Source organism: Pagrus major, chromosome 23, assembly GCF_040436345.1.
Source record: "Pagrus major chromosome 23, Pma_NU_1.0".
In the NCBI taxonomy this organism is placed as follows: Eukaryota; Metazoa; Chordata; class Actinopteri; order Spariformes; family Sparidae; genus Pagrus; species Pagrus major.
Window position 1 is genome coordinate 9377097 of NC_133237.1, and position 140735 is coordinate 9517831.

Consider the following 140735-nt stretch of genomic DNA (forward strand, 5'->3'; position numbering starts at 1 on the left):
TGGATAATAGAAGTGTGGTGTGAAGACAAATGAGTGTCAGAAGATGATTCAGCGAATGAGTGTGAGAACGACGGAGGGTGAGAAATGCAGAGTAAGTCGAAAGTGTCCAATTTCATGAGAACAAAAAGGAACAAAAAGGAAAATGAATCAAATGTGTCTGCTGTTAGTGTGTCTCTGTAAGCCATTTCAGATTAGACATAGAGTTCAGCGTCGTTAGCACATAAAAAGGAGCATGTGTGCTGCTGTCAACCTGTTAGCCGCCTCGTGAAAGCACAGGCCACAGATCAGTCGACGAGCTAACGAGGAGCGGCGGAGTCTATTTTATCACCTCGACTGAAATATAAATGTGTTGTGCACTCAGTCACCCTCCAATCTTCTTCATGCATTTCAAGGTGCGTGTGTGTCTGAACAGGCCCGTTTAAAAATGTATCCCATCTCCGTGTTTTGTCCTCCAAATATTTTCTAAGCGAGCACACACACTCGTGTCCTCTGAGGGCTTTTCATGCCATCTGGAAATCAATTTTCCGTTTGGGAGAAAGATGCACACAAACACAGGTATGGATGCGCACACACACGCTCACACACACACACATGAAATCTTGGTTTCGTCACTTGTGGGGACATTACATAGGTTTACATTCATTTCCTGGAGCCTTACTCGATGTATGACCATGACTTCTACTTCTCCAACCCAAAATGTAACCGAACATTAACCCAACACTTAATGATGGACATTAAGGAGTGCAGCATTTTGGTCCCCACAAAGCTGTTGGACCCTGTAAGTGAGCTCCCGGATTTGGGACCCCATAAATGTAGCAAAACAAGATCACACACACACGCAATTTGCAGTCTGGGCTTTATGCTGACAGCCCTTTCTTGAGAAAATTAAAAGTGACTCTCTCTCCCTCTCTCCCTGTCCTCATGTGTGCTCTCAGCTCTCGCCTCATCACTGTTTAAAAATTAGCGGAGAAAAAAAAAAAAACACAACCCACGTCTTCAGTCTGACTTCATGAGTAATGGATCCTCCAAATCCGCCACGCAATCACTCAAAATAAAACTCATCAATTAATAATTATAAGCATGTATCAGCAACACGACACTGTTGCCGCTCATGAGTCATGTGCAGTTACACGTCACACACTGTTTTTGCACTGTTATGTCTGGATGAAGCTGACACTGGAGCAGCAGCAGTGGTGTGACAGAGACAGACACCAGTGTTGAGGAGCAACAGGAAACTAAGGAAAAGGGTCAGTGTGAGTACTCTAGTAATGAGAGTGACGGCTAAGCAGTACAGCAATAAAGGAACTGAAACAGACGATTTCCATTTCCCCCAAGTCTTCACCCGTGATCACTGTTACGGTTAACCGGCAACGGAGTTCAGCCCATCATCACCACAACCACTTTGCACACATACAGCCTTTGAGAAATGGTGCTTCATCTGCTCTTCCACCTCCATGGTGATGTTTCTAACAGGAGGTACTCTGTCCTGTTTCCTGTTTCTGGTTAAAATCCCTGCTGTTGATGGGCAGCACCAGGGCCTCAGCACAGACTTTCAAGGAAACTTTCGAGACGTCCCCCACAGCAGAGCATGTGGTTAATCCATGACAGGTCGACATTTCAGTAACGTCACACATGCAACAGGTGGTGCTGCCCGCCCACTTCGCACCTCGGGGAACCAATGGCCGCTCTTCTAAACTAACTTGTATTAGTACCTCAGTCTATTTTCCTCACTGCCTCAAAATCGTCATCTTCACAATAACTTTCAGCTTAGTCTTTGGCCATATAAAGCTAAATTCATGTTCAGCGACTGATGTCTTCCTGGGCCGGCTTTTCAACTAACCGACCTATGACGTAGTGTGACACAGCACCAATATGGCGACGAGCCAGAGCAAAGCATTAGTTAGCACCAAACATAAATCTATTATAATCTAACATGTAAACATTTTATATCTGAAATAAAAGAGGTAATAAAAGGCTGTTTCGTGTCCTTTTCTAAATGTCTCTGATGGTGTTGAAGGGGAGGGCTTAGTACCAAGATACTGAATGAGTTGTTGCAGGTTTAGTGAGACAGTCACAAACAATCACAGCTGACTATTGGATGTAGAGTCATCACTAGCGTAGGAGGTTGCCAGATCTAGTGCCACTATCCGCATACTGACTGTGTCATGCTGCTGTAAGCTACCAACCTCAAAGGTCTACATATTGCTTCATTTCAGACCACCTGAGGCTCTGTTTGTAAGCTCTGATGACCTCTGACCTCTCTCATAGCTCTGTGGTATTAATCTGTCCCTACAGGGCTCTACTGAGAAACAAGCAACCAGGAGCAGTGCTCGGCTGCGAGTCCGACTCGACACCGAATGACATTTGAACCAGAATACAATAGAATGAAACTGATGACGCACTTTGAACAGCTGTAATGGGACTGATCTAACGCTGCAGCTCCAGTCAAGCATGGCATAGTTAGCATGTGAGCTGGTGAGCGGAGAGGCAAGAGCGGACTGACAACTGCAAAGATAAAACAGCACAGATCTGAAACAAAGGTGCATTTAAATGTAGCTTTTGATTACTCATCCTGGTGCTGCTGGGTTTATATTACACAAAAATCTTTCGTTTTTTCGTTTCTCCGACTTTGGCTGGGGAACTGGACGCCTAATGACAGCTCCAGTAACTTAATTTGATAGTTATCAATAACAAAGTGCTTCATGAAAAACAACATAAAACAAATAAGTATAAGAGTATAAGACAAAACAATTTCAAAAAACACAAAGGATGAATTTAAGATCAGGGAACAACAATAAAATTGGCAGGCAGGAATAGTAAAATATCAGGCGTAAAGATAATTAAAAACACGTTAGGAGACAACAGCAGGAATATACAGAGCGTATAGAATACACAGCATATAAAACATAATGTGAGAACAGAATCAATAACACAACACAATAAAAAAACTTTCAATAAATATAATTTTTCAGAAGCAATTTAATACTTCACAGAGCTGCCAGCTGGCAGGTTTTCATTTGGAGAGACAGACTATGTTATTAAAACTCCATCAAGGGGAGGACTATAGACTACAGCATGTGAAAATTGGTTGAGCTCTTCTGTGGCCGTGAACGAGCCGGGCCAAATATAAAAAAAACAGCACTGATGATGTCATAGTGATGTCATCAGTATTATATCACTTTTGGCGTGGGACTAGTTATTTTAGCACCTGCTAGCTAGCTTGTTTGCCATGATTGAGCTCTAACTTTTTCTACTTTGTAATAGCATTTATGCAAGTTACAACATTTATGCCTGTCGCTGAGCTTAACAACTTTGGCCTTTGCTCTCATGATCTGGCAAAGTCAGAAGCCAACACATGAGTACTCAGTACTGATGGTTTGGATCACACTGACCTCCAAAATCGGCCTTAATTTTAATCTAAACTACGCACCTGTGAAGTTTCATGACTGTATCAAAACGAATATGGGCCAGGGCCATAAGGTGTGGGGGGACCACCTCCCTCCGTCTGGCCCCCTTGCCCAAGTTTGATCAATGAAGTATCCACCTCAAAAACCCACAGGAGTCAAAGGATTCATTGCCAAAAACCTAGGTGCCAGACACCACAGGACACCTCCAGAGGGCCTGTGTTCATGCTGTGGTGGGCCAGAGCCAAGTTCGATCCACGATGGCCGACCTGGTCTTCAAATTCCCAGATTCCAATCTGATCGAGCATTCATGGGACGTGCTGGAACAAGTCCGATCCATGGAGGGCTCACCAGGGACTTTTACCGTTGTGATTCTGTGTGTACTGGTCAGTCTCAAGGTCGGATACTCATAGTTCACTCCGCAAAATATAAACATGCTATCTCCAAACAATGGCTAACTAGCTTGTTTGTTATGTTATATAATTCAGCTCTGTAAAATGCTTAACATCAACCCGTTCCTCCTTCTAGCAGTCTTTCAGTGAGTCAAAGCATGATCATGTTCATACCAGGGACAGAATTATATGAAGTCAATAAATTTGTGTGGCGTGCTGAGCTTCATAACGTGCCTCGGGATATGTCTAATTAACTGCTGCACAGCCACCAAGGACAAGAGAGAACGCATGTGAGCTAATGATCTTGTAACATCTACTGTATGGTGAGTGGAATCACACACTGTACAGACCCCGTCACACTGACACATATTCACACAGCTTGATGAATGGGTAGTCTTTACATAATTCATGCGTTCACTATACTGTATGTCTTACTCTAAAGGCAAGCTGGGGTCGTCCTTTGTTCCATCCTCCCTTCCTCCTCTTTAATTGCCCCACACTTCCTCTCATGGTGCTTATATACGACACACAGATCACCACACAGAGCAACAGCTGAGGACAGATTGTCCCATGGTGCAGGTATGCGGGATTAGATTATCCCACAATCTGTCATCTCGAAATGGACGACGAGAGAGAAAGAGGGGGATGGGGGGAGGCGGGGGTGCACGCGAGGTTATGAAAGATGGATGGAGGGAGGAAATGTATACGCAGAGAAAGATTGGAATTACTCCGCCGGGGATACATGAAGGCTGGGTTGCAGTATGGTTTTCCACTTGCGTACGTGTTATGCCGTGTGTGAGCGAGTAAATGTGTCTCTGGAAATAAACCGCGTGTATCAAACACATTGTTGCTCGAACTCTAGTTGGTATTCCACGCCAGTTCTCTCCTTATGGTTTCCCTCCTCCTCCGACATCTATCTTACCTCTCCTGCCCTCCATCTCTCTGCTTTTCCCTCCATCCCTTCTCCTCTCCATCTGCATTTGTCCCCTCTTTGTCTTCACTTCGCTCCATCACTTCTGTCTCACCCTCTCGTTCTTCTCCCACTCCATTCCCTTCCTCCCTCGCTCCTCTCTCTTTCTCTCCCCAGATGAAATATTCATGCCCATCCATACTGGGAGTGTAGCAGCAGCAGCAGCAGCCGGAGCCACAGGAGTCAATGCTTTCAAAGACTTCGGGCCTCTGAGCTTACAGAGAGAGAGAGAACGAGGGAGAGGGAGAGAGAGAGAGAGAGAGAGAGGTGGTGGTGGGGGAGGAAGAGAGGGAGTAGGCGGAAAAAACGAGAGGAGAGGTGAAGACAGAAAAGAGCAGGTGAGAGAAAGGAATAGAGAGATAAGCTGTGACAGAGAAAGGAAGAGAGGGAGTAGGAGGATGAGTGAAAGACCGAGGAGCCCCTCCATCACATCAAACAGCAGGCAACACATGATGAAACGCTTCTTTTGCATTTCGACACACACGCACACACACACACACACACCTGCAAACAGAAACTGTAGGTTAAACACAAAGAGAAAGTAAACCACAGAGAGATTCAGCACCTCCAGCACTTCAAACATCGGCCGACACATGATTAAACACTGCGCCTCTCTTTGTATTCTGCTCGCGCACACCAAAAAAAAAAAAAACCTCTTGCACCCTTGGGTGCTCATAAGGCCACTTATTGTAAGCAGTTTTTGCACACTGGCATACATGAGGAGACACATTTTACACAGGAGGTAACACGCTCTCTCTAAACAAACATTAAAAAGCGTTAGCGCACACACACACACACACACGTTAGGGCTCAGAGGCTTTCATCGGTGGACCCCTCAGTATGATCCGACAGGCCCTCTGCCACCAGTGCTCCCTCTAATGCGCCAGATGTGATCTTGGATTCACTTTGTCTTATTATCCTGAGTTTGCACAACAGAGTCGCCGTCCGCCCGCCTGCTGGATAAAGCACACGCACGCTCCAATTAGGTGCCAAATTCTGGGTTGTTTCCAAGCAACCTACATTAAGCTGCGACTGCTGTGAGGGGAAACGGGGCTTCAAAGCTTTGAAGGATGTTTTCGCTGTTTGAATGCGAGTGTTTGAGCGTGTTTTATGTGTGTGTGAGTGGGAGAAAGGCAATAAAGACGGGAGAGAGGCTATAAAGAAATTGAAAGCAACACAAATTCAAAATATATTGTTATGTTTGATTCCCTGACACCCTGTATGACGAGTGATGCTCAAGTCACGGCCTGCGGGCCAAACCTGGTACGTAACAGGGTGCCTGGTGGCCCGTCGGCCATTTTCTGATTAAAAATGACAATAAATTGATCCACACTGGAAATCCTTTTGTTTGTTTATGCCAATTCATACATGTTCAATAATGTCCCTTGGCTGAGAGATGCCAGTTTTATAAGATTGGATAAATTAATCTGTTAGTAACAGGCAGACCTTTGCATGTGAGCAAAAGGTCCACAGAAATGAGGATAATCCTGATCCCATAAATGTGTATTTCAGAATAGAAATGGTCGAATATGCTCTAAATTAGCTGTTTTTGTTTTTGTAGCTGTAACACCACAGCCATCCGCTCATCCTCATGACATGAAAATCAGCTCATATACAAGCAATGTGAACGTGACATGGCAAATTGCAGAAAGGTACGTATGACATGACGAATCTGAATGTGGCCCCCCGTGCAAAGCAAGTCGTGTTCCTGCTGTAACAGATCCAGAGCGTTGACTGGTCTGGATGTAGGAGTGTGCCTTTAGTGATCAAAGCAGCTTTGAACGAAGCACACTTTTTTCTTTCAGTATGCTGTTGAGCAGCTGACCATGAAGTGACCTTAGGTTTTGCTCTGCAGGAAGCAAAATGTATAAAAGATGGCCTTTCAAAAGGTATCACATAAAAGTGTACTCTGTGTGATTGGGACTGACTCCTGTCTTGAAAGCATGCTTAGTGTAACACGTGTCCACGTCCAGTTCGTGCATTAGCAGTAAATATAATGTGTTAAACCCAAGTTGCTTTGATATAAAGTTGCTGAACGTTTTGTTTCAAATATTTCTTGTGCAAACGAGCAAAACAAAAACGGGATACACTCACTCAGTGAACATACTACACAGAGAAGTTGAGCCCAGAGTGAGACACTTGCTCTTTTTAGAATAAAGCAAACAAAGATGGGAAACAAAATGTTACTGAGGAGCGAGCAAGGCATGAATCAGGAAGGACTTTATAGTTGAATCGTTAATGAGCAATCCCTGAATAAGTGTGCGTTGAGGACTAGATAGTAGATAATGATGAGTTACTGGAGAACAGACTGGGAGATACGACATTAATGAATCAATTTACCGGGCTGAATAACAATCAACCACCCTCAGACCGGCACAAACTAGTGATGACCCATCAGTTACTAATTACTTAATCATTAGTTACTGTTGTGTACCTTCAAGTGAAGTGAAACATCATACTGAAGACTGATTCTAGAGATTCTTGATAACTTGTTGGCCCATCTCTGATTACACTAAGAGACTTTTCCTGGTAGGTTAGTGGGCTGTTCTGTTTGCTTTGCTGTGATTTCATTCCTGGTGAGAATTAGCTGGGTCAGTGTCTGCTGGAGGATTTCTCACTGACCTGATTGTGCAGTAATTATCATACTGTTTCCTTGGTAAGCTTGACTATCATAACAAAAATAGAGTGAGAATATATAGTGTTGATATTTACATGTTACCAGCTCCTGCAGGCTGAAAGAGCAACAACTACCAAAAACTGCCCGAACGAGGACATCGTCAGCATTGTTTTTTCTAATTTACTTCAACACGTTATGTATTTAACAAGCGATCTATCCTCTCTGTCTGTGCATGTGTTTATGTTGTAATCTCATTTGTGACATTTAACAGTTGTTTACATGCAACGAAACACTCAGACGCTGCATGTAAAGCCGTGACATCCTGCCTCAGGTTCGAAAAAACAGCCTATTCCTCCGGGACCTGCAGCTACATACATAATGCATTCTCTCTTAGAGCAAAGTTGGCTAATTAACGGTATAGTTGTCTAATTAGCAGTAGGCGAGAGAACGATTTTTCAACCCTCAGAGGACAGAAAAATGCTCAAACTCAGAGAGAAGGAGTTAAAGGCATCGCAGGAGACTGTAATGGATGGTTATGACAAAAAGGGGGAGGGAGGAAAGAAGAGGGGACAGGTTCAAAGACACCGTTAAAGAGATGAATATTTGATTTAATCTGGGCTCCTTCAGAATATGAATCGATTACTCTGCATGTTTCTCGGCGCGCAGGCTTTAATGCGCTGCCAGTGTGAACCAGTTTGTAACAGAAGATCGAGCTCACAGCTCTTGACATCTCTGATACTTTCGCTGAGAGTTAAAGCCGACCATTGTGCTCCGTGAAAAAGAGCCAAATGAATATAGAAAACATCGATCGGCCTCTGAAATGTCAGAACACAGAGAAAGAAATCTTTAAGAAAGGGAGAAAAACACTGAATGTTTTCTTGCTTTTGAGACAGGAAAATTAAAGTTTTTCTCCACCAGCCTACCACGCCATGTTATGTAAGCTTTTTCTACACTATTACAACCCTGCATCGATCCAGGCAGACTAAAAAAAAAATCATTTGGCAGTATATACCGATTCCTTTCCTCTTAGCTGTGGGTCACGCAGACACAGGTCACCGCAGCCGCTGTTTAGATTGCAGTGACCGCAAGATAACAAACACACATGTGCAATCCACGAGGGGGGAAAAGGGTAGAAATGCCACCAAACTGTGAATATCTGCCTCATTAAGAGTGTGAAGAGGAGCAGAATAAAAAGCGGGAGATGAAAAAAGGACTTTAAGGGAAAGACATGTGAGTAATTCCTCCAGCCTCGCTGGTCCACACAGGGAATTTGGGAGCAGCAAGTTGCTCAATAATGTATTGATTTTCTTAGTGAGCTTTTCTTTCTTTGAGGGTTTGATGTAAATGATTATCTGACAGCTTTCTGGTTAATGAGTGCGGCGTGAATGTGTGTGTTTATGAGCGCCTGTCTCGCTGCCCGTCCACCTGTCTGTCTGACACCTTCAGTTTGTGTTGCTTTGCTTATAAACGTGACTGAGAAGAGCCTCTGGTTTACACTTCACACCTCACATCCCATAATGCCTCAGTTGTGTTTAAACCGAGGAGGCCGAAGCAGGTGTTTAACTGCATCCTTGAGAGTGGGATGTTGCCGTGGTAGTACGGGAGCTTCGTTTGCACCGTGACGTCCGCTCCACTGGGGCTTTCTGAATTCGAGTGTTAAACTGTTGCAGACGTGAAATGACACAACGAGCTAATGTGGCTCCCATACTGAACATGTTGAAGCACTGACAGCAGCTGGTGACGGTCAGAGGGACCATTTGGCTTTTGGCAATTATCAATGTTTAGCATTCCATAAGCAATTCACAGCACTGGGCGCCATATTTATGTATTTCTTTCCATTTCTGGCTAAATTTCCCTGCTGGAGGATCATTATCAGTCCAACAGAAACAGTTTCAGGCATGTTAGCAGCATGCTGGTGATGAATCTTACTGAGAGTCACACGTGTGGCCCAACTGCTTTTGGGGTGATTGCTACAGATGTTCATGGTGCCCAGAGGATGGACCTTGATGGCAAATGACATTCACACTAGTGGCAGGCAATGTTGGCATCCTAACCAAGAAAGTTAATATGATAAACATTATACCTGCTTAAACAACATGATAGCATTCTCATTGTGAACATGCTGATGTTAGCATTAAGCTGCTAATCACCGCCTCAGTTCAGCTTCAGTTCATTCCAGCCACTTTCCATAAATGTCGTCAGCTTTCTGCACTGTTTTCTTTGCCCCATTAGTTCATATATAATGTGACCAGTACTGACGACTATATCATATTTATTTAAAATCTCCTGAAAACCTGGTGCATGCATGGCCTCTTTTAAAAGTGCTCTATTGTGCTAACTGGCATTTAACTAAATACACCAGCCTGTGTGAGCGATTCAGTTCCTTTAAAGCAAAATCAAACTAAAAGTTTTTATTCATCTGGTGTTTTCCAAATTTTGCCCACTGTGTGTGTGTGTGTGTGTGTGTGTGTGTGTGTGTGTGTGTGTGTGTGTAAACTGGAATGCAATCATCAGATAATGTTTCATCATGGTCAGGTTTGAAGGGTTGGCAGGGCTTCACAGTCTGTTTGGATTTTAAATGTCTCTCTGTTGTTGCCTCTCTCCTCCAGCATGATAAAACTGAACCTGCGTCGATCCACTCACTCCATCTATTTGGGTCTGGCATGTCTGTCCCTCGCTCTCCACCTCCTTCTGGCATTATTTTGTTTCTCCGTCCTCCAGACAGCCTGCGTGCTTCCCACCTCCTCCTCTTCCTCCTCTTCCTCTGTTCCAAGAACAGACACTAAGCGCCATCAGGCTATCTCCCGCTCCTCCTCGTCTTCAGCTGCCTCCTCCTCACATAAACTGCCAACGATCCCCCAGGATGAAGAGCATCACAAACTGAATGCCAAAACCTTGCGCCCTGAGGGGAGAGACTCGCTTAATGATGCAACTGTGAAGATAAAGAAACTGATAGGAGTTGGAAAAGTGATTCAAAGGGTCAAAGGTCGTTCTAAGCTGGAGGCGTTGTTCAAGCACCCGCTGTACAACCTGGCACGCCCGGAGCTGCAAGACGATGATTGGCTGCTGAGGGTGAAGACAAATGAACGTGCAGGGGAAACAGGAAGTGAAGAAGAGGAGAGGGAAGACGCAATCAGTAGTGACAGTGAGTGGTGAGTGAAACAGGCCGAGAAGATGTATCAATATCAAGTACAAATAAGCGCGACTGACATTTCCATAGCTTGTGAACACACTAAACTACACTGAACAATGTTATACATAGGAGGACAGACCCTCAGACACACATAAGTTAGGCTCGCATTGAATCCAGACAGAGTAATAAGCCTGGGAGGACTCAGCACACTGTCTGCTGACCCACAATTCATTTCAGTCAAAAGCTGTGAGGTCAGAGAAGGTAACAGCAAACTTAGAGGAGGCATTTTGTGTGCATGTGAATATCTGTATTATATCTGTTGGATGGCGGACACAATAACATCATCTCTGTCGAGAGTTGCAGGTGGTGACACAGTTCAGACGGCAATCAGTAGCTTTTCAAAACATCAGGCTTTTGGCTCTCCTCTGTATCTTTCTTGAATGTGCTCTAGATTACATGGAAAGTCATTCACGAGGCTGAGAAGCTAAAGTCGCTCATAGTGAACAATGTTGTGCTATTTACTCAACATTAGCTTGCTAACACAATAAAATAAGATTGTAAACAATGTTGGGAGCTAATTAGAAAAAGTTATAGTGCCTTGCTAACACGCTGGTATAATGAACTTAATGTGCTAATTGGAAAATATTACAACAGCTTGCTAACTCACTAAACTAAGATACTTAGCAATGTTGTAAGCAAATAAAAACATTACAGTAGCTTGCTAATACAACAAGCTAAAATAGTAACAAATGTTATGTGTTGATTAGCCTATAAAATATTACAGTAGCTAGCTAACACACAAAACTAAGAGTTCAAACAATATTTTGTTGTTTGAATCAGAACATGTTTGTATACTAACACAGTAAACTAAGATTGCAACCAGTGTTGTGTGCTAATCACAGAATTATAATATGCTAGGCTTCACCAGGATGGTGAGCGTGTTAGCATCCTGACATTAGCATTTAGCTCAAAGCTTCAACATGCCAGAAATAGCCCCAGGGAGTGTCTAGCAGCAGTCTGATGTTTGTATGGTGCCATAAATTACCGTTAGCCCGGAGAAAAGACTTCCTGAATAATAACTCTTGGGGGTATTTATTTTTAATGTCGCTCAGCCTTTAGACTGCTGATGCTTTGCAAAATTAATGTAATGGCACGTAATGTGTTGCTTTAGTTGCAAAAGTGTTGCTTCATATGGAAAATGACTACAATATCTTCAGCACACATTCACCAGTACAGCTTGTTTTATATCCCAGAGCTGACCTGAAACAAACTCTCTAAATTTCATTTCATTTACCATCTCCGCTTCCTCTCCTGAAGGCAGAGCGCCAGTCAGGAGGACGGCTACGACAAAGTGGACTGGACGAGCGACGTGGAGACCCACCCTCCCTGGCTACGCTTCCACCTGGGCATCTCTCGCTGGGAGCTGTACAACAGGAAGGATCCCAACCTGGCCAAGCTGACTCACTACTTGGCAACGCAGCGTATCCTCGGTGCTGGTGAGCAAATGTGGGGGGCAGGGCGAACAGGTGAGAGGACAGACTGGAGAAGGGACAGGGCCAGGGAATGCCACCAGAAGCAAAGGAGGGACGTTAGAGGAGGGTGAAGGATTACCAGTGATGTAATTATTCTCTCTTTAATCTTTCTGTTCCCAAAAATACATCCTGAAGTGTTAGCCAGATACAATTGTTTGTCACTGGCACCCTCGCGAAAAATATTTAGAAAACATGCTGCCGACATCATTCTTTAAATATCATCCATGTTCTGCCAGAACCTGCACAACCCACTCATGTGAAAACACTTCATTTAAGGTTCTGGATCAGAGATTTACTTGCTTTTGCTGAAACAAGGCAACCCAAGAACCAGTTAATCGTAGGTCTAGTTTAGGCTTGAATGTACATTACAGTTAAATCAGATTAACTACTGCTATTTTTCATTTTCAATCCCGATATTTGTCATAGTTTTGCGCTTCATGTTAAGATAAAGTCCAGCTCTTCACTTCACAGTGTTCACATTGCTCAATACAGCAAAATTAAATTTAGAAGCTGACCTAATCCTCACCCCCAGAATCATCCCAGTAGTACGAGGCTCTCATTTAAATTTGATCAATCAGCTTCTCATTCTTCATTTTAACTCAGATCCCTTTGTACAAACAAGCTAATCTTCGACAGCCAGAGGCAGCGCTAAATGTTTCACTCAGAGAATACAGTGAACCGCGCCACAGTTCATATATAGAACAGTGAGGAGGACAGTTTTAGAAACACAGACGCACGTTCGCACAAAGTTTCACACGTAGTTCGATCCTCAGGCGCACATAAGTTAGGCTCGCGTTGAATCACAAGGTGTGAGGACAGAAGGTAGAAAAGCTCACACAGAGGAGGCATGAACTGATTGTGTGTGTGTGATGTGAATATCTGTGTGACATTTGTGGGATGGCAGACACGTTAACGCTCGTACGTTATACTGCAATTCAGAAATGTTGCATTAAAAACTAACATTTGCAGATTCAGATTAGTTTATGAGGCTGTAGTTATAGTGTCGGATGCAGGTCACATCCAGCCCAGAGGCAACTTACATGTGGCCCAGCATACATACGTCTAATATATGAGAAAATATGTAAACATAGTATATTGTGTATATGTTTATGTATGTCTCACACACATTTGCTTATAGATGTGATTATATTCACATCACATACCTTATCAGACTGCATCCAGAAGATTAAAAAAAAAAAATTCAACTCAATCAATAACATCCTGAATTAAAAAACATATTTTCTGGTGCTGATGATGGAAGAAGCTAAAGAGTGAGCCATCTCATTTTCCTTCTCATCTCTGTTGAGAGTTGCACTTGTGCAGTACCGACCGGACAGGATCAGGTATCTTTCACAAATCAATGTTTACTCATGTGACGTTCTTCCGACCATGATTAGTAGCTTTTCAAAACATCTGGCTATTGACACTGAACATTTTCTCTGTCAATCCTGAAATGTAAAAATGACAATGAAAACTGTTGATTTAATCCTGCCTGGACTGGCAATTACTTGTTCTTGCCATTACCATTGTGTTTAATTTGCAATTGCTGTGCTACAATTAAATATTCGGAGGCACCACATTGAGTTTCTGGACAAAGACAACTTTCTGGACAAAGTTAGAATAATTGTATTTATTTATAATTTTTTTACTACATTCATTTGTGTTTGCTTAAAGGTGTTATTGACTTCTCACCCCTTGCATTGCATTCACGTCAAAGACACCACTGTTGTTCGAAACATCTGCCCTGGCAAGTGGTTATCAGTTTGTGCACCAGCTAACGTTGCTAATGCTAGCTAACGTTGGTAATGTTGCAAATGTTAGCTTACGTTGCTAAGTTGAAAATGTTAGCTCGCAAATGTTAGCTAACATTGCTCACATTAGCTAGCAAACGTTAATGTTGGAAACGCTGGCTAATGTTAATGTTGCTAACGCTAGCTAGCTGGTTAGGGCAGTACAATATGCTGCTCGCAGACTGTAGAATCAACCATTCTGAGGTTTTTGTCCACAAACTGGCAACTATCAAGATTCTTGATGCTGACGAAACACAGATACCGCGCGATACCAACGGCAGCGTTACAATTGGGTGACGAACCTTGTTAGAGATACTTTACTGCTCCTTTCTACAAGCTCTGTAGATGTATTATTTTAAAAAATGATTTCTACACAAAAATCAGTATGACCTTTAAAATCTGTCATTACCAAAAAGCTTTTGAAGGCCTTTGAGAATCTCTGGTCCATCTACATTTAAAATCTCACCCAGTTGAATCAGTAAGTGAATGTCCGTGGTGTATAGGATTACTGTGTTGCATTGTTCTGCACTGAACCATGATCTTCAGTCAACATCCACGCCCACTCCCAAAATACAAATGAAATGCAAGAGCACTGAGGTCAAGACAAAAGAGACTGCCGTTTAATAATCAAACGTTTCACAGTAAATCTGCTGCTCTGGTGACTCTTTTGCTGTCGGGTCAGAAATATAATCCTCACAACAACTTCCATTATCTCAACACCCACACGAGTAAACACACTGACCCACACAGACAAACTGGTTGTACACATCCTTAAACGCACACAGGCACACAACTTCACTCTTGTCAACACGCTGGTTCTGTGTTTGCTCATCTCAGACGCCGCAGAATGAATAATACATGGAGATTTGTGTTATACGCTGCAGATTAAGCACTAATCTCAGCTACGGGCTGATTTTTGTGTGGCTGTGTCATCCCTTTTCTCTCGTGTTTAACACTCACCAGGGTGTAAATACCTTTAAACATTTGAATTCAGATTAATTTTCCTTTAATCAAAGTTAGAAACAGGTGTTATAAATAAAAATGAGAGGATTTGATTTATATATTTTGAATTAATAGCTCCTACAAGCACAGCGTGTAACAACCAAAGCAGCCTCCTCTCCTGGATGTCGGGGACCTTGTTCACTTGAAAGAACACATGCTGCTTTGATTCAACTCGTTCACGCGGCCCAGCTGTTTGAAGAGTGGCTGAGGTGGCTCATGCTTCTTTGGATGAAAGACTCCAGAGGTGCCCCTGTGTCGTGATCTCAGTGCTGCTAAAAGGAGTTAAAACTGCAAACTAGGCAGTGATACACCGAGCCCCGTGTCTATGTGTCGCATGGGTTACATTGCAACCAAGTTCTTTTCCCAGTTGTGGACTAGATGGAGGATCAGGTGGTGTTAATGGAAACAGGCGAGGCTGACTGCACTGAGCACATAAACAGTGCAGCACTCACATAATCGTTATATCAGTTTTTAATTGTATGTTGTGGCAGCGCTGTAGTTAAGGTCTTGTTAGGTTTAGGCACAAGAAGCACTTGGTTGGGGAGAGGAAAAGATCATGTTTCGGCTTAAAATACCTGGTTTGTTGACTCAAATATGGCTGTAAAAAGTCACAACATCACTGTTAGCACGCACGCTCCTCACTTTATTCTTACCTTTCAGTTCAGAAGACGGGAGGCACCCAGCTCAAGCTGCTCATGTCGTTCCCGAACTACGGACAAGCTCTGCTGAAACCCATGAAGTAAGACACCACTACTGCTTGTGTTGCTCCGGTTCACAACTGTAAAATCTTTTTGTTCGCACTTCGACATTGAGTTTTGTGTATTCGTGCTTGTATGTGTTGTTGTTGCACAGACAGTCCAGAAATGCAGAGACCGATGGGAACCTCTTCTACTTCTCCGACTTTGAAAGACACAACGCAGAGATCGCTGCCTTCCACCTCGACAGGTACAGAGTCTGTCACACTGTGTGAGCCGGCAGCAGGTGTCCTGCAGGGTGGACGGTTCACTCAGTGGCCACCAGGTCACCGGTCCAACACTGCAATGATTCATTCATGAAGCTGTCGTAGTCACAGGGATACGAGTAAAGTGAAGAGTTTGTTATTCTTGCCCATGACCCGCTCTCTCTGCCTTGTCCTGTCTCAGGTTGTTGGGCTTCAACAGGGTGCCTCCGGTGGTCGGTCGTCTCATCAACGTCACCTCAGAGGTCAGAGAGATCACCACTGACCACAAGCTGTCCAGGACCTTCTTCACTTCCCCTGGTATGTGTTTATTTCCATGCCTGCCCCCAGCTGCTCGACCACAAAGCAAAACCCAAAACATTCAAACTTCCCGACCGTTAAACTCTGTCTTCTGTCTGACTCCTTCTAGTTGGAAACGTGTGTTTCTATGGCCAGTGTGAGTACTACTGTTCATTAGAGCACCCAGTGTGCGGGCAGCCACATGCACTGGAGGTTTCCCTGGCCGCCATGCTGCCTGACCTCACCCTCGCTCCCCGCAGGTCCTGGAGGTCACCGTGGAGACGCTCCTACAGCCGCACCAAGCTAGCACAGTGGGTGTACCGTCTGTGTCCTATTGGTAGTTTTGGTTAAAGGTATTAAAGGTGTCCAAAGTCTGTTTTAAAGGAATAGTTCCCCCCAAAATCAAACATGCATATACTGCTTTTTATCCATGTAGATTGTTTTGGTTTGAGTTGCAGAGTTTTGGAGATATCGACTGACTGGGCAAGAGGGAGTGTGCATCTACTCATGGACAAGAAGCTAGCTGACTAAGCTAGCAAACATTACAAGCACCATCTAGTTCCATTATATTCAAGAGAAGGCAGACGTCTCTACGGCTGATCTCTCCAAAACTCAGCAACTCACAACAAAACAATCATGATGGATAAACAGCACTGAGAGGAAAACAATGTTGTTGTTTATTATTTTGAGGTGCACTGTCCCTGCACTAACTTGTAACTGATGGGTTTGTATTGAAATGTTTCTACCTTGTTGCTTGTGGAGTTCTCAGTTTATGTAGAGTCATGAGTCTTCGCTGCCCTCCAGTGGAGTGAAGAAAAACTGCAACACAACATTGAATTTGTGGCTTACACAAAGTCAGTCAACAATATTGATTTCAATACACAGAACTCATTATGAGTGTGATTGTTAATGAGGCTGTTTACGTTGTTAGAGAGCCTTTTCAAAGATTTCTCTTGCAGTTTTATTTTTAGGCAGGTGTATGTGCAGGAGCTCACATTAAAGGTGCAATATGAAAAAATTGGCCACCTGTCGAACTCATATTCAAAACAAACAGGTGGCAGCATATCAGCAGAGTTAGCTAGCTCAATTAATTGTGCATTTAGTGGTCCACCAGCACCAGAGGAGTTTTGTTTTTTGTCATTCTGTTGATGATTATGGTTAATATTTTTGAATATTTTCAACTAAAATTCTTACATATTGCACCTTTAACGTGATTAATGTGTGTGGAGGCCTCCAGATCAGCCCTCAGTTCTCCTGCTGTCCTGCAGCTCCCGTGGATTGCTTGTATGTCCACTCGTTTATGTGTTTTCTTCTACTTAATTGCACTGTTGTTCCCAGGTGGGAGAAGGACCCGGCCTACTGTGACACAGTAAAACAGACGCCTCCTTACAATCACGGCACCAGACTGGTGGATCTCATAGATATGGCCATACTGGACTTCCTCATGAGTGAGTCTCTATATTTTATACTCAGTTTGCAACATGACGGGGATTATAGGCAGTGTGATCGGGGGTCAGTGACCTTTAAAGAGGGAAGGGGAAACTCAGAATGTGTAAATAAGTATTACCTCCCATGTTAATGCACAGACATGAATTATACATCTACAAAATGTCTCTCACATGGCCTTAATAAACATGAATGTGTTTCACTCAAAGGCAACATGGACAGACATCACTATGAGACGTTTGAGAAATTTGGCAATGAGACTTTTCTGCTGCACCTTGATAACGGCCGGGCGTGAGTACCACGAACATCTGCTGACTCATTTCAGCTCAGCCAGCTGCAACAGCCTAATTGTCTTTTTCTAACAGTGTCAGCCAGGGTGGGAATATTTTATTTATGGGACTTTCTTTCTTTCTTTCTTTCCTATGTTTTACAGGTTTGGCCGTCACTCTCGGGATGAGCCGACTATTTTGACTCCTTTGAAACAGTGTTGCAGGTGAAGCAAAATGAGAGGGTGGATGAAATAAACTATAAACATTTAACTCAGTAAATAGTTTTGTGCAGGACACAGAGAGAATAATGAAACCTGTGTAAATGTCCTTTTTATCCTTTTTTATATAGGATTCGCCGCTCCACCCTCCTCCGCTTGCGCCTGTTGTCCCTCCCCGGCGTCGGTCTGAGTGATGTCATGCGGGAGTCGCTGGTTCAGGACCCTCTGGCAGGCATTGCCCCCCTCCTCTCTGAACCACACCTCTCTGCTCTGGACCGACGCCTGGCAGCCGTCCTGCAGGTGGTGCAGACCTGTCAGCATCAGCACAGAGATGTTATTTATAATGACTTAGAAGGATATGATGAAGACTTCAATCAACTGCCTGACTGAGGAAAAAAACACTAAATCATGTCGATTTCAAAATATTTTTTTGTTTTCCATTATTGAAGGTGCAATATGTAAGAATTTTAGTTGTAAATGTTCAAAAGTAACAGTAAAAAATAGCAGTTTTGACGCTATGATGTCTATGTACTATGTAGCAGAGATGTCTACTGATGTTAGCATGCTAACAAGCTAGCCCCTACCCATCCCAGTCCAAAGCTCCCGTGCTAGCAGCACAAGCGCCTTCACTCACCTGGTGCCCGAGGTCCCAGTCCAAACCGCTAGCTGCACAGCTACAGTTGGCAGCAGTTAGTGGTTACTCTGGTGATATGCTAACCCCAGTTTTTTTTTTAGTATGAATTTGACAGGTGGCCAATTCTTACATAACGCACCTTTAAGTTTCTAATGAATTAACCTGAATAAAATGGTTCAGTTCAGTGTGCTGACTTCACATCTCAACCACCGGCAGCTGAAAGTAATTTGCCTTCACCCTGAAAGTCAGTCTGTGTGATTGATGAATATGGATTTTTGTCATATTTTGAGGATATTTGCAGAGGTATGGCACGCAGTGTCTCATAAGAAAAAGCAGAAAAATTATAGAAAAGTGTGAAAAGGTGAACAAAATTTATGTCCTTGTCTCTTTAATCATTTAGGGGCAGTGGTGGAAGAAGTGTTTGGATTCTTTAAAATACCAAAGTGCAGAAACACAAAATCAAGCGCTGTTAAATATGGGCTAACTTTAATTACTTTATGTACAATGTATACCAAATTTGATCCATTACCCCACATGCTGCTGGGTAGATATGTCAATATCCCCCTGAGCATCTGTACATCTCACTGATATCAGAGACTTGTGGTACAACGCAGACCATAGACACCATAAAAACACCAGATAAACAAAAACAACAGTAGCCTTATATCGTCTGTAGCAGCCATTATCAATGTCATCACAGTGCAGAGAAACATTTCATGTGCATGTCCACAAATGTCATAAAAATGAATAGTTAGTGGAGTTATCTACAGGATACCTTCAACCCCAGAGGGAGTGGCTGGCTGAGACTCCACTGATAGTGGAAGAAAGTTACCCATGCAGACCCTTTTCTCATGATTTTCCTACAGTTCTTCACAATGATTGAAATATGTGTCTCGGCCGATAACGAGTACTAATCTGACACCAGTACAATTAAAAAAAACAGATACAACAGCAGTCATTTACCAATCCATATATGATCATACTTTATTTGTTAATTATATTTTGTGTTATTAATCTGAAACTAAAAACCAAAGTTATCAAATACATGTAGTGGAGTACAAAAGTAAAATATTCCTCTAAAGCATCGTAGAGTTGAAGTATAAATGAGTAAAGACATAATGATTTAATCGTGCAGCTCTTCTACATTTTCCACAAGTCATTTTGCTGTGGTTGTGACGCTCAGAGGAATGTATCCACCATTTTACATTTGCTTCTGTCACAATAGAAGCTTATGGGAAAAAATCTCTTCAGTATATAGTTAGTTTATCTATATTTCGGTATTCAAATTCCCTTGGTTAGTCATGTGCTTACAGAAAATAAAAAACATATAATATAAAACTTTTTTTTTTTTAAACGTATGTTAAAGGTGCAGTACGTAAGAATTGGCCACATTCACAGTCCAAACGGCTATATCAGAGCAACCGCTAACTCCTGCTAATTGTAGCTGTCGTCAGCTAATAAGCTCAGTTAACCTTGCATCTAGCGACTGTATTGGCTGATTGTCCCTGGAGTTGGATTCACTTGGGGCGTGTTGGTGTTGTTTAAAGTGACTCTGAGGAACTTTCAGTTCTTGTTGATTCTAGCGCCCCTTTTGATGAAAGTGGTACGAGACCAGGACCTGCTGTTGTGAAGATCCCTGCTAGCGTGTGTATATGTTTGTTTGTTTTTTCATTTAAAACTAAAATTGTTACATACTGCACCTTTAAACATTATTTAAAGTAGGCTGTTCTTGTCCCCTCCGCCCCCTGGTGACAGAAAGGCCCTCTGCATGTGCCTAGAATGCCTCTGCTGGATCCTGTGCAGACAGTAAAGACAGGAGGATACTGTTGATACAAGTATGATCAAAACATGCTGAGGAACTGATGCTTTCACTTCTACATTTTGACATTTGCACAAACCTTAACCTGAAGTCATGTCAGCCAACATTCAAGAACTACAAACCCCAGGACCAGAGCTGCAGAGGATCCAGACAGTCACTGTGGTGGGTGGTGACCTCTGCTGGCGCCAGAGCAGAACTGCGACCTGCCGCCAGAAGAGTGCGTTGTTTCACTTTCCAAACGTCACAGAAGGAGGAACTGAGAAAACATTTGTGGGCAGATCCTTTATAGAAGTTGTGATCGGACATGGAGAGACTTCCGCCCATGTTTCAATCTGCTACTTCTAATGTTTTGATTCATGAAGCAGTTTATTTTTAGTGCCACATGTGTTCATCCAGTGCCACAGTTTGAGTACAGCATCTGGAGGGACGTGTGGATCATCCTGCCGTGGTGTTTATTGCAGAGCAGTGCGGTTAGCTGTGCGCACTGACCGGAGATGGACCCGCTGGATTTCCTGGAGCCTGAGGAACTGCTGAGCTTCCTCCACGTCAAGAAGACAGAGCTGTCCCTCATGGAGAACCCGCACACCTTCATCAGACAGCTCAGGGACCACGACCTGATCCCAGAGGACAGATACAAGGTGAGGCACTGAGGGTGGAAGCGTTACGCATCTGTTACGCATCTGTTATTAAACCTCCCTCCTCTCCTACTGTTTGAATGAGCTGCGTGGCGGGAAGTCTGTCTGTGTGTCTGTCTGTGAGATAACGGGAGTAGTTCATGGAAACAACTGTTAAAGTTTATACTTGAAGCTACTGTTGAATTATTTAACTCAATAAACCATTTATAGATATCAGAATTCTCCAGTTTTAACAGTGAAGCTCATTAAAGGCCAGGGCCGGATGAGTTATCCAGGGGCCCCCGGGCACCCTATTATAGTGAAATGCACCATGTAGGACAAACCACAAAAGATATATTTCCTGACGGTAGTTTTTGACTGTTTAAGATGGGAAATTAAGATAATATACAGCTGCTGCATTAAGCCCGGAATTATAGTTTTTACGGCAAACACGCTCGCAAACAGTTGCCCAGGGAATAATGAGCTGATGTGTGCTCATATCGTCATTTTTAATAAATAAATTGTCCGAACCTTAATACAGACAATAACAGGTGACATAACCAGACATTCAGGTAGCTCACAGTATTAATATTTATCAAGACGATCACATCAGAAGTGAGCCAGCATGAGAAAAGAACAGAAACGTCCTGACTTACTAAAAACATACCGTCACATGAATCATCATTAAACTAATCATGACAGTCGGGATACTTGAGGTCATATTGTTCAACTCTGATCTTCTCCATACTTGTGTGTGTCTGTGCAGAATATGAGTCGCATGAAGAGTAAAGAGCGACTGAAGAAAGCTCTTTATGATTTTCTGGACTGGCTGGAGAGAGAGCGGTCACAGCACATCAAACTGTTCTGGAGCTCTGTGTTCAGGGAGACCATCATGAACCAGTACCCCATCCTGCGAATGCTGCGCAACAGCCTCATGGACGGTCAGACTCACGATTCTGCTTGTTTTGCTTGCGATCAGTTTGTTTGTCCATTGTCTCTGAAACAATGTCTTTATTTCCACTGGTGTTCTCTTCTCACATATTCTCTGAAGCCAGCTCCTTCATTAGAAATTTGAAAAAAAAAATGAATTACAATGTAAAGATATATACAAATATCCCCTAAGAGTAATATAAATATCAGTGTTAAAATACAGCTGCTAAAAGTGAGGTATAAATCAGGCCTGTTGGAAGGAGCCAGACGTTTACCTTCCCTGTCTGACATGCAAAACTCCACATTTACATGTGTTAAAACATTTCTCTTTTTCCCAATTGAAAAAGAAACAGAAGTACAGGGGGAAAAACAATGCACCTTTTTCATCTTAAAAGTAGGTTATCAGGTCATGAACTCCCTCTGCTTAAACAGCCTTGGTTAAAACCTTTTTAATGAAATAAGAGCATTTTTTTTTGCTCAGCAACAGACATAAGTAATGAACCGGCTAATTAACCCGGTAACAAGATGATCAAAGGGCTAGAATGAGGTTGTTAAAGGGCCACATTTGGTCGTCGGTTGAAGAGGTCTGGCAGAAGGCTTGGTTAAACAGTTTTTACTGTCATTATACTGAGGTACAATAAAATTACACGCTGCTTTTCCCGATGTAGTTAAAATAAAGCAAATAAATAAAGGCACTAGTAGAAAACAGCATTTACAGTAGCGTAATATTAGAAATTACACATTTACGACTTTAAAGTGTTGTATAAAGTACCCAAAATCATACTTGAGTCAAAGTAAAGATATCGTGTTAAAATATTACTTAAAAGTAAATTATACATGTACGCATCTCCTGTATAACATGGGTAGATCGATTATTGGCCTTATCTGTCGGTAAAAATAAGTTAATTTAAACATGCACTCATCTGATTCAGCCTGTAAACTAAGAAAGTAACCAGTAACTAAAGTCATCAAATTAATGTAGTGGAGTAAAAAGTATAATCTTTGCCTCCAAACTGTAGTGGAGTGGCAGCATAAAGTACCAGAAAATGGAAATACTCAAGTAAAGTACCTCAAAATTGTACTCAGGCACAGTAGTCGAGTAAATTAGTTACAGTCCAGCACTGAATATTAACTAATAGGTGCTGAATCTTCTGAATTGTGTCTGTAGTAGCTATATATAACTGTGTGTGTGTGCATGTAATCTGTTATGTGGTTGGGCAGAGGGGTGTGAGGAGGCCATGTGCAAAGATCTGTTCTATAGTCTTCTGATGCGGGAATCCTGAAATCACTCAGCTCAACTGTTGTGATGTGTGGGAGTGTAACTGTGGAGTTGGAGGTGTGGACGGGGGTGCATTTGTGGGTGAAGGGTGTGAAGAGAGTAGGGCTCAGCTCACACTGTGACACCTCCTAACCTCCTGCTTTACGACCGTCCCTCCCACTCCATAAACAGTGACGACATCGTCTTTTTCACAGTGGACATTAGGGGTGGGACTTAATATTGATAATAATATATCATATCACTTCCTTCTGGGATAAGTTATCAATACACTGGCAGCAAATAACCTTATTTTTTTTTAAAATATGCAGGCAAAACAGATTGAAACACTATATCATGGACATTAATCTGATTGCAGGGTCTTTCCACTTTTCCACACAACGGCCAAAGAGGGTGGACGAGGAAGACACTGACAGAGAGAAAAGGAAGGAGCTTTCAGAGGACGAGGAAGAAGAGGAGAAGAAAACTAACTCAGTGAAAAAGAAGAGAAAAACGAGAATGAAGAGTGTGTGTGATGAAGAGGAGGAGCAGGCCGGTCCATCGTCTCCGGTGACTCCAGGTCGGAGGACAAGATCTAAGAAAATAAGCTTCTGTAAGTCACTAATGTGCACTCTTTAGTCTGTTATTAGGGCTAAACATCAAGGTCCAGACTGGGAGCTCAGAGCACCAGAGGAGAGTTGGTCTTGAAACACCTGGGACAGGAACTTTGGCCCGGGACAGGTCAGGGCTAGCTGGTTAGCATGCTAGCTTCGATATCGCATAATCATAATTTTGAAACTTTTCTTTCTTTACTTACATTTTTTTCAATGTTTTCAAATAACATTTCTACATAGTGCACCTTTAAATGAGCAGAGTGTCTGAATGAGGAAAAGAGATTTTCCCATTTGAAACAAAAATCAAATAGTTGTTTGTTTGTTTGTTTGTTTGTTTTTCCAGCTTCCCCTCTGAAGAAGGGACAGAAGGGTGACATTTGGACCTGGCCCCTTTATAAGTCCCAGCTGCCTGTGACCTGTGGACCGCAAAAAGGATACCTGAACAGAGGCAAACTGGCTAAAGGTCAGGCAGTAAATCTGAATGTCTGAAGTATCTGATTCTGAAAAAGAAACACGATCATCACTGTCTTATTCATGCAGGAAACTGAATCAGTGAATCTTCAATCGGATTTTATTGGATTGAATTTTTGATAAAGAACCTCTGTTCATACATAGTGACATAGTGGTAGATTTATGTTTAATATTTACACAGTACCTTGATGTTTCAGGGGAGAAGTGCATTGTGGTGGATAAACAGTGGTTCACTCCCAATGAATTCGAGAGGTTTGCAGGGAAGAAGAGCTGTAAGAACTGGAAGCTGAGCATCCGATGTGAAGGAACGACGCTGGGAAAACTTATACAGGTTTGTTGGAAAGAGTTTTTATTTTGGAGTATACCTGGAACATGACTGTGTGACACAGCTTGGTGTCACAAGGTGAAAACATTCAGCCACTAAATGTGACATTTCATCCCCCCACTTCCACTGCATTAACGTCACATCACTGCTGCTGGTCGAATCATCTCCCCCCTCAGGTGGTTGCCTCTAATGTCCCAACAAAACATTTTTAATTACCAATTCACAATCATAATAATGTTTTTATAATGTCATTCTGCACCTTTCCACAAGCTCTGTAGATGTATTGTTTTTTTTAATATGACTTGTCTACAAAAAAACGTTATCAACGTGACTTTTAACATGTGTCAGTGCGCCTCATTTGATCGCCTCACACACAGTTTGTTGCTGCAGTCATTTTATTTTCTGTTTTTGAAATTCCTCTGCAGGAAGGTCACCTGAAATCAGCGCGCTACAAAGGAGGCTCTAAAAAGGTACAAACAAAAACAACAGAAATAAATACATTTGTATCGTGTTTTTGGTGATTCCGATCTGAACCATGTCCTTCTTTTTCTTCCCGCTAGGCCAAGAAAACGCTGTTCCCATCTGCTCATTCTATCATAGGTATGTGGTATATGTGATCAGCAATTATCAGTTCCTCCACTGATATGCTGCACCTTATTGTTTTGAGTGACTTTGACAGGTGGCCAATTCTTACATATAGCACCTTTAAGCTCGGGGACCAGTGGAGTGTGAGTGTTTACACCGCTAGCACAGGAGCTTTGGGTGGGGAAGGGAATGAGCTAGTGAACTGTGAATTTCAACAAAAATGTCCATGCATTGCCCCTTTAAACACCGTAGGCACCATAGCAGATGCTCTATCTATCTATCTATCTATCTATCTATCTATCTATCTATCTATCTATCTATCTTTCTATCTATCTATCTATCTATCTATCTGTCTATCTGTCTATCTATCTATGAAATTCAGAATATGAAATGTAGATATTTGAGAAAAACAGGCAGCTTCTTAATTGCTAATGTAGGAGAAATGATTAAATAAATACAAGCAGCTGTAAAATGGCTGCTCACCTCCTCCTTTACAGTGTCTGACGGAGAGGAAGACGATGGTGAAGATGAAAATGAGGAGAGTGACCAGGACGACGAGGACCAGGTTTCATCAAGCAGCAGAGAAAGTTCCTCAGACGTCACAGGTGCTGGCACATAATAAAATGATGACTTGAGATGTGTATCCTGTCACCATGTTAATTATACACTCAACATGTCCACAGATGGAGGAGAAGAGACGGAGAAACAGACTGAGCAGCAGTCAGAAACCAGCCATGACAGCAGCAGGAAGGTGTTCACAGTGACATGTGGAGCTTTAACTGGGACCTTACATGAAAAACGATTTGCATCAGGTAGCTGTATATCTCTCTATACACAAAAAGCTGAATATGTTTAATCTGCAATAAACAAACCCAATGAAATGTGTCTCTTCTGTTTTCTCCCCCAGGGACTTGTGGGAAGAGTATCCGCACCGAGAAGAGCTGGATGACCCCGGTGGAGTTCGTGAAGGTGGCCTTAGGTCAGACGGATCACTCCTGGAGGAAAGACATCAAGTGGGAAGGGAAACCACTCGGTGTGCTGACAGGGGTAACTGCACATTACATTGCTTCTTTGTGTTTTTTGTTCTTTTGCTTTTTGTACCTCAGTTATACATGCGTCACATTTCTGCCGGAAAAACAGCATCTGTCATAATGTCAGTGATTATGTGACGCGATTTAGAGCAAAAAACTTTAACTCACCATGTGTTTGTCTCCTTCCACTATTGCGTTGTTGTAGTTACTGTCTTGAAAAAAGTCACTGAGACTTCAGTGAACTTTCCCCCAGAAAACAGCCTCCCTCCCCGCGAGTGAGTCAGACAGGGTCAGGGTTGCTAATTTCCAGGATGTATGGTGGGTCAGGATCTCAATCACAACACATTATAACTGCATCCATGTGATTAGAAATAGTCAGCTGGTACATGTTTAGATTAACAGGTGGGCACCGGGGGAAACACACACACAGATGTCATCGTCATGATGTGTCCCAGGTTCCTGCTCGGTTCAGTGTGAACAAACAAAGGAGGAGATTTGGCGAGCCTTCGCTGCAGCGATAATGCAGAGTCTCTGTGTGAAAAGGGCTACCGATTAGTTCAGTCAGCATGGGGTCTGGCATGGTCTCCTAAAGCGTGGGGCAGGAAGCCGTCCAGTGCCACACAGGAAATGACGCAGTATCCTTTGTCACCTTTGACACTGGTGAAACAAAATTGAGGTTTTTAAATGTACAGAGGAGTAAAAGTAGCATCTGAATGGCATTAATGATGCAGTTTCAGTTTCAGTGTGGCCATCATTTGTCATCATCATTTGTCTAAACTATGAAACATGAAACAAAGTAGAAGGAGCTGTTAATTTGTCTTTTTCAGGCGGGCACGTTGACGATCCACACACTGCTGTGCAACTGCCCACTTTGCAGACCGGATAGTAAAGACATAGTGAGTTTGTTCATCTTTACTCAGCATTATGAATAATAATGCAAAACCTTTTTCTCTTAAAAGGTCTAACTCAAGTGCAGAAAGATGCAACATGTGATGGTACTGTGTGTAAACAGAGTGGGTGTCTTTTCAGGAGAATCAGAAAAACGATGATGTGTGTTGCATCTGTAAAAGTGGAGGAGAGTTGGCGTTGTGTGATAACTGTCCTCGCTCCTTCCACAAGAACTGTCACCTGCCTCATGTGGAAGGGGCCGTGTTGAGGTGAGCTTTGATCCAAATAGTAAAAGAATCATTTTGTCAACTTTTTCCTTTTTATGTGATGTCAGTTGTCTGTTTGTCACGTGTCAAAGCCCTAAAAACTCCTCTCTGTTAACTCTACACCTTTGCCTTCATGTATATGCTTATGTATTTTGTTTGTGTGTGTGTGAACAGGGACAGTGGTCGTTGGATGTGCACATTCTGTGTGTTTGGAATCAATCAAGGGTGCTATTACCGGGATGAGCTGAAAAGAGAGGCAGCTATGTCTCGGCAAATCTCACGACACATGCTGGTGAGCACACTGTGGTTGTGTCTCTCTGTCTTTAGGTCTTTGCATCACAATGCCTGTCTCACACTGCCATCACGCTTCTTCTCTTCTACACAGCATTGTCAGTATCTCCTCCTGCATCTGTGCAGCGCTGATGAGGAACAAACATTTGCGAAAGACCCAAACCTCTATGTGAGTCTTTTTCTTTGCTATTCACATACAAATGAAGGGCTCCTAATGAGCTGAGTCTGAGGTTGAGTGTTGATTCATTCAGTCAGTCCTGCTTCACTCCCACAGCTGTCAGACTACTCCACTGTGATCAAGACCCCGATGTGGCTGGGCAGTGTAGCAGACAAACTGCAGAAGCAGCTCTACCAGACTGTTGGAGAGTTTGTGTCCGACGTCCAGCTCGTTTTCACCAACTGTGCTTCATACAACCGAGTAAGAAACAGTGTCCAGATGTAGAACTCAGAGGCTTTCATCATCAGTTAAATATAAAAAATATATAATTCATTTATTTGGGAAAGTCATGTGGATTGTAATGTTGTTTTACAGGAGAACGCTGAATTCCTCGCCATGGGCAACAGACTGAAGAAGTTATTCGACGGAGAGTTTAAGAACGTGTTCAACATCTGTGAATAGACTGTTGACGGATAAACAGTATTCAGGTTTCAATCAGTGGCTACAACTACTGGGAAAAGTTAAACTAAAGTTTGAAAATGATAGGAATCACAGCATCATGGTACATTTTTACATATGCTTTCTCTGGTTAATGTATCTCAGATGAAATACTTGCTACTGAAGAGACTTATTTATCCAGTTATAATTTATTTGGAAAAGTGTTAACATGAATGACACAATATAAAAATGTTCCTTTTTTATGACTTAAAGGAGAACTCCTTCAGTTTTGCACATCAGAGTCTGTTTACAGATCTCTAAACAGTTGTTTAAATCCTTTTGGGCCTCCAGAGGGAGCTGCGCCAAATCTGGCACATTGTGATGTGCCAGTCACAGTGTTGGTTGGGGCTGCAGATTACACTTGAGTTTGAATTAAAAAAAAAAATCTGAAGATGTGGAGTTGGGGTGTAATGGTACACAGAAGTCACAGTTCAGTATGACTTTGGGTACGAATTGCCAAAAAATCCTAAATGCAAATGAACAGGTTCCTTTTCATTAATTTCCAACTGACAGCGATGCAGTTAGTTTGTTCAACCTACTAAAAACATTCAAAATGTCTTAAATTGACTAAATTGACAATAGACTAAGCAAAAGTTAGCAGATAAATACTTTAAGATTCAGGAAATTGCTTGTAAAAGACATTAACAAAAGCAGGCACATGAATGAATTATATAAAAAAGTCTCTGGTGAGGCTATCAGCTCAAGGCCCAACCCACCTGAGTAAAGTACCAAACTGTTGGCAGTCAAGTTGCATTATAGGTAATGAAGGAAGAAGAATGTGTGGAATAAAGATGATATCTCTATATATCTTCTAACTTACTGAGCTTACTGAGCTTCTACAAATAATGTAGTTTGATTGAAATGAGTGTCACAACAGTAAATGTGTTATCTGACTTTAATCTCAGCATAGATTTTCTAGAATAAAATATGATTTGACTACAGTGCATTCAAAAAGTGAATAAAAGTACAGAAATTGTGAAAAGAAAGTTTGAACTCAACTTTTCTCTCGAGTGAAAAAGTATCTCTTAATATTCTAGAGTTTCTCTTCGATACAGGACTACAGGTACAATTTTAACAATGGAGGCCAAGCCTTTTTTATTTTTCATGTTTTTACATTGAAATGTAAAAGTCGTGTGTTTCTCAGAGGGATTTCAGAATGTGCTCTGTATTATGAATGTATTGTTACAGCCGTCATGTATTCGTATGAAAATGTCAAACGGGATTTCCATCTGGAGCGTGGTTTACGCGTGTGCACTCTCTCTCTCTCTCTGTAGGCTCTCTCGGGCCTGTTGTTTGTCTTTTTTTCGTTTTTCTTAAATAAAATAAAATGTGTGTGTCTTGCACATCTTTAATGACAGCTGTCTATAATACATGAAAGATGTCTTTTACACAGCAGAAGAAACCAACTTTAAATCATGAATAGAGGACACAGAATGATATGAGTGTATTAAATATATAAACACATACAGACAGTGTGCTGTAGCTACATGACGAAATTGAATTCGTGATGATGTCATTTCGGAGCTTTATTGTGTAGTAACCGCGTGCTGTGTGCGGTCAGCTGACGTCACTGTCACAGTCGCCAGCAGCAAATCTGTGCTGAGAGCTGCGCAGCCGCCCTGCGCATCCGTCGGCTGAGGTGGACAGCGCAGCCATTTCTCTACCCCTCATGAAAAACAGACAGAGGGGGGCGGCTTTTTTCTGCATGCCGGGCATAACTAACCTGACACATGGGAGTCATGACTCCAGCAGCACATGTCATGGATGATCTCCGCATCACCGACTGAGATCCGCGATCTCCAAACTTTCTCCCATTTCATCGCCTGCGCAGACAAAACAGCCTCTCTCTCCCCCTCTCTCTCTCCCTCTGGCTTACATGTGTGTTCCTGTGTGAGCCATGGAGGGAAACCTGCAGGGAGGCAGCCGAGACGTCGCCACGATGCACGTGAAGACTGAAGCGGTCGATGAGAGCACATCTGCGCTGGTTTTGGGCAGTCAGGAGCCGCCTGCGCCCTGCGGAGATACCGCATGCAGAGGAGGAGGAGGAGGAGGAGGAGGGGATCAGACTGCAGAGGAGCTGGCTGACACAGAGCTGCAAGCGGCCACGAATACTCCTGTACTGCTGTGTGAGTGCACGGTTGATATGTAATAACGTGTCAGGTAGTGTTGGCTTTGAAATGGGAAGCCTGTATGTGCGTGTTTTTAAATGACCGTGTTGACTGTGTGTGTGTGATCTGTGTCACTGTCAGATCCTGTGAGCACAGACCGCTTCTTCACCACATCCGGGGACGGAAAAACTTACCTGAAGATAGCTCCAGGTGAGTCTGTCAGTAGTCTGACCAGTGTGAGCTCTTCCAGCTACTATCATGAGAATTAAAGGTGCACTGTGTAGTTTTGGGGAAGAAGATTGGTATGCATCATCAAACTAAATAAACAAACTCTCTTTGTTTACATGTCTGAATAAACAAACTGACCTTAAAGAACAACACAGTTTCATACTGTCTTACTTTGTTTATATGTGGCGGACCCTGCCACCTTTCTAGCTTCAAACAGTGTTCTGGGACCCTATTTTCCTCTGAGAACAGCTTGTTTATTCAGTTATGGAAAAAATATATATTTCGGAGTTTGTATTATTACCTCATTAATAGTGCAGATATTACAGTTTCCCCTTTAAGTACTCACACGCACACCTGATTGAAATTTAAAGCAACATCATGTCACTTTTTGAGCTTAAAAAAACAGCTTCAAAGTAGTTTTGATGTCAGTGTATGTAACTTCAGTGAGAGGGTCGGATCACTGCGTTACATACATGTTTACTTCAAGATGCAAGCTGTCAACACATAACATTGTTATGACATAATGACTTTTGTTTGTTTGTTACAGACCTGGGATTTGTGTTTACGACAGCGGTGTTACATTCAGAAACTGTGGGGGGCACCAAATCACACAAAATGCCAATTTCTACATAATGTTTCTTTAAGTCTTCTTACAATACATACAAATAACGTTTTGTGGAAGTGAGAACTTATGTAACTAACTGGCCCTCAAAGGATGGTTTCTCAACCAAAATCAAAGTCACCTGTGTTCTCTCCCAGCTTCAGCGATGCCACCTGCTCCCTCAGAGAAGACGCTTCCGTCTGGCTCCGATTTCTCCTCCAAAGCTGTTTTGTGTCTGATTGAGGCCGTTGGACGCCGCTGGGGCCTGTATGAGACTCGGGAACGCTCGCAGCTCTTCCAGAGCGTCCAGGAGGAGATGGCCTCCAAAGGGCACGTGCTTCCTGTGGAAAAGATCCGCCGCAAGTGGAACAACCTCATCGTCACGTACAAGAGGGTTAAAGATCGCAGCCGGGAGACGGGGCACGCTAAAACGTCCTGGGAGTTCTTTGATGTAAGTCCAATAGTGGAAAAGAAGTTTTTTCCTTTTTGAACTCTGTTTCCAGACAGGAAAAGGTTTAAAAACATCAGACACTAGTTGAAGTTTTTAAACACATTTTTTATGGTGGAGCTGCTCTGTAGTCTGGTGGTACAGCAGCAGATACTTCTGTATTTTATGTCAGAGGCAGCAGGGTGAACAGACTGTGCTTGTGGGTGGGTGTTGTCTTGTAGTATCCTCTGGTCTCTGTGCAGACATCTCACTTCACTGATGTGAATGTCAGGCATATTTCACCTGAAAGATAAATCCAATTGACCGTTTGCTAAACTCAGCCCGCGAACAGTGACTGTCCAATCATAGCTCAGCTACCGAAATCATGCTCAATCTTGGGTTTACAATTCAGACACTGTTTAATAAGGCTCAATACAGAAATTCCAGTGTTTGTCGGGCTGATAGCACGATGAATGTGTGAATGCTCCATCATTGTAATGTCTGTGTTCTTAGTGCTGACAGATCAGCTGATGATCAGCTGATCCAGGTGCCACAAATAACTTGTCGTTTCATATGTCTGTTGTCTCCCACTGTAGCTGATGGATGCGACGCTCTGTGACACTGTCGGCACTCAGATCATCAACAACAAAAGAAACAAAGCTGGAAACACAGTTTCTACGCTGCCCGGTCCTTTGGCAAAGATCGCTGCAAAGCCACAGGTTCCTCAGCCCCCCAACATCATCCGCCCTAATGGGGACTTTTCTTCGACCGGTGCTGTGGAGTCAGCGGTTCAGGGAGCCGCCAGCAGTCCAATCATCAGTAGCACTGCTGCCATCACCTCAGTGACCTCAGCGACCGTCAGCCCGACAAATGCTCCAGAGCTCAAGCCCCTGATCGTCCTCAACAGTGACATTGTTACGACCAGTATTCATCCAGCCGCCATCGTGCCATCTCCATCTTTCATCTCCTCACCTTGTTTTACAGAGACAGCTTCTTCTACCCCTTCCCTTGGCTCGACCAGCAGCACAGACCTCGCACCACGCTACATCAGCCGTAAAGCTCCATCATTCTCATCTACCGTCATCCCCTTTCGCCTTAGCAATGCGCCACTTGGCAACAATCAGAACCTCCTCGGCCTCTCCTCCTCTTTCCCCCCGACATCCTCCTGTCTAACTTCTCCTAGTTCCACCTCATTATCTGCGACAACCACGTCAGGAGCCGAGGGACAGAACCAGAAAGGAAACGAGGAGCAGACCAGCACCACTTTGTTCCAGGAGATTCTGAAGCGACAGGAGGAGCAGGCCAGCTTAGATCGGGTGGCCCGCCGCCGGGTGGAAGCCAGAGAGAAGAGGCGAGAGAGGAGGGAGGTACGGATGGCGGAGTCCCTCGGCAGGATAGCCACAGCCCTGGAGCTGCTGTCCTCCAAACAGGACACAGTCATCGCCCTCCTGCAGAGACTGGCTGATCGGAAGTGATGGAGGGTGAAAGAAGAGACCAAGCTCATTAAAACTCCCAAACACTCCTGCCTGAAGAGAGTTTGACTCTCCTGAACTTAATGTAAATAAACATTTATGAAATCATATGAGCTGCCCACTTATTTCTAAATGAGGCATCAGTCAAATGAGGGTTTATGCTTCATACTTTACATTTAAGTGCATTACAGTTTCATCCACTAATTTCCAAGAAGGGTCATCTTCATCCTCCTTGAACCCTCAGTTCAGGAAGAGTTATGAGTAAAGGAAAACAAAAAGTTCCACAATTGAATTATGAAGTTGTCAGGGACTCATCTAGTCACTTGCCCGTCTTTACAGGCCGACTTTAGTTACAGTCCAACTACGGAAAACGTGTAGTAATTATGTAGTAAGACGCTTAGCACTGGTGAGGTTTAAGTCATGCAACCACGGTGTCATGAGATGACTTTTGTTATAAAAATAAAGATTGATTGACTGATTGATTGACTGATTGATTGATCTCGGACACATACACAAGATGGAAGTGAGTAAAGAACTGAGCTTGAAGATAAAAACAGGATTATTTATGTGACGCCCCCTCCTCATATTCTGTTGACATCCAAGTGCACACACCTTTGCCTCACACCTCTGAACATCGAAGCTGCAGAGGTGGATTCAGACAGTCACTCTGTGGTGGGTGGGGACCTCTGCTGGCACTAATGCAGAACTGCACGTAACCAACCGAAAAACAAGTAGTTTCACTTTCCAAACGTCACAGAGGCAGGAACTGAGGAGACCATTGCGGGCAGATCCCCAAGAGAAGCACGGGACATGGAAGTCATTTACCCGCCTGTAATGCCTCGTGGTGAATGTTTTGATTTCTGACACAGCACAGTAAACATTCTTAGTTGCATGTCTCCGCATCCTAAAGCGCCACAGTGAAAATGCAGCATGAAGGAAGCGACTAAGTGCGGTGAAGTGTGCGCAACGACCGAAGATGGACGAGCTGCACGACCTGGAGCCTGACAAGCTGCTGAGCTTTCTCCGCGTCAAGAAGACAGAGCTGTCCTGCATGGAGAACCCGCACACCTTCATCAGACAGCTCAGGGACCACAACCTGATCCCAGGGGACAGATACGAGGTGAGGCACGGAGGTGGAAGCATTACGCATCTGGTATTAAACCTCCCCACCTCCTCTTACAGGCCCTGCTGTGGTGGAGTGAGCACAGATTGGCTGTCTGAGAGGAGTGGTTTGTGGGAAAACTATCCAAGTGTACACCTTAGGCCACTGTTGGATTATGTAAACTTAATTAGTCGTTTGTAGATATCAGAATTATAAAACTCATGAACAGACAGCCAGGGCCGGGTTAACCCAGTGGAGAGGTGCCCACTGCCCAGGACATATTAGACTACAAAAAAAATGACAAACATGTCAGCCAACAGTTCCTTATTTACACATCCAGGAGCACGGAGCATTATTATTCATTTAAAGTCATGTTGATGGCCTGAATATTCAGTCTTCTAGCTGTTTTTGGTCTTCACAACGTGGCTAAAAGCTCTGTTAGTCAGTTAGTCGCTGCTCTGTCTGGTGACTGATGTTTGGTGCTGGGCAGGTAGGACATAGTTTGTTCGATGGGCTTGTTCGAGTACAGTTACATAACTGAAATGTTACTCAATTACAAGTAAAACCACTGGTATTAAAATAATACTTGAGTAAACGTACAAAGGATTCTTCTCAAACGCTACTACTAGAATTGATTGTCAGTCTAAAATCCTCTTAACTCCTGCTCTGTGTCCGCTCAGTGGTCATGGTCTCCTCTCCAAACCTCCTTCAAATTTTGCTTAACTATTATTTTTCAGTTTTGTTGCTGAAACACATTTGGCCTATGGCACCCCAGGGAGGAGAGAAAGAGTTGGGATAAGTGTCATGCTAATTCAGCGTGGATATAAGGCTGCTCCTGGCTGATGTCCGATTGCAGGGAAACAAAGTGGACGTAATGGGACCAAGCAATCAGAGACTGTAGCGCCCGTATCTTTACAGAGACCTGTCCCGACCACAACATCCCGGATCAAGCTGTGTTCTGAACTGACAGAACCCAGGACTGCAGTGGGGTGAGGAGAGGTGGACTCTGTGTTTGATGCTTGGTGCTCAAATGCAGCCAAAGTTAATGGACAGTGTTTGCCAACCATATCATCATCATCATCATCATCATGCTGCTGTTCATATTTACCATCATAAAGACACTACAAAGTTATTTCCTAAATCACTTTATATATGTTCTGTGTTTTATTTTGTTATGCTGCCATGTGTTGTATAATGACAAATAAATCCCCTTGCACCTTGAATAGCAACAACAAGTGACATAAAAACAGACATTGAACCAATCAAGTGGCCCGAAGTACGTATCTATAAGTGCCTAAACGGTACAGTATTGGTCAAAAATCAAATGAAATCAGGAGTGATCCACCGCAAGAAATGAAGTATATCCTGATGTATTAAAAAAACGTCACTACATGTCATTACTAAACTAATCATGACAATAAACCGTGATGTAGATTATAGGTCGACTCTAATTCGCTCCATACTTTTGTTTGTGCAGAAGATGAGACGCATGAGGAGTAAAGACATCTTGAAGAAAGCTTTCTATGAAGCTCTGGACTGGTTGGAGAGAGAGCGGTCACAGCACATCAGACTGTTCTGGAGGTCTGTCTTCAATGAGACCATCATGAACCAGTACCCCACCCTGCGACTGCTGCGCTACAGCCTCCTGGACGGTCAGACTCCTTTTTTTATGGTCATCAGGGTGTTGGTGCTTAAGCTGGGGTCGGTGAGACTGTAGAAACCAGCTAAAGAAAGCTACATTTTGAAAGTATCCACATCATGCTCCAGCACTTTTTTTTCTGTGCTTATAGTAACAGTGTGTCTTCATTGAATTGGGTTGTTAGCTATGTGTCCAACCCCAACTTGGAGAAGTGGGTTGCACTTTGTCAGGCCTCTACTTTCAGACCTGTCCAACTTGGGTGTCCCACCTGAAGACTAAGCTCCTGCTGGTATAGCTCTTAAGGTCACTGAGGCACGCAAACCCCCTGACCACAATAAGGTGGCAATCCCTCAGGGGGGGAAACTGAAAAATAAAAATAAAATAAAATAAAATAAAATAAATAAATAAAATAAAATAAAATATCCTTCATCCAGATTTTATCAACTAACAACATAACATTTATCTTAACTGGATGGCCTAATTCTCAAATAAATCTTAACCTAAAGTAGGACGTCACACACTATAGTCAATATTTACAAAACTGAAAGGTAGTCTTATGAATAATAAAAAAAATTCTTCTCAAACTAGTTCTACTTCTACTACTTCTACTACTTCTACTACTTCTACTACTACTTCTCAAATTGAGATCTACTTCTACTACTAAATTGAGATGTACTTCTACTACTTGTACTACTACAAATTGAGATCATTCAATCCTGCCTGGCGGTCAGCTACGTCTTGACTCATTTGCATATTGCAACAGTGATTGGATGTTTACTGAGGGCTGAGGGGAGGGGAGGGGTGTGTGTGTGTGTGTGTGCTGCGCAGCCTGTGAATACACGCACAGCGGAGGGACAGAGAGATGAGAGAGAAGCTGATACTGTATCGTGTGTGTGTTTTTCTGCGGATTTTTCTGCTACTGCAGATAATTTTGTCAACTTGTAATATATTAATTTTGTGAGTATATTAAAATGTGCTTTCTCAACTTCTAAAATTTTGATTTGAGGGGGCAAGACATTTATTTGAGGGGTCTTGCCCCTGCGTAGAGCCGGCCTCGCCATGAACATTAATCTCATCGCAGGGTCTTTTGAATCTGACATACAACTGCCTGAGAGGGTGGAAAAGGAAGACATGGACAAAAGGAAAAGGAAGGAGCTTCCAGAGGACGAGGAGGGAGAGGGGAAGAAAGCCAAATCAGCAAAGAGGAAGAGAAAACAGAAAAGAAAGAGCGTGTCTGATGAAGAGGAGGAGCAGGCCGGTCCATCGTCTCCTGTGACTCCGCGTCAGAAGAAGAAATCCAAGAAAATATGCTTCTGTAAGTCACCTCGCACTGACGCTTCACTTTTGTGCACTCCATTTATTTTGTTATTCAGACGACATATACATAAAAACAGTTTCTCATTTGAAACAAAGAAGTCAACTTTTTTTTTATTTTACAGCTTCTCCCCTGAAGAAGGGAGAGAAGAGCGACATTTGGACCTGGCCCCTTTATAAGTCCCAGCTGCCTGTGACCTGTGGACGCCAGGAGGGGACACTGTACAGACGCAAATTGGCTAAAGGTAACTGTAGTAGAAGTCTCTAAAAACAAACAACATGAGTTACGTTGGCCCTGACAGTATCTTTGTTATGGCTGTATAAATATACATTTCCAATTCTCTGAATGTTTCAGGGGAGAAGTGCATTCTGGTCAATAAACAGTGGTTCACTCCCTCTGAATTTGAGAGGCTTGCAGGGAAGCGGAGCTCTGGGAACTGGAGGCTGAGCATCCGATGTAAGGGCACCCCCCTGGGTGAACTCATACAGGTGTGTTGAAAAGGGATTTTTATTCTTCGGAACAAGACTGTGTGACACATGTTTGACTGTAAAGGCCTTGTTGAGAACCGCTTTTTGTGCACTCAAACTCTCAAGGGCTTTTGATTTGAAATTAGATTTTTTTTTTCCTAAAGCTGTCAGAACCTGTCATTGATCTATAGGAGTTTGAACACACTGAATTATTTATATATTTTTCTCGCCTAATTTTTTATTTATTTTTGTATATAAAGTAGTCAAAAACAAGTGCGTAGGTGGAAAAACAGCCTATTCAAAGATCAAAACACATAAAACTACACACACCTCTATAATTTTCAGCTTTAGGGCTTTAAAAACTGATACAAACTATATATTACTAGGTTTAAAATCTAATTGGTTACATGATGCATCACTCATCTGGAGGCTGGCATGTAAGTGGCTCAGGAGAGAGGAGGAAGAAGAGAGAGTGGGTCACTTGTCTACACTATCACTCGTTGGCTGTTTTTATTTTCTTTTGCACTTTTACTGCAGGAAGGTCACCTGGAATCAGTGAGGTACAGAGAGTGTAAAACGGTAAGACCAACAACAATACATTCTGACTCTGTGGTGTATCTTCTTGTTTTTTGGTTAATCTGATCTGAGCCATATCCTCCTTTTTTGTTCCTGCTAGGCCAAGAAAACCCTGTTCCCATCTGATGATTCAATGACAGGTTTGTTGATTTGGTAGAAAAACTGATTTCACAAAACTAAGTTGGTGTGTATGATATTTAGAGTGTGTATTTGTTTGCTAATATAGGCGAAAATTATTAATAAATACAAGCAATGGTAACTTTTATAGTGTCTGAGGGAGAAGAAGATGAAGATGAAAATGAGGAGAGTGACCAAGACCAGGTTTCATCCAGCAGCAGAGAAAGTTCCTCAGATGTCACAGGTCCTGGCCATGACAGCAGCAGGAAGGTGTTCACAGTGACATGTGGAGCTTTAACTGGGACCTTACATAAAAATCGATTTGCAACAGGTAGCTGTATATCTCTCTATACACAAAAAGCTGAATATGTTTACAAAATGTGTCTCTTCTAAATTTTCTTTCACCACCAGGGACTTCTGGGAAGAGTATCCGGACTGAGACGAGCTGGATGACCCCGATGGAGTTCGTACAGTTGGCATCAGGTCAGAGGAATCACTCCTGGAGGAAAGATATACAGTGGGAAGGGAAACCACTCGGTGTCCTGACAGAGGTAACCTTGTGTAGAGTGGAGTGTGTGCTGATCTTGAATCATTAACCAATCATTGACCCTGCTCCCTGAGATGCTGCAGACCTCTTAGTCCTCTTTGGCGGCATTTGATCTTCTGTGTGTTTTTGGACTCTGTTCACACTGATATCACCTAATAAAAATAACATTAATTTTGTTAGAAAGTGAAAATATATAAGGTGCAAAATGTAAGAAGTGTTATTAATTCAAAACATTTAAACTAAATAAACTTATCAACAGAATGTGAAGAAACAACACTGTAGTTAGCATGTTAACCAGCTAAACCTCTTCCTCCCAGTGGTCTGAAGCTCCTTAGCTATCAGTGTAAACACCAATACTCCCCTGATAAAGCAGCTATCCGGCTTGCTAATTGAACTAACAAGCTAACAGTAGCTACAGTCATGGCTGTATCAATAGAATACAATAAGCAGCAGTTAGCAGTTATTTTGGTGACATGCTGCCCCTGTTAATTGGTGATTAGGCCTCAATCAATGTAACTTTTTTATTTGGAAGTCAGGCCCCTACAGCGTCTGCTGTGAAAGATTCTGGTCTCGAGACAGATTGTAGAGAAGGCACCCCTGACCTGAACTTTAAAACAAAAAAGACACTCTTCATTTGTCTATTTCAGGCTAAAATTTTGGCTATCCACGCACTGGGGTGTCCCTGCATACGTTGTAGTCCAGATAGTAAAGACCTGGTGAGTTTGTTGATCATTCTGCATTCATCTTTTGCCTTAAGAGTGATGTACACGACTCGTGTACGTTTGCACAAGAGCTGCAGTGCAAATGTGAATTTAGGTTTCTAAAGCATGCTAACATGTAAGTATAACAGAGTTGGTGTCACGTCTGTCTCGGCAGGAGAATCAGAAAAACGATGATGTGTGTTGCATCTGTAAAAGTGAAGAAGAAGAAGAAGAGGAGTTGGTGATGTGTGATCGCTGTCCTCGCTCCTTCCACCAGAAATGTCACCTGCCTCATGTGGAGGAGGCTGTTTTAGGGTGAACTTTGATCCAAATAAGACTTAAAAGAGTTAATTTAGCTGTTTCATGTGCATGATACTAACTTTACATATTTTAATGAAACATGAAAGAGATTTTGTATTTAAAATTGTGCGAGTCTGCAGCATCCATCTTTAACAGTGAACATCGTAATGCATGTTGCCTAATCTACTTTATTTCGTCTGGGTGTGAACAGGGACAGTAGTCCGTGGGTGTGTACGTTCTGTGAATTCAGAACCGGTCCAGAGTGGTATTACCAGGATGAGATGAAACAGGAAGCAGTCATGTCCCGCCAGATATCACATCACATGCTGGTGAGCACACTGTGTGACTCTTTTTGTCTTTACATGTGTGTGTGAACAGGGACAGTGGTCGTTGGATGTGCACGTTCTGTGTATTTGAAATCAATCAAGGGTGCTATTACCGGGATGAGCTGAAAAGAGAGGCAGCTATGTCTCGGCAAATCTCACAACACATGCTGGTGAGCACACTGTGATTGTGTCTCTCTGTCTTTAGGTCTTTGCATCACAATGCCTGTCTCACACTGCCGTCACTCTTCTTCTCTTGTTACATCAACAGGAGTGTCAGTATCTCCTCCTGCGTCTGTGCAGCGCTGATGAGGAACAAACATTTGCAAAAGACCCAAACCTCTATGTGAGTCTTTTTCTTTGCTATTCACATACAAATGAAGGGCTCCTAATGAGCTGAGTCTGAGGTTGAGTGTTGATTCATTCAGTCAGTCCTGCTTCACTCCCACAGCTGTCAGACTACTCCACTGTGATCAAGACTCCGATGTGGCTGGGCAGTGTAGCAGACAAACTGCAGAAGCAGCTCTACCAGACTGTTGGAGAGTTCGTGTCCGACGTCCAGCTCGTTTTCACCAACTGTGCTTCATACAACCGAGTAAGAAACAGTGTCATTAAAACCTCCAGATACTCCAGAGGTTTTCATCGTCAGTTAAATATCAAAAAAGTCTTTATTTATTTAGTAAAGTGACATTGAGTGTCATGTTGTTTTGCAGGAGAACGCTGAACTCCTCACCATGGGCAGCAGACTGAAGGAGTTATTTGACGGAGAGTTCGAGAACGTGTTCAACATCAGTGAATAGACTGTTTTCGACCTCCACTGGGAGCACTTTTGTAAATGTTGGGAATTACAGCCTTGTGCTAAATGGGTTTTTTACTTGATTGTTTGTTTTTTACATATCCTTTTTATGTGGTTAAAGGGGCACTATGTAGTTTTGGAGATGAAATTCAATCTCAGAATTTTAATATTTGCAATGAGGTAATAATACAAACTCAAAGCCTTTTGAGGCCTCAGAGGGAGCTGTGCAAAATCTGGCAAATTGCCTCAAGTGATGTCACTTAACTCTGAAGATTACAAGTTTGAAAAGGTTGTGGACTTGAAGTTAACCTGCCAAACCTCTTTAGCCCGCTCATCATCTCTGTTTGAAGCTAGCTGCTCAAGGCTACATTAGCCACTACTAGTAGCACACCTGAACTAAGGACCAAACTGTTGGTGGACGAGTTGCATTGTGGGTAATGTAGGTGCCAGGTTTTTCAAGGAGTAACTTTTGGAATGAAGAAGGCATTATCTCCATCATGAGTCCGACAATATTACAGGGGTGCAACGTGACAACAGTGGAGTCACTGAGCTTTTACAGAGACTGTAGTCTGATTGAAAGAAGTGTCACCACAGTGCTTGTGAACAGTAAACGTGTTACTCTGGCCTTATCCACCACATGACAGTACATTCAACTATAATATAATTCTACCACAGTGTATTCAAATAGTAGAGAATATTGTCATAAGTTTTTCTGATGTTACACCACAGAATGTCTGTATGAATTTATGCCTTGTAAAAGCCAAAATGTATTTGTATAAAGCGTCATGCATCGTGTAAAATATCAAACAGTATTTCCATGTCACTACACAGTACTTAAAGTGGTTTAAAGTTCTTTCTGATCTGTTGTTTGTTGATGGCTTAAGGCAAAAACTGTGGTCCTGTCTTCTCTTACTGTCCCACTGTTGATGTCCTCTGTCAGAACATCTTTAAAATCAATAAAATGTTTTGGCCACCAGATGGCAGTCTTCATCAGTAGGAGTTTTTATACCTCTAAAGTGGTAAAGTACAATCCCATAGTCTCCCTGTTGTTTTCATTGGCCATGTGACCCTTATCATTCACCAGTCAATTAAAGGGTGTCAGATTTGTATGTACATGAATGAATTCACTGCAGTGAGACGCAGCATACAGTATAATATGTGACTTTGATTTGGTTTCCACCATTTAACAACCAGTTAAGTGTTACTGCACATTACATTGTGCTTTAGTGTCAGTAATCATTCCCCAGGAGAACGTGGCCCTGAACCCTTACACCTCTAAACTTATGAAACTTTCAACTGTTGAGCAACCTTCCTGCTCACATAACAACTCTTCTGTATGCTTTCACTTTCATTCTACAGCAGGAGCAGGAAGAGCTGAACAACGAACAGACTTCTCTAAGATCAGTCAGACTTGACCTGGTTCTCAGAAACTTCTTTAAACTCTTTAAACATTTTTACAAAACATGGCAGCTGACGGCCAGGGTGACAACACAGCGCGTGGCGGCATGGCTGGAGCAGAGGAAGAGAATCCAGAGGAAAGTAAGTATGAAGGTGACCTCTTAATGCTTAAAACCTTTACTTAGTTTTCTGTGTTTAGCTGCAATAAAAGAGACACATGCTTAAAGATTTCAAATCAACTGAACCGTGTTTTAAAGGATTGTACTTTTCTTTTACGTGACTACTCATAGCTTTGTGACTCATCACAGGAGTTTTTAATCACATGGCTCACTTTGTAAGCACATGTTGAGCAGCTGCAGCCATGTCTGAAAAAGCAGCGGAAACTGAGTTGTGGTGTAGCTGAGTTGTTAGCCAAGTTGTGTTTACATGACTGAAGTCAAGCCCTATAAGACAACTCTAAAGGCAAACTAATAAAAGACACGAGGCCTTCTCTTCCCTGCTCACTGGCTACTGTCATGTTCTATTTTTGTTTCAGTCATACAGCAGCAGAAAAGTTTAGGCATTTTATTTACTTTGCTCACATTAGTCTTTTTCTTAGCCTATAGAAACAGCTAAGTAAATATTGTTAACTATATATGGTAAGTAGCCTTTTAAAACATGTTTTACAGTCATAATTAAAAATGGGTTATTCTGTCTTCTCCAGGCAAACAGTGTGTGTGGGTTTATTGCATGTTGCGTACAGATAGACATGTAGGTCATTGTTACACTCCTCTGTAAGTGGGTCAGCGTTGGCCCAGTAGGTCTGTTTGAATTGAAGATTGTAAGTGTAATTCTTTTCTTTTTAAAACACATTTTAAAAGAAAAAGAGCAACAACAACAGACAACCATAGTAGTAGCACTAGTATACGGCATATGTTGATGACTATCTTGAATAGTTAAGGGCAGCCTTCCAGTTGGTTTCTCATGCGTGATCTAACTTGCTCCTTAGTGATCTGTGATAATGTACTAATACTCCAAAAACCCCACCAGTTATTCCTCATCGGACCTTTTCAGCTGTGTATCTGGAAGCCACATCAACAGAACTGAATAGCACATCAACATGAAAATTATCAAATAATAATAATAATAAGTTCTTAAAGGTACACATATCATGAAATTACTAAACTAGCAAATGTTACAGGAAGAGTATCTCTGTAAATGATGCTACTACACCTCTGTGGATCTGTTCGTTCAGAAAGCATAATGGTGGGGGTCCATACGTCGTAACAAAGCGAGATGATCTAGTCCACTTAGCTCATAACCCTTTAGCTGAGCTATCCACCTTAGAGCCCACATGATAACTTGCGCAAATTATGGGCGCAACTTCTGACAACATATAAAGCTTATATCAGCCTGTCAGGGTAAACATCGAGTGATAAATCAAGAGACTGACAAACAGAAATGGTGTCACAGTTTCATAGTTTGTCCACAGAACAAAACTATTGTGTAGTAAAATGTTTCCTGTTTGTCACGTTCACAGAGCCCCTGAGGATCATGCTTCTTGGGAAGTGCGGAGCAGGAAAGAGCTCGAGCGGGAACACCATCCTCGGGCGATATGTGTTCAAATCAGACATGAAGCTGGGGAGAGTCACTCCGTTCTGTGAAAGGGAGGTTGGGACAGTTAGGGACGTGCCCATCGATGTGGCGAAGAAATGTAAGGACGTGCCTGTCGCTGTGATCGACACACCAGGCTTTTTTGAGAAAGACCGCAACAACAACGACAATGTGCGAGAGGTTCTGAAGAGTGTCAAACTCCAGGAAGAAGGACCTCACGCCTTTGTGCTTGTAGTTCCTATAGCACGGATGACTCAGGAAGATCAAGATACCAACTCACTGATTGAAACAATGTTTGGACCAAGAGTGTGGGACTACACCACCGTGCTGTTCACCCACGGGGATCTTTTGAATGAAAAAACAATAAATGATGTCATCACTGAGAGTGACGACAACCTCCGCAACTTCATACGCAAGTGTGGCGGCGGCTTCCACGTCTTCGACAACAAGAACTCGCAAGACCAGGACCAGGTGACCAGCTTCATAGCAAAAATCCAGACCATGATGGCCCTGAACGGAGGGCGGTGTTACAACACAGATCTGTATCCCAAAGAGGAGAGGAAGATTAGGAGGAGACAGATGGAAATCCTGAAGGAGAGAGAGGGTGAGATCCGCCGCAAGGAGAGAGAGCTGGAGAATCAGTACAAGGAGGAAGAGCTGGAGAAGAAGAAGACATTTCTGGTGAGGAGAGAAGAGACCAATGCAAGACTGGCTGCAGAGAAGGAGACCAAGAGGAAGTCCAATATTTGGAAAATTTTGGGATACATCCTACTGATCGTGGGAATATGTCTGGCAGTAGTTCAAAATATGTGGTCTATAGTGGTGATCGTCTTTGCTTTGCTTTGGATTTTCTCTGAGGAGTTAAGATCTATTTCAGAAAAAATACCTGGGCGACCTAAGAAAAATAAGAAAAATGAATAGGTGTGTTTTGAGATATTGAAGCATCGTTAGTAATTAGTCATCTTTTACTCGTCTTAATTGGATGTTCAATTGATGTAATGGGTTTCAGATCAATTGTTTAGAAAACATGTTTTTCAAATGAATCGGTCCAAATAACAGAATAAACATGATTCAGATTTTACAGCGTTCTTGCTTTCTCAGACTTAATCCATTCTAATGTAACTGTTAAACGTGCTAATAAGATTTACTGTACTTCAAGTGGTATTTAGTGATGTTTTAGTCTAGAAATAAAAAATAAAATGGTTTACTCTAGCAATTATTCTGTATAATGATGTATAAGAGAAAAATGATGTCATTTGCACAGGAACTTATAATATTAGTCTAGGTTTGTCAATGGATGTTCAATTGATATAATGGACTTTATTTCAGAGAAATTGCTTGGATCATTGATCAAACATCTTTGGTTATTCTGGTGTTTTTTCAACAAGTGAAAGTAGTTTTTTCTGTTTTCGATGTAATAATGTTTTGTGAAACACTTGTACATGAATATAATAAAAGGACATGATTCAAATGTCTCTGCTGTGAGATAGTGAATTAGGTTACAACAGGTGCAGCACTGCAGCAGTCATAGCAGCCAACTGCCGGATTAATTCATTATTGTATAAATACACACATCAATACAAGTACATTGGACATATAGTGTAGATGACTGTATTTTATCCTATTTTTTAATTTTACTTATATCTTATATGGCATCTGGGACTTCACATTATGCTGTGGCATAATGAGCATATACTGTATGTAATATGTATCTAACTGATCGGGTTTAATTATCTACATTCTTCCAGGATTAACTTTCAGGTGGATAATATGTAATGTTAACCATGAATGCGGGAAGTAGGGGTGCTGAGAGGGCTACAACACCACATAAATTCAGGCATAATAGAACCTATCAGATAAAAAAATAAGAAAAAAAAAAAAAGTTAACTTGTGTTTTTTACTAGGATATGTATATAGTACATCGGTAATCTCAACAGGACAGCGGTACTTCACTTTTTTTTATCCCTTAATTGTCATTATGTATCTATAACACTTTATCATTGAGGTTTTTAGGAAATTTAGATTTTCCAAGTGAATCAGCACTGATCATCCTGTCAGACAGACCATCATAGAGAGTCCAACCCAGTCAGCTACAGTGGAATTTAAAAAGCTCTGATTTCAAAATGCTCTGAATGTTGTGTTTCCAATGTTTTAAACCACTAGCTGCACGGCTAACTGAGCTAATTAGCTAAGGGCAGCTACAGTTAGCAGCAGTAAGCGATTACTCTGCTGATATGCTGCCCCCCATTTGTTTTGAGCATGAATTTGACAGCTGGCCAATTCTCACATATTACACCTTCAAAATGTTGACTGATAAATCAGCCATTTTTAGCTTATTGCAGATAAAAGCACTTGATTTGTGTAACAACAACTTCTGATGCTGAACTCTAGTGCATTTTTTTCACAAAACAAGGACTGTGGATTTTGCCCCCCCTTACCAACATTAGAATGGCATCGTTAGCAGGGATGGGGGAAACAAATCCAGAAACCAGTGTACGTACAGCCATGTGAATATTATTCTACAGCATGATAGACTTGAAGGAATATGAATCTATCCTTTAAGGCAAAAGCTGCGCTCCAAGATGCTGAACACAGTGGACCTCCCAAAGGCTTTTAATGTACCTCCATCAGCCCACCAGATGGTGCCTTTCATCTACTAAGTGGCATCCATACCCTGAGAGTAGTTCAAAGTAGTGCGATGACATTAAACTGAAATAGTCTCCCTGTTGTTATCTGTTGTACTTTTATCCCAACAACCATTTCTTTGGAGAACATGAAACCTTGAACCTCAAAACTTGTGAAATTTTCAACTGTTGAGCAACAGTCAGGCCGTTATAACATTTCCTTTTACAAACTTTCAGTTTCACTTGGCAGCAGCAGGAAGGGCTGAACAAAGAACAAACTTTACAAAGACCAGTCAGACTTGACCAGTTTCTCAGAAACTTCTTTAAACACTGATATTTCTGGTAGTTGGCAGCTTTGTTGACAACACAATAGCTGATCTGTTTCTGCTGTGATCCCTGACAGCATGCTTGGTGCAGAGCAAGAGGATCTGGAGGAACGTAAGTATGAAAATCAACTCTTAATCCTTTTTTTAGTTAGTAAGTGTGTAGCTGCCCCAAAAGACAAATACTTTCTGGACTTATTGGTACCAAAAATGTATCTATAGGCTGAAAGAAAAGTGATATTTTCATGTTTTTGTTACAGTTACATTGTTTACATTATTTGCTCTTTGTGGAATTATACTTCTGGTTTTCTTTGCATTTTACAATAACTAAGTAAATAATGTTAAATAAATGATAACCTGCAAAAACACACATTTTACCTTTATCCCCATAACATTGTTTGTGTATTTATTGCATTTTAACCCTGAGGCAACATGTAGGTCATTGTCGTCCTCTGTAAGTGGGTCAGCATTAAGGCTCAGTAGTTTCTGTTCATAATAAATACGCCATCTTCAGAATGAAAATAAACATTGACCTCTACATAAAGATTACACATTTTAAAGAGTAAGAAACATTTGGGGTTAAACTTAAATTTGCAATGTGTATGAATTTTAGTTGAAAATGTAATAAATAAATAAATAAATAAAGTTATCAACAGAATGTGAAGAAATAGCAGTTTTGACATTGTGTCTATGTCCTATGATGCAATGTCTACTGAAGTTAGCATGCTAACCAGCTACCAGGCGCGTCCCAGTCTAAAGCTCTCGAGCTCCCAGTCCAAACCGCTAGCTGCAACTGAGCTACATGCTGAAGTATCCTTGAGCAAGATACTGAACCCCGAAATTGCTCCTGACGCGCAGTTGGCACTCTGTGTGGCAGCCTCTGCCGTCAGAGGGCCCTGCGATGAGCTGGCGACTCGTCCAGGGATATACCCTGGCCTCCGCCCATATGAAAACTGGATTTGGCCCCAGTAACCCCCGCAACCCCCTGAAAGGGGGGGATAAAGCGGTAACATCCCCGCGACCCTCACGGATAAAGCGGTCAAGAAAATGAGATGAGATGAGATGAGATCTCTAAAATGCTATAAGCTTGTTGCAGATATAACCTATATATTGACTGATCTGTGTGCATGTCAGCTGATAAGTTACAAGAAATTGCAGTATAGAAATGGAAGTAAATTAATCTTGGCTGATATATCTGATCTGATTATCAGTATTAGCCTTAAAAATAGAGGCCACTTCATCGTGTTTTATCTCCCATACGAATCATCCAAGACGGCAATTTCGCTGCATTTTTTCGAACATGAGGGCAAAACTATTGTGTAGTAAAATGTTTCCTGTTTTGTGACTGACAAACAGAAATGGTGTCACAGTTTCATAGTTTGTCCACAGAACAAAACTATTGTGTAGTAAAATGTTTCCTGTTTGTCACGTTCACAGAGCCCCTGAGGATCATGCTTCTTGGGAAGTGCGGAGCAGGCAAGAGCTCGAGCGGGAACACCATCCTCGGGCGATATGTGTTCAAATCAGACATGAAGCTGGGGAGAGTCACTCCGTTCTGTGAAAGGGAGGTTGGGACAGTTAGGGACGTGCCCATCGATGTGGCGAAGAAATGTAAGGACGTGCCTGTCGCTGTGATCGACACACCAGGCTTTTTTGAGAAAGACCGCAACAACAACGACAACGTGCGAGAGGTTCTGAAGAGTGTCAAACTCCAGGAAGAAGGACCTCACGCCTTTGTGCTTGTAGTTCCTATAGCACGGATGACTCAGGAAGATCAAGATACCGACTCACTGATTGAAACAATGTTTGGACCAAGAGTGTGGGACTACACCACCGTGCTGTTCACCCACGGGGATCTTTTGAATGAAAAAACAATAAATGATGTCATCACTGAGAGTGACGACAACCTCCGCAACTTCATACGCAAGTGTGGCGGCGGCTTCCACGTCTTCGACAACAAGAACTCGCAAGACCAGGACCAGGTGACCAGCTTCATAGCAAAAATCCAGACCATGATGGCCCTGAACGGAGGGTGGTGTTACAACACAGATCTGTATCCCAAAGAGGAGAGGAAGATTAGGAGGAGACAGATGGAAATCCTGAAGGAGAGAGAGGGTGAGATCCGCCGCAAGGAGAGAGAGCTGGAGAATCAGTACAAGGAGGAAGAGCTGGAGAAGAAGAAGAAATTTCTGGTGAGGAGAGAAGAGACCAATGCAAGACTGGCTGCAGAGAAGGAGACTAAGATTTGGAAAATTTTGGGATACATCCTACTGATCGTGGGAATATATCTGGCAGTAGTTCAAAATATGTTTTCTATAGTGGTGATCGTCTTTGCTTTGGATTTTCTCTGAGGAGTGTAACAACCCTTGTTGTAAAATTACAACGTTACCTTTAGGCATCCTAAAAAACCTGTTATATTTTATCTTATTTTTTACCACATTTACATAGTCATTGGGTCCTATTGTTCAGTCTCACAATGCTATTGGATAGTACATTTGTTTGTAAGTCCCGCCTAATGGCCATGAACTCACACAACCTCTCAAAGTTTCCTTCAAACAACATCTCTTTGTTTCATTGGACTGGATTCATCAGATTCAAGTAAGTTATTACAATGTCTAGCACATGTACATATGTAGTTATTGTGGAATAGATTCATCAAATTTCATTTAGAGCTTGTTATATATTTGAACAAGTGTGGTAGTCAAAATAGCAGGCTTGTTGCAGTGGGCACAAACAGGTTGTATTCCCTCCACTACACCACTGCCTGAAACAGAGTATTTTCTTTATACATGGACAGTATACATACTACCCTTGTGTTGTGTTCTGGTCAAATTTGACTGATTTAAAAGTTTTATCTCTAAAAAATAGTTAATAGTAGTTAATTTGATCAGACTGACCTAAAATGCCATGACTTTGTCCACAAAGAGGATATCAACAAGACAATTCAGTTCTGGGAAAGGTGAAAATGTTCCTGACTGTGGGGGGTGTAAGTAATTGTCCTCTATTACGCAAGTCTTCATTGGATGTTCAATTAATGTAATGAGTTTCAGAGAAATTGTTTAGAAAACATGTTTTTCAAATGAATCGGTCCAAATAACAGAATAAACATGATTCAGATTTTACTGCGTTCTTGCTTTCTCAGACTTAATCCACTCTAATGTAACTGTTAAACATGCTATATAATAAAAAAAATGGTTTACTCAAGCAATTATTCTGTATAATGATGTATACTTTATGGTGACTGTAAATGGAATGCATAAGAAAGAAAGAAAGAAAGAAATTGTATTGTGCTGTATTCCTCCTCTCCCGTGGCTCCTCACAGTGAGGCTGATTTCAGCCCTCTGCTGTTGGGCTGTAGTCAGCTGAAGCTCACTGTGGTGACTCATTCATTTTGGCGCCTTTATCTCCCACTAACTTTCAGTTTCATTTCCTCTGTTGAGGAGCAGAGAGGTAAGACATGGCTTTGTGAGTACATCTATGATTATTCTGGTGATCTTTGAACAAAATACAATGTTGTTACGATGGTTTCATGTAGTTTTGTGAAATGACTGTAGGCCTGTATGGGGATAATAAACAGATTTGATTACATAATGCTCTGTGTTTGCTGAACTATGTTTGCTTTGCTTGGATCCACACCTTTGAAAATATTAAAACAAACTGATATCAGACAGATTTTTTTGTTGTAATACAATCCATCTCTTTTATTGCAGAAGCTCATAAAGCGGTGTCTGGGTGCAGACTTATGCACAGTAGGCCTACATAAAACATACAAGCTGTATTATTTTTGAAGAAAGAGAGTCCGAAGTTCAAGTTTCTTGCCTTTTACACATAAACCACAGGGATCTACTTGTACCAAGGCATTTAAAAACATATATATACAAAGTTATAATGTCAAATACAGTAGTTTATAATATTAGAATTATTACATCATACAGTTAATAGACAGCTGTATTTATGAGCAGACTGCAGACTTCATTCCTCAGGCTGTCAGACTCCACAACAAAATAGTTTTATTACTATGACTTATTGTTTATTCATCCATTTATAAGACTGTTAGTTGTGCGAGTAGCATAAAGGCGCTAACTAGCATTTCGTTACACAACTTGGTGTTGTAAAACGACAAATGAACCTTCCTTGTATACTGTATGTACGTAGGGGACATTACGAGTACTGAACTTTAAGAGAAAAATCTTGATTGATTTTCATGACTGAATAAACTGAATGAACAAACTGACCTTAAAGGACAACACAATTTCATACTGTTACACCTTGTTTACATTTGGCGGACCCTGCAACCTTTCTAGCTTCAAACAGTGTTCTGGGGACCTTATTTTCCCCTGAGAACAGCTTGTTTATTCACTTTTGGAAAAAATAAACATTTCTGAGTTTGTATTATTACCTCATTAATATTGTAAATATTAAAGGTTTCCGGATTTCTTTTCCAAAACTACACAGTGCATCTTCAAGTATGTAGGATATGTTTTTCCTACATACTTGTGTGTGTGTTAGTGTTGATTTTTACTGACATTGGTAAACAACTTACAAACAAATAAATAAAAAAACATTGTTAAAATGATTCAACAATGTTCAGCAATTAATCCTGGAGTGGGAGCTACACACCTGTAGCTGCTAGTAGTTCCTCATTGGATGCTGATTGGCCAAAGGTGCATAGCTTCAAGCCTGGCTAAATGGATTATTAAAATCACATAATCCAGCTGCCTCGTAAGATTCTACATGCTGTGCGTGTGATGTTTTCTCAATTTTCTTGTGTTTCGTATTGTTTCCTTAAGTTGCACTTGCAATTTGCAGCTCTCTCGGCCAACACAGAAAAGGCTTTTCCAAAAGTAAGCGTGCACAGAATAAAGTTATCATAAAAAGAAGTTAATTTAACGCAGGGCCAGCAGTCTAATAATTCAACTGTTTGCTTATGTTTTTGTTTTTTATATGAAAGAGGACTGAATGGAAAAGAAAAGATCTCGGTCGGGGCTCTCGTATGATGAAGAGGAAGAGTACAGGAGAATAAGCACAAGGAAAAAGAGAAACATCCAATATTATGAGGATGGTAATGGTGATGATGACGTTGAGGAGGAGGATGAGGACGAGGAAGAAGAAGACGACGAGGAAGACGCTGAGCAGCCAGGCCCATCCACCCAGAACACCCACAACCAGACTACACAAGAAAATAGTGAGTTTTTAGAGCTATGTAATATATTGAGCATCCACTGATCTTTTATTAATATGTTTTTCTCGAGTACTGTTAATAAATATGCCACTCTGTAGGATTTTTGACCGTAACCTGTGGAAGCAAAAAAGGCATCCTGGATAAAGAAAAGCTGAAAAGAGGTAAGCTGAAACTTATTATTTTTCTTATTTCCTTATTCCTTCATCCTTTGTCTGTTTTGTTTCTAATCTGTGTTGCTGTATGGGGATGCTCTGTTTAGGTGAGGAGTGTATTAAATGCAACGGCCGCTGGTATTCTCCCCCTGCGTTTGAGGACTTTGGAGGAAAAAGAAATTGTAGAAAATGGAAAGCAAGTATTTTGTATAAAAATGAGCCTCTACAGTGTTTGTTTGAGGTAAGATTCTCTCTTTAAAGACTCTTTATTCAATACAACCAGAACAGACAGTAAATAAACTGCTTAACTAACTTGTCACTATTATCACAGACGGGTGACTTAACCACCAAGGGATTTAAAAGGAAAGGAGCTGAGCCTAAAAAGGTAGCTGAACAGCAGAATATAATATGATTCTGCTTTTGTAAAACAATGCACCTTTGACAGTGATGATGAGTCTTATATTTCTTTTTCTCTTTTCTCCCAGCAAAAGAAAATCCCATCATCAAATCTAATCCTCACTTTGGACAGCTCCTCTGAAGGTTTGTCTGTGCTTAACTGTAACTTCAAGTTAAACCAGAATAGAGTGGTGTAGGGATGACCCCTGGCTACCTCGACAAAAAGCCTATCAGACTTTTGAATTGAGCTTTGGATGCATCGCAGTCGCGTGACCTAAACGCCACCAGCGCTAAGCGACACAACAAAATAACTATACACGTTTTCTGTAAATTGATAATGCGATAAGTTGTACTTATTTTATGTCGTAGAACAAAACTAGTAACTGTCTTAAGCTTGTGTTAACCACAGATGTTATTTCAGGCCTTTAACCGAAGACCAAATTCAAAAACCCATTTACTTCGAGACGAGAGAACCGTATGTGCAAAAATGCTAACTGATGTTGTTTTGCTGTGCTGTGCTGTTTTTCCCGCTGCTGATGCCCTGCTGGCCCTGCCGGCATGTCTTCTCTTCATTGAAGTCATATTGCGGGTCAGAGCTGCTGTAAATCATCTGAGGTGCAGGCAGACTTCCGTCAGCTAAAAGGTCACTTAGCATCACGGCTATCTGAGCTACTTGCTAATGGCAGCTAGTTGCTACAGCCAAAGATACCTACAGGAAAGAGTATACCTAGCAGCAGTATATGTGTTATACTGCCCTCTATAGTTTGGGAGCTTTGAATTCTGGACATTTCTTACAAATTACACCATTAAGGATTATGTAAAGTGTACTATTTTATTATTTTATCCCTGTCAAAGACTCAGAGATACACACTGCAGAAGAAACTGATGAAGAGATTGTTAAAGATGAAGACTGGCTACCAAGCAGTGAAGATTTGGTACTGGAGGCAGAAGAAGAAAGGGTCGAGGCTGAAAATGGAGGAGAGGTTGTAGACTCAGATGTTGACACGAGTAAAGAGGAGGATGAAATGGAGGAGGAAGAAATGGAAGACGAGGATGTGCCTTCTGGTGGTGATAATGACAGCAGTGTTTCCGAAGGTGACGTTACCTGATCATCATCTTTAGAAATACCATTACTTAAATTAATGTCAGAATGTTAGGTTGCTATGCTTTTCTTTGCAGATGTATGAATATCACTCTTCTTTCAGAAAGGGAGCCGAAAGGTGTGAAAAGTGCATCGCTGGTAACATTAAAAGTTGTCATCGAAAAGCTCCAGGTAAGATGGGGAGAAACTGTGGCGTCATTTCCTTTTTTGTGTGTATGTGCATCTTCCTCTGTAATATGTCTCAAAGCTGGCATCATGGTTCCTTGTTGCGGTGGTATTGTGCAATCTGTGTGTGAAAATTGCCAAAGATTTAACAGTTCCTTTAGTTTTAAGAGGATTCAACAACTATTAGATGGATTGAAGAATGATGAATTTATAGATGAAAGTCAAAAATCATGATCAATGGTACCGTTGATCAATACTTGCCAACCTCCAGACATCATAGCGTAAATTGGGAGACCATACCTAGCTAGGGCATCTAGGACTCTAGCCCAGATTTACTAGAATAAATACTGATAAATTCATGGACAAAATAAGATGAATTAAGTACAACAAAGAGTCCGACATCTATGAGAGACATAACATGTTGTCCACTTTAGTTTCAGGCAACAACTGATTGTCAGTCCAACCGCATGGAGCCTCCACTAGAAGGTAATTATTGTCTTAGTTAAACAAAAAAAAAGTTATTGGTGTATGAGAGTTGTAATTAAATCATTTCACAAAGAAATAAGTAATAATATAATACATTTAAAAAAGCTAATTCCACAACATTATTTTAGCTTGTGATTTAAGTGTTTCTCTTCTGTAACCTTGGCTTTATGTGTGAGCAGACAGTTGGTGTAAGCCATTGGAGGACGGGGAGCATAATGGTTCAGGAATAGATAAAACAGCAGCCACAGACACTGATCCTTCAAAGATGTCAGACCCACCTGTCGCTGAAGGTGCTGAGGAAGAAAATGGAGAGGAGTTCACACAAAGTAATGAAAGAAAAGAAGATGGACACAGAGAAATCAAAGCTCAGACAAGAAATTCTCCATCACCTCTGTCTGCACCAGCTACCTCATCGCCAGCCATCAAACCTGAAACTGAGGACATCGAATCAACCAGCAATCGCACTGCCATCCTCAGTTCCTCCTCTACAGACACAGGTTTTCTTGGCGACATTAAAGGTGAGCATCAAATGTTTCACTGTTTTTCCTTTCTGACATCAAAACATGTTATGTAGATTTGTAGATATGCTGCCCCTTACTGCAGCTAGAATTGCACAATCTCTGTGTAAAAAGGGTTGCCCATTTCAACAGTTCCTTTTGTGGTAATACTGTTTAAGATTTCAAGGACTTGATTGAATAATTGTATTTATTTGACATTTGGTCCCATGCAACGATGATCATGAGAAGGGAGAAGAAACAGGGCACTGTGAAAAGAAGGAGAAAGAAAGAAAGAAAGAAAGAAGAGAGAAAAGAGAGTGCTCCTGAAATGCAGAGATGATGGATTAAAGGTTTTGAAGACTATGAAAATGCTAATAACGAGCATCTTGACACGTCAAGACCTGAAGCCAATGGTCAACCATTCGCAACTGGACATATTAGTGATGCTGCTTCGAACACGTCACCCATACATAGAAGTGTTAAGGAAGAAAGCGTAGAGGCAGTATATAAGTTGTTCAGAAACTGTTACAGAAGTGCTAAGAGAAGACAATATCTTTTGAAATATAAATATATGTACTCTGTGATAACTGTATAGATGTCAGCCCTGCCACTAAATCCAAGAGGGTGCTGGATGAGTGTAAATATCAGAACAGAGATGCCACCACCTCTCGCCGTGACGCGGCAGATTTACAAGTGATGCAGCTGGAAACAAGGTAACGTCTAACTGCCATATTACTTGGATGAATAAAGATGCCTAATTTGCATGCAAAGCCACAAAGACATTTTCTTTCCACAGGATTCCCCAAACAACCCAAGCCTCAAACATCACTCAGTCCTTCAACATGGTGGAGGCTCCATCCTATCGGCCCTCCACTAGCTGTGATCTGGATACAATGGACCTTGATCAGCTGAGGAGAGAGAAAATAAAGATGCAGATAAAAGTGTTACGGTTACAAGAAGAATACTACGCTCTGAAAATAAAGGGATGTAAAAAAATTTAATTGATTCACTGAAGCCTGGTTGTAAAGCTGATGGTTTCAACAGGACAATACAGTCACTCAGGGATCACTGAGGGTGTTTGCGGAATAATTGTGAAATGAATTTACACTGGTGCCATGTTGGAGAACCACTTTCTGCTACACATCAAGTTTTTAAATATGAGAGGGGCTGAAAGAAGTCAGGTAACAGGTTTTTTATGGAAAAGTAACAGATTTATAATGAAATTTGCAATGGCATTGTTGCTTTAGCTGTGATTTTTAAAGTTTTTTTTTAAATTTTTAAAATCATGTCGATGTGTTTAGTTTTTATGTTGAATGTTTTGTGCTTCTCTGTGTGTTCATTGTCTTTTAAGATCTTGGGACCATGTTGGATGGCAGGGTTTCCCTTTTACATGTTTTCCTTGGGATTTATGTTTTTCCCACGTCTGACATTTCATAAATAAAACCAATCGATACATTAATCAAAGCAGCCACTGGATACATTTTTTTGGACCAGCCATAGACTGTATATGAAGATGGTGGATGCACTTAGATAATAATATGAAGATAATTACATTTAAACAAATAACTCGTCCATGACGGGCACATGTGACTCAGCGGGGGGCCTGAACCTTCAGTGCTGATGGGTGGTCAAGCATTGTGGTTAATGTAGGAGGGGAAAGAAGGAATAATATCTTTAATTCAGCTGCACTGATTGCTGACAATATTGTAGGATTTATATTAATATTTAAAAGTTATTTTTAAACTTTTTAAACTAAAGTAATTTTCTGTATTTTGCTCCCAATATTTTTATATTGACGAATGTTTTTCTGATTTTACAGCACATGTTTCAGGAGGATCTCAGCATATCTGTATTATGAATGAATGTTTTGTAGAAGTCATAATGTATTTGTCTAAAGCAGTTACATCATGCAGACACGCCTACATTCCTTCTCTGTATGCATGTACAAACAAAAAACTATTAAATTGTATAACCACTAACTTATATTTTTATTATATTTTTATTTGTTATGTATTAAACAAATGCTGGCGGAGGAGTTGTAAACTTGCTGTATTTTTGTTTCAATAAAGTTGTTTAAAAAAATCTGTCTGAGAGCCGCGCAGCCTCCCTGCGCCTCTTCAGCTGACAGGAGTTATTATTTTTATTTTTAGGGTGATGAAGTCATGACCCGCCCTCCTCTGCCTCTGATTGGCTAGCACTGGTTGCCTTCGCTGTTTGGGCTGGTCAGGTTTAGGCATGAGGGAAAATGATTGGTTTAGAGTGCGGTAATAATAACAGGGAAAGCCAATCAGAGGCAGAGGTGGGCGGGCCATGCCTTTACCATCCTAGGAGAAAAAAAAACAGTGAATATAATGTACACTGCAGCCATATCTCTGCTCCTTATGAGAAACGTGGCTTTTGTCTGTGGCTCAGAAGTAACTGGACATACAGGGTTCATGACTTTAGCAGCACAGACTGAGACTGAACCCCGCATCACCGATTAAGAGCCGCTGTTTTCAAACTTTGTCTCAGTTTAATGTCTGCAACAGGCTCCCTCTCTCCTCCTGGCTTGTGTGTCTCCAACCCAGCATCACGTCAAAGCGTGTAATAGAGCCGTCGATCCGCTAGAGGATACTGTGCTAGTATCACGTTTTGCCTCTCTTTGTATAAAGGTAGCTACAGTGACAGCAGGAGGTGATCATTTCATAATACAGACAGTTCAGTTGTGATAGAGCATCTTTGTCAACACCAACGACTCCCCACAGACCAAAGAGAAGTGTACACTTTATCCAAGCTCCTTTCCTACCAGGTAAGATGGAAATGCCTGGCTTTTATTGGGAATGTTTTAGGTTGCTTGTGAATGTTATGTTATTTACATTATCATTTGGCGGTAGAGAGCCTGAGGTGAGAGTGAAGGACTGACGTTAACAAGTTAGCTGTGTTAGCTTTACATCTAGCTTAAAAATGCTAGCTTAAATGTTGCTAAAGTTGAAGACCAGTGTTGTAGCCATGTAACAACAACATATCAGACATGTGAGTGCGTGTGTCGGGTCCCGTCGGGTGGTATTGTTATCGCTTCAACGCCTTAGAGGTGCAGATGTGGAGGACTGGTGAATAATTAGCTAATTAATTGATCACAGCAGGCGGTAATGACAGCATATTAATGGTGAAAGGTTGATAAACCTTTGCTGCGTTTGCTCTCGCGAGAGTTGTTGACGATACAGTGGCAGTGGAGCTCTTCCCTGTGTGGACTGCACTGTCTGCTCTCCACTCTCCTCCTGGTCTTACACAGTCCTGCAAGAAGTTACTAACATTGTCACATGTTTGCAGTAACGAGAGAATGATCCTGTTGTCTTGATGATTCATTGAATTAATTCCAATTAATCCAAATCAAATTAGTACATATAAATTGACCACAAATATCTACTTCCTTTGTTTTTTTGCTGACATTCATGCAGATAACCTCTTGACTAAATACAGAACCTTCAAGAGGTTGTGTGATGCACATATCAGTTATCTTCATTTTGTGCGTTGATAATATGAGGATTCCAGGAAGGCCTGCTGCAGTTGACATAACCATGTTTTTGTTGTCCTTTCTCCAACAGCTCCTGTTGATACCCGCCACTGTTAACCCTGTGACATCCATCCATACCTCCTATATTAAAAAACCAACAGCTCAAGTAAGCGTTGCTTCTTATCCTCTCACTGCTTGTTTGAATGTAAGAATTACGTCTCCTAATCTTTTTCTGTGTGTTTGTTTGTCTCTCTCTTTTACTTTATTTCCATTAGAAATGCCAAGCAACGGTTCAACCACCAAAAGGTGTGTGTTCTGCCACACACAGCTAGGTGTGGCCTGCAAAACGTGCAAGGCGTGCAAGGCAGAGCAGCCACGTAAGCTGAGGCTCAAAAGGAAAATGGACAGGTTTGATCAGAAGCGCGACAGCTGGGTCCACTCCCATCAAAAATATCATACCGTCTCTCATATCCGGGACGAAGCGTACATGTTGGTATGCGATTGCTTTTATTGTCACCATGCAGTTCAATGCCCAAATGTTCCTCAACATTTTTTTATATTGATATCTTTTACTGTCTACTATTTGTGTGTGTGTGTCCTTGTTTTTAGCTGGAAAAATTACAAGCCCTGGGAATCAGGGCTGTTTTGCTTATGGCAAGGCCAGTCAGAAAGACAAATGCCTGGCTGTCTGAGGTCTTGACACCCCGCTGCGAGCTGACTGAGACATCAAGTACATTTCTGCAAAGGATGAAGGACGTCTATGATATTGTTGTTAAAGGTAAGAATGTTCTGTTGTTTATTTTTTAAAATAGTCTTATATTTGATTCCTTGTGTCCCTGTCACAGATACATTAGACAGATAAATTAATTCACCAACTGAACTCTGATGGGGATTGAAGTATTATTACTCTAAATAATTCAGTACTTCTCCAATGGAGGCTGGACCCCACAAGGTGCTCCAGGACAGCTGGACGAATCCTTCTCAGCTCCAGTTGAACTCCCAACTGGACCACACGTGGCCTCAGCAGATCTCCAGGCAGCACTGGCCCTGCTTGATCCCCCAGCAGCCTCAATTGGACCACCGACGGCCCTGAGTCAACCACCAGCAGCCCCAGTTGACCTCCCAGCAGCTCTGTTTGGACAACTGAGGTCCGCAATTGGACATCCAGCAGCTCTGTTAGGACCCTTAGCACACCATGAAACTCTAGAGCAGCAATCTCTGGACCTCCAGAGGAAAGGACATCCAGAGGCCTCCCAAGTTTTTCTTGAAAAAGGTAAGCAGAGAAGGAGCTATATGAAGAGTAGTGGCAGTAGACTTAGGCTGGGTTGTACCAACAAGGATAAAATTAATCTAAGATTAGTTCTAATCAGATTTCATTAAAACTTGGCTTAAAGTGAGTAAATCCAGATTTAAAAATTAAGCAAAGCTTTGTAGCACAATTAGAAAATCATCTCTGATAAGTAACACCAAGCCACTGAACTGACATCAGAGAACTAGCAGCGATGAACGCTGACTTTGTTTGGCCAAAAAGCTGCAACTGAACACACCCCAAAGACTACAGCCGACATACAACTAGCTTGTAGCTAGAACATAGCTTGTATGTTCTGCACATGCTTTAGAGGAAATCTCTCTTCATACAACCAGGTAGATGTAGTCTGTATTGGTCACTCAAAAAGGGAAAAACTCACGGCTGTTGAAAAACAAATCTGTTATGATAAAGCAGCGTTTTTTCACACAACTCTCACTAATAAAGCCGCTTCTAATCGAGAATATGTCTGATGAAAAGTTACAAATGGCACTGGGGAAGTGTTGGAGGCAAAACAAAACAAAAAATGCTCTGAATGGGTGAAATCATTACAATCATTAATACAGTGGCTTTTCCTTTCATTTTCTGTTTAGCTGAACAGCCAAACAGTCTCCATCATAAACTAATTTTTTGTATGTGTGTCATTATTCAAGGCGGACTGAGAGAAATCAAAACCGAAGCAGGAAATTCTCCCACACCTCTGTACGCACCAGCTACCTCGTCCCTCGACATCAAAACCGAACCTGAGGACATCGAAACAACCAGCAATCACACTGCCGACCTCATGCCCTCACCTGTGCTGCTAGTCACTGTGACAGACACAGGTTATGTTGGTGGTAAGATTTCATGGATTTGTTTCAATAATTTGTATTTATTTGACATTTTGTGCAAGTTGTTAAGAAACCATGAGAGAAGTAATTTCATGTTTTGTTTGTGCAAGACCAAAAATAGATTTTAAATTGAGATATATGTGTTGTAACTGTACAGATGGTGGTCCTCACACTAAATCCCAGAGTGTTATGGATGAGTGTAAATATCGGAACAGAGATGCCACCACCTGTAGTTATGATGCAGCAGAATTACAAGCGATGCAGCTCGACACAAGGTACGGTCTAACTATCATATTACTGAATAAAGATAAATAAAGATGCTGTCATGCAAAGCCATAAAGAGATTTTGTTTCTTTCCACAGGATTCCCCAAACAACCCAAGCCTCAAACATCACTCAGTCCTTCAACATGGTGGAGGCTCCATCCTATCGGCCCTCCACTAGCTGTGATCTGGATACAATGGACCTTGATCAGCTGAGGAGAGAGAAAATAAAGATGCAGATAAAAGTGTTAAGGTTACAAGAGGAACACTACGCTCTGAAAATAAAGGGACATAAAAAGATGAATTTTTTTCACTGAAGCCTGGTTGTAAAGCTGATGGTTTCAACAGGACAATACGGTCACTCAGGGATCACTGAGGGTGTTTGCTGGTCTACCAGAACACTCCTGTCAGTTATCAACTTCATCATCAACTTTAATTCCATCTGTGAAAGGAAGCCTGATTTACTTCCTACAAACTTGAAACAGCAAAAACAGGTACAGGTGATGCAAAATAACAAGATTCAGTATTTATTTAATCCCATTCTTGAAACTTGTGGTAGTACAGAAGCTGCATCACATGTACAACATTTTTAATGGTTATGTGCCTCAATACTTGTGTTCTCAGATAACAGTGGTCCCATACTCCACGCAACTATAATATGATCATTTAAAGTGCCTTAAGTGAATAATGTAGCTAGTTTAAATTATGTCGATGTGTTTTTGGATTTTAAGATTGTGTTGTTTCGTTTTTTATGTTGACTGTCTTGTGCGTCTTTAGTGTGTCTTTAGTGTCTTCTAACATCTCTGGACCATGCAGGAAAGAAGTGTTTCCCTTTACATGTTATCCTTGGGATTTTTGTTTTTTCTGTGTCTGACAATTTATAAATAAAATCAAGCAACAAATCAATCAAAACAACCACTTGAATCAAATTCTGTGGCAAGCTTTAAAGTATGTTGACAGCTGACAGTACATCCATTTGTTGTTGTCGAGCAATCCCAACACACTCTTCTCTGAAATGCGTGTGAATGTCTTGTACGCTTACATTAATTCTCTGTTTGCATGTAGACAAAAAAAGCTTTTAAATAGTGGAACCACACAAAGTATTACAAGATATTTATTAAACTTTTTAATTATTTTTTTGTATTATTTTTTATTTGTATCTTTTTTATTCCAGCTGGCTTAAATTGTAGACTAGACTCAGTTGTATTCACAGGGAGTTGTAAACCTGCTGTGTAATTGTTTCAATAAAGTTTTTTTTTTTTTTTTTAAATCATGACCCGCCCAACTCTGCCTCTGATTGGCTAGTACTTATTCCCTTCATTCGCGGGGTTGGCTTGGTTTAGGCGTGAGGAGGAATGATTGGTTAAGGTTGGGGTGAGAATATCACGATGAGCCAATCAGAGGCAGACTAGGGCGGGCCATCACCAGAAAACATAAATACACTTAAGTGTACAGTGCAGCCATATCGCTGCTTCTTGTGAAAAACGTGGCTTTAGTCCGTGACACAGAACTAACTGGACGTGTAGAGTCAAGACTTTGAATGGGATGTGCTGTTTTCAAACACTCTGTCACTTGAATGCCTCCAACAGACTCTCTCTGTCTGTCTCTCTTCCAATTAGCAACCCGGTACTACGTCAAAGCGTGCAATAGACCCGCCGAGCCACTAGAGGATACCGTGTCAGTGTCACGTTTTGCCTCGTTTTATGTGAAGGTACAGTAACAGCAGGAGGGAACTACATGTTTCAATTGTTTTTAGAGCGACTTAGATAAAATTGAAGGAGTAAAAATTAACAGGTAAGCTTTTAGCTCTACAGCTAGCTAAAAGCTGCTAGCTTAAATGTTTGCTAAAGTTGAGGAGGCTAAGCCTGGGTAGATGAGAAGTCTTACCAGTGTTGTAGCTATAAGACAATGTATTAGACAGGTCAGTGCACTGCCTGTTATTTAGCTAACATTCATGCAGTTAACCTGTTGAATATGACTAAATACAGAACCTTAACACGTTGTTTGCATCATGCAACAACAGTGTAACAGTTATCTTCTTTATTTTGTGACAGGCTCGCTGCAGTTGATATAACCATGTTTTTATTTTCCCTTTTCTCCAACAGCTCCTGTTGTTACCCACCACTGTTATCCCTGTTACATCCACCCACACCTTCTATATAGAAAACCAACAGCTCAGGTAAGTATTTAAAAAAATATATTAAACATTTAAATATATCTATTCTAAACTCATCCGGCACATGGTATGTTTAAATAAAAGACTTATTCTACTGATAACTGATCTTTTTTCTGTGTGTTTGTTCATCTCTCTCTATTACTTTATCTCCGATAGAAATGCCAAGCAATGGTTCAACCACCAAAAGGTGTGTGTTCTGCAACACACAGCTAGGTGTGGCCTGCAAAACCTGCAAGGCGTGCAAGGCAGAGCAGCCACGTAAGCTGAGGCTCAAAAAGAAAATTGACAGGTTTGATCAGAAGCGCGACAGCTGGGTCCACTCCCATCAAAAAAATCGTACCGTCTCTCATATCCGGGATGAAGCGTACATGTTGGTGTGCGATTGTTTTTATCCTCATCATGCAGTTCAATTCCCAAATGTTCCTATATATGTTTTTATATTAATATATTTTACTATCATTTGTGTGTGTGTGTTCTTGTTTTTAGCTGGAAAAATTACAAGCCCTGGGAATCAGGGCTGTTTTGCTTATGGCAAGGCCAGTCAGAAAGACAAATGCTTGGCAGTCTGAGGTCTTGACACCCCGCTGTGAGCTGACTGAGACATCAAGTACATTTCTGCAAAGGATGAAGGACGTCTATAATATTGTTGTTAAAGGTAAGAATGTTCTGTTGTTTATTTTTTTAAAATAGTCTTGTATTTGATGGCTTGCATCCTTGTCATGGATAAAGTGGTTATTGACTCCTCTAAACTAAGGGAGAAGTCATATTATGGGTTATATATATATATATTTATAGCGAAGCAGCAAGCTATTTAGCTGCTCGCAATGAAGTATCAATAGAATAACAATAAAATAATTGCGTCTGCGGGTTTTCCAGTGAAACAGTAAACCATGCAGTCTCTTGTTGGGTCTGTACCTTATAATCAGCTAAAGTACTATTGTAAAGGACCAGTTGTTGCAAGACTGGCTAAATGGCAGACTCTTCAATGTGTGATTTTCAGGCTTGGGGTCACTGTGACATTAAGTACCTAATTTCTGTAAAAAAGCTTAACTGAACTCTGATGGGGATTGAAGTATTATTACTCTAAATAATTCAGTACTTCTCCAATGGAGGCTGGACCCCACAAGGTGCTCCAGGACAGCTGGACGAATCCTTCTCAGCTCCAGTTGAACTCCCAACTGGACCACACATGGCCTCAACAGATCTCCAGGCAGCACTGGCCCTGCTTGATCCCCCAGCAGCCTCAATTGGACCACCGACGGCCCTGAGTCAACCACCAGCAGCCCCAGTTGACCTCCCAGCAGCTCTGTTTGGACAACTGAGGTCCGCAATTGGACATCCAGCAGCTCTGTTAGGACCCTTAGCACACCATGAAACTCTAGAGCAGCAATCTCTGGACCTCCAGAGGAAAGGACATCCAGAAGCCTCCCAAGTTTTTCTTGAAAAAGGTAAGCAGAGAAGGAGCTATATGAAGAGTAGTGGCAGTAAGTCGTGAGCCCCACACAACCATACTCTTTAACTCTGTAATTTTCAAACCATATGGAAAGGGGATGGCAGAAATGGAATTAAATAACAGGTTACTGGATTATTGGATTGGATATTGTTTAACCTCAAAATTACTGCAGGGGGATAATGTTTTTAACATTTTTATTTTTTCAAAAATGTGCCTGACAAATACACACCAACATGAATCGAACACATTATTAGCGAAGATATAGATTAAAAAAACATTTACTTACACAAAACTGAAGAAAGTCGACTCCATAATTCCTTGGAGTCAGCCTGCTAACAGCAGAGCCTGATTATCTTTAAAAGAATAAGTCACCAATGATGTATAATTTATGTTTCAAGTTCTCACCGTGTGCTGCCTTAGACATCCCTGATCCTTAGTTAAAAGCAGGTTGCTGAATAAAATGAATTGTCAAGTCGTGGTTATATGTTTTGACAGATAAAGGCCAGTCTCTGTTATAAACACATTTTTTTGTATTTGTATTATTATTCAAGGCGGACTGAGAGAAATCAAAACCGAAGCAGGAAATTCTCCCACACCTCTGTACGCACCAGCTACCTCGTCCCTCGACATCAAAACCGAACCTGAGGACATCGAAACAACCAGCAATCACACTGCCGACCTCATGCCCTCACCTGTGCTGCTAGTCACTGTGACAGACACAGGTTATGTTGGTGGTAAGATTTCAAGAATTTGTTTTAATAATTTGTATTTATTTGACATTTTGTGCAAGTTGTTAAGAAACCATGAGAGAAGTAAGTTTTGTTTGTGCAAGACCAAAAATAAATTTTAAATTGAGATATATGTGTTGTAACTGTACAGATGGTGGTCCTCACACTAAATCCCAGAGTGTTATGGATGAGTGTAAATATCTGAACAGAGATGCCACCACCTGTAGTTATGATGCAGCAGAATTACAAGCGATGCAGCTCGACACAAGGTACGGTCTAACTATCATATTACTGAATAAAGATAAATAAAGATGCTGTCATGCAAAGCCATAAAGAGATTTTGTTTCTTTCCACAGGATTCCCCAAACAACCCAAGCCTCAAACATCACTCAGTCCTTCAACATGGTGGAGGCTCCATCCTATCGGCCCTCCACTAGCTGTGATCTGGACACAATGGACCTTGATCAGCTGAGGAGAGAGAAAATAAAGATGCAGATAAAAGTCTTGAGATTACAAGAGGAACACTACGCTCTGATAGTTAAGGGACATAAAACATGAAATTGTTCCATCGGAGCTGATGGTTGCAACAGGAGAATACGGTCACTCAGGGATCACTGAGGGTGTTTGCTGATCTACCAGAACACTCCTGTCAGTTATCAACGTCATCATCTCCGTCTGTCTCTCCTTCAGTGGAAGGCAGACGGATTTACTTACTATAAAGTTGAAACAACAAAAACAACCTAGTAAGATAGTATCAACATGAGCAGAGATGTGCATCAGACTACAAAAGCGTAGTTTGTGATATGTTAGCAGTTAAACTTTCTGCAGACCACAGATACATCCAAGGTTGACATTTTTGCCAAACGTGGCACATTCACATTAAATGCTTATTAGCTGACTCTCACATCAGGATGTGGAGAGGATGATGGTGACATTACAAGCAACAAGGCTGCCAAATGGGCGACTGCATCTCGATACTGGGAAGATTTCTATCTGTTTTTGTGACGACCAAAGCAGGCTGTTTTTCACGGAAAGGCAGCCCATCTCCAGCCGTTCTTGTGTTTTTTTTGGCCTTTATGGCTTGATTTTTACAGGGACAGCTCAGAGAGGCAACAGGAAATGGGATGAGGGCCACAGGTCAGACTCGAACCCTGGGCTGCTGCAGCGAGGACAGGGCCGGTGCTGCAATCATGTTTTTAAAGGAGACCTGGGGACATTTCCAGCCATTTTTGTGCGACCAAACGGGTATATTAAGCCAAACCATGACCTTTTCTAACACTAACCAAGTGGTTTTGGTGCCTAAACCTTAGACCATAAGCACAGCGTTGTGGCGACAGAGAAATAGAAAACTGAAGCCAAACATAAAGTAGCGATATAAAGAAACATTGAGTATTAACTTCTGTGGTATCTGTGTTTTTGCAGAAATGTACTGAGCTAACATTTATTTTGCTGGTTGGGTTGTGAAACAGCAGATGGAGTAGATCTTAAGTAAAACATGAGGACTTGTTCTTGTCTGCTGTGGAGCTTGACTGAAGCAATACAAATTAAGTACAAGGCAGGTATTTCATTAATGCCACTGACCTTATGTTACTGTGGTATTTTAAATGTTGGGCCTGTAGCCAAGTGTGGCCGAGTAATGAAACGAGTAAGAGGAAATGGCCGAGCATTTTCCCTTTATAATCAATGTTAATGTTGATACTCGACCCACTGTGATTGTGCTGCTCAGTTTGGAACATATTATTTGCTTGTAAAGATGAATTATTATTAATTGATACCTTTTTTATGTGTATATTGTACTCAAAACACTTTTTCAAACTTTTATCTGAGAAACCTCTTTCTTCACTCGTCTACATGCAATGATGTAAAGGAACATTCTGGAAATGTAGCAATGTTTAGGTATTTTCAGGTATGTTTGTAATTTACACCACATGTCATAATCTGTATCCAGGCTAATAGGGTATAACTAGGTGGGTAATAACTTGGGGTGTGTTATACTCTTAACAATGAGAGTAAAGCCAAGTAAAAAAACGAAATTAAATGAATCAGTGTCTGGTGAGTGTAAGTTCTCCACTTCATGGAGATGGACTGTAAGGTGACAGAAGAAAGAGGCTGAGGCTAATACAAACTGCAAAAGACCAAAAAACATATTTATTTTGAACTACTTTTGCATTCAAGTGTAACATTGAAAAATAAAATTCATACCCTTATTCTGTACATTTGAATTTACAGTTCAGTTGAAAAGGAAAACCTGATTATTCTGTCATATTGTCTTCCTCTTCATCATGTTCCACCTCATCTTCCTCCTCTTCGTCGTCGTCGTCGTCTTCATCGAAGTATTTATCTTCCGCATCTCTGCTGACTATGTCCAAGTTGTCATAGTCTGGGTTCTCGTCCACCTCACTGTATTGGACACACACACAAACATGTAGTAACTTTTCCTGTTGATTCCTGGTGTTCTTTTTAATGTAGCTAATGTAGCTAATGTAGCTAATGTAGCTGTGACTATGTAAATGTGTTTGAATGGGATAGGTTGTGTTTTTTAAATGCACTTTTTCTGCAAGCAAAGACAAATTTCTGCCTTTTTACTCACAAAAGATAGACGAAGCATTTTTTATTCTATTATCTAAGGGATAATGCCCAACTAGGTGTCCATTACCAGGAATTAATGGGCGACGTGGAGGGTTCCAGAGGCGTCCGTATATCAAAAGTTAATTGACTCCCTAAAGCCAATCAGAATCGAGTGTTTACCCAGACCATGGTATAATCTACAAATGAAGCTACAAGGTGGCAACACAAGGTTAGCCAGGACTTGAGGCAGCAGGCATTTTTTAAGCTGACTAGTATGCTGTTAAATGACTGGGGAACACTCATGCAACCTTTGAGAGCCTGTTAAGTGGTGGTGTGGCAGACCTGTAGTTGAAATCCTTATCTTTTCCATCGAGGAAGCGCTGGTGCATCTGACTGATGAACTCCTCCCTGAGCAGAGCCTTCTCCTCTCGTGTGGGCTCCCCTTCCTCCTGCTGAACAGTGTCACCTATAGTAGGAACACAGAGACAGAGGTGATGACAGAACAGAGACTGAAGCAGACAGAGGAAGATGGTGGCGGGGTCTTTTCACTTTAGATGACCCATCACCTTCTCTTACCATCGTCTTCTTCATCCTCCTCTTCCTCCTGTGCTCCATCCTCTCTCTCCTGCTCCTCCTGCAGGCGATTCTGGATGAGATGCTCCTGGTAGGAGTCGAGGAGGAGGTGCGCGAGTCCTCCTGCAGCGCCCCCTGGTTCCCCCTGTGCATCGCCCTGCATGGCCTCCTGGGAGCGTTCCAGCACCTGCAACATTGGTTATTAATTACTGACTAATAATTTTAAAAAATCTCTTAAGTATGACAGCCCTGCATCACGTTCTCACCTCCTCATCAGTCAGGTACTGGCCAATATATTGTTCATACAGCAGCGGCTCCCTCATCCGCATCTGTTCCTCACTGAAATACTGACCCTCTGGAAGAGGAGGGAGGGCATTCAGACATTTAAACACAGCTGAAGTAAAAGGAGTCAAATGAGTGTCTTATAGGAGTGGCTGAGGAAGTCTTAACTGGTATTAATTGATATATTCTTTGTCTGTAGTTGACAAAAAAAAGCTCCTACCCCTCTGCAGGGCCCTGAGGGCGGCGTAGCGCTGGTTTCGAACCCTGGTCCTGTTGGTGCACGCCGCAGCGCGTCTCTGTATCACTTTGCTGTAGTGCTGAACCCGCGGATCTGAGCAGACGTGGGCGAACGCTGACAGGTCCTGGGGCTTGAGTAAGGCCTAGAAAAGATGAAGATGATGGTCATGCATCAAGTTGACCTGTTTTGAGAGGGTTATCAAACATTCTGAAAGTGCAGAAAAGCATTATGGAGCAGTTGACTGTGCAGGGATTAAGCCTAGTCTTAGTGTGTCTTTATAGTCCACAACTAGTCTTCATTTTCATGAATTTATTAATTGTACTTTTTGATTGTATGTAGTGATGCACCTATGTAACCAGCCTGTATAGGAGCTGTGTGCACATACATGGTACCTCTCCAGGAACACCAGCGGCCTGCTCCTGTACTGCTGCAGCAGCTCCTCTCTGCGCTCCTTCGGGCTCAGCTCAGCCTCTCCGATCTGCTGGCTCTTCACTGGACTTCCACTCTTGGCTATGGCCTCCACCATGTCATTTACACAGGCGAACTCAGCCGGGCTCACGTACTGTATGATAAACAGAAACACAACAGGTGAAGCAGAATATTACCAGAGCGTCGTGGGCAGAGATTTACATTATATGTAAACTTACAGGTGCTGGTGATGTTACCTTGCTGTCTGGCCGAGGCTGCGGGGAGTCTGCGGGAGGCAACGTCAAGTCACATCTCCGGGGCAGTATCATCGGCTCTGGTAATTTAACGTCATCCTCGTTTACACGTTCACACAAACTCGGTTGTGTTTTAACGGGAGGGTCGATTTCACCCCACATTATTATTATTATTTTTTACCAACTTCCTAGTGTGTTTCCAGTCGCTCTTAATTGACAGCTACGGTTAGCTTTCAGTTACCATACAGCTAGCTAACTGTTAGCTGTACGTCCGTTGTCAGATTATCTTTACCTGCACCTCCTGTAGTGATTATGTTGTAGCGGACACAGAAAGAGCTGAAACATTCTCACATTAAAACTGCAATTAATTGCTGGTTAATTATACACATGCGTTTCCCTTCACTTGTTTTGCTTTATGTTTTGCCGCCATGTTGGTCCGACATTGATATCGGTCCACTTTCCTCCGACCGAAAGAATGGTTCCGCCTGGTCGCTGACTCGTCTGAGTTGTTAATATTGTCGCCCTCTGGTGGACGCTACTGGAACAGAAGAAAATGGATAGAATAGTTAAGCAGTGCTGCACAAAGTGTACTTTAGTACATTTTATCGTTTCAAATAAACGTATTGTGGGGTTTATACTGTTTTTTAATGTATTGTATTGCCTTTTCATGGCTTTATTGATAGGACAGCTTGTGAGATGACAGGAAGTGGGATGAGAGAGAGAGGGGGGGGGATGACATGCAGCAAGGGGCCACAGGTCGGGCGCGAGCCCTGGGCCGCTGCAGCGAGCAGGGCGTCTGTACATGGGATGCATGCTCCACCGACTAAGCTACTTGGGCGCCCAGGTTTATACTGTTTTAGTTTGTTGTTGTAGCCTATGTTACCTGCTTACAAATCTGTGATTCCAAATGTGCAAGATGTCATGAGGCAGGCAGGTTTTCCAGTTTAAAATATATGCCAATATTTTATGATTTCTTTTGAATTATTGCTATTATACAGTATTGTATCACTAGTCTTTCTTATTTACACATTAGAGACCAAGTGGCCCATATGTGATGTCTGAATTTCACAAGTGATTTCTCAGCGACATGGAAAAAAAAGTACGACTTTCATGTGGCAGAGTTATACGGAGGAGTGAACCTGTGACAGCACCATATGACTTCAATGACTGAAGATTATAACACATTAGATAAAAAATAATCAATTGATTAGATTCATGTTGTAATTTTAAACTTGTAAATCAAATTACGAGTGAGTGCAGCCTCCAAATTGTGACATGGAGTTATGAGATGGCTTCATAGAAAAGCACTTCAGGCTGCGTATTATGAATGAGGACTTATAGCTGCCAGTACATACATATGAACCATTTATGCAAGGATTAAAGGGGAACTGTAGCTTTGGGGAAGAAATTTTAATCAGATGAGAAAGCTCATCATTGACTGAGTTTTTTGATGCCTAAACAAACTAATTCATGACTGAATAAACTAAAAAAAAAAACTGACTTTAAAGGACAACACAGTTTCAAACTGTTTCACTTTGTTTATATGTGGCAGACCCTGCCACCTTTTTAGCTTCTAACTGTTCTGGGGACCTTATTTTCCTCTGAGAACAGCTTGCTTATTATTTATGGGAAAGATAAATATTCCTGAGTTTGTATTATTACCTCATTAATATTGTAAATATTAAAATGACCATGGAGAACACCTAGCACTAAAACTGCATTTTACAGAGTTGGAGAAATGAGGGTTTAGGTCCACCTCTCCTTATCTTTGTTGAACCAGCTGTTATTTTCATCTCTAATTTGTGTTTCTATTTATGAGCCTACTTTTATTGTGACTCTTTTATCTCTTTCTAACGTACTGTATTTTATGGTGGTGCTAAACTTAAAGGGGCACTAAGTAGTTTTGGAGAAGAAATTCAAACCTGGAATTGTAATATTTACAATATTAATGAGGTAATTATACAAACTCAGAAATATTTACTGAATAAACAAGCTGTTCTCAGAAGACAATAATTTTATTTTAGTAGCCCACAAAATGTCGGAAAGGTGCATCATCCTCTTTTCAGGACAGGTGAGGCAGCAGGCGGGAGCCACCATTGACTGTAAAATGAAACATAAAATAAAAAAACACAGGGGGTCCACTCCTACAGAAATATATAATATTAATTTAATATATAAAATATAATAATTAAAAAGCTTCAGCTCGGACTGTCTCGGTCGGTCAGCGGGACTTTCTGTGCCGCGGAGCTGTGTGAAGATGCTGCGTCACACACAGACAGGAAGCTGGCTCCCTTTCAAAACAATACCAGCACGCCCTGTTCTGAAGCGTCACTGCTACTACCGCCAACAATAACAGTTTTATTTTGAAAAGTTTTAACAGGAAGCTCTTCTTTCCTCATCCTGGATGACTTCACGATGTGTCACGCACAAACTCGTCAGCCTCCGCGGACTGTTTGAGACTCCGCTCGTCTGTTGGATATAGCCGTTTGACAGAAACAGTCACATGGACACCATGCGGGGACAAAGTTAGCACGGAGGTACGTATTCACAGCACATATCTGAGCTGACTTCACTACACTGTGTGGACACCGACTCCAGGTAGACTGCCAGACCCACACTGACAGCTCCTCAGCAGGTCTGAGCAGTTATAAACAGCCCGTCATGTTCCCCCTGTCACTGGTACTGACTCAGTAAATACAGGCTCTACTGGACTCTGCAGACTCTTTTAGCTGTTAAACTTACTGAAGTTAGCTCTTGACTAATGTCTTTACTATCAGTTTGTTTGGTTTTAGTCAACAAGAAGTAAATATCAGTAGGATCACTTTTCTAAGTAAACATGGCCGTCAGTGGCAAAACTCTGGCTGAAGTTTTGAGTTTAGTTGAAGCAGTCTTTCAAACATATCCCAGCTGCCATTAAACACTGTGAGCTCACAGGTTTGGTTGTAACAATCCAACTGTGCAGCAGCTACACAATACAACCATATGGACTGAAGTTTTATTTCGACATGTGTTTCTGTTTCCTCCTCAAAACATGGAAGTGGCAGGCTCCTCTGCACCAGGCCTGATCAACTACTGTTAGTCTTTTAGATGTGAAATAAAGCAAAGGGCCAAGACTTGTACTTTCCCGATGTCTGACCTGAAAAGCTTGGACTTTACATGTGTCAAAACAGTACATCATAGTAATAGTATGTTATAGTATACAAATGAAAAGACAAAAAACAATGCACAACACTAGTTGTTCTGTGATTTGAACATTTGGAGAAAAAAACAAATACAATTTAAATTTAAAAACGGAGGAAATAATATGTTTGACCCACGACTGCATAGGGCTTCCATATTTATGTGCTTATTGACAGACATAACTAATGAATGGGCTGATTAGCCTACTAACAAAATGAGCAAAGGGCCAGAATGAGGTTATTTAAGGGCCGCATTTGACCCCACGGGCCACCAGTTGATCAGGTCTGCTTTAGACCCTGAGCTCCTCTTCTGTTTCTCTGGCCCGGCGTACCTCTGTCTTAGCGTGGTTGGTTGAGGTCTGTTCCTCAAGTGTCACCTTCAGCCCCTCGTCCTCACCCTTTCAGCGTCTCTGTCTTGAGTTGATGCTGATGGCAGCGTGTCACTGAGCTTCAGTTTCTCTCTTTCTGGAGCTTGTTTGTTAAAGCAGCTATAAGGAACCTTCGTTTTTGTTGTTAATTCTGGTGGCCTCTTAGGACAAAAGATGATGAAGGTAAACAAAGTAAACTTTGTTATAGTGTCATACCGTACTACCAGACTACAGAGCAGCTTCTGTCCTCAGGCATTGAGACTCCTCAGTTCATCCGCAGCACTCCAGTTTTAATGTTGTTACTTATCCAACTGGTTTAAGTCAGAATCCCTGTGACAGACACTAAGAATAACTATTTTAGTTATATATCAATAGACAATCTTCTCGCTGATGGTCTCTTTTGCTTCATCATCATAGAGAAGGATCAGTATTAAATTGAGACTGTTTCATAACAAGTTAAAGGAGCAATATGTTAGAATTGGTGTCCTTTGCGTGGGCTGGGAGCTCGGAGTACTGGGGGTCAGTGGCCACGTCTGGAGGCCTGACCTATACTATGTGGCTGATGCTTGGCCTCCTGCCTTTCCAGGTGATAGCGGTCTGGCTGATTATGAATAACCAATAAGAGGGGGTAGGGCACGGACAGTCAGTCAGCCTGGAGGCTGGCTGTGGTATTATGTTTTGTTTTATGTTTATCTGTTGGGTGCGGTAGTCTAGTCTTCTTGGCTTTGTTTCAGCTAGGTTAAGTTGTTTCTTTGTGTTAGGGTAGAGGGTTAGCTCCCGACTCTGACGGCCCCGGTGGGTTGGTCTGGGAGGCTGCCCTTCTTTTGTTTATTTTGGCTGGCCCATCAGTTTGTTTGTTTGTTTGATTGTTTAGGGGTTTTTCCCTTTGTTTGGTTGTTGTTCAGTTAATAAATGTATCTTCCTTTAAACTGCAACTTGCTTGATTGTTTTATGTTAGACCTCTTTTGGTGTACCTCCTGTAGGGGGTCGTAACAACAACGTTGCATTAGGTGACACGATGGGCTGGGGCTAGCTGGTTAGCATGCAAACTAATGTAGATACGTCTTTCACATAATGTCAAAAATGTTATTCCTGCAAATTTTGTTGATAATTTTGGTTATTTTTTGAATGTTTTAAACTAAAATTCTTACATATTGCACCTTTAAAAGTTCTTTATAGTAGCCTTAAACACTCGACCTGTTTCCAAACAGACTTCTTCTAGACATTTTGCAACTCTGCACTTTAAAAGTGAGCTTTCAGGAGGTAGAGCCTGAGAACGTAGAGCCTTGTCTTCTGTCCCACAGTGAGTCAGCTACATGTTGGACTCCAGGGCTCTCTTAAAGTCATGTCAGTGTCGCGGTACATCTTATTGAAAACCAAGCTGACATGTTAATCTTTTGTTTCTCCATTGTACACTGAACCATGTGTTTTGAGAGGTTAAAAAGACGAGAGTTTCTTTTTTTCTAACGTCATCCATCCCATTCTCTTCCTCTCACTTTGTTTTTAGTGTAAGTGGATCCACTGAGATGGAATTCCCCCGGTGCTCATATAACAGGAAATAAAGATCAGGTATGTACCTCAGCTTTCTGCTTGCCAATCTTCATATCTGCTTTATTAATCTGACAACCACTCATGCGGAATTTACTGACGCGAGGTTGTTGAAAGCAGGTTAAGATTTCCTCTTAGGGCTGACGCATCATTTGAATAGCCTGCACTCGATACATGTTTACTTCCCAACACAAACAGACAGCGATACTCTAGAACTAAAGTAAGCCAGTGTCGCTCCTTCTGTCTTCATAAAGTGTTAGTACTGAGAGCGTGATGGGCAGGCTGTGATGAGTCCCTGTCTATGTCAGTGAGGTCATCTACTATATAATCAGACACATGAGGCTGTTCTCTGGCCGCGTTTACAGACGAGTAAGGACATGAAACACCTGATGAAAATAACAGCTGTGTTGTTTTAAAGGGGCACTAATGGCAGCCTATCTTTTTAAAGAAGAATTTGAAAATGTAAAAACAAATCTGTTGATCTTTACAAATCAAGACATGATATTTTTAAAATGGCATAGCCGTCATTGCTGAAAAAAGAAAGTTTCGATCGGAAATTGAAACCAATCGTGACGTAACCTTCCTCTTGGTCCTACAAAAATGTATGAACTCGGCAGCTGACCAATCCAGACCCGTCTGAACCCTCCCCTGAACAGTGATCTATGATCATCCAATCACAGCTGAGCAACAACAACGATAATAAAAAGAAGCCTTGGATTTCTCCACATGCCAAAAGGGTTTGCAGAGGACTGTATTAATGTAAAGAGTTTGGAGGGTTAAGTCTTTTTATCACCTTCCCAAAACCAAAACCACAAGAACAAGAACAAAAGTGTATATCTGCTCCAAATTAAACTGCACAAGTTAGCATGCCCGGCTAACTAACTTAGAGTTATTTACAAAGGTATTGGACACATGCAATTAAGTATATTATTAGGCTATGTCAGGTTGTCATGAGTAGTTTTGTGATTCCTTTTGTGCGGTGATTCGGTTGAAAGGAAACAGTTCCTACATGAAAACTGCTCACAGCAGTATTTTTTGGCACTTTGAGCGCCACATGGCTGAGTGCCATCTAGGTCCATTATATTCAAGAAAAGGCAGACATCTTTATGGCCGATGACTCCAAAACTCAACAACTCGCACAACTCTTGATGCATAAACAGCACTACAAGTAAGAGGAAAATATTCTAAAACTGTATTTTTGATTTTAGGGTGAACTGTCTCTTTAATGCCTGGGACATGTAGCTTTGATCTAACTAGCTAGCTATCTACAGCAAAATAAATCCGCTTTTTATAGTCGTCATTTCAGCCGACAGCCAAAAATGAGAATCTTTTCGGAAAAGAGAACGCTTACAGTATTTAACGGGGCGGGACCTGGCAGAAACATGCACACCATGTCTCGCTAGCCTGCGTTCCTGATTTCAAAACTTATCCGAGAGCTTTTTCGAGGCAAGAAGAGCAAAGAGAGCAGCAGAGGGAGAGGAGGATCAGCAGATGGGAGAAGTAATAGTCTGTCACTTAAAAGGGCTTTCAGACATTATCAGAAGGTCAGTGTTTCTCTAAAACACCAAAAAAGAATATCTGTTCCAACTTGTTCCAACCGTAATGGGAATGTTGTTCTGTGGTCTAGGCTTGGTATTATTGCAGTTGTATCAAAGCCAAGACTGTTGCTATTACTGCTCCTGCAACTACTTGTCTCATATGTTTTGGTAAAGCTGCAGTGCCTGTCCAACCATGGCTGTGGGATATATTTGTGGGTTCAGGTTTGCTTTCCATCCTCATGGAGAAAAGGTACAAAGCGTGTGTTGTCAGATGCATAGGAGAGGTGGTAAAGGCGGAGGAAATATAATATCCATGGAAATGAGATAAAACACAGTGAGTCTCATAACACTGTTCCCATAAACGAGCTGGAGCTACTGTGGCTGTAGCTCGTTGCTACCACACGTGTGATTGATTTTACATTCATGACATGTTGCATCACGCTGATACAGTCTTCTGTCTTGATATACTGTTTTAGCTGTACAATTAGCTTATCTTTGTTTTGGCTGCCTCAGAGTTTCAGGATCTAAACCCTGTTCAGAACAGCAGAAGATCTCACAGGACAGATCCTGTGTGTGCAACAGGCTGTGCAAATGTTACACAGTGTTTATTTGACAAAAGACACGCGATACTTTTTCTTTCCCTAGATAAATAGAGATTAAGAGAGTTGATGAGTGAACACTTACACAAGCTGGGTAAACAGTACGACAGTGAATGGTGAACACAGACAATTCCAAGTTACATTGAGTTGTAATGTCGATATGGTGCTAATTATAGTAATAGCTAATAAAAGTAAACAAACAAAACTACTTCCTCCAACTCCCTTTTATTGATGTTGTTGTTCCAGAAGAACAATAGTGTGAATGCTGTAGTTTTATGCATATCAGGAAAGTATTTTCCAGTATATTCACCAACTTTTCCGAAATCACTTCAGCTGTCAGCATTCACACTGTATTTCCATTTCTCCGTCTCCCCCCTACCATTGCATTCACGTCACAACTCTGCTGTTGTTCGAGTCATGTGCACGACTTTATAAAATAAACTTGTTTGTGCCCTTTGGTGGACAATTGTAGGCGCTGTTTCTAACAACATATCTGTACTACGATTTCTTCTTCTACTTACCGGCCATACCATACCATATTTGCTAATTCCACTATATCTCCAGTTAGCTTTTATTAAATATATCAGCCTTGCTAGTTTTTCCATCGACTCCCTAAGACTGTCACACTCTCTGAGTCAATAGACTGGCCCCTGTACTTATTACACCCTGTTAGCAGCCACAACTCCATAATTCATTTACATTTCTAACAATATAACTATTCCACTGTGTATTGTTCAATTTTTTTGTGCAATATCATGCACAACATTCCTCTATTGCCTGCAGCATTTATTTATGCTGGTTATACTGTCAACTGCTCAATATTTCAACTCACCAGTTTTCTATCAAATCTTTCCGTGCAATAGTCTACTGATATTGGTAGCATTTATCTATACTGTTAACTACTGTCTAACTACTTAACTACTAATATCATCTACACTGTAGTGTGGTACTAGGCGCACATCTTGCACCTCTATTTCTAGAAGCAATTCAATTTATAATTGTAAATACATACAGTATATAGTTGTCTCATTTAGTTTATAGCAACATTTTATTACAGATATTTTATAATTTCTATATTTTAACGTTTACCTTCTGTTATTTCTTATTGTCTTCTCTATTTATATTTTATTCAGACCTCTCTATAGCGTGATATTTCTGTTCTAGACAGAGATACTGCAACAAACCAGTATTTCTGATAATGATTCTGATTCTGAAGCTCTAACTAGATCTGTGAAGTGTGGAAATATTAAAGGTAACTGGGTTGGCATAAAAATGCTGGATATCTTGGAGAGGGTGATGTCTGTTTTTCAATTAGGTTACTGCTTTTAATACTTTCTTCCTTTAATAAAATTGGAGCTGTACTCAGTATCGGCTGGTACTAAACTATATTTAGAGGTTGGAATGTGGTTTTGGTTCACAGAGAGTAAAAACAATCTGGGCTGCAACACATTCATAGTTGAAATGTTATGTGAGGCCTCTCAGACTTTTTTAGTTTCAAGAAAAAAATATCTATAAATGTAATCTGGTTATTTGAATCATTTTCATTGTGATACTCAATTATCTTTATATGCCCCCATAAGTAAATGCCTGAAGTGTGTGTGTCTGTGGGTTACATTTCTTCCCTGAGTAGCCAGAGGCTCATGAGGCAGAGCGATAAGAGAGGCAGGACTAAATGCTTTATGCCATGAGGTATATTTGGCCGTGAAACATCGGTTTACACCATTAAAAGTGTGTGTTTATGTGTTACCTAACTTCCAGGGTCTGTCTACGAGCCTCACTCTGAACCCCTGGTAACCATGGAGACCAAGTCTGGAGAGAGACCAAATGCAGACGCCTCCATCCCGAGCCTTCAGAGTGAAGCTGTGGCCAGTGATCTGCAAGAGTTGTCCCTGCAGCCTGCCCCCAACCTGCCGCCAGTCACAGAGAGGAAGAACGGTGAGTGGCGGTTTGTACACGCAAACTGCTTTTTACTCATGCAAAGACATGACTTTGTGAAAGTGTCCATCAAATGGTTGTCAGGGGCACGCAGAGGAACAGAGAAGAGAAAACAGAGAAGCTGGACAGTCATGCAAATAAAGCCGCAGTATGTTCCCATTTGATTAAATTTGTCTGGTGAACATGATTGTGGTCCATTTTAACTGTTCAAAGATGCAAAGAAGCAAATGTTCCTCGAGGCAGAGAGGCTGTTTGTGTGCCACGCTTTTCCAGCATCTGTAGAGCTGCTAGCCGCTGCTCGTGTTTACATTTCAGACATACTAGGTCTCCCCTCGCATTACCTCATTATAAACAGCTAGTGCCGTCTTCCAAATGCACACACACTCACATCTGAGCTGGCTTACGCACGCACACCATACACAGACTCTCAAAGCAGTGAAGATATATTGTTTAAGCACTATCTTTCACCAATTCACTATTTTAAGTTGACCTTAAACTTGACCCAAACACTAAGACTTGTCAGTAAGTTGTTGGCTAGTTGAATACGCAACTTATGAGGGGTCGTTCCTGAAGGTTCACGTCATAGGGTGATACTTTTTCTGTCTCCTCTTTCCGAGGAAAGCTGCAGAGCGTTCAGATATGGAAGGACTAATTTACACCCGGTATAAAAGGCTCCTTGAGGAATTTTGGCCATCAGCAACACTATGCAGCATATGTCTTCATGTGTGGGCCCCGTTTTCTTTTTTATTCCTTAACTTAGCAGGAAGAGACGGAGTTCGATGACCTTTCTACTTGTTGGGCAGATCTTTTTCTTACTATTGTGGTCACGCTGTACAAATTGCCTTTACACCTGGCTCGGGTCTTAACTCTATGAGAGCAAGACCACCTTCAGATGTGTGGCTCATCCAGTCGCATTCTGATCACAGGCATTCTAAGTGCATTTACACACCATAAACATGTTTTTTCCTTATATACTGTATACACATTGAGATCTTGTGTCGATGCCTGGTTTAAATATGGTGTAATTGAGCCCACAGCCTTTCTTCCTCCTGGAATCTCAGCCACACCTCCAGAAGCACTTACAACCAACTAGCAGTACAATAAAGACAGAGCCAATACGTAGGTATTTGTGCCCTAGCTGTCCACAAATGCCAATGAACATCAAGTTGCTAAATTGTTGTTGGGAGACTGTTGCAAACAGTAGAGCAGATCTGGTGTTCATGACAGTGTTGGTCATTGAATGTCTTTAATCTCCCTATATTTAGAAACAGATTTCATTGCATAGGGGAGGTTTTCTTTCTTTCTGACTGACTGGCTCTTTGCAAACTAGAAGAACTACATTGTCTTGAATGGCACATGTAGTATTTGCACTTTTATTTGGCATGATTTCCATAACGCAACATAAATGTTTGTATTCTAAAATAATAGCTATGGATGTCGTGCTTTTGTCACAGTTGAAATGTAGACTTACGAAGCTGGAAGCAATTATCTGGTGTCTTGTTGTGGGTACCTGGAATTGATAATGAGGCATTATAGGTGTAAAACTGGGTGGGGATTTTATGTGTAACTGAGATACAGATAAGACATGAATGTCATCAAAATATATAGAAATAGATATCATGTTAGGTGGAGGGATCCAGATAAATCATACTGAAAAGACTAAGGACATTGAGTCTTAAGTGTAAACCACCTTCCACTGAATGGATAAAGTTTTATCCACATCTTTCCTTGTCTTTTCCTCAGAAGAGCACAGTGTGAGCGTCTGTTTTGTGTTTATGTTACAGAAGTGCAATAGAATATACCTGCTACTGTAAGAAAACAGCTGACACGGTAATCTGAAACATGTGGGCAAATGACTGTACCAGCTAGACGGGAATGCTCTGTGGAGCCCTCTATTTTAAGATGGTGCGTGTCCCCACCTTCTGGACAGTACAAGTACTACAACCAGACGCACAAAAATCAATCCACGGTTTTTGGTTTAACAGTTCATGAACAGAATACCATCAGATGGACTCAAGATCAGTTTTGGTCCCCTTCAAATCCCCTTAATCAGCTCTGAGTAAACCCTCTGTATGTGGAAGTGTGTGTGTGTGTGTGTGTGTGTGTGTGTGTGTGTGTGTGTGTGTGTGTGTGTGTGTGAGGTGTGTGCATCCTCAGTGTGCACAGATAAAGAGGTTCTGGATATAGCGATGTGGCCAGCTGGTCCTGCTATTTAAACCAGTTGGAGAGAGTACAGAGGTTAAGAGGAAAGAGAGATGTAATATTAGAGGAGGGTTGGGGGTTGATGTTGAACTGAAGAAAATGTATTGGCTGAGGAAATGGGGAAACTATGGGGGCAGGAGCACTCAAGAAATCAGAATAGAATATAAAGTGACAGGAAGCGTTTGCCCTAAATTGATAACAAGTATTTTCTATACAAGCAGCTCCATTTACATCTCTCAGTGTATAGGTGAGTCTAAGGGGGCTCGGTGTGCCGGTAGAAACTTACGCCAGAGCAGTGGCAGACTCAGGATGTTTGAGGGGCAGGGGCGAAAGAAATAAAGAGGGCACCATCTGCGCGCAGTGCGGCACCAGTGTGCAGTCAGTCATTATGTATTTATACCTTATGCAAATCTTGACGGGCTGTCTGCATTTCTCTGTGGATTTTGATACTTTCACAGCATTTACGCAGCACTTAGACCTGCTTTATAACCCAAAAAGACATGTAAAGCTCATTTTCTAAAATATGGGACCTTTAGTGTGAAGAAAATTTGGAAAACAACTTTGCAAACTTTGTCTTTTTGGACCTGCAGTGCAGATTTATGGCCCCACAACACAGATTATAGCTTTACCCACCAGACAATTATTGCAGCTTTTGGAGCTGTCAAAGTACAGTATGGTCCCATTATTTTTAATAGTTTGCAGGAAAAGTTTGATGAAGCTAACTCATTCTATCTGTGGTTTTCACAAAGACCTCAGTTTGACTGACAAGTGGATCAATAGTTAATAACTACATTTTCATTTTGGAGGGACTCAGTCCTCAGTGGCCTCTTTGAAAAAATGAACTGAAAGGAAATAAAGACAGAAAATATATGAAAGGAATGGTGGTAAATAGAGTTGGTTGGAAAATGGATATGACTGAATCAACAGCTAATTAAAAAATGATGTTCTGTGTTTGGAACCTTAACAAAGTGAATGCTATGGTCCCGATGGCTGTTAAAAATGGTGATGTACTTTTCAAGGTTGAATAAACTTGCTGAGACAGATTGAAAAATGAATCTTTGTATGGAAAGCAGAGATAATGAAGGCAGAAATATAGTTATTGAGAGTGCATAATAGTAGAATACATGCACGCTCCACCAGGGGGTGGAGGAGTCGGGGTTGGAGTTAATTTGATGCTTGTTTACAGCTTTGTCTTGTTATAGGAAGAGCAAAGGGGGTGAAACCAAAGACGAGGCTGAGATGTAGCAATAAATAACATTTATGGTCATAGTTTAGTTGTTAGAAATCAAAATATACCTGGCCTAAATTTAATTCTCTCTATTTAAAAAGTTATAGGTGATAGTTTATAATCTGTGATGCAGCTTTTTTTGACCCATGTTCCTAAAAAAAGCTGCACCAACAAACAAGGAAATCAACTTAATGTCTTGAAAACCATGATAACTATTCCTCTGTAGCCTCGGAGCAATAGTTACATTTTCTGTATTGTGGAGCAGAGGGTCTTTCTCAAGTATTGAGTCAAGTTTTTTATGAACACACACTGACACATTAGTTTACAGTGGCTATTCTGGCAATGACTTTTGACCTGTCGTCTCATAATTTCCTCTCGGTGACATACGAGGGAATCCTTTTAATAGATCCGTGGACCACCTCCCCAGAGATAACAGTGAGACATTGATGCACACATAGCCAGGCTTTCTGTAGGCTAATGACGTCAAGCCCAAAGGTCAAGAAGAAAGCACTTCTGAAATAAACTTTTGCGTAGGACCTAGGCTCATGAGGGTTGTTATGATTCAGTTAAAACACTTGTTTTCCTAGAAATCAGTTCTTCTTTGCTGCTTGGAAACAGTAGCCTCCACAGCAAGTTGCAACTACTGTTGTAGAGCTGCGACGAAGAATTGGTTCCTGGTAATTGGGTGTAATGTTAGTCAGAGCTGGCCAAATGTCAACAGTTTGGCAATCACTTATTCTGGAAAATCCCACCAGTAAACCAGTGACGGGTACTACATGCAGGCTTTAGTTTTCAATAATTTATTCCTAGATTATTAATTTATTCGTGTTTCTTTTTCAGTTATGACTGACTGCAGAACTAGATGATAAAATAAGTTTTATGGCATACATTCTGTGTATGCTGTATGTACTGCAAAGTTTTTAACCTGGGCCAGGCCATACAACAATTATAGCAGTCATATCCGATCCATAAAGGGTGAGTAGTATACAGATGTGAGAAAAATAACATTAATATACTGTACATATATTTATTTTTGACACACTGGTACTTTATCATCCCTCCCCACTCAGCAAAGACATCAATTTAACGTCTTTGTCGATCTTTCAAAAGTCGTCCGCTCAGGAACCAGAATGAAAGTTTATTGCTACGTCTCGTTAAAGTTGCAATATGTAAGAACTGGTTGATAATTTTAGTCAATCTTTGAAAGTTTTCAACTAAAATTTTTACATATTGCCCCTTTAAAAACATACTTTAAACAATAACTATTGACGTCTAGGTGACATCCTTACAGGCTTCCTACATCCTTTCAACATCAGTTACAGAAGTCCAAAGGGCAACTTCTTGTGGTTCAAAATCAAAGTTTTTCTGACGTCTTGCTTGCTTGCACTCACTCCAGATGTCAACCCGTTGCACCCTAACCTTTCTGCATGCAGCAAAAGCCACAGGGAGGAATCAAACCTTCAACCTCGGCCTCAGTACATCGGGCACACACTCTACCAGGCGAACTTCCAGTGCACCTTTCAGCTTTACTTCTTTAAATGTAATAATTGAATTAAAAAGTCTCATCCTGTCTTCATTTACAGTCAGGTTTATTGAATACCACGTTTTGGTCATCAAACCTTTATCAGGTAGGCTTTAGGGAAGTGTACTACATTCATAGTCAACCCCACCTGAAAACAGATGATGTGAAAGTTCAGCACTCAGACTACAACACTGACCTTGACTAATCCAAAGCTTTTGATGGTTGTGGAAGCATTACCTCTCCTCTCCACTTTGAGATCCTTTTTCTGTTTATTAATCAACAGAGATTAACATCTGCCTCCACTGATACAGCCGGACCGAGTTGTGTGTGCGGGAGAGAAGATGGAGCGACAGAGATTTACAGTCCACTCGGAGCCCTTAGCAATTTGTGGGCTTTTATCTCAGCATTTAGGACTGATATGAACACACACTTTACAGACACTTAACCGAGCCAGACACATTCAAACAAAGACGTGCCGACACATCTCTACATCCAAGTACGCTCTCACTGTTACATAAATTATCCACATATATTAGTGATGCATATAGCTGAACACATTGTCACACGTAGATACACTCACTCTGAGAGGGAAACAATCGCACACACCTACACACATGCACACAAACACAACCCAGCAAAGCAGGATTATCCCTGCCAGCGTTTTGGTCGGGGCCTTATCAGAAGTAATGGCGGATCAGAGTCCTGATTCGTTTTCCCCTCTCTTGTCAGACTGAGGAGTTCTTTGCCTGGGGACACCACATCTTGCATATTAACACCCTCTGATACAGAAATGCACCCACAGACGCAGCGTCCTGCATATTTAACATGTGCACACAAATACACAGACTGTTGTTTGTGTGCATCAGCTTAACTTAACAATCCCTCATGTCTGTAAATGAGCCTCCGATAACCAAACCGTGAACAAACGCACACACTTTACCGTCCGCTCACCATTTCTTTGTTTTTGAAGCACTGCATCGTTCTTTTTTTTAACATTATGTGAACATGACAAGCAACATCGGTTCAATGTAATGCAATGCGACAGCTGAGAAGAAAGCGCTTAGTATTTTTTCACCTTGAGAGGGCCCTCTCTCACCTTTTAATGTCATGTCAAATTATCTGATGCCACCCGGGACAGAGCCTTAATAATGGAGATGAATGAAACTGTCAATGGATGGGAACAGGTGTTTTATACCGACACGCAGGCAGGCAGGGAGAGGAGAAGGCAGTCGAGCTGAAGGAGGGAGATAAAGGCAGTTTAGAGGCATGCAGGCAGGTTTATTGACCTGCTGAAAGAGAACAGATCAGCTGATAGTTGGACTGTGGGTGCCGTTTCTCTTTTTTATTTCAAGTAAAAAGCACAAAGGCTAAATGTTGGAGCGGCTGCAAGATGCTGGCTTCAAAGAACAACTTTGCTCAAACAAGATAAGGCTCTTGATATTGAATTTCTTTTCTCCTAATGTGTGTCCTACATTGAAAATCATTGTACTATTAAAAAGGTGTGAAGGCTTAATGAGGGGTACTGGATGACTGTTTGGACTGTTTTTTTCTGATATCCTGGCTCTCATCAACAAGAACACATTTACAGTGTATTGTTAGGAACCAACAGGTGATAGAAAGTTGTATTTGATAGGGTTGAAATTTAGATTTATTGTATTAATCTGGATGTATTTTTTCTTTTTCTTTTATTTTGCAAAATGCAAATGGAATTTAAAAATGTATAAGTTAATAAGTAAAATGGAAAATTGATTGGGAAAGTAAATCAATTAATTAACACAAAAGTAAAGCCTATAATGTTTTCTTTATGCATTTTAAATTTGTCTCTTTCAGGCCTCCATACTCGTGGGCCAAGTTAAGACTTGAGCTGAAGCTGCTGCGGCTTTGCTGATGTCATGCTGCTTTTTCTGTTTCTCAACATCAAGAACCTTCGCACAATTACTGCTACTCTCTTTGCATTAGGGCTGCATGATATAGTCAAAAAAATCATTATTTTGACAGATACTATGATTGTGATATGTTTCACGGTCAGTGGGAGTGATCATTTTTGCATCTCAATTTTTAATTTCATTGAACAAACTATTAAAAGCGTGATGATGTGTCGTTTGTCGGAGTCTGTGCTGAACACATATGTTTTCATACAGCCGTGGAACAGGATTTGGAGGTCAGGGCGCCTCTGCAGCACTACAGTACTGAAACTTTACCATTATCAAAAACAACTGCAGCTTCCTGAGATTTTTCTTTTTTTAAGATCTGCCTTTCAGATGCTCTGACAATCTTTAATGCTGCCCAAGTTGTAACATCAGTGTCCTCACATCCACCAACCTGTACTAGACAAGTTATGTTCCTGAGTTTGAAAAGACTCCTTTGAACATAAACAGGAAGTGGTAAAGACAAAAGTCAGACAGGTGTGGGAAAAAAAAAGATTTGGGGCATGCAGAGTTGCAGCAGGTGTGTGTGTTAGTGTGTGTGTGTGTGTAATGATTTTAGGGCTGAGGGCACGACGGCAGAGACGTGCTCACACAGGTGCGTATCATTGACCCCACACTGAGCTCAGATCAGAGGTGCTAAGTGAGAAGAATTTGGTGAGTAGCAAAGGGGCTCCGCTAAGAACGTGTGTGTGTCCTTGCGTGCGCCTGTTTGTGTCTGTCAACCTCTGAGTGACTGAGTGCAGCAACAGCTGTGACAGACTGCTTGATCACGGATTCACCGACATTCGACACGCACACGGGCATGTCCTCCTCAGTCCTGTAGCTGCAGCGAATACAACAGAAGCTCCTCTGTAGCTCTGTGCTGGAGCTCTGATACAGTAGCTTTGTGTTTATACGTGCTTTTTTTTATTTCACTGCTGTGAGATGTCAAGGAGGACTTTGTTGTAGAGGATGCAGACAGTCCTATCCAAAGTAGTGATGGGAAAGGCCTGTTTTGATATATTTTCATAGATGCGACTTTGCTTTAAAGAACATTCTTTCTTTTCGCTCATAAACACTGTCCAGCAACTTGTCGAAGAGGAATACCTTGTTCTGTTTGGTGGACGTGCAGACTTGTGACTAAACAACAGCCGACCTCCTGCTCCTCGTTTGCTTTCCTGGTTTCACGGAGTCTCATTCAGAGTTACTTCCTGGTTTGATCGGACTCGCCATGCTGGAACACCTGCCTTGTGTGCGCATTGACCCTGCCCCAATCAGCAGGAACATGGATGAGAGAGCCATACGGTTTGAGTTAGAGCGCCAGGCCTGTCAGAGTCTCAGACAAGGTGGGATACCTGTTGTGTGTCATGCATCCAAGGTGTAAACAGTGCAGCACGACTTTGCTTTTAAAATGTGTGTAGCTTGTCGGATCAATGCCTTGATTTCATTGGTAGCAGAGAAAAAATGCAGTATGTGTGTCCATTCAGTATTCAGGTTTCATTCAATGCAAAGATCAACTGTTTCAAGTGTGCAGGCCTTCCTCAGTGTCATCCGGCTGTATTTTCTGGGCTCAGGTGTTAAGTGGATCAAATACTCTACAAGTGGCTGGGTTACAGTTGGGACCCGTCCAGCCCGGGCACAGCACACTTTGCCTTGAGCACATGAACTCGGCAACCTGTGGACTGTAGCGGCATGGGCCTCGGACCAAAGTAGCTGGACTGAGAGCAGCTTGGACCGATTTAGACAAACTCTGCGAACTCCAAGAGACTTCCAGAGAAATCTAAAGTGAATTACATGGGTGAGACAACCCCTACGATTAAGCTTAAAGGGGCAATGTGTTAGAATTTTAGTTGAAAACATTGCAAAATTAACTACAATTATCAATAGAATGTGATTAAATAGCAGCTTTGACGTTACGATGTCTGTGTATTGTGTTGCAGAGATACCTACTGAAGTTACCATGCTAACCAGCTAGCCCTGTGCAGTCCAAAGCTTCTGTGCTAGCATTGTAAACACCAACACTTCCCTGGTCCCAGAGCTCCCAGTCCGAACCGGTAGCTGCATGGCTAACTAAGCTAATTAGCAATGGGCAGCTACAGTTAGCGGTTGGATGTGTTTTGAATATGAATTTGACAGGTTGCTAATTCTTACATATTGCACCTTTAAAGATCTTTTCATTATTCTTCTAAAAACCTTCTACTTGAAACTCTTTGACAGCTGTTGGTTTTGTTTAGACATGAATAAGTTTGAGTATATTGAAACAGGACTTATGTCATCTGTCTACAGTGCAACAAGTCTCCTTCTGTCCACCTTCTTCTTCAGTTAAACCAGTGAATCCCGTGCATGTGTCGGCATTTTACAGTAATGTTCATCTTAACTGCCGTGAGGGATTTGGTTTCAAGCGGTTACAACATGGACATAAATAGAAAACTGTGTGAGAGAGCACGAGGGAGAGACCCCACAGGTTAGGGATTGAAACAGACAGCACAATGTACAGTAAGTGCTGTACTACAGTATGAAAAAGAGAAAGGAAACACTGGTAGAAATTGTAAGACAAACTGGCAGATAAGGAAATAAATTTTACTTGGCTACATAATGGGACAATGGGAAAATTAAAATTTAAACTAACAGATTCAGTAAATCCACACTGGTCTGAAGGGATTTAATGCAGTCTATAGAAATGTGCTTTAAAATCCATTTGAAGCAGTGTTTTGAAAGATGATACTGATATTGCCAGGCTTAGTTCTTCACGTCTGTCCCAGGAGGGGAGGGGAATGAAAATAAAAAGAAACAGCAGGCACAGAGAGATGAAGCTGAGAGACAGAAGTCAGCGATGAGGAGGACAGAGTTAAGGATTGTAAAGATAGTGATATTAGTATGGAGTGCAGTCGAAATACCGCTTCAAAATGTTTTGAGCAATTCATGAAAGAAGTCTCAAGTTGAGTCGTCTAAATTAGTGTGCAAACCCTGGTGCAACAGGTGTGTCATGTTACGCTGCATCGCAGTCAGCCAAGTCTGCTGACGCCATACATACTGTACATTATATACCCATCATATCCCTCTGTGACCTTGTTTAATGCAATTTGCGAAGGTTTCTCTTCTGCAGCCTGTAAGAAAAAATTGCTTTGGACAAGACAAGTCGCCTTCTGCCGTGGACTATTTGGTGTTTAGTTTAAAACAGTGGCAGATTTACTACTTAGAGGTCCAATGGGTCCTTCATTCCAGACAAAGGTAAACAAAAGCAACCAGGAACTGCTGCTGTATTTTATCAGCTGTAGCTACCAAAGCTAATTACGCTAACGTAAACTTTATGAGATTATTATTTAAAACGTTGTCTCTGGATGACTCTTTAATGTTTATAGCTTACACATTGTGAAACAATAATATATGTATATATGCTTTTGATGGCTAGGCTACGTACTGTACATTATGTGTTGAAAGACTGAGGCTAAAGCTGCATGTCCCATGCAAAAAGTTAGCATTTTGAAGTAGAGAAACAGCAAAACTAAACTATAAAGCTAGTCATTCTTAGTGTTGCAAGTATGATAAGTAAATGACAAATTAGTTTATTAATTAATTCTAACAAAACCCATTTAGCTGCCTAGCTTAGCCTACATGCTAATGTAAGATTTATTCTTCATTGATTTTATTTATGTTTCACTCGAAGTGGTAAATGAGAAAACGCTTTTAGGTTGAAGACAAATGTGTTTGGCAAACATCAGGCTATTTGGGATAACGAGATTACATTACAGGACATAGCAGGACAGAGCTGCTGATGTTAGCCTACACTCTAACTAGCATCCAAGACTGGCTCCTTACAGTGGGAGTACAGTGGATGTGCTAGCTGTTAACAGGGGTTATTTATTTTTATTTTTTCTTGGAAATTGTAACGCTAAACCACGCTAACGTAATGAGAAATGCCCTTGGGCCTTGGTAGTAACACTTGCTAACTACTGTAGGAAGTAAGCTAGTTAGCTGTACATGCTAATGTTTGCAGCTTAGGTAACATTAGAACAGATAGAAACACACAATGAATCCACTCCTGAAGCCTTTTCTCTCGTATTTTGTTGTGGCCTGATGGGAAGTGTTAAACTGTTGCACCAGAGGCTTAAAATTATCGTATTTTTGGGAAAATGATTGTGTTCTAGTCAATATCATGAGAGCAAGAATGCGTACATTTTTAATTTCTTAAGAACATGTAATAAATAACTGGGCTCACTCGTGCATTCAAAACAATTCGACTTGAACACAGCATACTTTAGTGAGAAAGTTCAAATTCCACCTACAAGAAGCTTTGAATGTGTGTTGTTCACATTCATCATCGTAGCCCACACCAAGCGTGATTGGTTGAAGAGAAGTGAGACGTAGGATCTGTATTTTGCCATCCTATTTATGCCAGGAAATGCATTAAAAAACCACAGAATGGGCTAAAACCAGCTACTAATTTAAGCATCACAAAACGATCATCTCTGATCAGGCCTGTTTTGTCTAGTTGTGGTTGCCAAGCTCTGATTGGACAACAGCTTTTTCAGGGGAAGAGAACCTGTAGTTTGGCCACAGATTATCTGGCCTAAGAAACCGTGTTTCAATCCAAGACTCCTCTAAAAAGAAGCTCGTATGTACACTTCTGCTCTTCTTTAATTATTATAATTGCTCTTATCTGCATTGAACTGTTGTTGAGTGAAGGCACACTTGATGTTATGTGGTGACATTCGAGCAATGAGCGCACTTTCCCAGAATAGATTCTGTATCAGCACATTGCATCAGTTGCCTGTCATCTCTTGGCACAAATCATCTGCCTCGAAAAAAAACCAAGTGTTTTGAGTTATTTGTCTGTGTGTGTGTGTGTGTGTGTGTGTGTGTGTGTGTGTGTGTGTGTGTGTGTGTGTGTGTGTGTGTGTGTGTGTGTGTGTGTGTGTGTGTGTGTGTGTGTGTGTGTGTGCGTGCGTGCGTGGGAATGTTTCACGACCGTGTCTTTATATTCGCACTATGCGGCCATAAGTGGAGGTATTAAAATATGTGTTTATTTTTGTACTCCTGTGTTTGTGTGTGTTTGCAAATATGCAGGCCTGTAATGAGTGTCTGTGTTTGTTTTGCTAGTCTGCCCATGTTTGCCTGCAGGAGCCTGTTAAATCTTTCCCGCTGCCAAGGGGAGAAACCGCACCATCCTGCATCAGCCACGTCCTCGTCGCAGAAATCAAAGGAATAGGAATGTTTTTATCTCGGTCTACTGTAGGACACACAGAGGGACTGTCTGCTGTTTCTGTGCGCCACAGCGACAGAGCCTGCTGTCATTATAACCAACGTGGGATAAAAAGATATGTAGGCAGTGCTGAAAAACACCAGCACACACAGATCTATTCTGGTGCGTGCAAAAACACACACTTTAAAAAAAAGAAGTAAGAATTTCACCAAAAAGAGGAACAAGAAGGGCAGATGTATGACAGAGATAAGTGCTCTCACCGCTGTTTTCTGAGTAAGTGATATTAAGGGGCACGTAGGGAGAGATCAGTGGTAGAGGAGGCTAGCTTCCTTTTTGTTGACTTGACAGAGACCAAAGTCATGTCTCGGTATATGAAGAATAATGTCTCTTTTTGTCGAAAATGAAATGGCCAGAGGATGTAAGAAGTGGATAATAGGTTCAGGAGTTTTGGATACAGTTTCTGGAAGGTTCGGGCAAAATAAGAGAAGAGGTTTGTCTGTTGCAGACAGCACTGTACCTGACAAAACGGTAAGAAAGGAGCTTACGTACGTGGCGAAGTTACGATTTCTTTCCGTAATCCGCCATAGTTATATATCACGCTATTAGTTATATAGCAATTTAAAGTCGTTCAACTCTCTGACTCACTGGGCAATCAGTGTGCCTTCATCCTTAATGTGGAAAAGAGATTATAATTAAGAAAACTACAATAAAGGAATTATAACATACATACAGACAGCTGTTTGAATGAAAAACCCATTGGATCAGTACCCGCCCAGCACAGAACAGCAGGCAAATCGAGTGACTTAATGCTGAACATAATCAAGTGTTTAGCAGCTAAAGAGACGGACATTTCCCTCAGGAGTGGGGTGGTGGAGATGAAAACTGAGATAGAATAATTGAATGAATGAATTTTGGGCAGGCGGCCAGAAACACAACTCCAGATGAATGCTGATATTGCTCCGTGTCATCTGGATGTGTAACCATCTGCTATTAAGTTCACCATATTAACGTTATACTCAAGTGTCCAGTTACTTTACAGCTCACACAGTATGTGAGATCACATTGAAGCACTGATTAAAAAGATTATAAGTTATTAAAGGTGCTATATATTTGCTTTGTCTTAAAAATAGTTAGAATATAGTTATGGAGCATTTGTTACTCATTAACTGATGTCATAGTGAGGCTTCATCTACTTTTATTTTCAACATTTTGAATCAAAAACATACTTTGAGTTGTATTTGTATCAAGTTCTTTGTCAGGCTGATTTGTAGAATTATTAATACTGAATTATTTGTAATCGAGGCACCTGCGACCCTCCGTTTACGAATCATATGAGATTTAATTTGTTGGTTTTATGAACTGAGCCTGACTTGTGATCAAGTGACCCCATGTGTGGTGTCAGCCCGTGTCGTAGGAACGCTGCGCTGAGGAAAGTTGAGCTACAGTCTGAATGTCATCGGGGTGATTGACTTCAGCTCATATGGGGCAGCAGTAAATTTTCACTTTATGGATTTGTCCTTTCACATCAGTTCTGATCAGACAGATTGACCTGGCAACACATTTTTTTTTGTGCCTCACACAGTGTGAGACTTTAAAACTGTTACATCAGAGTAGACAAAGAGAATTATGTACTAACCTCTGCATGTTGAGGAAATATGACCTGTGAATATAGAGCTGCGATGATTTGCCCATTAATCGATTTGTATCACCAAGTATCTTGACAACTGACTGTTTTGAGTCATTTTTTAAGAAAAAATATCAAAATTCTTTGATTTCAGCTTCTCGAATGTGAGTATTTTCCGTCGTCATCTTGGGTTTTGCAAAAAAGTGATCAATCTTTTCACCATTTTTTGACATTTTATGGACCAAACAACTAATCGATTGATTGAGGATTCATACTCCAAACAAACAGGGGGCAGCACATCACCAGAGTAACCGCAAACTACTGATAACTGTAGCTGCCGTTAGCCAGTTAACTCAGTTAGCAGTGCAGCTAGCGGTCCTCTTAGCGGACTCAAGTCTGGTTGTGTATACCACTGGTCATTTTTGAATGTTTTAAACTAAAATTCCTACATATTGCACCTTTAATATTACCAGGTAAAAACAAAGATATTAACTGCAGTCATACAACAGTTTACACTGTAGGAAAGGTCATCAGATTGAGTTCCAGCTATCTGTTATTACTGGTAGTTGCCTCAGCATATGACACACTGTGCAACACCTCGGCTCTGCAGTGCTAAAGTGAGGACTGAGGTTAAACCATGCTAGCTGGTCAGGGTGAGTGAAAAAGAGCCCTCTACCAAAAAATGTTTCAAGATGCCCAATTTTTTACACTTCAACACTGATTTCATGACCCAGATATAGTGTAGAGTGGCTGCTGATCTGCACAAGATCATTTCCTGGCAAATCATATTTCTCATTTTGGAAGTTCGGTCCTCAAACTTTTTGAAGATATAAGTTTTCATCAGAGAAATGCGAGGTCGGCTCAGGACGTGGTGAGTCAGAGCGACTTCGATAGCAATTTCTGAGCACGAGAACATGGAGGCACGACCTGCAAATAGCTGTTAGCTCCGGGAATTTAATGATAGTTCTGTTTCGAACCATGTTTGTATCTGAGACTCCAAAACTCCCGAATCGAATTATACATGTTTAAAACAGTTTAAAAGAATAAACATCAGGACGAGTGACGTTACATGAAACATGCATGTTGATGGCCTTCCTTTACCTCTTTGTCACACATCTCTGTGGTGTTGAGATTTGACGTATGCAGCACAGAACTGTCTGCGCTGCTATTTAATGAAACGCTTGAAACAGGAAACTGTTGCTGCGTCTGTTTCTGTGTGTGAGCGTTTCCCATCCCTTTGTAGTGTGTCACACAACTTCGGTACGTCGTCTCACAGAGGACTACAGAGAACAAATGTTGATCACCGGCAGCAACCCGGGTAGATAAAAACCTCTGTGGAGCATCTTAGATGTAACTCTACACCTTTGTTACTTATATTCACAGACACTAAGTCTTTTGTTTCATGTTGTTGCGAACTCGCAGCGTAGTTATGAGTAATGTCACTACCTTTGTGGCTTTCTGTGGCTGGAAATGAGATAGAGGTTATGTATTGCCGGTTTGACTCGGCTCTTCATTCATTCTGCTTCTTTTTCTCTGTCGGTGTTCAGTTCTCCAGCTGAAGCTACAACAGAGAAGGTCCAGAGAGGAGCTGGTCAAACAGGGGATCATGCCACGTAAGTACAGAACAATGTATTTGGTCCATGTATAGAAAATGTTATTGTTTCCATTTAAACATTTAAACAATTCAGACTGTAACATGTTTACAATGGCTGATGTAACCCTTTTAAATAACTTTCTAGTGTAAAGCCCAACCATGCGTTCATGCTTCATGTCGACAGATCAGTGTGATAATGAAGTGAAAATGGACAGAAAAGAGAACATACGGTTTAAAGTCAGGCAGTGAACATCACCATAACTCAGGCTGAGAACATGTAGCTCCTGGTTAAAGTGGTTGACCCCTTTTTAAAATGTTCTTTTTTTGCATCACGCCACCACAGGTTTAAACACTACATAGAAATTACACTTGTTCAGCACATTAAAGGGGCAATATGCAAGAATTTTAGTTGAAAATGCTCAAAGATTTTGACTTTTTCTTCTGTTAGCCCCAAGTTAACACTACAGCTGAAAACTCAGATTAAATACAAAAAACAAAGCATAAAACAATAAAAACAACAACAAAACAAATCAGATGTTTGAGTTTCAGTAATAAATTCCTGTTGTAGCCTCACTAGCTAAGTTCACTTAGCTAACATGCACGAGCTCATGATTAGAGGCACCTCTCAGTATCATAAAAAAACAATTAACTGTTCTCCAAAGTGACAGTTCAGTTAAATCAACATCTCTATAACCAGTTTGAACAAAAATGTAACATTATAACCTTCATGAGGGTGGGACTCAATTAGTTTTAGCTAGCTGTACCTCAAAGACGGCAACTGACTGACTTGGATTCATGCTGAGTTTTTCATTCATTCATCACTATGTCTTTTTTAGCTTTAGCTTCATTACTTGCTAGACAACTGTTCTCTGAAGTGATTTGGATTGTGGTCAGGACTCATCTCCTGACAGACGGCAGTTTCAGTCGTCAAAGTGGGGTGATTCAAGGTCATACCTCAACTGCCATCATGAACATCCGTTTGCTGCTTTTTTATCTGCTTTTTATCTGATTAAGAGACTTTCCCCGTGCACCATCATACTCAAAAAGTTTGGATGCTTTCAGTTCCAGATGGTTTGCGCTGCTTATATGCTTTTGGCTCTTGTTCAGATCCATTTAATAGCACATGCTTAAAAACTGTTATTTCATTAGACAGCATATCAAACAGAATACATTAATGCTGCTGTTCAGCACATTTATTGACAGCAGTACAGTATGTTCTGGTGTTAATAATCTCCAGGAACGTACATTTCTGTTCAAGGGAATGACCTAAATAATCTACACATCAGTGCTCATAATCACTTTTTGTCTGATGCTCATTTAGTAAAACTTTTATTCCACAAGTATTGAACTTCATACTCTGCCTCTGACAGCTGATATCATAATAGTTTGACACATTGTCACAGGAAGTGTGTTGTGCTGTGCGTCTTATCTACTTATTGTCTATCTGTTCATCTGCTAAATGCTTGAATTAGCTACCTGAAAACTATCTGTATAGACTATTTTGCTGTTGCAGGAGTCTATTCTGTTCCACACCACAAATAGAGACACACTATTTCTCCTTAGTTGCAATAAGATCAGTTCTTATCTTTCTAGACAGACAGCATTGATAATGAGCATGGCTCAGGCCTCATCTAGTGGCGAGCTACTGTACTTTTGAATGGAAAGATGCAAATAAACTTTGACCTTTGTTAACAGTGGGTGGAGAAATGGCCCTGTGATCATTTACATTTGGGTGTAAGAGAGAGTGAGAGACACAGTCAGCCAAGTGTGACCAGAGGAGTTAATGTAATGACAGCTGGCTGAGACCAAGATCAAAATGTTTTGTTCACACGGTTTCATCCAATTATCCCACGCCTCTGTTCTCCTTGACCTCAGGATTGTAGCTTGATGAGGTGCTTGTTTCGTCCGTGCGTCGTGTCTCCTGCAGTGTTAAGGGGAATTATAGCTTGTCCCTTTTAGCCTGGGGAGCGTTTATCATCTGAGCAGAACAGAGACACTTATGTGGAGACAGTGGAGATGCTACAGGGGTCGAATATAATGATGGTCACATGAGTGGCTGAAAGTTCGCTCTGTCAGGTAGAGGCTTTGTTTGATTAAGAAAGGAACCATGCGACCCTGTGATGTTATGGCTGTCATTGACGACAGGTTTGAATGTCACTTGATTATCTTCAGGTCGTAGGTTAGACCTGGTTAAGTTCAGGTATGGGTTTAAATGTGGTTAATGTCACCGTAAGGACATGGCGGGACAATTAGCCACTGACATTTCGGCTAGCCTCCTCTGCTGCTCTGCTGCGTGACCTTTATCTTAATTGTCCCTGTAGTCTCTCATGGAGACAGAAGGCAGGTGGAGGAGCGACAACACACACAGTAGCAACATCTCTACAACTCTCACCGCTGCCTCCTTTTTTCCACTGACCTTTCTGAACAGAATGCTACCAAAAATACTTAGCTCCCTCCTTTGGTCCATTTTTAAAAATCCTCAGATTAGACTTCAGTGGAAGTTCTCTACCTTCAGGTCAGTCGTCTCACAGTCACCGCACCTCTCCTGCTTGATGGCTCTTTATCACTCACTGTCTTGTTTTTTCCCTCTCACTATCCCACCATCAAGTAATAATCTTTCAAATGCCTGCTTTGTGTACAGAAAACGTATTTTCCTTCTGTTAGCTCCATGCATGCTGGTTAGCTTTTCTGGGCACTATGAGCCCAAAGATACTGCTTGTCCGACCGCACCGTGGAAATAATAATGAAAATGATTCCAAGCATTATATAGAGTATAAAGTGACCTCTTGGATGCCCCTATGGTAAATAAAACATGAAAATGCCCTCTGGTTGGACCTTCCAGCACATAAAACTTGATAAAATGCCCTCTAGGGTGCCCTTCCAGTTGAGAAAACATGTTGTAGTGCCCTCTCTTCACTATAAATAACACATAACTTTCTGCGTGCTGGTGCCCAACTGCATACAGCTGGTGCCCTTTTTATTTTTTTTGCCCCTGCCCCTCAAAGTCCACCACTGCCAACAAAGATATGGTGGTTTGTGAGAAAATAGAAGCGACAACAACAACAAATCTAAGGATCCACCTGCTAGTTTGCTACTCAAGCGAGGCAGCAGAGTCATCAGAAACAAGAAGAGCAATGCTGACTGTGCGCTATGAAAGGATATGTGGCTCTTTTGCACTGGTTCAGATCTAATGACACAAGTGGAGGGCGCAATATGAATTACCGAGATGCACCACAGTCTCAAGACACCGCACAGAGAAATATACGGACTGAAGGGTGAGACTCTCTGATTATCGTTCATTTAAACGAGCTACGCGTAACTTTAAATTTGTTTGAACTTGACTTTCTGAAAAAGCAGCAGCCCTAGTTTGTGTGTGTGTGTCTGTAGCTGCGTGTTTGGTTGGTTGACTGCGGTGTGTTCGGGTGTGTTCTTTTAACACAGTGCTATTATAAGCCCAGAGTGTGATACCCTACCTAGCACTTTATTTATACACCTCTCAGATGTGTAAAAACATTTTTTTCAGTTCAAGCTCATCTACTGGTGGTTATCAGGTTAGCTAAGCTAAACCTGAATGCACAGGTGGAGCCTCCTCCAAAGGTTTGTGACCAAGAGCAGAAAGAGACAGAGCTGGTAGTTTACCTACATGCAGTACACTGCATTTAAAGCATAAAATGTATACATCCAGTTAGGGTAAACGTCTGAAGCTTTAGTAACTTATGTGTTAAATGTTCATAGGTTTAGTCAGTGATAAAGGAAAATCTACTGCTATTTCTGAATGGTATGAGGATAGACTTCACTATAGTTAGCAACGATTATTTTCATTTCCGATTAAAGGTGCAGAAAGCAATTCTGCAGAAAGACAGTTGATTCTTGATTCTTATTCCAAGACATTAGCTTCCTTTAAACAGCAGCTAACATTTGCATTTAACCACTTCCTAGCTAACATTACTGTTTGATATTGCTACACAATACGACAGGAAAGATGTACATTCATTCTAAAATATCAACACATCATGCACACATTTATGTAAGCATGGAAGTGAAACGCACTGGATATATTCAAACAGTAATGTTAGTAAGGAAGTGGCTGATTGCAGGGGTTATCAAATGTTAGTTTACCTTGAAATACTGCGTGGCCCAACGTCCCTCTGGAGTTTCACTATTCGTGATCTTTTCGGTGGCTGGTCAATTGGGAAGCTGTGAAATGTAAAGATGTGATAATTTGTCAGATTTTCAGCCACTTTTATTTGACTTTCAACCTAGAAAACATAACATAACATCATCACAGCATTTGAGCTTCCCACCCTGAGTTTGAGGAGAATAGCTGCCATGTAAATACTGCCAATAATCTAATGATAAATCAATAGTTTCGTCTGTAAAAAATCTAAAAAATGTGCCAGAGCTCAAAGTGAGATTTTTCAAATTACTTTCATTTCTCCAACCCACAGTCCAAAACTGAAAGACTTTCCATTTACCGTCATAAATTAAAATAAAAACAGCACATCTTTACATTCAAGAAGCTTGAACCATGGCTGGCAGCTTATTTACCTTCGATTTACTAATCGATTAAACGTCTTATTGTTGCAGCTCTTATAGTTAGATTAGGTTTACATTCATAGTTGTAGATGATTGATAAACCTGCCCCAGTAACTGTGATTAGATGGACATATTGAACCATATATGAGCTCTGTACATGTACAGATTTACACTTCCTGGTGAAGGTGGAGCAGCTCCCACAAAGTTCTCACATCTGAAATAGCTCAATAGCTTGTGGTCTATGACTGTCCGACAAGAACAATGTGTGACATGTTTGTGTAAGGCAACAGTGATATTTTAATAATTCTGCTACTATTCAAGCTGATTCATGAGGTTGATAAACATATCACACAGTTTAACCAGCTGAAATGTGGTAACATACAGAAAGAGTTTCTTCAGTCAGTGAACTCAGATGTCAAAACCGAGCAGCAGTCAGCGGCAGACTGAACATAAAAAGACAGCCACCGCCAGAGGAAGTGAGGCTGCTTGATGTTCTCAAAGAGCGGGAATGCTGGTTAGCTTTAGCAGGGTGGCAAGAAGCCATGATGCAGCCACTCATGCACATAATGGAGTCTTTTCTCTCTGACCTCTTCCTACGACTCTCTATTTCCTCCTCTTCATTTGCCCCTCGGTCTGTTGTTGCATTTTTCTTCCAGCTGCCTCTCTTCATTTATCTCTTCTACCCGTCTTCCCACCATCCGTTTTTTTCTGATTCTCCATCTTCTTCCTATCTATTTCCATCTCTTTCACTTTTCATCCCCACTTCCAACGCCTTATTTTCTGCTCATCCATCCATCCATCCGTCCCACCACACATTTTCCATGGAGCAGACTGACAGGCAGGTTCATACGCCCTCAAGGAGACCGCCATAACCCCCTTGTGGATGGGTGAGAGGTCTAAGAGGGGTGAAGTCCCCGGGGTGTGCACGAGTGAGTGTGTAGCAGCAGTGTGACAGTGCTCAGCGACGTGAACTGAGGCTTGAGCAGGTACCAGCAGTCTTACCCCGGGGTTGCTAATCCAGTCACACCACTTGTGTGTGTGTGTGTGTGTGTGTGTGTGTGTGTGCGCAGAGCAGTCAGAAAGTATTAAGACAGCGACACATTTTCTGTTGTGTTACCTCCAAACACATCAGATTTGAAATAAAATTGTGACTTGTGAATTAGCATGCTGACTTAATTTGAGGGTGTTTACTTCCATACACGTCCTGGTCAGGTGTGTACTGCAGCCGTCTTCACAGCTTAGTTGATTGTCTGGTTTTGACAACCAGTGACTGACTTGGCCAGTCGTGAATGTCCCCATTGTTTGGCCATTGAAAGCTTCTTTGTTGCCTTGTCTGTCTGAGATAAGATACAAACAAAGCAACTCTATTGTCCTAAAATAGTGGAACTGTGTTGACAACGGGCTACATTAACCTCTTAGTCATTGGGTCATTTCAATCTCCGCCCAAATTTAAAATGTTTCCCTTGCTGTGGCAGTGTGCACATCCTGCATGTGTGTCTGTGTAGGAATCTGAAACAGTTAGCTTGCTAACTATGAGCCTTGGAGTGGCTCATAGAGAGGAAAACATATGATTGCATAGCAGGCTTCACAAGTGCTACTTTTGTGAGTGTTTGATAGATTGAGCTGCAGTGTTTTGCTTTTGCTGTAAGGAATGATCAGGCCTGTCGAAGACATGGACGGCATTCAAAGAAAGAACACAAACAAGGCAGCTAAAGTCAATTCTAATCACTTTGAGATGATTAGTTTGATTTGAAGTTTGAAGAGGAGGCTTGTAGCCTTTCACCTAAACAGTTCACTCTTTAATCTAGTAGTACTCAAACTTTAGACTGAAACTGTAGAGAGGAATATTTTCAAGCCACCCCCACCCTCCCACTCACCCACAGATACATCTACGTCTTTTGCCTGCAAACTCCTGTCGAATTTACAATCGAATTTGAACGTTCAAAATCTCTTTTCTCTCTTCATCAGCCACCGTTGTAGACGAGATATGCCTCGTCATATTTTCTTGTCATTGTTTTGGTAGTTGTCATGTTTACCTTCACCTTTGAGTCCTGTCACAAACTTCCATGCTTCACTAATAGTGCCAAACCATGCTTCATTCATTTAGCCTCGCTGTGCCTCCCTTGTTTTACGTATGGGCCCTCCCCTCCCTTTTGGGAACCACTGCTTTAATCTAACTACTAAAAGTTGTTAAAATGTCCAAATCTAGGTTTACACCAATAATTGATCAATTAAACACTGCCTCTTATCTGTCTTATCTCACAGCCTCTTTCTCATTCATAGGGCCTTGTGATTGGTCAACAAATAAACATTTGCCAGGTACAAAAAGTTCATATTACAAATCTGCAGTGCAGTAAATTGTGTTGATAAAATGCATGTTTTGGAAATTACACTGGTTTGTACCTTCCCCTTCAAATGAAAATGTATATGATCTCAGCGATTTTACGTCATTCTCAAAATAAATTGCCTGCATATACATTCTTATATGTAATACAACATTATTTGATAGTTTGGGCTTTAGATTCTTGTTTTAGAAGCAAAATCATAATGCCTGTACTGATATGCTGTATTTAACTCAGCATTTTGGTGTCATCACAACCCTTTAGGCTCTTAGGTTTATAGCACCACTAATCCCTTGGTTTTTGCATAATCACAGCCCTACAGGAAGTCTTACTTGAGTCATTTGTGATGCTGAACTGATTTCATAAATTCCACTGCTGTAAAAAGGCTCATTGGACTGGAACCCCTCGCAGTCCATCCCATTACATTTCTCTCTTTACCTTGAGATTTGGCCTTTTAAACAGCCTCTTAAAGGGACGACTGCTCAGGCTAATATGCATTTTGTTCTGTCATGGCTTATAAACATGCAGACCTGTACAGTGAGAGCAGGCGTTTACAACACTGACATGGAGCTCAAAATGTGAGAATGGAAAAGCTTTAGAAATATAAGAGCAATAATCCTCACCATCAGTAAACATATTCAGACTGAACTGGAAGTGAACTGAAGAAGCCAAGAGCCATTCAAAGCCATTTAGCTCTCCATTTCCCTTCAGATGTGTGAATGTACACACTGCCATGTTAATGTTCTCTCTCTCTTTTATTCCTCAAGCACTGAAAAGTTCAGCTTCCTTCCACGAACAGCGACGGAGCTTGGAACGAGCACGGGTGAGTATGCCATCCTCGAATCAGTCACTCAAGTCAAAACTGGCCTGTTTCAAGCACACATTCACTTTCTCTCTAAGCTCTGTAACATCTGACGACATTACAGCAACCCTTGAATAATTATGTAATACAGAGAGGCTGAGAGCTGAGATGAGGCCATCTGCTCAGAAAATGAATCTTATTGGACTGTAAGGTGCAATGTATCTAAAGTATCCACTAAATCAGTGATTCCCAACCAGAGGTGGAGTACTTCAGCAGGTCCATGGAAAAATTGTGGTGTAGGTTAACTAAATTGAAAGAAAAAAATGTAATAAAAATAAATACACGTAATAATATATTCGCCAACATGTCAAGTATAAAAAAAACCCAACAGGATTTCCACATATTGAATCTGTAACACCTGAACATGTTGAGAGTTTGTGAGAAGTCATTAAAAAATCAAGCAGAAAAGTAGGCTGGATCCAAAAAATTGATACATGGTAGAAGGTATCAATCAATCAATCTTTATTTGTATAGCACCAATTCACAACAAAAGTCATCTCATGACACTTTCCAAATTGAGCAGGTCTAAACCCTGTACGCCTCGATTAGCTATACATAATTGATAAACACATCAAATAGCCTAGCTAAAAAAGCTGAAGTACGCTAATGGATAAATAGTTAGCTTAATTTAAAATGGTTAGCTTAGAGTACAGGATAAACAGTGATGGCTACTAGTAATGGATACATGGTAGAAATAGAAAGCTAAAAGTCAATGATATGTTTAATATTTGAAATATTTCATGCTAAAAGTAGTGAATGAATTGAGAAATGCTAAAAATAGTGGATGAATGGAATGAAATGGTTAATAGGTGGCTAAAATGTCTGGGAAATGAAAAGCTCTGATAGCTAATAAGCTAAAATGAATTGATCCAATTTGCTTAAATTAAAATGGTTAGCTAAAAATACTGGATATGTTTAACATGTGAAATAGTTCAAGCTAAAAGTAATAAATGGTAGACACAATATTTAACAACAAGCTAACAGTAATAAATAAATGGAAAAATTATGCTAAAATGCTAAAAATCTAATGCTAAATGCTAAAAGTAATGGATAACTTGCGAACCAACACACTAAATGGTATATCATGCAGCACAGATAGTGATGACTGCAGAAGAGAGAGACTGTGAACTTGAGACGTCCTTTGCAGATGAAATGTTTGAGACAGAATGACTTATGGAGAAATGATAAACATGTCACTCTCTTTCTCCAGACTGAGGACTATCTCAAGAGGAAGATCAGGAGTCGGCCCGAGCGATCTGAACTGATCAGAATGCATATCCTCGAGGGTAAGTGCCACAAAAAGCTTCCCCGTCTGTCTGGAGTGTGACAAATAACCTCAGCGCATCCTCGCAAAACTGGCAAAAAAAATGTCCATTGTTTGGTTTCGCCTGCTTCCAGAGACATCAGCGGAGCCGTCACTTCAGGCCAAGCAGCTGCAGCTGAAGAGAGCTCGGCTCGCTGATGATTTGAACGATAAGATCTCCCACCGGCCGGGGCCCATGGAGCTGATCCATAAAAACATCCTGCCCGTTCACTCCAGCATTAAACAGGCCATCATAGGTAAGCCAAGCCAACTCTTCGATGGATTTCACACTCCCACAGGGTCTCTGAATGACTAATGGAATCCATCCAAGACAAACAGTGTTTCTACACTTATTTCTGTTTCTTGGACTGTTGCCCCCTTCAGCTGGACTACAATTAACTCCTCTCACAATTACTTCTGACTAGCGGAGCCAATTATAAGCTCGACTTAATGGTTGAATTATTTACATTTGATTAAGCTGACAGCGGGTTCCTTTACCTTGAACACCAAGAACACCAAGAACACCATGAACGTGACAGGAACAAGCTACAGGAGAACAGTTTTTGTGTAATGCTGCTGACAAACCAACCAACTCACAAACGTCATGGGTGAAAACATAACCTTTCTACTTCATAGAATATATCAATGCTTTTTTTAAGTAAACAATACCCTGCATGTATGTGGAGAAGAGAGGTGTAATATAAATGAAATAGAAAAATATAGAGTGTGATATATCACAACACACCCACACAGTATAAGGCTCCTGACAGGATGTCTCTCCTGGCCCCCCTCCTCTTGTTATCATGAACATACTGATGCTCCCGCTCAGATGCCTCAGCTGTGCTCCAAACAAAAACAAATACACATTCATCCTTGTATTCATCCTTCAAAGATGAAACTAGGTTACGGTAAATCTTGACAGACGAGAAGTGGAGATATGTCTTCCTTCCCTGCTGTTTAAATGGGCACAGTGTCTGTTCATGAAGCACTTTATCTTTTATTAGTATAATTAAATACTAATTGAAACTTGAGCACTCTACATTAATGAATATGATTTCACTCAGTTGCAATTTGTGCATTGTGTCGGATATAACGACCCCAATTTCACCCTTTCCCATTACAACATCCACAATAAAAGAAAAGAAGGAGTGGCGCTATCGAACATTTATTGTATATCTGAAGTCCAGTGCCTTTTCTGCCAGACACTACATGATGAGATCAGAGACAGTGGGTCCAGCTGGTTGAACGATGTGCGGAGGGAAGGAGGCTGAAATTCAATAACGTACACAGTCAGTGGATTATCCATCTCTGTCACCGCTGCACAATAAACACAATTGCATTACCACCACTTGCTGTAGAGGCACTGGGAACACAAGAGTAACACAGGCTCGACATGCTAAGATCCAAACACACAGCACAAAGCACGACACCTAGACTCACACTGGCGCGGCGCAGCGGTAGGTAAGCCATCACGTTATTGGATCACACGGTATTAAATCAGCCCCATGTTGTCTTTTCATCATTGCCTGCTGATGGTGAATTAATGGCCAGCGGTTTGTTTTGCATAGCTGTCTGCTGCAGCCCATAGCAGCTCCTTTAATTAAATAACACACATCCAGCAGTAAAAGGAAAAGTCTCTATCCTCGTACAGCAGGTAACTTTAGTCCCTAAATCCCTGTAAAGACTCAGAAGTCTGCATAATAATTACATGATTATATGATATCCCTGAGGGGAGAATTAGCAGGAGGACCACCGCCTGGATTCAGTCCCGTGCTGGAGGACATCTGAACATTTGTTTTATTTGGCTTTATTTGCGACATTTGTTTTATTTGGCTGCAACTAACAATTATTTTCACTGTGGAATAATCTTCCAATTATTGTCTTAGCCATAGCCTCTTCCCCAGTGCTATGTGCCACTTTTTTTATCAGACATATTCTCGATCAGGGGAGGCTATATTAGCGAGAGTGGTGTCAAAGACTGCTGAGAGGTATTTCCTGTCACGCAGGCGCAGAACGTAGAAGCTTGTTGGCCGCCAGCTGTAGTCTTTGCGGTGTGTTCAAGTGCATCTTTTTGGCCGAGACACGGGACAGGAGACGACGCAACAGTCAGCCTTTGTTACGGCTACTTCTTTAATGTCAGTATGATGTGTCGGGGCCATCACAAATCACAATTAATTTAGTAGTTGGCAACTATTTGTTCAGTTGTTGCAGCTCTACAGTTGTTTTTCACGTTCTTTCCTTAATTGATATGCACATTTATATATGATTCGGCCATGTTTGTTTGTTGCCTGGAAAACATTTTGTAAATGAAGATCATTAGCAGCGCAGAAGGCTGGCATAAACAGGAGGAGCCTTCACTAAACAGTTAATGCATTCAGAGCATAAATTACATATGCAAGTGATCCTCCAGAACTCTGAGTGTAACATCTTTCCTTCGAGAGATGCCATCTGTCACATAAGAACAGTGTGAATGAGGTGGCCAGCCTTACTTGGCTGCACTGTGAGTGAACTTAGATGAATGAAAACTATCACTGGGATAAAGCTTGGCTCGTTCTGGCCACACCATGAACTAAATATATCTGTAAAGAAATCATCTATAAGTGGCATTAATGGACATGATGTGCAGGCAGAGAAGATGAATATTTAGGCGACCCTGCAGCAGCTAGTGCATAAAGGCGCTGGTTGATGGGCATTGGTGATAATTTTGGCTGACTTTAGTTTGTCAGTTTTTTGGCACATTGCAGTATGTTTGGATGGTTGGGAGGAATCCGCTGGCTCAACACCTGTAAATGCAAGTGATAAAAGCTTGGCTGTCATTGGAGGGATGTACACAAGCCAGACAGGCACACACACAAGGAGACAAGGAGGCATATATGCAGTAGCACATCATTGTTCGTTAAAAAAGTGCTCCTATTGAATTTGCATTTATGTTTTTATCAGTCCTTCCCTCTCTACCTCCTCTGCTCCCTCTCAGAGACACAGTTTCCAAAGGCTGCAGGTGAAAACTCGTCGTGTGATGAAGACAGCAACTACAGTCTGTCTCCAGAACTGCCGGTGAGCCAGGAGAGTCCTCTGGGCCTGCTGCCTCTGCCCTCTCCACCAGAGACACTGACCCGGAGCAGCTTCCCATCTCCTACTCAGGTAGGATCACTCAAGAAAGAGGGAGACACAGTGCACCTCAACATTTTGTGTGTCATGGATGCAAGATTGTAAAACACGAGTACAAATGAATTCCAGTACAACAGCAAAAACTAATTTTGGATTTCTGCTGTTATATCCGATTCAAGTATGTTGTCATCTCATCAATCAGGCGCCTCCTCCTGTTCCTCCTCTCCCACCAATCTCTGGATCCTCCCCCTCATTAAAGCTGACCAATGGGACAGCAGGACCACCCGTCCAGAGGACGATCTCACAGATAAAGGTAAGTGACATATGTCAAGGCCAACCAAGCAGTAAAGGTTTATAAAGGGAATGTGTGAACTATATCGTTTTAGTGTCTTTCGGCTCATTGTTTTGGTTTAATGGTAAAACAATACTGGACTTACATTCATCAGGTGGACAGAAAGTGAGCAGTAACGCTGCTCTGACTCTGCTGGCTGTGTGAATGGGCAACTGTTCACCAACACATTTGTCTTAGCAGCTTTTTTGTAAGGTGGTATTATGTTGATGTGTGTGTACAGCTTGTTGTGCTGCCCTCAAGTGGTCAAAAAAATAATGCAGATGTAAAAGTTGACAGTGAGCACTCACGAGCATCCCTCCTTTTTTTCCAGTACCAGCCTAAACCAAACTGTGACCGCTCCGCTCAGAAACACAAGAAACCTAAGGATAACAAGCCAAAGGTACATATTTTTCCCCGTTTTTAGACATGCGGATAATATTGTTGCTAATACCAGACAAGGTAGTAAAAGCTAGTACTAGCATTTCAATGAACCAGTCCATCTAAACCAAAGAGGAAACAAATTAACCATAGAAGCAGCAAGATGGTTCTGAAACGATCACCTGTTGTATTGTCGATGTGTTCCTTCTAGATTAAAAAGTTAAAGTACCATCAGTACATCCCTCCAGACCAGAAGGGAGATAAAGAGCCTCCTCCCCATCTGGACTCATCTTATGCCAAAATCCTCCAGCAGCAGCAGCTCTTCTTGCAGCTCCAGATCCTCAATCAGCAGCAGCAGCACTACAACTACCACGCCATCCTGCCTGCACCGCCCAAGTACGTTTTGGAGTGAGTTTTAAGGAGATGTTTGGCTGTGTGAGATAGGGGAGCCTCGTCTTAGAGCATGTATCTACATCTACAGCAAGATGAGTCAGAACTCAGCGTGATGCTTAAAACTCTGTGTAAAAGTTTAATTCAGTCATCTAAAACTGCTGCGATCACTGATCTTCTCCCCTCTCTGACTTTTTCCTCAAACAGACCTCAGACGGATCAGCAGCCATCTTCCTCTTCCTCTTCCAATCCCATGATCACCTCCTCCCCGCCTCGACCTGTCGCCACCCCTACAATAGCACCGTCTAACCGGGGCAGTCACAGCTGTCAGAGTTCTGCTCCAAAACCAGCGCCTCTACCTCCGAACCTGGATGAAATGAAGGTTAGCTGCATACAAATCAAAGAAGACTGTGATTAACAGCTCTCGACGAGTCGATGGAGTAATTGGTGGATAGAAGTTGGCACATGTAAAAGATTCTTTGCTAACAAAACTTTGTCACTGAGAAGTGGCTTGCCAACTCAAGAGCTGACAAAGAACAGGACAGTGATTGATCACTCTGTCTTTTTGTTTCCTCTCTTCTTTTTTCCTTTCGTCCCTTTTAATTTCCCTCTGATCTTAATCCTCATCTCTTCACTTTCCCTCACTCCTTCCCTTCAAACTCAATTTCTCTTTTACTGCGTCTCCTGTCAGGTCGCGGAACTGAAGTCCGAGCTGAAGCTGCGTAGCTTGCCGGTCTCTGGCACCAAAAACGACCTCATTGAGAGGCTGAGGACCTACCTGGAACTGAATGGAGGCAGTGACACTACCTCCTCTCTGGCAGCAGGGGGTACCACAGGGCCAGGGGCTGAAGGCGCAGGAGAGCCCTCCACAACTGCTGCAACCACCACCAACAACACACTGCAGCAACAGTTTCAGTTTCAGTGCCATCAGATTTCTCTGACCGCTCAGTCAGGTGAACTGAAAATATACCCGTTCTTCTTTCAGTGTGTCACCACTCCTTGCTTAAATTATGTATTCAAGTGTTAGACTGGAATGAAGAAAACAGTGTAGATAATGTTTTATCTGTGTACTGTCTGCCTCATGTCACGTCACCCTTTCTTTACAGCTGATGCAGGTAACAGTGCCACCCCAGCTGTAGCCACTCCTCAGCAGCTCTGCGGTGGAACCGTCTCCCCCCGAAACACCTCGCTCACCCGCTCTGACCACTCACCAGGCGCCCTGAGCCCAGAAGATACCAGCTTTAACAGCAACGCCTTGGGGGAAATGGTCTGAATTATTTTGTTGCTCTTGTAACAGACTGACTTAATCTGAGAACCCCAGAACTGTGTTGAAACGTGTCACTCATCTTATAAGTGTGGCTATTGATTTACAGCTTCAGATCGAGCACAGTGAACGATCATTCAGCTGAGACACAGGAATTTGGCATTTAAATGTACCCTTGCGACTTGTAGTCATTATTTGTATATTAAGTAAACTTCGATTTACACTAATAATATTACTTGACACACTAGTATTGTACACATGTATTAGTAATATATAATTAATACAACGTGACATACTTAAAACAACTGTGAGGATATTTAGTTTTTGGTTGATTCTTAGGAGCCACTGTGGACGAAAACAAAACAACTTTTTTAGTGCCGTACCACCAGACTACAGAGCAGCTTCTTTCCTCAGGCTGTGAGACTCCTTGTCAGCAGTCTGCCAATAAAAATAGTTTTAATTGTATGACTTATCCGACCCAGAGAAGTTGGGATCCGACCTGGTGACTGGCATTAAAAATAAATATAATAACTTTAAAGAAATAGCCGATGTTGTCGCTGATGGTCTTGTTTGCTTATGTAGGTCATATAGAAGCATCAGTATGACATTGAGGCTGTTTCATAACCAGTTGAGCACTCCTTGTACTACATTTAACTACATTAGGAGGTGTAGTTGTTTAAATAACTATTTTTATACCATGGACTTATATTATATTATCCAATATCTTTAACATACATTTAATATATTGCATATACTCGTCAATATACTTCAAGGTCATACCTGAAATAGTAATTCCATTAAATATTGCCCACAGTAAATGCATTTGAGTACATTTAAATTTAAATATATTACAGTTATGATTTAATGGCATCTCAAAATAGCACCGTCAAGTGCACTTAAGTGTTGCGGAGAATATTTTATGATGTGCTACTTATATATCATTAATGCATGAAGTACAACAGCAGTGTTTCATTAATAGCAAAGTTTAAGTACAGAAATCATCGCACACTTTAGAGTGCAGTCAAAACACGTTTTTTAGACACGTTAGCAGCATGGAGGTGGAGATGGTAGTGTCAGTGTGTCCACTGCTTTGGTCCAGACTGAAATATCGCAGCAGTTATCAGACGGATCAGCATGAAATATTGGACAGACATTCGTGGTCCCCAGAGGACAAATCCTACTTGACTTTGGTGATCTCCTGACTTTTCTCTAGTGCCACCATGAGGTTGCTTCCAGTGCCACAAATCTTCAAAACTAATTACGTCAGCCTCAGCTGTACTTTGTTTTTAGTTCTAATTAGCAGATGTTAGCATGCTAACAAGCTAAACTATGATGGTAAAAATGTCAAACATCAGCACGTCAACTTTTTCGTTGAACATACTAGCATACAGATGCTAGCATTTAGCTTGAGCCTGGCTATAGACTCTTGTTTACACACTAGTAAAATGTGATTTTAGTCTGCAGCTGTTGCACTTATGTTCATTTCAAGGCTCCCTATGCTAACCTATTTTTATTTTCTCTTTCTGTCCAGATGAGTTCACCTCTCACCCAGCTGAGCCTTCAGCCGCGTTCAGCTGCTCAGCTTCCAATTAACATTAAAGAGGAGCCGAAGTGCTCCACCCCAGCACCCTGTCAGTTTGCTTTAAAGGCAGCCTCTCTGCAGAAACATTGTCTGGTCTCAACAACTGCCTTCACCACTACAACCACAGCCCCAGGAGTGACTGTGGACAAAGACAAGATGCTGCAGGAGAAAGACAAGCAGATAGAGGAGTTGACCAGGATGCTGAGGCAGAAGCAGAGGCTGGTGGAGGTGTTGAGGATGCAGCTGGAGCAAGGGAAAAACGGAGGACGAGTCCCAGAGCCGCTGGTTCTCGTAAGAGTTAAACAAGAGCCTCCTGATAAGCCCAGTGTCCCTCTCACATTTGGGAATCCACCATTACCCCGTCCATCATCATCTGTTTCATCTGAGATGGATGTCACCAAGGTAACCGTCAAACAGGAGGCCATCGAGGCAGAAGAAGATGTGTCTGAGGTAGCTATGCAATTACCAGACAGTCACGGATTACCACAGTCTTCCACCCAAACTCAGGAGGCGCAAATGAAGCCAGAGCAGAAAAAACAGCCACATATATGTCTCCAGCAAACCACTCTGCAGTTTGCCCAGCAACAAGCCATACAGAAACTTTTGCTACAGCAGCAGCACAACATTCAGAACCAGCAGAGGATGATTCAGAACTGCAGTCAGACGCTGGAGAATCAGCAGAAACTCTCTCAGCAGAGAAAGAAGAAATCTCACAAACAGCAGCTAAAACAGCTACAGCAACAACAACAGTCAAAACAACACCAACAGCAGATGCAGCTGAAGCAACAGATCCTACTGAAGCAACAGAAGTCGTTTCTACAGCAGCAAAATAAGAAGCAGCATCAGCAGACGAAACAACTGCAACAAATCCAGATACATCTGAAGCAACAAACGGTGCAACAGCAGGCGCCGCAGGTCAGGAGTGGTTTTTACAGTTTCATTCAAAGGACACAGACCTCGCTGTCGAGATTCCTTTAAAAGTTTTTGTCTGTTTTGTTCAGGTCTCTCAAACGCACCTCAACCAGCAGTCAGGCTCCGCCCCCTCCCTCCCACTGGATCTCCTTAAGGGTAACTCCACACCGACTCTGGTCACCGACAGCAACGGTAACCACTTCCTGATTGCACTGACCAATCACATCCCTGAGAACCAAAGAACTTATGCGCCTCAGACCAAAGCAACCAATCAAATCACACTGCAGGTACCAGTCTCGCTGTCATCAGTCCACTTGTTTGTTCATATCACAAAAATAAAAAATGTATTTTATTGCTTGTACCTCAGAATGTGTGGAATGTTTTCAGCCCAGAATACACCTTGAGTACGCTGAAAAGGGTTAAGATTTTGGACAGACAGAAGTTAGTAATAAAACAAATTAGCTAACTGATTGATGCATGTACAGTAATACAGCTTTATATATACTGTTTTTTCTACGTCAAAAGTTCAATGGTATATTTAGCTAACAGTGGTAGCTGTGTAAGATATAACTCAGAGTGTGTGCATAACATTGGTGGTTTTCTTTTCACAAAATATTTTACAAACTGGCTACACACCTGCCAGGTCAACCTCCTCACTTATTTGTCACCGTGTTTGTCTCAATAATGCTCCATGTGCACATGAATACTAGAGACCGACCAATGTATTGGTTGGACGATATTCAGGCAGATATTGGCCTATCACAGATACATCGGTGTCAGTATCTATGTTGTCTGATATGCACCAATATGAAAATGTTTACATTTTTTTATTGATTATAATGCAAAAAAGATTTAAGTTATTGTTAAAGTGTGACAAATCCTGCCTCCAATAAATATCTTTGTCACGTGTCAAGTGTTGGATAGCCACATTTGAGGTATATTTGCAAAAAATGTGTCTCGAGTCGGGTTTTCATACACATGTATTTCCCTGCATTGAACACTAGGGGCAATGTCTGTTATCACACACTATGTGGAAATGAGGCATCAGAGGTACACAATCTTACATCTTACAAACATAATAGATGCCAATATATTCAAATGTAAAAAACATTAGTGTGTGAATGATAAGTCTGATTCTGATGTACTGTTCTTATTATTATATTCAAACTAACAAACAATATACTAACTACACTGCTCCAACTGTTCCTTTGTCTCCAGCGAGTGCAGTCCGCTCCAGTCAAGCTCTCTGACCACCACCCCGATCAGCTGCCTAAAGCTGAGAATCAAACCAAACAGAGCGAGCATGTGGGATTTCTGAAACAACAAAAGACAAAGGTGAGGATTAAGTCAAGACAGAGATGATCTGTCTATGCAGCCAGATTCAAAGTAACCGGATAAGTATTGCACAACAGGAAAAAGAACATTTGGAGTGACTGTGGACAAAACTAGCTAACTGCAACTACAGTTAACAGCATTTAGCGGTGTCTCTGGTGATATGCTGCTCCCTATCTGTTACGTATTCCATCTTTAAACAAAGTTCATTACCCTCCATTGTATTTGGCTGGTAGAGTGTCATAGCTCAACATCTCAAAACCTGAGCAGAAAGAACCAGAACTACCTGCTCGCAGAGGCATGCAGAAACATTTTAAATGTTAACACATCTCTTTTACACAATTCATGGATCCCCATCATGAAACATTCACTCTTCAGAGCTGACCAAGAGCCACAGAGACTCTTCTCCCGTCACTGAAGAACAGTCTGTTAATGCCCCATAAAGAGGGCGAGGAACACGAGGGTGAAAGAGAACTGCTGCAGTGAGTCCAGCAGCCGTGGGAGTTAATGATGTATGCTGTTTGAGACACTGACAGCGCTCCTTGATAAGACTGTCTGACACTATCACCATGCTGATTATTATTGCTTTGCTAATTACTCCAACGACATCCTCCATTACTATGATTTATGTTGTTAACGGAGGAGGAACAAAGACTCCGTCGCATCTCGGCTAATTGAGTTGTACAGCATCACTCAGTGAGTGCAGGTGTGTCGGAGCAGTCGAAAAATGTCAGGATTTAGTGGAACGCTGTGTGCTGATTGCTGTGGTCAGCAATCCTTCCTGATTTTTTTTTTTTTACCCCTCCCATGACTCCCTTAATAAAGGGGTGGCAGTCAGCTAAAGGTTAGCGAAGGAGGCTTTTAAGTGCAAGTTTATAATCCTTGTCGAGTTACATGTACTAATAAATGTGTTGTTCAGCAAGAATAAAGTCAAAGGAAGGGAATTTATTACTGAAATGCCGAGCACCGTTCCCCTGTAACTCTTGTCAATGATTTGCAGCCACAGAATGGAGGACTTCAGGTATCTGCAGACCAGCCGCAGCAGGTCCTCTCTCAGTGTTTGTCAGCACCTCCCAGTCTGCAGCCTTTCTTCCCGGACCAGCAGACTGCTCCCTCAGGGAAAGACACCTCATCACCTTCCTCTCAAATTGTAAGTATTCTCCACAAGACATGGATAATCTTTCAAGGTGACTTGTATCATCCTGTCACGTTGTCGAAGGATTTTCTGATAACAAGTATATAACTTTACCCCATGTCTGGCTTTGGAACGTGAACGTTTCCTTCCCTTCGTTCCTTCCTCTCCTCTAGGAGTTGTGTCCCGGTCTGGATGCCTTGTTTAGTCCTCTGTCTCCGGCTTCCATTAAGACCACCGCCTCATCGCCTGATAATAAAGTATGACGCGCTGCATGTCTGATTGTGTCATTGTGCAAAATTAATAGTTTGTTTACTATCTCAAATGAGTGATTTTTACTGCCTTCAGGGGTGTTTCTCAGGGTTTTCTAACCCATACTATAATTTTCTTACTTTACAGTTTTCCTTTATTTGGAATCATATCATAGCAATAGTTCATACCATCTCTAGTTAGAAACCTTTGCAGTGAGGCTTAAATACAGTAAAAAAAAAATGTATTTGAGGAAAACGAAAGAGGAAAAAAATCTCAATAACCATATTTAACAAAATAACAGCGTTTTGAAAAGGTATACATTTTCCACAACTCCCAATTTCCTTCAATTTTTTCAAGCCTCGTGGAGAAGATGAAACTTTCCATTACAAAGATATCAGAAATAATATCATACCTCTTTTCTATAGGTGGAGCATCTGGCTTTCTTCTTTATTTGCTTTTCTCAAACACCACCATTCAAACTGTAGTATGAGTAAGATACACAATCTCTCACGGAGGAATCCCAGAAAAAAACCTACAGGTTTCATACTGTCAAAATCCTGCAGAATTCTCAAATTTGAATCCTTAAACTGAAATGTCTTTTAAGATATGTTTTCCCCCCCGGAGCATTTTTTGTTTTGGCCTGCCACGTAGTCACGCTCGTACACATCGCGTGTGCAAACGTGATGTTTTTTTTTTGCTTCATGCCATCTCACATCAAGTGCTCATGTTATGTGTTATGTGAATTTTACATACAATTTTAAAGGGAATCACGTTCCTTCTATGTGTCTGTCCTCAGGATACAGAGCATGAAGATGATTTCATTGACATCATCTTGCAGACAGGAGGTAAGACGCAGTAGCACTTTCTGCTCTGTTCATTGTGAAGTTACATTTTCTTATTTGCTCAGAAGGTTTTCATGATACCAGAATTTAACAGAACAACTATATTTGATACCTCTTGTGATAACATAAAGGGTGCATTTCTCTGCAGTGTTGAAAATCTGATTGTAAAACTCATGTTTCATGTTTTTTAATAGCTTTTGTACTTTTGACACTATCAAAGGTAGAATTAATGGAGATTGTATCATATTAAACACATATTTACTCAGCAACCAATACAAGAAAATTGATGATTTCTTGTATTGGGACGGGGGATGGGGGGTAAAAGATGTTATCACAGATCCTGTATTGGTTTCCTGATTTATTTTGAATTGCCTAAGCCTGTCACTGCGACTGAAGGCTTGGCTGGCATTGTATCCCCCACAAAAGCAAGTTAAATCAGATGTGTGTAAATGCTACGGATGCTACTTCTACAAAACAACAGGGAGACGAGGTCTCACCATATATTTATACTTTATTTGTGCAGGAGGGAAAAAAAGATGTGTCCTACCCTTGATGCAATGAAAATATTAGTTTCCTAAAAAATATAACGTTAAAGAGCAATTTTAAGAATATTTTGATGATTATTGGGATAATGCTTAGAATCACATTTATGTTTACAATTGTGACGTGAAGTTGTCATATCGTCCCGATGCCTAACTGGGAGTGACTTTAACTCTGTGTTTTTCCCCTCAGAAATGTCGCCCACCTTCACACCAGCACCAGACCCTTCTCTGGATCCAAACTCCCCTCCTCCCTCCCCTCTCCAGCTCTTGCTATCTCCCCCCATCCCTACCAGCTGTGACACCCTACATTCGCCCGCCTCGGTGCGGTCCGGGCTCCAGAATCTCACCGACGCCACAGAAGAGAGACGACACCTCGGTGACGCCGGGAGCGGACGCCTGGAGGACTTTCTCGAAAGCACCACCGGCAAGCCTCTCCTGGGGGTGGAGCCTGGGGGCGCGTTGACTTTGATTGATGACCTGCACAGTCAAATGCTGTGCACCCCCAGCATCCTGGACCATCCCTCGTCTCCCATGGATACCTCCGACATGGTAGTGGAGGGGGAGCCCGGGCTGGACAGTATGGATTGGTTGGACCTCACCATTGGAGGAGTGAGGGGAGAGGAAACCCCCACGCTGGCCCCACTCGCCCCCCAGACGCCTCCTAGTGTCTTTTCCGTGGACTTCCTGGACAGTTATGACCTACAGATACACTGGGACTCCTGCCTCTAGCCTGCAGCAGCCAGAACACAAACAGTTGCACACATGCACAGAATCATGTCATTGATTGCTGAGGCTTCAGTATCTAATTAGAGCACTCCGTCTGTGTCTTCTCACACACTGTTTTATTGAATCTTCAAGCACTTTGACCTTTTATTTATTTTATTTACACGCTGTAATATTGATCTTTGAGCAGACTCTTATTAGGCAGGTCCTACGTCTGCTCTCGCTCCTTTAGCAACAGTTTAGTCAACACATTAGAGGGACTTTTGTGGATTTGGACCCGATCATTAATGACACACTTTTAACCGGTCGCTTTCATATAAATTAATCTCATCTTTCTCTGTCACAGACACCAGGTTACAGTAGAGAAATGTATCGATATATTTGACCTTCTCCTAATTAGACTGCAAGACCTTATTTGCCTTTTGTAGTAAAGATAATCAATAGTTTACCAGTGAAGCTGATCAATAACCAAGTTTAAGCCTGAAAGACAATGATTTTCTAACAACTTAATATATTACAGGGTGGACTACAGACGCTGTTTGGACGCAATTTGGAAATATGTTCTAATCTGGAGACACTCTACTGTATCTAGTGTTGATGAAACTGACATCACAAACATACAGCAGGTCCAAACATTTGATCAATTTCTATTCTCTTCTGTGAGTTCAGTTAGTTCAGTTAGTTAATTGCTCAAGAAATACAACATAAATACATTTATCATCAACCAATTAGAAAAACTTGTGACATTTCTTCAGGAGCATCAACGTTTTTACCTCCTTATTGACATTAAGAGATTCTCACTCAAAATTATGAAATGCTAAATCAAAATCTTGACTTGCAGTGTTATTTATTAGGGTAAAAAGTTGCACTTTTTTTTTTTCATCAAGCGTTACAGCACAGTGATGTTACAAAACCCTGAGGTCTGTCGCACAAAACCTCCTCAGAATTCAGGCTTTAGCTTAATTCCCGCAGAGAGTTTGCAAGAAACGTCCCCACAGTCTTTCTTTAGGTCAAACAAAAAATATTGAGCACTTTGCAGCAGTGAATATTGAATGTTGAGTACATACTACCGTATGTATTCAGGCCACAGCTGTGGTAACAATTATTCTAGTGTAGAAGAATGTGTAAGAGCTTCATAATTTGATAACCTTCAGGTAATTCAGTAATATAAAAGACAACTTGAGATATGTAAGGACGTGTTTTAAAAGAGTCCTTGAAATAATCTCTACACAAACAAAAACAGTGAGTGCATTAATAAGGACGGAGACATATGCTCATTTTCAGGCTCATAATTTAATTTTGGGTTACCACTAGAATACATCTAAATGCTTCAATGCTCAGAAAATGAATCAGTTTTCTCATACTGTCCAGTGCCGCAGCACACTGTCTGAAACACTCTGTTGTAGCTCCTGCCTCTTTAAGCCCTGACCTTTCAGTCGTTGTACGATAGTGATTCCTGCAGATTATGATAACAAAATAAACTTGAATGGTCCAATTAGTTTGGAACAGTTTCAAAGAGTAATATTAAATTGATATTAAATATTTTTGCATATTCAGAATGTCGCTGTTTTTGTAAAGAATCGCCCTCTGAATGTGCCACGTGTCTTATTTTTTATGTGACACGATGCTACTTTATAGTAAATGTTATGCACATTTTGTATTGTGATCTCACGTGAATGCCTTTGGTGTGAAATCTTTTGAATGTAAATGTGGAGTTAGTGCATCGTACGTGAACGACACAGCTCCACAGACACGCTCACTGCTTTATGTTTACATACAGTTCGGTAGCAGCAGGTTTATTTTCATGGTTTATTCGGACACTTTGTCTTGAGAAGTGCCATGCTGACTCCCTCTCTGTTTGCACTTGTTCTAAAGAATAAGTTTACACGTCATATAAACAGAAAAGGAAACTGCAGCTCTAGGAATTTTCACACGTTTCAGTCAGATAAAATACCTTCTTCATAGAGATTTTAATGGTGATGGCTGTCCTGTACTGTATCAGTACTTTTGCCAGTGTGGTTAAACATTTGATTTAAGTCCTTTTTTCCTTTAGATTTTATATGCTGTAAAATACCAGTTTAGACACTGAAAATGTATTTTAACACATATACAGTTTGCATAAACTGTGACTTACTCTGTTTCTGACAAAATGTCTGTATTATGAATTCAAAAACCTCGAGACTTACTCATTGTTGCGACAAACATACACAGTTTATTTTTGATTCTCATCATTATACACTTCTATGCATTTGTCACCACAAACGTACTGCAACATACTGTACATTTGTAATCATATATTTTACTTTACGCATTAAGTTGGCTCAGCTACTTAGATTTACATGTGGTCGACACACTGTGTCCGCTATTTGCAGGTTTTTACTGATGATTTCCTGATTTGGTGGGGATGCAAAATGGTGTGAGCCCAAACATTTTGCATTGCTGTTCTGCACAGTCTCTATGGTGTGGAGTATGCTTACTTCAGGTTTTATTATTAGTCCAGTACAGCCTTCTAGACTTCCTGCCTTTGTTCACATTTTTCCAAGACTGTCTTAAAACACGGGTCACGTCAGGCGCCCACTGAAATACTGAAACAGGGTTTGCTTGTTATAATCAGTCCCTCTGTTCACATACTGTACAGATCCCTTCATAATGTGCTGAGAACAATCCTTGTTCTGTGAAAAAATGTAAAGCATTTTTTTCTTCTTTACTCTTTGCAGTTATCTAGTACAAATGCTGATATATTATTTTGGTTTTAGTAGTTAAGATAATGTTTTATGGGAGTATCCAGTATATAGTCCGGTGTTGTATGCCAGACCTGGGTTGAATACTGCATAGTTACAATCACGTGTGTGATTCACTCACCTTTTATGTGTGTTTTTGTTGAAATTTGTATGAATTTAAGTGCCTGTCATGATGTACCAAACACACTTTAACTCTGTCAAACTTGTGAGTAATTTCTACGGAAGCCCTGAAGGGCAAGTGAAGAAAGTCTGATCTGAATTGTTTTCTCTCCTGTGTTTATCACTTGAGAACTGGTGGGGGGAAAAAATCTTCGCAAGGATAATCTTTGTAAGTTCTTAATTTTTTTTGCATCTGTGAAAATATGTGATTTAAAAAAAAATAATAATATTTTTAATATTTTTTTAATATCGTTCCCCTGTAAAAAATACAGGGGAACAATATTTGTATGTGTGAAACAGTGGGGAAAAAAAATCAGGAGAATTTTCCCTAACCCTAACCCTTTTTTTAAATTCACTTGGTTTCACAAAAAAATAGAAAGATTATCCTCATAAAAAAAAATCCCCACCAGTTTTCAAGTCATAAACACAGGAGAGAAAACAATTTAGATAAGACTTAGAAAATAAATCACCAGAAAGTACAATTTCTCCACTTGCCCCTCAGGGCTTCCGTCATTTTCAAATAAGAGTTAAGTGTTTTCTGCTGTATTATTTCTCTCAGTGCTGAGTCGCGTATGTAAATGAAAGTGTTGGGATTTTGGGAAATTGAGCTTTAATTGTAAGTATTTCTTTTTCTAAAAACAAAAGGGGAATTATTGATTAAAAAAAGAGATCATGAAGTCGTGTGTGGTCAGTTCTGATTATTTAAATAATGAGATCAACATGAGTGGTAGAGGCGCTGCTACTGTACTTGGATTTTTGCCAACCTTCGCTTTATCTACAAAGTGGAAACACAAACCTTGATCTCTTTTTCCAGATTCTTCGTGTCAGGCTGTATCCCATTATATACTTGCTACGCAATGACTTCAAAGAAATTGTCACACATTTTTGCTGATATGCTTAATCAGACTGAGATGATACAACTCATGTCTGGTAAATAACGAGCTACAGCCAGTTTGCATCTGGTCTTAAAGGGTTAAGATAAACTCTGCGTTGACATCTTGAAATTGTCAAACACATACGAGAACCTTTGATTTAAGAAAACTAGAACAACATATTTTTTTCCATGAAACCTTTTGCTTGTTTGATGTTGCCAACATTCTGTGATACAAGGAGAGCTAATGACATTGACCTAAATATCTGCGGGTAAGATAATTACATGCTTTTATGTGCAATTACTTTGTTTATATTCACACCGACAACCTTGCTGTCTATATGCGAAGATACATCACAGACACAGAAACAAGCGAGCTCACACCAAAGACAGGGCAGGCAGTGCAACACTCTGCAGCTGCAGGATGATACACACACTCTGAGTGGTTAAAATGTGTGAGCAGGAGGATGACAGGACCGTAGTGTCGTAAAAAGCCAGTCAAAAGGGGGGTGGACACGCACACGCACACACGAAATGTAACACACACATGCGCCCTTGCCAGACCAGGATATGGGTGGGCATGAGAGGGAGGCGGATGATTGGCTGATAACACCTCTCTAGCTACTAATGGAGGGGAGCAGAGGATGCCAGGCTAACATCAAATCCACAGTGGGCCTCCCACTGAAGCCCATGAAAAAGGGAGTTTCTTGCAGAATATAGAAAGGTATTTTTTAACAAATAATGTGTACAGTTCACTTGTTAATGAGTGCTCTTAATGTGTCTTAACGCCACTCCACACACCAGTTAGTGAGATATCATTTACTGTAACTTTAGTGCAGAGAGACTTCCTTCTCTTAATTAGCTGCTTTGAAATGCACTTCAGGCAAAGTGGTGTTAAGTCTCAGTTCAAGTTTTCATCCATTTTGATTGACATCAGTGAAATTGAGCAGCTTGTGTTTTCTGCCCACCGGGTCAGGAAAACAAACTGCTCCTCTGCAGATGTTTAGGAGAAGAATTTCTTTTTGAATTCAGAGCCAAACAAAATACAACCTTCTGTCTTCTGCATCCTGTTATCCCTCCTTCTCCAGCATGTGCAGCTTCAAGAAGTGTGAGATTAGGGCTGCGCACACATTCGTTAACACACACACACACACACACACACCCCTAAATCCAACACTATAATGTTGGTCTGGGCTTAGAGGGACTTTTGCCATCAGGCGGCCTGAAGTGATTCTGCAGATGCTTTGATGCATCTCAGCACAACAGCGGGGGGTCTGCTTGTGATGTGGAAGTATGTTAGTGTTTGCAAACACACACACACACACACACACACACACACATAGATGCACAAATCCACAGAAAAAGTACACAGGTTTACTCTAAAACACAGGAGTGCACAAATACACACACATGTATTTACAAAACTCCGACAGTAATATCTTCAATGTAATATGTCTCCACACTAGTTAGCTCAGTTAGCCATGGACTGGGAGCTCATAGCATCAGGGGAGTGCTGGTTTTTACAGCGCTACTTTCGGACTGTGCTAGCTGGTTAGCATGCTATCTTCAGTAAATATCTTGTTATGATGTAATGAGTTCTACATAATGTTGCTTTCACAAAAATAACCAGTTGGTCACAGTTAAGATACAAGCATGGCTACCCAAAGTGCATCCTGTGGGTCAGAGGTTCGATATGGCCCGCCAGATGTTTCTAGTGAAAAATAAACAATTTAAAAAAAATATAACAAGAAAATGCCATTACTACTACCTCCTTTGCTCCTGATGGACAGGAGTCACATTTCCTACAGCTTCGAGAGGGCTTAAACATACCATATGCTGTTTTGGGGGGTTTGCTGAAACAGCTGAGATTGTTTCTGAACTTGTTTCTTCAATGTTAAGTAGTTCTACACCTTCATTCTGCTTTTAGACATTATTTACATCGTTTTTAACCCATAATATTCACTGTAGCTGCTGAGTGTGTGAAGTGGGTGCACAAGCTCGACCACGCATAGAGTATGAATAATTTCTTTTCAAATCAATTTACAACGTTGCACAGACTTGGATTATACTGGACGAGCCAATTGGAGCCATTGTATGTTTTTTGTTACTTTTCTAAAACAAGTCCCCATCTACTTTAGTTGTTTAGGAGAATGCTGCAACACCGTTTTTTCACTGTTAAAGCTCCAGAATTCACCTGTCTTTCCTTCAGCATGGGAGGTAAGTAGATAATGACTGAATTTTCTTTTTTTTCTGTGAACTTATCCTTTAACTACACACACTCTGAGGGGAATATTGCACTTTATCTGTTAAAACGTATCTACCTGATCAATGACTAATGGGACAGCTGAAAACACGCTATCTTTTCCCATCTTTTGTGATGACTAAGTCGACCAAACTGCTGATGTTAAAGCCCCCACAGTAACAAAGCACACAGCTATGAGTCCTGGTAGAGCTGCTGCAGTCCTTGATTAGAAGGGACAGTCCTTTGAAAGCTCAGGTTATTTCAGACCAAACATCATGACACCTCCACCACGGATGAGAGAGTGAAATTAATTCGTGGTTAGCATGGGAGAGTGGTGGGGGGAGGGAGTGAGGAATATCTGCCCACTGAGGCAGACTCCTTTCAAGCTGGAAGAAGAAACACAGAGGAAGAAGAAGAAAAGAGGGAGTGACAGAGAAATGGCAGGACGGAGCGAGGAGAGGAGAGCTGAGGAGAATACAGTACAACATGTATTCTTCGTAAGATCCTCAAGGTCAGAGCAGGCTCACTCGGGATGACAGATAATATGCTAAATCTGGACCGCTCCAATGGAAACCTGCTGTGATGAAATGTTCATACCAACACACACACACACACTTTCAGCTTTCAGCTCCAGCTGTATGTACAGACAAAAATGCTGACAGTAGCTGTCAGATACACATGCAAATGAGTAAAACATGGCTGCAAGCACACGGAGACACACAAAGACAAACTACAAGACACAAACATGGTCGCTGATGTCGATAAGGAGGCTGGCAAAGTGTCAGTAGAGCTCTTGCAGTGGCGTCGCATTTGGAATCAATAGCATATGAGAATTTAATGCACATTTGTTTACATGCCTAAAAATTACAGCATGCACATAAACCTCAGCTAACTCAGCTTTCCTCAGGAGCTGGTGGAGACCAAAACAGAGCTGGAAGAAGAGTAAATGTTACTCTGTAACTTCGCAAAGTACACATTTTACAGCCTTATGACCTGCGCCAAGTGGCAAACTTTTTTTCACCACCACAACCCTTTAAATTTTTAATCTACATATTTTAGTGATGGTTATTAAAGGTCCAATATTATCACAAGTGAGACTTTCATGACTTTTTAGTGATAAAGCTGGTGCTCTATAAATGTGCTCGATCTGTAGAGAAATGCACACAGCCTGCTGTAAAAAAAGAAATGGACATAACCGATGTGAAACACAGTGGGCGGTTCCTTCTCAGGCATGTGTGAGCTGACCAATCAGAGAAGACTGGGCTTTTTCAGGAGGGGTGCTTAAAGAGACGGGAGCTAAAGACAGAGATAAATAGGGGTGCAGCAGTAATGGACAGTATGAGAAAAAATAATTTGTTTTGTAAACATTGAAGCATAAAAAATGAGCATATGGGGCCTTTAAAAAGATGGTGGTGAAAATATGCCGTGGGTTTGCTACATCTTCTATGCATGTCTCTACACAACATATATGTCTGGCATGGAAGATTGTTCTCTTTGATAAGATCACCTCATGTTAAACCAGCTACTTCAGCAGTCAGTATTAACACAAGCAGGACAGAGAACAGCTTGTTCTCTGCCCACCAGTGTGGTGACATCAGCTCCAACGAAGACAGATGCAGAAACAATAAAACCTATGGTGTAACCTCCTCCTCCTCTTTTTAGCACCTCAACTCGTGTTTACCTTCCCTCTCTGCAACACCGGGGAACTGACTGAAGAACGAAACGTTGCTGTTGGATACGCTGACATCACGTCAATTCAACGCACAAAAGGCAACAAAGAAGATGCGGTTTAATGAAGCCGTCGGAGGTGAGGTGTGAGAGGATTCTGGGATAGGTAATAAAAGGGGGAGTGAGGGAAGAGAGAGGCACGTGTCGGTGCGTGCATGTAGGAACATTCCAGTCCCGCCTGGACCAGAGTCTGGTGTTTGAGGATGGGAAAATATGAGAGCAGGAGACACTGAGAGAAAGAAGACAGAGAGGTGAAGAGAGTGGAGAACAGAAATAGCTGCGGCCCATTATCATCACCTCTACCTGTCTGGCTGTCGCACCTCTAATTACTGCTGCCACATTGCTCCAAATAGCACACAATGAGGGATGTGTGTGCATTTGCATGTGTATATCCCTGTGTGGATGCATTTGTGTATATATTCATGTACAGGATATCATTCCCCCACATTTTTTTTGTGCCTTTACAAGACAGTTTCTGCACCTCGAGTCGCGACGTTTCCGCGCCTGTAATTCTTTATGTGTTCTTGTCACCGTGTGCGTGTCTGTGTATGTGTGTGCATGTGTGTGTGTGTGGAGATTATACCTCTCCTGTTAACCACCTGGAGAGAGGCAGCCTGGTGAGAGAAGCTTAAGGAGAATTTAATCCTCGCCTTAATGTGACAGCAGCATTTTCTGCGAAACTACCATCATTACTAAACTGTTGAGCCTTGGTGTGTTAGTGTGTTTCTGAGCACACACACATACACAGCACTGAAAGCAGACATTTTGCAGGAAGATAGAGTAAGTGTGACTTCATGTGTCGTCTTAAGCACACTGTGAGCAAGCGATGTAGGTCAGGCGTATTGCAAACCGAGTCCCTGACTGTTCTCTGACTTATGCTTGAAACCAAATGCTACCAGGGGGATTATACAGAGACAGTGGCAGTCCCCCCTCCTCCCACACACACACAAATATATATATACACACACATAAATGTGCACACCATCACACGAACACATAAAAGGGCCTTTTGAATCTAGGTCAGCCAAGTGGCGGAGACAGCACTGACCTTTACTGCACACAACATACATTGCGTGACGAAAACTACAGGTATGACGAAGAAACACACCAGGGTTAAAAGATAATCGCGAGTTTCACATGGGGTTTGCGTTTTTTTAACGTTTACCTCCAACCATATATATGAATGAGATTGAGTGTCCTCTGGGAGCCTCCACGTCCTTGCCATCAATCTCTCCCTCCGTCTCCATGTGTAAACTGCAGAGGCAGCATCATATGGCCCCTGACAGCTCCCATACTTTCTCAACAAAACAGCTGAACCCGTGCCAGAGAGAGAGAGGAGAGGAGAGAGACACACACAGGCACAGACAGAGAGACAGAGACAGACAGCTCTGCATCCAGGGCTCCCATCTGTTTATGGTGATGCAGTTCTTCTTGTCAGGGTCTCTGTCAGATTTATACGTCTGATCTCATTAGTGTTTATGTCCATCTGTCTGTGTTTATGTCCATCTGTCCTTTGGCTGTGGAGACAGTGACTTCAGCCATGTGTCTCTCTCTGTAGAGAAAATAACTGTCTATGTACAGTATATGTAGGATTTACTTCTGATGTAGGACCCCTGATGTAAGTCCCCTCCACTATAATGCTGTATTAGCCACTCATGTCTTAATGTTATAAAACAGCAGAAAGGTGTAACTGTTTGAATTTCAATTCAGTTACAGTATCACAAATCTTGTCATCTGACATCTTCAACCTGTTCCTAATGATCCAGGTGCTGCAAACGTGTGCAACACAACAGCACAACAAGTAATCCTCTGACAAGACAGGCAGTTCAAATATACGTGAATGTGGAACAGTTTAATAACACAGTGACAACACAACACACTAACAACATGTTGACAACATGTAATTAAGCGCTTGAAAACACGTTGCCAACACGCTGTCAACACATGAACATCATGTTGAAACATGATGAAATCATGTTATTAACCCGTTGACAACAAGTTAACAACCTGTTGACAACATGCTGGCAACACATTGATAATACATCAACAACATACCGACATCATGTTAACAACATGGTGACACATGTTAAGAACACATTGCACATAAACAACATGCTGAAAACATCTTATCAACCCATTGACAGCAAGTTAACACGTTGACAAAACATTAACAACGTGCTAACAATACGCTGACAACATGTTTGACTACATTATAACAATCCGTTGACAATATTAACAAAACATTGACAATATTAACAAAACATTGACAATATATATTAACTACACATTGATCATGCATTAACAACATGTTTACAACAAGCTAACAAAACACTGTTAACAAGCGTTATGTTAACAAGTTGACACCATGTTAACAAGGAGTCGTCAACTGTCTGTTAACTCGTTGTCAACACGTTGATTTGTTGTTTGCGTGTTGTTGTTGTTGTTTTTTAATGGCTTGGCTTTCATATAATTCCATTCTTGTCCTGTAAAGCCACAGACACGTGTGTGAATCAACAACCTAAAACACAGCTGAACTTTCTGGCAGTCTTCTCGATGGCCAATCAAATTTCCAAATTGTCTAGTTTCTCCTCAGGTGTGATAAACGATGTCCCTGCTTTGCAAATCAAAATCGGGCTTCTCATTTCTTCTCATTTTCATCAGTAGATGCAATTTCTAAACATCGTAATGAAAACTACACAGAGAATCATAATTTGCAGAGACAGCACTTGAGTGGTCCTTTAAAGAACCTTTAAAGCACTGTATAACCAGTGCAGTTTAAATAGATATGATGTCATGACTCACTGTAGATGCCAAGGAACCCGTCTCATGCTGTCCACATGGTACTTTCAGAATACATTTGCTAGAGCAAACAGTTAATGCAAAGTAGATAATGAAATGAAGAGCAGCACACAATCCCACAAATCAGCCAATTACACAATATCAGTGTGTCAGTCTTGAGATGTCCTTTAAGAGAAGTCCCGGCTGGATTGGAGAACAGAGTTACACAACTGTGACTTTAGAGATGCACTTTTCACCTCCCTCTCTATTAGTGTTATTGAAATTATTCCACCTCCACCAGTGATGTGTTGTTGCACTCCACCTATGTGGGGTCAAAGATACATTTTTGTCGTACTGTTTGTATCTTTTGAAGCCTATTCCTGTTCTACTGCTCAAGACGTCTTGACAAACTTCAGGTAAAAGAAACAAAGAAACAAAGAAACAAAACAAAAAAAAGTGTAAACTCTTAACAATGTGTCTTCCTCAGAGTATGAAGCTACTGTATGGAATAAACTCTATGCTGCATAACTGTCATTCTGAAAGTGCTCCAGGCTTTTTTAGAAGTTATTGTACTTTTTTTTTGTAACTTCCATTTAGTTGAACTTTGGCTGCAAAACTTTGCAGAAAATCAGAGCATTGCTTGACACAATGACTCGAGCAGCTGCCAGAGAGAGCACAGACGTTCTCTCCTGTGGAAATAAATGCGGTTCTCTGTGCGATGGTGAACTTGCACTTTCGCTGTGAAAGCTTTGACAGCGGGTCAGAATATAGCAACTACTCTGCCATTGTCACATACTATGTGAACCCTATAGTGGCTAGTGTTCATAAAAGAAACATCAGATCTACAATGTGACCATTTGTCGGTCATTCTTCTTCTTTCTTTATACAGAAATCTCGCCGAGGGCAGTTTTAATTTAACATTTTGAGACTCCAAGCTTTATTAGATGATTTAGATTTCCATAACATGTGAAAAAAATGAAAATGATGAATGAATTGCTTGTAATAAGTAAAAAAAAATGCAAATGGAACAAATGTAAATGCATTCCTCCTGCTCCCTCTCTCCATTTAGAGCCACCGTATTCTTTCCAGCCTATCTGTCATGTGATGGCTGGTTAGAGTTGTAAGATCTATGACTCTAATGCAGGTGTTGCCTGACCTGCCTTCATTTAAGTGGAACATGCGGCTCCCAAAATTACAAGTCGCAGGAGGAGGATAGACTGGTACTGTATATACCATCAGATCACTCCAATGGACAGTGTACAGCCCAGTCGCCAGGATAAAATGTTGGCAATTAACGTTTCTGCAAACCACTGATTAGTTCACATTAGCAGATGTCATAGACCATTTCAAGCCATGCTTGCCAGGTGTTATTGACGACACTTCGGGACATCTTTAGTCGTGTTTGAGGCGACCAAAACAGGTATTTTGATCTTTTCCTAACCCTAACCAAGTGTTTTTTATGGCTGAATGTAACCGGATCATAAACACAGCGTAGTCACAAAATACAATAGAATATTTAACCTAGAGAAAGGTTGAACATTTGCAAAATAAAGTAACATAAAGTTGCAACATAAAGAAACATAATGTTGTAATCTGCCATCTTGTTTCCGGCGTTCTTCCTCTCATACATCAAACACGTTGACTGTCTCTACAGAGTACACCATCTTAAATTAACGCACAAGCCGAACCACTGCATGACAAGAGTTTCTGTTTTACCCTCGCTCTGCCCACACTTTCTGAAAAGCCTCCAGCGCGATCAATGAGTCAGTTATTTTCCCCCCTGTATCCTCAGTCAAGCTTATTAGGAGGCATTTGTGATATTCCCAAGGAGTGAAGATCAAGGCAGGGAGCTTATCCACCTCCTGTTCAGCAACCACACATTTCCCATGACAACTGGTAGAAGGTAGAGTTTAAATCTTATTATTCTCTCTCTGATCTCTTCTTTCTCCTACAGGCCAAAGTTACGTGTCCTACCAAGCGTACAGCCGACTGTTAAACTATTGTGGTTGCAGCTCGTAAAGCAGTTTGTAGCTGTCACTGATAAGAAAGATGTTTTTTTTCTCTCTTTCATGCAAAAAGAGCTGCGCTGTAAAATGTGTTTGGTACACCAACAAATGTCACATGAACGTCATTTTAATTGTTTTCTCAGTGGAAATCATATCACAATATAATATCTGTCAAAAATAATTGCGATGTGATTTTTTTCCTTTGCCTTCACTTTGTCTCTGTCACTTTTCATACATCTTTTCCATTTCCTCCGTCTGTCTCACTCGTTCTCATCCTGACTCCTCATTTAAACCTGTTTCCACACACTGGCCCAAGAGGATTCTGCTGCGGGAGGTGCCGCTTAAAGATTAGAGGCTGCAACTGAGACAATCAGAACCACACAATGCAGCCCTCACCGCTGCTTCTTCTCAAACTCTGCTCTCGCTTAATTTGGTGTGAAGACAGAACCAAGTACGACATTAGCTGTCTGATGTAATTATCTGTCAGATTTTGTGGAGTGTGGCTGTGACTAACATTAGTAGTTATGAGCAAACGCAGTTTTGCCATGAAGTGGATGAATATAGTGCTGTAGTGGTACATACTGTGTATGTGTGCAGGTATATGGTTTATATCCACCTATTACAGAGATTTGAGTCACTATCCATCATGCACAGTGGGACTGCAGGCATTCATGTTGAAATCTTGCAATTGTAATCTGTAGTGAGACTTTTGTTCCCTGATTTTTCCCTTTGATAGAGAATTTCTCATCATTGTCAGACTCACAAAGGCGTTTCTTTTGTAATATGATCAAAATCAATGTAGCAGAACCAGAGGCATCACATTTTTATTCCATGCATCCTTGTCGGCACCTACATTACCCACAACGCAACTGGGCAAGCAAGAGTTCAGTCAGAGATTCTGGTGTGCCTCAAGCAGAGATGAGGAGCGGGCTAAAGAGGTCTGGTAGTCTCACTTCTTTCTAACTCCCCCAGTCACAGACCAAACTGACTCTGACTCAAGTGACATCACCCGAGACAATCTATCAGATTTCACACAGCTCCCTCTGGAGCCACAAAAGGCTTTATAAAACTTTTGTTCCAGTAACTTTCATGTATAAAAGAGCTTCCTCCCAGGAGACCAGAACAACACCAAGCATGGGTGGAAGTACTGTTTTGTAGAGGATAACCTCAAAGAGCAAGAGTCCCTTCTCCTGCTGTTGTTCCAAAACCAACAACCCTCATAGAGGAGTATGTAATGGATTCATATTATTAAAACACATTCGTTAATCGTTAACACACAACTATAAATGTGAAATTAACACACCAAACTTCATTACTGAACTGTCGAGGAGAGCGAGACACTAAAGGGGAATGTGTTGATCAGTGGTGGAAAGAAAAGTTTGTGCATTGAAAATGTCACTTTAGTATTATTAGCAAAACATACCGGTAGCACACAAATATAATTTATATTTAATTAAACTTTAGTTAACATTTCATGCTCATATTCAGGCTCATACTCTATAACTACTAGAATAAGTTTATATGCTTTGATGCTCATAAAACACACCAGTTTTCTCACATTGTCCAGTGCTGCAGCACCTCTATTCACCCTCTGTTTCAGCTCATTTCTCTTTAAGTCCTTTTAACTTTCAGGACCTATTTCACAAGAACATACAGCATACAACACACTGAAGGTAAGGGGGGGAAACAAGCATAATAGGTCTCCTTTGATAGATAGTTCACTGTTACCAATCAATGAAATGCCTTATATAGTATGTATTGTGTTATGGATTTACTGAAGCATTAATGTGTAGCAACATGTTCCTGTTGTTGCTGGAAGTGGAATTAATATGATCAGCCACGGTTGGGAAATTGAATTTCTAACAATCCATCATTATATATCATCATCTGTCATGGTCCTGAGTGTTGGTCTTGCGATTTCTGATTTATGTTGAAAGCCTCTCCCTGTGTTTCATGTTTTACTTTCCACTTCCTGTCTTTGTCTCTTTCCTGCCCTGTTTCTGTTTACACCTGTGTATCATTTGTTAATTAGCCGCTGTGTTTTTCCTTCAGTCTTTGTTGGTTCGTCTGCGTTCATCATCATCATCATCATCATCATCGTCATCAAAGTAAACTAACAATGGCTGTCAAATGAATGTAGAATAAAAAGTTCAATATTTCCCTCCCCAGAAGCTGCAGTATTTCCACCCACAGCACCAAAACACTTCACCACTGGACCATTTTAAAAATGCATTTCTGCCTCTCTCACCTTTATTTATATCTCAGTCATTATTCATCCCTTTATCTCATATTCTCTTTCTCTCTCTTTTATTTCTTGATCACAGCCTCTGCCGTCTCATTTCTCTTCTTCCACTCTGCCCTCTGCAACCAGCATCCAATTTCCAGTTCTTTTCTCTAAAAACACCTTTTTTCTAACAGCGAACACCTGCAGAGTCGAACATTTCCACAACAACACACACTGAGAGGACTTTATAAAGAGGTGAAATAATATGTAAATAAAGAAATGGGCTCAAGTTGCATTGATAAGAAAGATGAGAAGACATTATCGTGCAAAGCATCTTTTCCCGAGAAAATGTTGAAGATATACAGTATGCAGATCAAAGCAAAAACCACAGGCAGTTTCATTTTGCATGAGATGATTACATTTTGTCGACACTCAAAACAATTGATGCACTTGTTGTCATTACACAGGATCTGGAAGACGGCTCACAAATCATCTTTAATGTCTGCACCACTTATAAAACTGTCAGACTACAACGTATTCATGTCCTTTCCACGGCTCATTTTTTTCTGCACAACTGCGAACGATCACATCTGATGTTAACAAACGCGTCGTCGTCAGAAGCCTCGGTCAGCGTGGCGTGTTTGAATCCTTTGGTCGGAGATAAGGCGGGATAGTGTCAGCGATGGGAGAGAACAGTCGGTCTGAGGAGGGAAAGAGAATTAACATTGTGGAAGGAGCGCCGTGAAATCACTTATCAGGAAATGGGGTTATTGTTGAGAGAGGGAGAATCATCTAATTAAAGACTGGGGAAATTTAAGGAAACACTTTTTGCTTTGTCAGCATTTCTTTAACTTGATGCATGTCTGCAATTTAGACCTAATAATGAATAATGAGGGTTAGTGAGAGCTGCATGTATCACCGTCATGTAATTATAGGACACAGAGAACGGAAACATGTGCATAGATACAGCAGGGTGCATGAGTTTTCATTTACTGAAGTTTTAGTTAATGCTTCATTTATTTCTGTTATCTGTTACTTTCAATCACAGGCACTTCTAATATGAGAAAAACTAGTTAACAAGTTAAAATGCACATGAAGACGCTGCAGCACCGTGTTCACCTCTGTTTCAACCCCGTCCTCTTGAAATTAGGTTTATATTGAACTAATTTGCAACAGAAAAATATGTTTTGAAGGAAACTTTATCATGTTTTTCTAGTATTCAAGTATGTCTCAAGTATGTAAGCATCAGTAACATGTATCATGCATTATCAAACCATTTTATTGTAACTTTAGCAACAATCTTTTTAAGTTTAGGGAAAGATCGAGAATTCAATAACTGCAAGAAATGCAATGAGTGCTCATTTTGACTGTGAGAATCCAAACTCAACAATCTGTCGTGATAAATACCCAATATAGACAGTAATGCATTTATTGTGTTAGGATCTTTTAAAATGTCAATACAGGTGTATAAACTAATATCCTCACAAACACACACACATCACACACAATGTATATGCCATCACTTCCATGTAGTCATTATTTTCTGTATGTTGTGTTCTCTGTAACTTTGTAAATATTTTGAATGATTAAGGTCGAGCCTCCAAATAAGCCCACTGGGTTTTCTGCCTCTCCCTCAACTGTGTATCTTTGTCATTCTTGTGTATTTTTTTTCAATTGTGCAAAAAATAAAGCTACACAAAAGTTGGAAACTTTGCTACTTGCCTAAGTCAAAGTGCTTTGTGTTTTTTTATTTATTTTTTATTCTTTACAAATTTGAAAACGATCAAAATGACTTCTAGTTTTCTAGCGTTAATACAAAAAAAACTCTGCAGTGACTTAAAGTGACAAGGCACAAAGTGTTCCTTAACATTTAACCCAAACCTCAATCTCTTAACCTTAACCAAAGTGCTTTTGTGGCTTAAACCTCATTATAAATGGCAAAAACATAGGAGGCTGCAGATTTTGCAAGCAAGTTTCGGCTTGCAAGTCTCGACAAAAGTGCTGGATTGACCAACCAATTCGGCTAAAAACACATCAGTGAGCCACACCTTTGCACTATGTGTCCCCTTATTACGATGAAAATTGGCAAGATAGTTTCATTTGAGTCGACCCCACATGAACTGTCCTGCTGCTGTAAATACTAACTAGTGCACCAGAGTGGCTGAAAATAGTCTCCAACAAAGACCATTTACTTCTGTTTAAGAGTTAATTATTAAAGGGGCATTATGTAGTCACAGAGTTTTAATATTTACAATATTAATGAGGTTATAAATATATATTTTTAATAACTGAACAAACAAGCTGTTCTCAGAAGAAAATAAGGTCCCCAGAACACTGTTTGAAGCTAGAAAGGTGGCAGGGTCCGCCACGTATAAACAAAGTGAAACAGTATGACATTTGTTTTGTAAAATTAGTTTGTTTAAAAATAAAACAATCAGTCAATGAAGATCTTTCTCTTCTGATTAAAATGTCTTCCCCAAAACTACATAGTGCACCTTTAAGCCTTAAAAAAATGAGACAATATAGATTTATGTAATCAGTAGGAAACAATGAGCTCGCTGAAAGCTGCAGACAGTCTGGGAGACTCAGTCTGGGAAAACGAATGCATTGCTGGTTTTGGTCTTTTCAAGGGATTTGTAACAAAACTATAAAATATCTGCTGCCTTATCCTTTAATACAAAACGTGTCATAGAAAGCTGTAAAACTGACCATAAGAACAAAATGACTACAATAACTTTTCTCACAGTGCAATGTTCACATGCTTTAGCCCCAATCTGTGTTACGCCATTCTGGCATCATCCTGATGGTTTCATTACCGAAAAGCCAAATTCTGGGTCGCTGATGTTATCACAGATGTGTCTGTTTAATAGCTTTAACTGCATATTACAACTTTGAAGGCAGGTCGAAAAAAGCAATTAGTGTATCCATCAAATTTTATAAGCTTCGATAATGAGGTGAGAAAGAAATACCTTCCACAACCTCAACGTGCTCACTTACCTTTAATTTCCTGGAAGACTATACTGTGTTGCTTTGCCCTTGTTGATTAATAGAGACATTTTTAATCACAGTAATGATTCTTATAATTGGATTCTGTGGTATAGGAGCGGTGTTTACCTCTTCAGCACATACGACAGAGTAGGAACATTGGGAAGCCCCGGTGCTGAGCTGTGTGTGTATAGTTTGCCTGCACACAATTGATTTCCAATACATGTGTCAGCAGAGAGGGGGATTTGTGCAAGCACAGTGTCGGGCCTACCACAGATACCTACAGGAGAGCGTGTGAGTACAGCGCTGGCAGTGATGCTGCAAATTAGCACGCAAGAGTGTTTTGAGCTCCGTGGAGAAATGCAGCGTCCCATGTGAGTGCGTAGAGGATTTCGGGGAATCATTATGAATTACAATATGAAGATTTTTTTTTTGCAGGTTATTCTCCAATCGCCGGCTGGGGTTATCATCAGTTGTTGTTAGAGTGTGACAGATATTTTCTAAGAGTCTATTTCCTGCTTCCGTGGTGCCTCGTCGTTTGAATTAACCAGCAGTTTTACCTCAGATGCATTTCCCTCCCTCGCTCTCTCTTCCCTCCGCTCCATCCTCCTGCTTGTTATCCTGATTACCACCACAGCATCAAAAATGCTGCAGATACTGGCCTGAAAACTGCTGCTGTCATGTCACAAATTAGGGAGTTTTGTGCCTACGAGGAGAGAGACGAAACTGGATGAATAAACAGGATCAGTCAGCAAGACAAAGTATTACACACTCTCTGGTTAATATGAAAATACATGTGACAGATTGCCATGAATGCATGACAAGATATGTTTCCGTGTTGAGCCTCTTGTCTCAGTTTGCTACCACTGAGACGTTGCTGAATGAAGAGCTACGTTGTGTTTACAGGAGGCACTTGTTATTGACAGATGGCTGAATGTTTCTCAGAATATTCCCAATTTCTGTTCTGCTCCGCTGATGACGTGGATCGCATTTAAAATCTCCTGACAGGAGAGTGAAGGACCACCCTCTCTACTTGCGTATGAGTTCCGAGCCAAATATCACATTTTAATGGAGCCTGTCAAACATTTTCTCCTCGTCCACAGTGTTTATTTATGTTGATAAAACACTATGTTTTTACTGACACGTGGGTAATTGGCTTGTAGACAAGGATGCCGTCATTCCTGACGAATCTCTGCAAAGTACGTAAATCAGTGATGGGATGATGAAATCTACTCATGTTGAAAAAGTGAATAATGATATTTAAAAAATGTTCATGCACAATCCCACTGAACAAAAACATATCCAAAATACATATTTTCAGTATCCTACATGCGCTTTACCAGGTGAGCTTTATTAAATATCATGTTTTGGTGATCCAACCTTCATCCAAGGTTGGATGACTAAACATGAATTTATAATAAAGCTGATAAATGGCTCTCCTGGTAAAGTCTATGCCTCATGCAGGCTACTGACGTTGGGACTCAGGGTTCAAATTCTCCCTGTAGCTTTTGCTGCATGGAGTAAAATTTGGCTGTCATAAAACCTTAATTTTTAACAACAGGAAGTTCTTTAGACGTCTGTGACTGAAGTTAAAAGATGTATCAAATAACATCGGTTACATTGGTGGTGGAGGTGTTGCTTTTCTGCGGGCCCCTGCTTTATTGTGTTTCTTTCAACTTCACCTCTGATATTTGTGTTTTCTTAGCTTAGCGTCCTCAGTGTTAGCCAGCCAGCTAACTTTGTTTCAAGCTTCAGAGGTTGAGCACAACAAGTGTGGAGACAAAGACACGTTCAACATCGGCACGGGCACTGATGCCGGTACTCACCTGGCAGGGATGTGAGGCTTGATCTGCCCACTCTTGACAGGAGACAGTTATCTCGACGGGGTGAAACAGTTCAAGGTTGCTGTCATATGCCAGACATCGCCAAACCCTATTGTTTGTCTCTATATGTCAGTCCTGTGATGAAGTGACCGCTCGCCCCCTGCATGTGACCCTGCACAGGATAAGCGGTTACAGATAATGGATGGATGGACCAAGCCTCAGGCTATGCAGAGGTTGACTGGTGTGTTTCATGTTTTTCTTCTTTCATCATCTTTTGATTGCCTCTTGCCCTGACACGTTCAGTTATCTCAAAGATCCCCTCCTCCTTTTCCATTGTCATATTTAGAGGTGTTTCAAATTTTTTGTCCCTACATGTACATACATGAGGAAGGCAGAATATCAAAAATCATCAACGTAGATCTTGCAGGAAGATATCAGCAGGAGGAGACTTACTTTGAAATCATTTCTGGAACCGCTGAAAGTATTTTGGAAGACAAAAGATGAGCGTTAACAATTCCAGATTGCTGTGACTTTCATATTTCGTCATCATGACACGCATGTCTTGATTTAGGTCCACATTGCTGTCTAATCTCTTTAAGAGGAGATGCTCAGTGACTGCATGACGAGCTTTTGTTTGAATGCATTGAGATCGTCTTGTGAATGGTGAAGAGAAAAGGGCGCTAAATTGGTTGCTTGTTGCTGTTAACGTCATCTCTTTTTCTAACCCTTAACTAGAACAAGACAAAACTGCAACAGGAAGGAATTCAAGAAAAACTGGCGATCAGTCCCATCAGCATATACCCGAGCTCATGCAGTGATGAGAGAGATTGTCCTACTTACAAGTGTTTTTAATTGGCTGCCCTTCATTTTCACATGTTTCATGTCACACAGCCAAAGCTGAGACTACGGACAACAGACGTACAGCAACATGCAAATGGCATGCGGCGAAATCAGTGCACATCGACAGACACCCATGCAGTAACACTGAACACACATCCCCGCCCATGTGTGCACAGACACACACACACATTTTCCGGCATACAGTATGCCAATGCGGCACACAGGCTGAGAAAACGCTGACACAGTGTGTGGTGGTGGTGGGGGGGGCGTGATAATGGGGCAGTGGGGCCGAGTGTAGAGCGACGAGAAAACACTCATCAAAGCTATTAGCATCAGCATGACCCCATTGGCTGCTATGACGACACGCTGGGCTTGCAACGATCACAGCTCTGCAACAGCATGGATGAAGGGCAGGAAGAAGCAGCAGTGTGTGATAACAACCAGAGGACAGTTAACATGCAACATCATGTTAACTAGGCTACAGTGTGATCCTGACATCAAGAAGCTCATGTTAGTGTGCAGTACATGCTAGGTCAGTTTAGCAGGGAGAGTTATGTGACATGAGGTCATTTATTAGCTCTTTAAAAATCCATTCAATCCCATTAAAAAAGAAAACATGATTGGTCGAATAAATCAGGCAGTTTAAAGATGATTTCTGTAATATGCTTGATTTCTTTTGCCACCAATCCACCAGTCAAAGGTATTTAGTTAAGAAGTGCAAAATGCAAACTCCAGCCTCGCGTTTAGGACGAAGGATCCATTGAATGCTTGGCATCTTTTCTTGAAAAATGACAAATATTCCTTTCAGCTGTTTCAGCACCAATAAATAACCATAATTGTTATTGTGTTGCATACATGAGTGTTTTTGAGCATATTGTCATTTAAGACTTGACCATCAAATATCTTACAATTAACACCTTGAACTAAAACAATAGATACGTGAGAAGATGAATCATTGAATCACCCAAGTCATTGGGATTTATCCTTTGGTGACCATAGAGGTAGCAAATGCGAATTAGTCTGGAACTTTTCAGTTCATTATCCATTTCTATGGGGCGGTCTCAGCGGGTGCAGACCAAAATGCCTTTGGATGCAATAGATAATGAATAGTAATAATAATGAGTCCTACAACCCGGAATCAGTTAGTACTTTTGCACATCTGGTTCCCTCGTCTCAAAGTCAGTGGGGTTTATGAATGGGTTTTCAGCTAAATGCTTGACATAAGGTCTGTTTAGGGCTTAGGGTATTTGTACATTTTGTTCTACAAAATAAAATACATCATTAACGTGTAAGTATCATAAACTTCTGTTTGCCACAGAGCTTATTTTCGGCAATAATCCAAAATCAAGCCAAACACTGCATAGGCTTTTTGTCGAGGGAACAGGAGCGATGCTAACTTCCTGGTTAGCCTACAAAAATACTTCATCCCTACACCACTCTGCAAACAAAGTTAACCTAACAGCAAGCCTACTTCATATTTATGCTCAAACCCCATTGGCTCACATAAAGTCGTACCACAGAGTGTAAATACAGTCAATGAATCAAATCCCGACCCCCATATTATATAAATGGTTGTGATTGGCCCAAAGCAAACCAGGATGAAGGGAAATGTGTCTGAACGGAAGTGGGGGCAGATGCATCTGCATGGGCAAATTAAAAATGAGCTCGCAGTTTCGTGTGGTTCCCAGGCTTACATAAAGCTACAGCTCATGCCAATGCAAAGGCTAAAGCATCAAAGCGTTGAACCCACCACTCTATCATGGCCAAGAAGATGGGAGATTACAGGAGAAACACAGGCATAGTGAGGAAGGATTTCCTAATTGGTTAGAGAGACAGGAGAGTGTGTTTAGTGTGAGAGCGAGGTGGGACAGAGTGAGAAGAAGGCTGAGGTAAAACGCAGATGCTCTATATTTAGCAGAGGAGCTATTGTTTCCTGGCTGGGGGGAAATGGGAAAGGCGGATGGCTTGCCAAACTGAGTAAACCTATCCAAAGTGCACAATTGCTCAGTCATGCAAATGCAAATCCCCACACAGATGCACCAGACCCCCCATACACACACGAACATGTACAGTATATAATGTATATATTCTACAGTGTGCGTGTGTGTGTGTGAGCTCCTCTCTCACCATTTTATTCCCCAGAAATGTCCGCCAGCTCATGGCTGGAACTCATCACATTATCATGATCATTATTCAGGAGCTGACCTTATCAGTTTGTGATTTATTGCTGACTCCAGTACAGTGTTATTATCATTCCCTCCGATCCTCAGATTTGGTGGCCTGGCACCTCGGTATCTTTTCAGCCTTATTTAATGAGGATTCTGAGGCTGCATATAAACAACTTTACAGAGGAGGATTGCAGCAGGTGTGTGTGTGTGTGTGTGTGTGTGTGTGTGTGTGTTTGTCTGTGACACATAAACATTCATACATAGACACATACACACATAGAGAGAGGTGTGCATGATTTTTATTGTAAACAAACAATTTCTACATCTCAAAAATAGACCTGTGTGTCTTTTTTTCAACCTGTCGTGAGGGGAATATGAATGTTTTAACCAAATCTCAATTCAATGCATTCAATAGTTTTTGAGAAATCTCATTCAAAACCATGAATGTCAACCTGGTGGAGCTGGAGGAAGAGCTGAGAGACCACCCAAGTCATTAGGATTCATCATCTGCTGATCATGAATGTCAGTGCACAATTCCATGACAATCTAATAGTTACTGAGATATTTCAGTCTGTACCAAAGTGGTGGACCAACCAACACTGCAGTCATCAGCAATGTCGTACAGGTCAACATCTCGCCTCCAATTTAAATGGTAAAATACATGGTTTTTGATTTGTCCTCTAGAATGACACATACTTGTTTTCTACTCTGATCTCATCAGAAAGATGTAAATCTTCATCAGTTACTTCCAAGACCTTTGTTTAAAAATAAATACTTGATGGGAAAACGTTGTCTGCATTGTACATTTTGTTGTTGTGGTGGATTGTGGGTCCAGCCTATTGAAACACTTCAAGTCAGTGTAGACTTTTTCAATATTTAACAAAAAACACAAATGTGTGCATTGAGTTGCCTACACACAACCTTAAATATATCAATCATGCTTTAGTGCAACGAGCGGGAAGGGAAAATGCATAACAGTCAGAAAATGCATTGTGAATGCTGGAAGCTGAAATGAATTGCAAAGCATTGCTGAAAATCCCTAAATGAATTGCCCAAACAATTTTAAAGCTCAAGTATATTAGAAATGCTGGAAGCTGAAATGTAAAAGTGTCAGAATTGGAACTGAATTACCTAAACTGCTGAAATACATTGCTAGAAAAGCTACAAGCTAAACTTTAATACTGTTCAGGCTCAATTACACATTTCTCTCTCTCTCTCAAAAAACATCTGCTGGATGTACAAAAGGCAAATTCTTAGAAGAGAAGAAATTTTTGCTGTCAGGACCAATAGAAGAGCCAGTTTAAGTTACAGTTGCTACTGAATGTAGTGCATCCTTACACTGGTAGGATTTGTGATCGTATGTATGAATTACTGTAAGTCGCTTTATACAAAAGCGTCTGCTATATGCCCTATATGTGAATGTAAATGTAAATGTTAGCCCACATGCTGTCTCAGAGCTAGAAGTGCTGTAACTGCACACAGTTTAGCAGCATCCCTGGAAACATCTGAGATCGATTACCCTGGAGTTTTCCCCTGACATGTGTTAGTGCTAAATGAGCAAAATCTGGAAGTAGTGTAAAAGTTGCAGACATGCTGCACATGCAGTGTCATTAGCATTGATCAGAGACTGCCGTAGTCGATGGCTGGGTGAGGACAGGCACCACCCATGACTCCACACAGTCAGCTGGAAGAATCGATGGTTAACCCCAGCCCGATGTTACATCACAAAAGAGAGAGGGATGACCAGGAGCAAGTCCTCAGTGTTGCCAGAGGAGGGTTTTTACTGTATCAGTGTCGTGTCTTTAAGTAGCACTCCTGAGATGGCGGATGAGGCCGTGAGTGACAACTGAACCTCATTAACTCTGTTGTATTTCTTAGAAAATTGAGAACCCAGGAGAGAGCGCTGTCAGCCATCGCACTGCTTTTTCTGACAGCTGCGTGAATGTATGGGAGGAAGCCTGTTGAGTATTTGCAAATTGACTGTGATCGAGGAAGGAAAAGTAAACAGAAACTGCTTGCTTTTCATTTTCTCCAAAAGTCAGCGGAGAGTTGCCACACCAGGAATTAAAAGATACAATACTGCAACTTTATGCCTTGGGGCGGGAAGCGTATTGTTAGTCCTGATGCTCAGTTTGGTTAGTTCACAACCCAAAACTTGTCTCTCATCTTGATGAGCTGTCTGCATCGAAACAACATGTAGCCTGAGGCTGAGGTAAGCTGCGTGTGGAGAAGCTGTTGGTGAAAAAAACAATTATAATTTGATCAGGGCATGAACAAGTGGCTCGTCTGCTAACTC

General features: G+C 41.3%; 11 protein-coding genes across 15 annotated transcripts; 10 read left to right on the top strand and 1 right to left on the bottom strand.

Moving 5' to 3' along the window:
* The first annotated feature begins 9993 nt into the window (after window positions 1-9993).
* On the top strand, window positions 9994-18400 carry LOC141019851 (extracellular serine/threonine protein kinase FAM20C-like). Its single transcript, XM_073494876.1, has 10 exons — window positions 9994-10535; window positions 11834-12012; window positions 15501-15579; window positions 15693-15785; window positions 15983-16098; window positions 16208-16388; window positions 17416-17525; window positions 17733-17814; window positions 17957-18016; window positions 18142-18400. The coding sequence occupies exons 1-10, from the start codon at window positions 9994-9996 to the stop codon at window positions 18398-18400; spliced, it is 1701 nt and encodes a 566-aa protein (XP_073350977.1).
* Window positions 18401-20748: 2348 nt separating this feature from the next.
* LOC141020207 (uncharacterized) lies at window positions 20749-29745 on the top strand. The gene is made up of 16 exons (XM_073495279.1): window positions 20749-21101; window positions 21844-22018; window positions 23642-23875; window positions 24220-24339; window positions 24545-24678; window positions 25098-25142; window positions 25233-25272; window positions 25755-25862; window positions 25941-26069; window positions 26165-26304; window positions 27116-27184; window positions 27318-27445; window positions 27617-27734; window positions 27828-27902; window positions 28008-28151; window positions 28266-29745. The coding sequence occupies exons 1-16, from the start codon at window positions 20958-20960 to the stop codon at window positions 28350-28352; spliced, it is 1890 nt and encodes a 629-aa protein (XP_073351380.1). The 5' UTR covers window positions 20749-20957; the 3' UTR covers window positions 28353-29745.
* Window positions 29746-30088: 343 nt separating this feature from the next.
* On the top strand, window positions 30089-33617 carry LOC141019774 (uncharacterized). Its single transcript, XM_073494779.1, has 4 exons — window positions 30089-30514; window positions 30638-30706; window positions 31484-31776; window positions 32349-33617. The coding sequence occupies exons 1-4, from the start codon at window positions 30286-30288 to the stop codon at window positions 33225-33227; spliced, it is 1470 nt and encodes a 489-aa protein (XP_073350880.1). The 5' UTR covers window positions 30089-30285; the 3' UTR covers window positions 33228-33617.
* Window positions 33618-33977: 360 nt separating this feature from the next.
* On the top strand, window positions 33978-42085 carry LOC141019044 (uncharacterized). Of its 4 annotated transcripts, none has more exons than XM_073493815.1 (15): window positions 33978-34344; window positions 35804-35978; window positions 37047-37280; window positions 37405-37524; window positions 37635-37768; window positions 38285-38326; window positions 38424-38463; window positions 38592-38771; window positions 38852-38991; window positions 39635-39703; window positions 39864-40003; window positions 40200-40317; window positions 40520-40657; window positions 40763-40906; window positions 41025-42085. In XM_073493815.1, the coding sequence occupies exons 1-15, from the start codon at window positions 34201-34203 to the stop codon at window positions 41109-41111; spliced, it is 1905 nt and encodes a 634-aa protein (XP_073349916.1). In that variant the 5' UTR covers window positions 33978-34200; the 3' UTR covers window positions 41112-42085. The 4 variants fall into 4 exon arrangements, with proteins under 4 accessions (XP_073349916.1, XP_073349918.1, XP_073349919.1 ...); XM_073493817.1 differs by having other exon boundaries at window positions 40583-40657; XM_073493818.1 differs by lacking the exon at window positions 40200-40317 and adding an exon at window positions 40367-40484 and having other exon boundaries at window positions 34124-34344; window positions 40583-40657.
* Window positions 42086-42457: 372 nt separating this feature from the next.
* LOC141019046 (GTPase IMAP family member 7-like) lies at window positions 42458-45573 on the top strand. Its single transcript, XM_073493819.1, has 2 exons — window positions 42458-42646; window positions 44025-45573. The coding sequence occupies exons 1-2, from the start codon at window positions 42571-42573 to the stop codon at window positions 45017-45019; spliced, it is 1071 nt and encodes a 356-aa protein (XP_073349920.1). The 5' UTR covers window positions 42458-42570; the 3' UTR covers window positions 45020-45573.
* A 1455-nt stretch (window positions 45574-47028) lies between these two features.
* On the top strand, window positions 47029-50636 carry LOC141019047 (GTPase IMAP family member 9-like). Its single transcript, XM_073493821.1, has 2 exons — window positions 47029-47160; window positions 48483-50636. Exons 1-2 carry the CDS (start codon window positions 47127-47129, stop codon window positions 49394-49396), a joined length of 948 nt encoding a protein of 315 aa, XP_073349922.1. The 5' UTR covers window positions 47029-47126; the 3' UTR covers window positions 49397-50636.
* Window positions 50637-51858: 1222 nt separating this feature from the next.
* LOC141019705 (uncharacterized) lies at window positions 51859-56616 on the top strand. The gene is made up of 12 exons (XM_073494694.1): window positions 51859-51889; window positions 51997-52230; window positions 52326-52388; window positions 52487-52620; window positions 52711-52764; window positions 52865-52919; window positions 53631-53870; window positions 53981-54048; window positions 54477-54528; window positions 54708-55046; window positions 55621-55738; window positions 55822-56616. The coding sequence occupies exons 2-12, from the start codon at window positions 52005-52007 to the stop codon at window positions 56024-56026; spliced, it is 1554 nt and encodes a 517-aa protein (XP_073350795.1). The 5' UTR covers window positions 51859-51889; window positions 51997-52004; the 3' UTR covers window positions 56027-56616.
* Window positions 56617-57468: 852 nt separating this feature from the next.
* LOC141019692 (uncharacterized) lies at window positions 57469-61831 on the top strand. Its single transcript, XM_073494677.1, has 8 exons — window positions 57469-57813; window positions 58610-58684; window positions 58794-59011; window positions 59128-59296; window positions 59456-59791; window positions 60478-60660; window positions 60812-60929; window positions 61017-61831. The coding sequence occupies exons 3-8, from the start codon at window positions 58796-58798 to the stop codon at window positions 61231-61233; spliced, it is 1239 nt and encodes a 412-aa protein (XP_073350778.1). The 5' UTR covers window positions 57469-57813; window positions 58610-58684; window positions 58794-58795; the 3' UTR covers window positions 61234-61831.
* Window positions 61832-63250: 1419 nt separating this feature from the next.
* Window positions 63251-67396, top strand: LOC141019238 (uncharacterized). The gene is made up of 6 exons (XM_073494095.1): window positions 63251-63466; window positions 63579-63747; window positions 64205-64540; window positions 65097-65279; window positions 65425-65542; window positions 65630-67396. Exons 1-6 carry the CDS (start codon window positions 63251-63253, stop codon window positions 65829-65831), a joined length of 1224 nt encoding a protein of 407 aa, XP_073350196.1. The 3' UTR covers window positions 65832-67396.
* ccdc97 (coiled-coil domain containing 97) lies at window positions 67395-70015 on the bottom strand. Of its 2 annotated transcripts, none has more exons than XM_073493579.1 (7): window positions 69600-70015; window positions 69320-69496; window positions 68917-69076; window positions 68681-68769; window positions 68418-68601; window positions 68184-68307; window positions 67395-67673 (listed from the first exon to the last, which is right to left on the bottom strand). In XM_073493579.1, the coding sequence occupies exons 1-7, from the start codon at window positions 69756-69758 to the stop codon at window positions 67526-67528; spliced, it is 1041 nt and encodes a 346-aa protein (XP_073349680.1). In that variant the 5' UTR covers window positions 69759-70015; the 3' UTR covers window positions 67395-67525. The 2 variants fall into 2 exon arrangements, with proteins under 2 accessions (XP_073349680.1, XP_073349679.1); XM_073493578.1 differs by having other exon boundaries at window positions 69582-70015.
* A 2032-nt stretch (window positions 70016-72047) lies between these two features.
* On the top strand, window positions 72048-119451 carry LOC141020139 (myocardin-related transcription factor A-like). The gene is made up of 21 exons (XM_073495201.1): window positions 72048-72133; window positions 74651-74712; window positions 78587-78763; window positions 93997-94062; window positions 101689-101744; window positions 102994-103069; window positions 103182-103343; window positions 106061-106227; window positions 106397-106507; window positions 106857-106925; window positions 107115-107299; window positions 107501-107675; window positions 107985-108246; window positions 108400-108560; window positions 110089-111054; window positions 111141-111338; window positions 112270-112386; window positions 113384-113533; window positions 113692-113775; window positions 114564-114612; window positions 115342-119451. The coding sequence occupies exons 3-21, from the start codon at window positions 78625-78627 to the stop codon at window positions 115878-115880; spliced, it is 3732 nt and encodes a 1243-aa protein (XP_073351302.1). The 5' UTR covers window positions 72048-72133; window positions 74651-74712; window positions 78587-78624; the 3' UTR covers window positions 115881-119451.
* Window positions 119452-140735: the final 21284 nt, after the last annotated feature.

What these genes read in the sequence shown, in the direction of transcription:
- LOC141020139 (XM_073495201.1), top strand. Translation starts at nt 78,625, where the DNA reads ATGGAGACCAAGTCTGGAGAGAGACCAAATGCAGACGCCTCCATCCCG. An exon ending in CCAATCAAATCACACTGCAG is followed by an intron (nt 111,339 to 112,269) that starts GTACCAGTCTCG and finishes CTTTGTCTCCAG; the next exon opens with CGAGTGCAGTCCGCTCCAGT. An exon ending in CATCACCTTCCTCTCAAATT is followed by an intron (nt 113,534 to 113,691) that starts GTAAGTATTCTC and finishes CCTCTCCTCTAG; the next exon opens with GAGTTGTGTCCCGGTCTGGA.
- LOC141019044 (XM_073493815.1), top strand. Translation starts at nt 34,201, where the DNA reads ATGGACGAGCTGCACGACCTGGAGCCTGACAAGCTGCTGAGCTTTCTC. An exon ending in ATCTGATGATTCAATGACAG is followed by an intron (nt 38,464 to 38,591) that starts GTTTGTTGATTT and finishes TAACTTTTATAG; the next exon opens with TGTCTGAGGGAGAAGAAGAT. An exon ending in CACTCGGTGTCCTGACAGAG is followed by an intron (nt 38,992 to 39,634) that starts GTAACCTTGTGT and finishes TGTCTATTTCAG; the next exon opens with GCTAAAATTTTGGCTATCCA.
- LOC141019692 (XM_073494677.1), top strand. Translation starts at nt 58,796, where the DNA reads ATGCCAAGCAACGGTTCAACCACCAAAAGGTGTGTGTTCTGCCACACA. An exon ending in GGGACGAAGCGTACATGTTG is followed by an intron (nt 59,012 to 59,127) that starts GTATGCGATTGC and finishes CCTTGTTTTTAG; the next exon opens with CTGGAAAAATTACAAGCCCT. An exon ending in CCAAGTTTTTCTTGAAAAAG is followed by an intron (nt 59,792 to 60,477) that starts GTAAGCAGAGAA and finishes TCATTATTCAAG; the next exon opens with GCGGACTGAGAGAAATCAAA.
- LOC141019774 (XM_073494779.1), top strand. Translation starts at nt 30,286, where the DNA reads ATGGAGGGAAACCTGCAGGGAGGCAGCCGAGACGTCGCCACGATGCAC. An exon ending in GAATACTCCTGTACTGCTGT is followed by an intron (nt 30,515 to 30,637) that starts GTGAGTGCACGG and finishes TGTCACTGTCAG; the next exon opens with ATCCTGTGAGCACAGACCGC. An exon ending in TTACCTGAAGATAGCTCCAG is followed by an intron (nt 30,707 to 31,483) that starts GTGAGTCTGTCA and finishes GTTCTCTCCCAG; the next exon opens with CTTCAGCGATGCCACCTGCT.
- ccdc97 (XM_073493578.1), bottom strand. Translation starts at nt 69,758, where the DNA reads ATGTGGGGTGAAATCGACCCTCCCGTTAAAACACAACCGAGTTTGTGT. An exon ending in TGTTCCTGGAGAGGTACCAT is followed by an intron (nt 69,077 to 69,319) that starts GTATGTGCACAC and finishes CATCTTTTCTAG; the next exon opens with GCCTTACTCAAGCCCCAGGA. An exon ending in GGAGGATGAAGAAGACGATG is followed by an intron (nt 68,308 to 68,417) that starts GTAAGAGAAGGT and finishes TTCCTACTATAG; the next exon opens with GTGACACTGTTCAGCAGGAG.
- LOC141019705 (XM_073494694.1), top strand. Translation starts at nt 52,005, where the DNA reads ATGGAAAAGAAAAGATCTCGGTCGGGGCTCTCGTATGATGAAGAGGAA. An exon ending in TTTGGACAGCTCCTCTGAAG is followed by an intron (nt 52,920 to 53,630) that starts GTTTGTCTGTGC and finishes TCCCTGTCAAAG; the next exon opens with ACTCAGAGATACACACTGCA. An exon ending in TGACAGCAGTGTTTCCGAAG is followed by an intron (nt 53,871 to 53,980) that starts GTGACGTTACCT and finishes CTCTTCTTTCAG; the next exon opens with AAAGGGAGCCGAAAGGTGTG.
- LOC141019238 (XM_073494095.1), top strand. Translation starts at nt 63,251, where the DNA reads ATGCCAAGCAATGGTTCAACCACCAAAAGGTGTGTGTTCTGCAACACA. An exon ending in GGGATGAAGCGTACATGTTG is followed by an intron (nt 63,467 to 63,578) that starts GTGTGCGATTGT and finishes TCTTGTTTTTAG; the next exon opens with CTGGAAAAATTACAAGCCCT. An exon ending in AGACACAGGTTATGTTGGTG is followed by an intron (nt 65,280 to 65,424) that starts GTAAGATTTCAA and finishes GTAACTGTACAG; the next exon opens with ATGGTGGTCCTCACACTAAA.
- LOC141019046 (XM_073493819.1), top strand. Translation starts at nt 42,571, where the DNA reads ATGGCAGCTGACGGCCAGGGTGACAACACAGCGCGTGGCGGCATGGCT. An exon ending in GGAAGAGAATCCAGAGGAAA is followed by an intron (nt 42,647 to 44,024) that starts GTAAGTATGAAG and finishes TCACGTTCACAG; the next exon opens with AGCCCCTGAGGATCATGCTT.
- LOC141020207 (XM_073495279.1), top strand. Translation starts at nt 20,958, where the DNA reads ATGGACCCGCTGGATTTCCTGGAGCCTGAGGAACTGCTGAGCTTCCTC. An exon ending in ATCTAAGAAAATAAGCTTCT is followed by an intron (nt 23,876 to 24,219) that starts GTAAGTCACTAA and finishes TTGTTTTTCCAG; the next exon opens with CTTCCCCTCTGAAGAAGGGA. An exon ending in CAGAGGCAAACTGGCTAAAG is followed by an intron (nt 24,340 to 24,544) that starts GTCAGGCAGTAA and finishes TTGATGTTTCAG; the next exon opens with GGGAGAAGTGCATTGTGGTG.
- LOC141019851 (XM_073494876.1), top strand. Translation starts at nt 9,994, where the DNA reads ATGATAAAACTGAACCTGCGTCGATCCACTCACTCCATCTATTTGGGT. An exon ending in GCAGCGTATCCTCGGTGCTG is followed by an intron (nt 12,013 to 15,500) that starts GTGAGCAAATGT and finishes CTTACCTTTCAG; the next exon opens with TTCAGAAGACGGGAGGCACC. An exon ending in GCTCTGCTGAAACCCATGAA is followed by an intron (nt 15,580 to 15,692) that starts GTAAGACACCAC and finishes GTTGTTGCACAG; the next exon opens with ACAGTCCAGAAATGCAGAGA.
- LOC141019047 (XM_073493821.1), top strand. Translation starts at nt 47,127, where the DNA reads ATGCTTGGTGCAGAGCAAGAGGATCTGGAGGAAC. An exon ending in GCAAGAGGATCTGGAGGAAC is followed by an intron (nt 47,161 to 48,482) that starts GTAAGTATGAAA and finishes TCACGTTCACAG; the next exon opens with AGCCCCTGAGGATCATGCTT.